The following is a 142613-nucleotide window of genomic DNA, read 5'->3' as shown; positions in this document are numbered from 1 at the left end:
AGGCGCACTGACAGTTTTCCAAATAAAAAGAAAAACAGAAAATTCCTGCAGGACAGATTATCTTTGAACCAATGAGGACTAGAGAATAAAGACCGTGATCCAGTAGAACCAAGACCAGTTCCATAACCAGGACCAGTTCAGATAGAATAAATAAAAAAGTGGAATATTTAATTTGTAGAATTTTTTCACCTAAAATAGACAGGTCGAATTTGTAATATTTAAATTATTATGCACACTGACAAAAGTAATTAACTCCACTTACCTTCTGTGTTCTTGGTTCCCACGAAGTCCATCGTGTTGAAATTGGAGGAAATTCGCAACGGAAATGCACGGAAATCGGGTTTTGTTTGAAGTTTTTTGTTTTTGAAGTTGTTTGGTTTTATTTTGTTTTTGAAGTTGTTTGGTTTCATTTTTGGTTTTTAGTTTTTGGTTTTTGTTCGACCCCACCCACACCCTTTTGTGTCCTACCTCTTGTCCAGGGCAGGATTTGATCCAACGTCCCACCACTTTGGGTCGTTGTCTTTATCCGCTGAGCCATCTTCAGCGCTGGTGACTGCTGACGAGCAGAGAGAGGAAGAACGCTCCGAAGGAGGCGCCTGCAGGAAACGGGTTTTACCTATCTTGTGTTTGGCTAGGCTTTGATGTCCTGCACCGGCTGCGGCTCGGTGGGTGAAGAAGTTAGGTGGCTATCGCTTCATTGTGGTGCAGGTGGTTCTGTGTTTGATCCCCTCTCCTGGACTGAGGCTTTTTTTTGGCTCATCTTTCTGAGTCGTGGCTCTCAGGTGTTTGCTGACTAGTGATTATTATAAATTCACATTGCTGGTAAAGTTCATTGAGGAGATACTTTACTTCAAAGATCCTTTAGACAGGATGTTTGACTTATACTGTAATACATGCTACTGTGTGACTGTACTTGTAACATTCTATGTAATAAATATATTCATCATCATCATCTTTGATTATACCAGGTCAGATCAATCGAGGACAACTTATTGACAAAGACCACCTGGTTCAGGCAAGCACGTGTGGTCCCATATGGTCTAGCGGTTAGGATTCCTGGTTCTCACCCGGGTGGCCCGGGTTCAACTCCCGGTATGGGAATGGTTGTCTGTTCTCTTACAGAATACCAGTTCCATAACCAGGACCAGTTCAGATAGAATAAATAAAAAAGTGGAATATTGAATTTGTTGAATTTTTTCAACTAAAATAGACAGAAGGAAATTCGCAACGGAAATGCACGGAAATTGGGTTTTGTTTGAAGTTTTTTGTGTTCATTTTTGTTTTTGAAGTTTTGTACTTTGTATGGGGAGCATTTACAAATTTTGTTTTATTGATATAATGACAATACGGTTTCTGATTCTGATTCTGAGCTCTGCAATGCTTTTAACTCCAGGCAGATCTTACCCCTCGAACAAGCTTGGTGGAAAGCTACACTCACTTTCCTGGTTTTGGGGGGTTTACAGTTAGGCCCCCTTTCCCTTTCAACAGGTAGAGAGACCCCAACAATTGTATCCAAGTGGACAAAAATGTAAAAGCTGCTAAATGCTTGTACTGTGCACTTCTTTCAATTAGCATGCAATATCAATTAGTTTCCAATCTCACAGCACATTAGTAAGGATAATGGCTTGCCCCCTAAAACGACCCATCCATTCCGGCGAATCCTTCCGGATGACTCAAGACACAATGCTTGTTAGAAAAGATGAGACTGAAAATCAATGTGATGGACAACACACAAAATTAATCCAAATCAGCATTGCCCAGAATAAGCATGTGAAATTCAGACATTACAGTGCAGCTCACTGACAAATATTTCTCTTCTGTTATCCCCTGCTTACCGGCTCCAGCCTGCATGGGAACTGAAGGGTCTAAAAATGGTCTGCGTCCCGTGAGTTGCAATGCTCCGGGCAGGCAATAACTTACACCATTAAACATAACGAGGGCTTAGACATCAGCAACAACAAAAAGTGATGTCTAATCCTGCAATGATGTGATATAATATTCCTCTTTTAGTTTGTCAACCAGTGGAAAATCGCTCGAAAAGGGTTGTCATGCAGTGGCTGACAGGTACCCGTAGGTTAAATCCATAGGTGAATTCACCTATGGATTTGAAAACAAATACTATTATCTTAATTCATGTGTATTTGCCTTTCATCCTGTTCATGCTCAAACTGGAGAAAAACATCACCACCAAAAGGAGAAGGAAAGGAAACCTTCTTGTTTTAATGTTGGATGATCTGCTGGTCATTTTGATTTGCGAAGCAGAAATCTGTGGACATGGTTGACATGGCTGTGATGGAAACAACAGGGGGAAAAAATACATCAATTATTTTTTAAACTGTAATAAATTCTTCCTAAACTATGACGCAAAGTGTTAGATAATCAAACACATGTAGGCATGTCTTCATTATTTCTTGGATATCAAAATGGTAAAGTTGTTTGATGTTTTTCAACACAAAATACAATTATGTTCTGTTGGTTTTTTATTTTATTTTATAAAGGCATATGTTAGGGTGTTTAATCCATCTGACCAAGGGAAACAGGAGCAGGTTTAATTTCAGCATCATGACATTGACATATACAGCACATGCGGTACTTGTTCGGTTGGAGGGAAGTCATTTATTATTCTTAGTCATCCCTATTATGTAGATTGATGTCATTACATATCTCTATGATTAAAATGTCTTCTCTAATACAATATGCCACAGCGCGCTGCCACAGGAAAAGATAGCAATCTGTTATCTATCTGTTCAAGCCATACTTTCTCCTCCACATTCATCTGTTCTAGCATGACAATCAAAATTCAGCAATTAACCTAGTCTGTCACCCCACGCTGAGAGGAACTGCTGGACTGAAACCGAACTTCAGAGGGGGCAGATGAATTTAAAAGGGACGAGGGGGTGCCGGATTAGGATTCAAATGAAAGTTTGCATGCTCTGACCGACAGAGATGCTACGTATTTTATTAACAGTTAAAAGATATTTCAAAGACACTTTAACTATCATCAGTGTTCACATATGCATTAAATGTAGAGTCTTGAAACAGTCGAGATCACAATCTGAACAAATATTGATGTTAAATGCAGTTTGTCATTTCTAAAAGAGTTTTATGTGCTCAAATGGCTTTGTATTTGTGGGTGAATGGGAGCATGTATTTTAAATCTATGCGTACATGGAAAATAATATTTTTTCAATATAGATCATGTAATACACATTTGTGATAAATTTGCCAGCAGTTAATGTAGTTTGATCTGTAGGTTTCACAATGTTTTCACATCTGGTGCCTCCAGCTTTGAAATCCTGCTTGTTAAACTTGTTAAACTTCTCATTCGTGGCTTGTCGTCATCATCCTGCAAATTAACACACTTCCACCTTTATCTGCACCTTTATAGAGACCACAACTCTATACTTCCACTACTGTTCAGACAGCAAATCAGTCAGAGTTCATTCTCACACTAAGCATTGAATAAGTATAGCATTAAGATTTGAAGTAATTATTTATTTGTATGTTTGTGGGGAGCAGCTTTGTGATTCATTTAGCGTTGTGTCAAACTAGCTGCCTCCGTCTGCTGCCGGGCACTTTGGGCATGTTGATTCAAATCAGGTCTCTGTATTAAATAGAAAAATCATTGATGAGAGCTGTGAAAGTGAATCGTTGGCTCATCAAGCCTGAACATAGACATATTGACAAGTGATGTCAGACACAGCCTGGTCGCTGACCTGTAGTCAGCTAGTTGGCAAAAGACAGCGCCCTCGTGTTTTCTGGAGCGTGAGTCATCATGAACCAAACGTTTGCCAGCAATCTGTTGTTCCCCTGATAAGACGTGAGAATGAAAGACATGCCACAATTATTCAAGGTACGGAGTGAACAAATAGTGCACAATGTAGAGTGTCTTTGAGAGTCTAGAAAAGCACTATATAAAATCAATGCATTATTATTATTATTATTATTTAAATAAATCAGAAGATTGTTGAGTTATTGGCTGTAGTGACATTTTTATACAATGGCATGCGTACCTTAAAATTCACCATTACCACCACGTTTTTGATGATGATGATGATGAAGTGCTGGCGAGAGACTTCGTTATAAAAGAAAAACATGTGCCTGAAATTCTTTTGATTTTAGATTTTTGTTTTATGAGGAAATTAAAATTGAAAAAATATCCATCCATCTTCTTGTAGAAGAGACGACCTCAATCGTCTCGTCTAGAGCCGGTTTATCCACCTCGCGGGTCATGTGTGTTGCTGCAGCCTATCCCAGGTGACTACGGGAAAGAGGTGGGGGTTACGCCCTGGACATGTAGCCAGCGCATTGCAGGGCCACACAAAAAAACAAGCAACCACTCACGTGCACGTTCACACCTACGGACAGTTTTAGAGTGAACAAGATTCTCGAGAACTCCAACTTCATAGGTTAGGTAAAAATGTGAAAGACGGCGGCTGTGCATGGATTGGGTATGGGGGGCACCTAGTACTGGTGAGCTGGTATGATGTGAACGCTCTATCAATGCGAAAGAGTGTCAGAAGTTACGGTATTGCCAAAAGGTTTGGAAATTAAAGATCAGATGTCATATTCCTGCACAATGCTGCACGAACACACACAGCAACCTTAGTGGTTTAAAAGGTGTTCTCTCCCTGTGATGTTTTGGCTTGGTTTTAATCCCATACGGAATACATGGCCACATTTCATGGTCAGAGGGGTCAGTAGAACATTTAGGGGCAGACCAGTTGTATGCATGAAAGGGATGAAAGCAGCAGAATGTAAAAGGCTTCACCCAACAGCTGCTTTCTGGAGAGGAACAAGGGAAGAACCATGCAATAGTAAAACATGCATTGTGTGGAGCAGGGGTCACCAACGCGGTGCCCGTGAGGACTTCTGAACAAGTCAAATCTGTCCCTTACCTTGTTAAAAAGTTGTTAATAATTAGTGTGAGTAATCATTAAACATGATCAGTGTATTTACATAGATGAATATCATTAATGATTAATGGTAAATTGAGCAAATGTTTTATTTCAGAAGTGTGTATCAAACTGGTAGCCCTTTGCATGAATCGGTGCCCAGAAAGTAGCCCTCGGCTTCAAAACGGTTGGTGACTCCTGGTGTGGAGGGTTAAAACCTGCTGTGTGCTTCTCGACAAAAAAAAATTCTGGGTAATCAGATAATTGTAAATGTCTCGGTACCGCAAATTCGACATTAGCATATTTTGTTATAAGATTTTACCTTCAATGCTGTTGAATTAGGAATTTACCTCTACTATCGATGCCATGTAGTGCTATTATAAAAAATAAAAAATAATAATTAAACATGAAAACTAACCAGTAACCAATACAGGGATTTTCCAAGTATCTCTTTTTTACTTTCAGTCACTCTTGTGCAACAGAATTTAGTATTATTTGTAGTTGATTTATTGTAATCTCTGTTCTAGCAGAAAGGAGAGCGTCACAGCTGTCGAGCCTGCTCATAATAAGAGCATGCATGAAGCCCTGTGTTGCTGAGATGGTTTATTTCAGACATGTAGGAAACCGGAAACTAATGCAGTCACACACTTTCTCATTTTGTAACTCAGATTGAATTGCAGTGAAAATATATTCTTCTTCTTCTTTGCTCTGCCATGGGTCAAAGCGGAGCTTCTGTTTCGGGCCATCGCGGGGTTGTGGCCTCTTAATAAACCTGCTGTTTGGAGAGAAGTCATGAAGAAACCTTAGACGCACGCTTAGTCTCCAAGCAATGTTTGAATTACATAATGTAGGTGAAATCCAATTGTCTCCAGTCATCGCAGGCTCCCATGTTATCCATCATTTCTATTAGTGCAGCAGTGAGATAAGACTTTGTTATGTTTCTTGGAGAATCCATTTCTACATGACAAAGCATGGCGATTAAATACGTTTTACCTGTGCGGTTACTTAATTCCCAAAGCTGCCGGACATGTGTCCAGGATGGTACTTTAAAGCAGAGAAATAGATCATGGAGAGCAGAATATTATCCTGATTTTTGCAGACATTATATTTTCAAATAACAAATCTCCAGAAAAATAGTAACTGATGCCTGAAAGTGTACAGTAGGCCTGGAACGAGGCGTTTGGATTTTTGAAATTAAATTGCAATGGCACATTGAGCAGTTTCTTGAGTGCATGCCAAAAGTTTGAATCCTATGACGGATTGAGACAAATCACTGCCCAAATGAGCTGACAACAACATGGCTGAGGCACCGCATTACTATTCAATTAGCATTTAAGAGGGCTTTGGGGAAGATTGTTTTGTTCTATTTTGCAGATAAAAGATGAGCATCTCCCACAGAATTCTCATTAGGGCTACTTTGAGGGTACCTCTCACCCCATTTATCTTCTACTCGGGAGACCCCTGGTGAATTGGAAGCTTTGGATAGAGAAGAGAGAAGACTCATGATTGAGCTGTGCTCATTGATCTTCAGACTTATTAACTTCTTGTCCCTTCAGTTCCTGCCTGTATTTGTTGATGGTGAATGCATTGCAGATGCCTGTAAACATAAACGGAGTGATAAAACTATCCTCCCATTTTCAATTCATGCCGTTATCAGTCAGTGATCAAACTGGTGTCTCTTGTCTCCACTGATTTAGAACATTTTTGTCTTTTTGTGATCCCAGTGCTAACGAAACATCACATTTCACCAGTCACAGTCATGTGTTGTTCGCAGCCCAGGGTGTTTGAAAAAGTTGGTTGGTTGTTTGGATGGATGGATGGAGTACTTTTTGTTGATTTTTTTGTGTGTCTCATCTCTGTCCTACAAATTGGTGAGTTTAAATTTAATTGCATCACTGATCATTTAAATCACAGATGCATGGGCCAAATAACCACTATAATTTATTTATTGTGCTCAGGGACTTACTTTACTTTACTCAAAGATCCTAGATTCTAATTAAAAATGAATTTTTTAATGTGCCATTTCCTGATGTATCATAACTACATAAACCAATGCTTTCTCTGGAGAGTGGACTGACAAATGACACATTGTTCAGCCCCTTGTTGACTCACAGTGTTGTGTGGACTGTAAACGCATGCAACTATGTTCAGCTATTGTTACTTTCATTTAACTTTTCATGAAGCTAAAATAAAGATTAATGTGTGCAAGAAACCTTCAGCCTCATGGTGCTTTTGTTCTGATTATTGTGGTGGCTAGCCCTGAGCTGATAAGCACTTTTGACGTCTGGTTAGTGTCCCTTTTGGGCTTCTGTGTGAACAAGAAGCTAAATTTAAAAAGAAAATCAACACAGTAAAGGCCACTTAAAACCCGCTCCATAAATGAGGCTTCGATCACTACCTGCACACACTTTTTTTCCCCCACAATCAATTTGATTTTCTCTTTTTAATTATGGCAGGATGATGATGTATGCTCCCCTAATAAGACATGAATTGGAAATGAAAGGTCGGTGAGACCTAGATAAATGACTCCCATTATTTCACCAATCGGATAGAAGCCCCTCTATATGTTCTAATTTGAATGATAATAAAATTCTGAATTGCTTTGTCCTGGCAGGCCAATTTCTCCATGGAAAGCAGCTAGAAAAGGTAACCTTGTCCTGTAGCCCAGACTCCCATTTCCTCTTGAGAATCTAATTGGTTTAAATTAAGACACTGACAACACGCAGATCAAAGCGGTAACTGAGCCAGGGATAATGTGGCTAAACTAGTTCCTTATTTTGCATTTTTGTGTCAAACTAGTGAACATAATTTTTTTGGGATCAAATATGCAAATTTGCTTGTGTAAGAAAGGAAACAGATTGATATTTTTCAGTCAATGTTAAAATGCAGTACATGGGCATGCACTGTACTTCACATGCACATTATGCCTATGTCAGTCTGCACAAAGCATTACCCATAAATAAGTCCTACATGAATTGTTTATTTTTAACCTCCCCATTGGCAGAGATGGATAAGATGGCTTTGGGAGTATAAATAATAAATTACATTGTCCTTGTCTTAGAATCCGTTTGAAAAGCAATGAAATGTGATAAAGTGTCTCATCCGGATCGTCTGATATTTGTGGCAGTCACTTGTGAGTTTGACATGCTGTGCTGTAGAGGTTACTTATGGCACAAGTCTCAGTGGGTCTATAGCACAGGAAAGGGGGAGGCAAAACAAGTCAATGTCAGTCTGTAAATGTCAAGCAAGGCTGCAGGAGCTGCAGCCGAAGGCAAACAAAAGTTTGAGGTATGCATGTGCATTACTTAATGGAATCTCTAGTTTATATTCTTCAAAAGGTTTAGGATGAAAATGACTGTATTTATTAACTTAAGAACTGTAGCTGTCAAAAAGGCTGTTTACAAATCACCTTTTTTTTTTATTAAACTCTTATTTAGAACATCCCTAAAATATAAAGAAATAATGTTACAGAGTTTACTTGAAACTGCTGATGCATCAGGTAATATTTTAAATATGCACATTAGATGTTCTAGATTTCAATTTAAGCATCCCTTTAATTTCTAATGATAAAATGGAAATGACTTTCATTTATTTTATTCAGTTCGGTTTCCTCCCACCTCCAAAAACATGAAATTTAGGTCGATTGGCTACTTGTCCGTAGTGTGTGAGTGTGTGCGTGAGAGGTTGTCTGTTTCCGTGTGGCCCCGCGATGCACTGGCGACGCATTCCCATAGCATGCTGGGATAGGCTCCAGAAACTCCCGTGACCTACAAAGTGGAAAAAGCGGTAGAAAATGAATGAATGAATGAATGAATGAATAGTACTTGTAGCGATCTGCAGAAACTGGTTAATGAAATTAAAATTTATGTTTACTGCAATAGATTATACGTGATAAATAGTTACGTCTTTTGAGCTTGGACTCTTGCGTGATCAGAGTGTGTCCTGAGAAGCAGCAAGAAAAACCTATTTGTAGAGTCAAGAACCCGGTGGTGGTGGTGGTGGTGGTGGTGGCCTATGACTCTAGTGAGGCTGAGGAGGCTGAACAAATGAAGTTTGTGAATTTGTGGAGGCTTACCAGTAATGTGAAAGAGGAAGCAGCAGCAAGAATCAACTAACCGTATTAAAAGAAAGCAGCAAGATGATAGGTTTGAATAAGTGTCACTTTTCTATTGGATGGATGAGACCAGCTGATGAGAACAGATATCTCAAGTGACAGCTCCAAACAACGACAACAGGAAGAAACTTAGAATGAGCATGCATGAAGTGTTACTGCCAGGATGGCATGACCAAACTACAAAAAAATGTATAATGAATAAATAAACAAATTCATTCATTATAATCAAAGGATTTACAGTAGAATCTATGTACTTATATATTTTGCTGTATTTTTGTTGCTGGCTTTCAATAGCCACACCTACCATGAAATACTGTAACCAGTAATGACAATAATCCATAATAACATACAAATGTCACTACAGTAAACTCATTTTACAATATATAACTGAGTAGTTTTTACTGTTCTGTCAAAAGAGTCTATCTTTTAGACAAGGCTGCGAGTTGAACCCACATCAAACTGTCCTACCTTTTTGATGACCTTCTAAAGACTTTCTGTCTTTCATCTGTTTCTTATCTATTTTCATCAAGCATGATGAAATGAAGCTTTGAAGGATTTTACTTTGAATGATAATAAATTATGTTGGATGAGCATTTATGAAGATAATAAGAAAAACATGTTTTGTTTTTTTAAAGAAAAATGAAATGACAGTTCCACATAATATACTGACATAATATCAAACAAATTAGTTATTGCATCAATGGTAAGGCTTTATGTATTGTTGTTGTCCTTGTGTCATACACATCAGCTGCTTTGAAGAGTGTCTAATTGTTCAATGTAAATAAAGCAGTGTGCATTGAATTTCTCCATCAAAGAGTTCTAATGCACAAACTATCTAAGTTTGAGATGTATAATTTGAGATGTATAACAATCGTGCGTTTCCTGCCAAAATAATGCAGAAAAGATGAGTAGAGTAATTAGCCAAAGTAAAGTGCGGTCAAAGAGGCAGAACTAACCCGTTTGCTCCAGAGAACAGGATTACATTTATTTTATTAGTTGGAAAACAACTTTCCAATTAACTTGCTTGACAAAACAACACAATCATGATCTCTTTTATTTTCCTGGGAGGAATCTTCAAGTTATTGAAGTTATTTTCTATTTAAGTAGCTTCAAAGTCTGTTTGCATCAATGAAACCAGCCTAGACTTAAAGTCAAATAACTGCTGCCTTGCAAGGCAGGATTTATTCCCTCACATGTAAATTATAACAATATCAATAGAACAACATCTCATGCCCATGTTCCTGCAGGCATGACTCTCCTCAGAGGTACCAGACTATATGACTCATGTGTCGACAGACAGGGAAAGAAGAGAATGAACCACTGAAATAAAGCGTTGGATAAAATACAGACTGATAATAAAACTTGTATAACAGTTATGGACAAGCGTGGGGACATTGCTGTCAACATCATCACCAAGTCCAGACATTCTCCCTCCTTCTTCACCTCCTTGCAGGGTTCATAAATTACATTGGTGTTCTTGACTGTGCACTTGCTGTGACGGCTTTGACCTTTTGCAATTCTTTTTTTCCAGCTCGCTGAAATGTAAAACATCATGACATGGTTGTATATCGGTGTCAAAAACTACTGCCTGTAAGTCACCCAAACAAATACAAAAAGCATTCATATGGTGCAACATTTAGCATCTGTGATTGACTTCCAGCATGTGCCACTAGATTCGACCATTCCGAAGGCCAAAGAAAGCAAAACTTATCTGATCCTGTCATTAGAATTACAGTGTCCATGTAAGGAATATTTTCTCCCATGCCAGCACATTCTTTTTAAAAATATAATGATTTTTTTTCATGTTAAACAAATGTAAATAATTAAACAACAGATTTAGAATATACACTACAATATCAAACAGCAGGACAGATGAACTATCTTCATGCTCCTTTTGCCCTCCATGAATAGATTATGTCATGAAACTAGTGTAATATGATGGGGTGTTTGGGGTAATAAATATAATATAATAAATAGCATCTGAGGTGGAAAATACCCCCCATGTTTTATTATAGTATTATTAATATTTACATTTTTTCTTTAATATCACAATACAAATATTTTTTTTGTATTTCAACTGCTCTTAGGGCGCACATAGCAGCATTTCTTGAGCAGGTTTATGGAGAACGGAGATGTGGGTGTCAAATCAGTGGAGAACAGAAAGCAAACTGTTTTTAATTAAGGATTTGAAATGCACTCATCACTCAGGGTGATTAATGGGACTCAGCAGGCAAGTATGCAGCTCAACCAGAAATATCTTATAATGTGCAGTAGGGTGCAAATGCTACAGGTTTTTAAATAACATCTCAGTTCTGAAAGTAAGTGAGTGAATATCACCTTAATATTATAGAGAAACCCACATATTGTTACTCCTTCAATCGCTGATACAAGCCACGGGTTCATGACTAAAATATGTCTCTGCAGTGAAGTAGAGGACCGGAGCTGCTTTGCATCTTTACTCTGTGTTGATTGAATTTGTGCTCAGTCTCTGTCCTTTCTTTTTTTTTTACAAATCCTACTGCACCGCCATGACACGCCCTACACTCTCTATGATTGCTTACCCAATCCAAATCAATCGTCAACCGTAAAACCTCATCAACCCACCAAACCAAGTAAACAGGTAAGGAGCTAATCAGAGGAAGAGAAGAGTGTCTCTTGCCCTCAGTGTAGTAGGAATAAAACTGCTGCCGCCAGATGTGCTGAGGGATTACAGACATAAGTAGATTGAAGCTATAATTTGCATTAAAATAAATTGCATAAAATGTAAACAAGTAGATATTTGTGGTACTGTTTATTCTTTTATTTTCTTTTTTTTACCAGCTATTGGCCTTTTTCCACCCAGTGTTATTGTGGGATGTGTGCCCTATATGCTCTAATACATCCTAACCATCAGATCCTATCATTACAGTTATGGGATGCCAAGTTGCTTTGACTGACTTGCATCACACAGACGACATAATGTAATATTACACTGCAAACATGGTATAGTGAACGGGCAGACTAGCTTCAACATGATGTAACATGAAGCTCACGCTATTATTAAATAAAGACCCAAGTGAGTGACCCATTGCTCCTCATGAACTACTGAACTGACAGGCACCATCAGATTTGTATGCAGTGAAGTGGGACACATTGCACGTGCAAGTTTGTTATCACAAGAATACACCATATCATCTTTTTACATCTTGATTCAACATTTTTGTGTGGTTCAGGTCTGATTTGGAAAATGATTCTAATTCTCAGCATACTTTTCAGCAGGAGTATGACAACAATTATGGGACATGCAGCAAACGCTAACAGATGTTTTTCTGCTAAGGCTTTCTTGGAGTAATTTCTCCCAGGTGTTTTCATCTCTCTGTAATCATTGCTCCTGTGTAGTTTTAACGTCATAACCGTCTTTTTTCAGACTTCTCGGCAGACCAGACCTTTTCATGACTACACTACTTATTTGACTACAATGTTCTTTTGATGTTTGCTATGTAAATAAATGCCATTTTAGATGGTTTGCAAATCCCATACTGTTGAGATTTCATACAAGGCTTGAAGATGTGTTTCTCAGTTTCTCTGAGTCCTTATTTCATCAGGATTTATATTTTAAACTGTCAATCCAAACCTTTCAAAACCTGTTTTGTCCAGGAGTGTCATGCATTATCTCTGCCTAAAAAAAGAACTAAATTAACTGAATTTAGTACTGCTAAACGCAATACTCTTTTACATAGAATAACCTTCTGCTGTGTGTCATGTATTAAGGCATAGATGCAGGCATATCTGTGTCGTGCTTGCTTAATTTGTTGCAGCCGCTTTGGCAGTGACTTGTCTGCACCACTTGAAGGCCCGAGCTGATGATAATTGAGTATGTCTTCTTATTTACTGGGAATATCATCAATATTAAAATTTAGAGTATCATACAAAATTGCAGGACTGTGTTTTTGTATTAAAAAGCAATGATTTGGTTCTGTGGATTCATTTATTTTGATTAGGCACATTATTGTGCTGCTTTATGAAATTAACTGAATTCCTCATGCATTTGAGCAAATGGAGAAACGAATTAAGCAAGAAATTGGCAAATGTGTCTCCATTCAGCTGTGTGTGTGTGTGTGTGTGTGTGTGTGGTTAATGATTTTCTTTTGTCTTTCCTCTCTCTCCTACCTGAGATCTCGTACGTCACTTTACCGTTGAGCGGTTTACCTTCTTCAGCAGAAAACTTTCTCTGAGAGTTTATCTGTCTTTCGCTGTCATATTTTCTTTTTCCTGATTGTCCTCCTACTCTGTCCCAAATAGGAATCACCGTTCTCACCCCCTCCGCATGTTGGTGATGAGGTCACTTTTAGGTTTTTATGTGCTACCTGTGAGGAACAGGAATGATTATCTACCACCAACAAATGCTGAGGATCACTGTAATGTCCTGGGATTTTATCGGATGGTTCGATGGATGGACGGATGGACAGCTCATCTTCAAAAAGATGAATGCAGTAATGTATTTATTTCTGTATTATTTTTATCACACCCACCCGGCAGTGGTGGATGAGGGGCTACAGTCGTTGTTCTATGAAATGATGCAGGTGATGTTCTGGCAATGAATCTGCACGTCTGTGTGGAAATCATGGACAAATTGCATGATGTAGCTCAGTGGGTTTGGTTTTGGGAAATGAGGAGGTAAGTAAAATACTAGCACTTTACTACAGCAACAAAATCATGGCTGCCGTAGCCGTTCCAATCTGCTGTACAGTGTGTAAATAAGATCAGGTTGCAAAGGAATATAGAAATAACATGTCCTGTGTTCAAAGCAATAGAGGCTAAAAGGCCTGCCTTCGTGTAACAATGGCGTCTCTCCACATTCTTCACAGCAGAGTTGGTTCAGACTGAAGGGAGTAAACAGCCCAAATGAAATAAAACATGCATTGATGCATTTTGTCTCTACTCTCATCCCTCCAATTTTTTGACAGTCTTCAGCAATTGTTTTTACAATTTCACATTATTATCATTTGCCAACATTTACCATCTTGTCGGTGGCTGTGAATAAATCATGAGCTCCGGATTGGGCATTTTCTTACAGCAGTGCTGTGGCCTTGAGAGCTCAGTGCACAGTGATGACGGAAAGCATGCAAACAGACAATGCAAGCGAATAAAGGAAATACTTTGGTTAGAAATAATGTAACATTATTGTCATGTATAGAAAAGACAGACAAAATCTTCTAGAAAACAATTTTCTCATTACTAAAATTCTATGGAAGTCACGTACTCCATTCTCTGTTCAATGACGTGATTTTAATTAAATCGTTAAATTAATAGGTGATTTAACAGCCATAGATCGGGACCTAAACCAGCCCAGGTTTTACATCCCCACAGCACCTCACGCTGTCATTACGGGAGGAGAGAAGAGAGGGGCGCAACACTGAAGACATCAATGGACACAGCTGCTCTGAGTACATGCGAGGGTGGTACATCTGTTTTTTTTATTTCTGAATGCTGCCCTGATGTTTTGTGAAACCTTCCTGCCACTGACACAGGCTTCAAACTATTACCACCCTGCTCCTCCTCCCCCTCCACATCACCCACTCCCCAGCACATAAATACACTCTGCAAGTTCCTGTCTCAGCAGAAAATATTGGGAGATGCAATGATGATGCGACATGGGGCGCCAGAAGTGGGAGAAGAAAAAAACACGCCCGCTTTCTACTCCACTGCCCTCAATTTGTTTTTAAGAAAGTGATTTCAAGACAAACTGTCTGTCCTTAACTCTTTTCAAAATACAAACCCGCAATATGAGAGGACGTTATTGCCATAGCAGCCAATGTGAAGAGGACGAGAGGAGATGTTTTACTGGAGGCAAACTTAATCTAAGTGAAGTTTATGCAAATCCCTACACATAACAATGGGACCATCAGTAAGAGCGGGATGTTCATTAGGCTCAGCAAACTTTAACATATGGATGTTTTGGCTAATACACACAGCAGATTTGTAAGAACGCTTATTCATTCCATGAGTTCTCTGTTAATCTCTTGACTGTATGCAAATGTACTGCCACTATGGGATGTTACATTTTATGCTCTTCTGGCAATTCATAACGGCAGCCAGAGTCACTTCAACACAGGCATATATACTGAACAACTCATGTAACACAGACTAAATCCATTTACGCACCGCCATGACATTCAGAATTGGATGAAAGTAATGGCGCAGACTGTTGATGAATATGTGGTGAAACAAATGCTGTAAAGTGATGGATGAACATTTAAATTGAAGACACTAATTTATACATTGTGAGGGTTTTTTTTCCAAACCTTATTTTAATTTGATGTTCAGTTCTTTCAAGGTGAATAATAAGATTGGAATTTAAGATTATTTTTTCAATCAGCCATCTTTTCATGCCGTGGTGATTAATCCTATGACCACCAACATATTGAGATATATAGGGGGGGTTTCATTTTACTTTCATTAACATTACAAGATCAGACATTTCGTACAGGTTTTATCAAAACGTGTTGGGGTTGGGTATCAAGCAGCAAAGACCCCAATCAATTTTAGAGAGAATCTGAATTAAGGGACCAATTCAGGATTAATAATTTTTATCCACATTCCAAGAGAGGATTGTTGGACTGTTCATGAATTGCTCTTTTGCTTAAATATTTTTTTATAATAAATGTATGGAATAATTCATGAATGTAAATGTTTAACACAAATTTCTATGCTATAAAATATGTAGTCCTGCCTAAATTAACATAAAACTTTTCCGAGATTTCATGGAGGGCATAGGAAAAATAAACTGAATACAAAAAAGGGTAGAAAACCTGGGGTAAAGGAAAAATAATCTTGATGTGTCCCCAAGAAAGAATCACTGAATTTTGGAGCACATTCAGATGAAAAGGTGAATGCAGGATTTTTCACTTTTTAATAATGTGAGGACCCTGAAAGCAGCACGTGTCTTAACTCCAGGGCCTTGGTGGAAATATTCACTCGACTGAGTTCCAAATTAACCAAGAAAACTTCCAAAAGACGACTCCAGGGCTAATGGCACAAAAATGGCTCCTTTCTTCTGTCAGCTGGAAGAAGAAAAAGAACCGTCAATGTTCAGGGTGATATTTGTGAATACATTTAACTTCATTAAAGCCTCCACTATCTTAATACAATTTAATTTAAATTTAATATATTATCGGTATAAAGTAAATCCAAAAGAGTGTAGTGGATGTATTTTTTAAGGATAGCTTTATTCTGGAAACACAAACACAGTTGAACAGCGGTCCATTGATAATGAATGATGTACTGAATCTGAGTTGCTCATGGTTTATGTGTCTCTACTCTGTTTACTGCATTCTTCACTGACTCAGAGGTGAAAATAAAGAAATTGACATCTTGTCTTTGCCAGAAGTTGTTCTAGATGCAGCTGCAAATGAGGAAGGAAGCTTCAGGAGAAGTACCGGTAGGTAAATTAGAACCCTTTGGATATGCAGCAGGGAGGTGTTTTTCTGCCCCCCCCCCCCCCCCCCTCCAATGTATTGATTGTACTTACTGAACACCTGTTAAAGCATTCGCTTTGGAGTTGCTGCACTCTGGCTGTGTTTTCACCTTTTAATCATGACATTTTGAATATTTGGAACTTGCTTGATGACACAGACACAGTGTGAGCCTTTCTCCACAGGAAGCTCTCTGACCACCGTCAACAGCACCTGATCTGAAGTCATCTATACTCATCCTCTCTGTACCCTTCAGTAAAGCCCCACTAACTACTGGATAATGAGGCAGCTGACCCCCACTGGCTCAGCAAGCCTACTCAGCACTGCAGTAATTCAGAATTGACAGTAATCAGTTAATGGGAAGAAAAAGAAAAATCAATATTAGACTATTTGTAAGGCTTTAAGATGCTAGAGTACAAAGAAACATGTTTTTTCACTTTGAGTTCCTCCAAGTGTGGTTGATATTGTCTGTGGGGGCTTTTTATTTTTCCCTTTAGAAATCATCAGCACTGTCATTGCAAAATGACCCCTCTCTTTCGCCTCAGAGCCTGAAGCTCTGCTCTTATTCTCAGCGCTCGGTGGCGAAGGCAGTAAGCCGTCTATGTATTTACTACAAACTGCAGCAGATTCTACTCCAGCAGCAGTTTAGATGAATCTGTTCAGGAAAATGGCATAAAAAAAACCCCAAAATCAAGTGAATTCAACCAAAGGCCAGCAGCATCCGGCAGCATTAGCGCTGCTCTCTCACTTCTGACCCGCCTCTGACGGCAGATTGTGCAAATAGGCTGAGGAAAAGAGAAGAACAGCACAAGTTTGTGAACTTCCTTTCTTTGTTTTTGAGTGGCAGAATGTTCCCCCCTCCCATGAATATCAAGGCTAACCGGCCTCCATTATTCATAACCCAGCTGTTCTACGGTGCCCACATTTACACTTATATTGCAGAAGCAGCAAGTGGCTTCACCTTTTTAATATTGCGTCTGCCAGCTCTCTCTGACTTTCTGTGGCTGAAGGACCAGCCTTCTTTTCTCTGGGGCAAAGAGTATGCACTGATGGTTGGCAAATTTATAAACAAGGACTGGTAATCTCATATTTTCTTTTTGAATCATTGAGTAGAGTTTCATAATTCCTTTTAAACGGCATGAGAATTTGATTATAATTTGATCATAAGCCAGATCTGTTTCCTGAGGATGTCGCCGCCGTGTTATTGTTATTCATTTGATTTAAAGCCTGGCGTTTGTGCCTTGCTTGGGGATGTATGACGAATAATGAACACCAGAATTTACCAGTGAGAAAATCCCAGTCCAGCAGTAATGAACAGTCATTGCATGGCCACCGGCCTGCAGCCCAGGAAGATGAATAACACATGAATCCCTGTTGATGAAACATTGGAGGGTATTTACCAGTGCCCAGCTGTCTCATTGAGACCAAGTGGAGCAGATCTGATCAGAATACAAGCCCAGCAGGTGATTTGTAAGCCTCGAGACACTGCTAACGGATTTGAAGATGATGACCTGGTCCGGCGGAGACAGCCAGAAACTCTGAGGTTGTCTGATTGTCTCCATTTCCCTAATAAGCCCTTTTAAGCAGTTTGCTGATGTCCTTTACAGACAAGCTAGCTAATCAAAGATAAAAGTCAGATATGTTCTCACTAGCCATCGTAGATACTGTTGCAGAGCTGTCCCTAATGGCTAAAAATAAAAAAGAAATCTGTGGCCGGCTAATGCAGCTCCAGCTAGTTTATCATCGGCACCGATCGGCCTGACTTGGGATCCCAAATCCTTGTTCAAGCCCCTCTTGGGATTCAAGATGAGAGATGGTGGAGCGTTGTGACAGGATAGAGTTACAGAAGGAGACACTTCTCTTATTGTATGTGGTCAGACTGCATGGAGGGAGGGGGGGGACTGGGTTTAACTGGAAATAGCCATTTGTTGCTGATGGGTTTGGGGATTTGTTTTTCCACCAGACACCTTCTGATAGCAGCTCGATGCTGTTGCCACATTGCGCTGTGGAATATACACCTGCAACACCGAGAAGGCTGTCTGGACATGTTCCTTCTTACGGCAGTTCTTCAGCACAGGGAGCGCATTTCTCTATAACTACTTCTAACAACGGTTTGTATGTTGTAATGAAAGCATACAAGGACAGGCACAGACTACAGACGTGTTCTCTTCAGCCTGTTTATTACTATCAGAGGAGCCATACTTGAACTGCAATCTCGTCTTCTGCAGCACTAATGGAGCTCCTCGAAAGGAGAGGACAGCCATGTGTTAACACGGCTGCACTGGATGGACCAGGACACGGATCCATCTGAGATATATGGGTCACAGCTACGGAGGAGGAGAGCAGCATGGGGAAGACTCGGACAGGTACACGGCATCATTTGCATGGCTGCAGCTTAAGTTTTGTGTTTTGTAATTGTTGCTGTCAGTGTTGTTGAGTCGCAGGAGACCAGGGCGGGCGATGATGTCTCGGAGGCTGTCTGGCTTGCGGGGCAGCAGCTGCCTCATTTCTGAACCGTTCCACATTTTCGTGCTGCTGAAGGAGATGTCACCTGAGCAGAAACCTATTTGACAGCCGAGAGTGAAATGAGGTGAGAAATCAAAGTCGTATTCCATTTGTTAACGTTTCTGTTGTGCCCTTCCCCCTTCCCCCTACCCCCCCCACCCTCGATCCCTGCCGCCGACTAATTCCCAGTACAGGACAGGCCAGACGCCGTCTCTGTGAATAATAATTGTTATTGTTGTTGTTGTTGTTGTTGTTGTGTATACAACTAGACACGTGAGAAAATAGCTGATTTCTGTTGCATGTTTTGTTTCTGGATACTCTGCTGTGAAAACAATGCAGCTTGTATTAGTATTCACAGCAGGATGCTGCAGCGTCATTCTCCTCAGGCATTCCTGCCATAATATATTAAACAGATAGTAAACCCCATGTTTAACAGAGGCTGTGAGCCGTGTCGATATTTAGGTGACATTAATAGTTGAATCAGCTTTCTTTTGTGCTTGTTTAGTTTTAACATGACTGACCCCCCCCCCGAGGAACTTGCATGTAAATGCTTTATATCCTCACCTATCCACCAACAGGACACTAACGCGCTATTGGACGGAGAAACTAGCAGGATGGATGGCTTCTGTCTATTAGTTTTCATTAGGTGGCCCAGAGAAATCTGGAGATTTATAGGGCACGTTTGCTTTAAATTCTGCCCTGCAGGGTTCCACCTGATTGCTGCATGGGGCAGACAATGATCATCTCCTATCCGTCTCAACACTCGCCTGCCGTTTCCATAAATTCTCCGTGTCTGTGAAAGAAAAGGAACCTGCCATATCCTACAATGTCACAGAGAAGACACCCCCCCCCCCCTCCCATATGGACTCCAATCTCCATCTTATTCTGCCCGGGCTTAGACTGGATCAGCGGTGACGGATTCAGACCTCGAGTTGTTCACGTCTGATGTCAATCATTATTGTTGTGGGACACGTCCTCATGAAACAAAAATGACTTCTTCTTTCTCTCTCTCTCTCCCTCTCACTCTCTTTCTCTCTCGTTGTCTCCTATTTTTTGCTTTCAGTGGAAGCAACATCCTGAGAATTTTCTTGCATGGATGTTGCAAGCCGTTTATTTGCTGGATGACCCAACCGAGCCAGCAGGTCATTTAAAGATGTTTGTCACAGCCAATGAAGGGTGATTTTCTCAGAATGAAAATAATTTGCCACTCACTGAACACCGCTTCAACATCCATTGACACAGATTGCCTATTATTCACCAGACGCACGGACGAGATGAAATAGAGGCGAGAAACCTTTGAAAATCATTTCATTAGATTTCTCTTCTTCGGAGTGACCAGTTAACATGCTTCCATTTATGCTTTTTTTCTAACTTTGAGGAAGAGTTCGCTGGCTGCAAGTCCAAACTTCTCTCAGAGGGAGTGTCATCGCTTCCATTATGCAAAGAAATGTCATAAGGCGCGTGCCGTGATTAATCTGAACTGGCAATGTGATGTAGGATTTCCTCTCCCGCAGCCGGATCAATATGCTCCGGGTGAAGTCTGAGATTTCATGAACCCATTTAAAAAGACTTGACCATCTTTTGTGAGTTATTATGAAAGGGTGGGAAGGCCAAATGCATCCTTTAGCTAAGATGACATCCTCCAGGGTTAGCATTTTTCTCTTATTGGCTGTTACCATACAGGATAGAAATGACGATGATGATTTATATGCTCTTCAGTCAATGGCAGATAAATCCCCCCCGTATTTAACCAATCAATGACGCAGCGATCCATCAATTGTATTTGGCTATTTCTGCCAGAGCTGCTCTCCTCCTTTAAACAATATTTTGTATTCACCGGGCTGTTCATGAATAAATGTTTTGCTTAGAAAGTCCAAACCTCCCATTTGGTTTGGCAGCCACGTTACTTCAGACGCCCCGGATGTTTTATTCATATTCCCTCTGTCCACGCGGCCAAACTTAAAAGCAGCAGACCTGATGTAGTTGATCTCGCTGATGTTCTGATGAGATCACTCACTCTCCAAAGCAGCTTTTCCTCTGCTCTCTCGCCACTATTTTCATTCAGCCCTGATGACTGAGCTCCATCTGTTTCCACAACATTAGGCTACAACACATTAGCATCTGGGGGGGGGGGGGGAGTCTCTCCGTTCAAGCCCAGCAGCCTGGTGTTGTCGTGAAAGAGGCAGGCTGCAGCCATCATCGTGTGCGTCTGAATGGCCCCGTCGGTGAGTCACTCCGCTCAGTGAGCTGCTTCTTGCTGCCTGTTCTCGGGGAGGGGGGGGGGGGGAGCTCTTCTTCTCTGTCTGATTATTGCTCCCATGGAGCTGAACTGCCTGCTGTTAATATGCCTGAGAGACAGCCTACCTTATTCCCTTTTCCTACGAAACACCTTGTTACCCTTCTGCAAAAAAAGAAAAGAAAAGAAAACGAGAGAACGGAGGCGTGAAAATGGATTCCTCATTAAACAAATCCGTAAAGGTTGCATCAAAAGATGTTCAACATTTACTTTGGTACAGCTGTCAGTTTGAGGCGACCTTCACAATGCGGTGAGTCACCTGATAAATAGCACGCATGCCTGCTGAGGGAGGTGCCGCTTTTGTCTCAATGATTGATTGATGGGTCATCGCCCCCCTGCGCTCTCTGACACGGAGGAACGGTGGCTCAGCGGCACACAAATCGGAATGCAAATCAACAGGTAGGCGGATGTGTGTGACCATGTCTCAGCTGCCAGGGGCTAAAGTCTGGATATGTGTGAGAAATTAAAGAAGCAAACAAGAAAGAAGACGTGACAGGGACAAAAGAAGAGAATTGAAAGTCCTGTCACAGGCCATAAGAGAGGATTTCATCTTAATCACTCTTGGCAGCGAGTGGAATGACCCCGCCTCATGCACGCAGACATCTTTTCTTTTACAGATGGCCAGGTTTCCTCTTTTGGAATTGACACAAGTTATACTCATTTCACTTCTCTCCACAGCTTCCTCACCGAGGTGTGTCTGCCGTGCCTATCTATAGAGTGAGTCGTCATGGGCTCGACCACTGAAGCCCACTCCAACTGAGACAATCCTTCAGTGACGTCCGGTGGACTGAGGGAAATGTCAGAGCGCCGCTGCGAGGATCGGTCTATCCCTGCATACAGAGACGGAGATATATCTTGCTTACGCTCGATTTAATTTGTGCTGCTCGGCACTGGCGAGGGGAAGCGTTGTGTGTCGAATGGAGGGTGGGAGCTGGGGATGCAAAAAGTCTGTCTTTATTGAGAGAAACTGGTTTTGGCGCAGCGCAGGCCAGATGCACCGCAAACTGAAGTGACAGATGTTGTGGTCACAGACATTTCTCTGCTCAGATTACCACCTGTACAGCCAGACGAACGCTCACCGACTCCCAGAGAACTTGCTGCCATGTCGCTCCCACCATCGGCTGTCTTCTGAGTTCTGACAGACTCTAAGGAATGACGCCGGCGCTTTGACGTTTAGCATTGATAATTAATAACAAATAGTCTGGGATTTAAGCTTGAAAAACATATTTTTGATTCCCTTAAGTGAAAATCCTCTCCAGAGAGTTTTCTCTCTGTTGCAGAAGTTCACAATTTTCCAATGGGGTAAAAAAATATATATATATTTTAAAGGAAATCAATGCTTCTTTCAACATTTCACTTCATTAACTATTATTTGTAAGCTGGCACCATTTTTGACAACTCTACTTGATGATGCATTCAAGGTAGGAAAATCAATCATCACTGGCTGCCAAAAACTGGAGCGTTCCTACAGCCTGTTGTTGTTGTTGAATCCAATCCGTCTTTCCTGCAAAAGTGTCAACAGGGAGATTTGCAATTCTCTGCTCACAGTTACATTACACTTGATAATATCAATTATAATAACAACAGCAGCTATAATATGTTAATCATGATTCGATTTTGAACACGCAGTGATTCTTTTGAAAGAGATCACTCTAAAAGTGGATTTTAAGCTTTGTAATGTGTGGGAGCGTGTGTATGGGAAATGTGTGGCAAATGTTTTCTTGTGACATAAGAAATAATAATTATGCAGACTTTCAACTCAAATGTTTTTAAAAGTTATTGAGCAGAAAACCACAATTTGTAAATATTGTTTCTGATTTTTTAAAGCGAACTCTTGCTAACTAGTCTTAACTTCACCTTGAATTTAGTCTTCACTGCAGTAACGTTCAGCATTTGTTCTTTGTTCCAGTTTTTCATTTGAATTTGAATGCAATATATCAAAGTTTTTAAAAGATTTACTGCATTTTCAGCACTTCATTCAAGTATTCTTGTACTGTGAGATAACACTTACAAATATATTTCTTCATGCTGTAGTTTTCCTCCACAGGTACATCTCCTTTTAAAAGGAATAGAATAATAAATCTTTGAGTGCTGTCCAGATGTAATATTTTTCTTGCAACAACCATCGAGTTCAGCCATTAAATATGTATAGCTATTATTAAAGTAACGTATTGTTACTGCTGAGGTTGTGCATCAGTGTCTCATATTTTCCATATCACTTACACTCCAAGTAAAACAGAAACTCAGCTTCCATTGGTCTGCAATGTTCTTGGAGAAAAGCTTTCTTCCTGCAAATTGAAAATATTTATTACGCCTCATGATTAAATTAATAAAAGTAATTATTTTTGAAAAAGAAACCACCTACATCTATCCACGTGCCCCTCTTTGATTACACCTAACCATTTCTTTTGTTATTTATTATACAGTGAGCACTGCGGCTCTAATGCCAAGAGAGGCCGCCGAGAGCTTTAATCTTCTCTGTCTTGTTTTAATGAACGTGCAAAGGCGCTCACGCTTTATATTGACCTCTCTGTCTGGCAGATGGCATCATAGACTCACACACACACACACACACACACAAGTCTGTGGGGAGGACAGATGAGGCCTTGATGCAAACAACGCTCACAACCAGACAGTTATAGCGTTTGTCTGTCACTGAGTCAGTCAGAGCAACGAGTCTTTGCAAGAACTACTCGTGCATTAGACTGAGCAGGAGGACACAAAGAGATGTTCAGAGGAGGATGAGGTCACTGGCAGGTAGAAGGATGGATTGTTGACCAGATCTTCAGCCAGAGCAGCATATTCTAGTCCATCTCTGGCTTCATTACTAATTGCTTCACACAGACAGCATTGTTTTGATGAAAAGGATCCAGCTGGCATCCCTCAGTACATTCCTTTTCTTGGAAGAAGAAATAAATCATGGTTAACATTTTTTTTGAAAAAGCACTGACTTAACAGATAATCCTGTTATTGTTTTATGTCTCCATTACTGCAGAGTATGAGTGTGGTCATTATGTAGGACAGTAAATAGATCAATCTAGACAGGCAACATCTGACATGGAATATGCCATGCACATAACAGCCCCTCCCCCTTTTCTGTCCTGCTAAGGAACACACAAAATCACAAAGATGCACGCACACACACTGAGACATTTGCGGTACTTCAGGCCTGTTGTCTAGGAGACCATTCCTTGTTTAGATACGTTGCCAAGGAAACATAGATTGGAAAAACAATGTTTGCTAAAATGTTTGAAAAATCCATCTGCTCAGTTGGCACAAAGGGAAAAGTAATTTTGATTAATGCATCCAATAAAATGTACCTTCAAAAAGGATAGTGGTTTTATTGAGTTTGGTATTCTGTTATTAATATTATTATTTTTTTAATGGAGCCTGATTGTTGTAAATAAGCCCAGTGATTTTTATTTTATTTTATTTTATTACTATAATCCAGTTGTACCTTTTACCTATTAAGATAAGGTGCAAAGCCTAAATCAAAAAAAAAATAGGATGTCAAAATGCTCATAAACCTGTGATGTCTTGTGAATGGTGTTGATTCAGTTAGCAAAAGCCAGGAACCAGCCAGCGTTTGTGAGCCTGCTCGTTTGGGACACCGAATGATCGTATTGGTGCTTTGGGAAAATAATTGTATTTCCTGCATCAGGAGTCGCAGCATAGTTTCATTGCAGTTGTGCTGCCCATGAGAATAGCAGCAGCTGGATGTCCAAGCTAGCAGCCAGGCCGCATGTTGTGCAAGCAATAAAAAAAAAAAAAAAAAGAAACAGCCTGGCCTAAATATCGTATCACAGCCTGGTTTCCTTCCTTTTCACACATCCCCTGATTCTGTCACATCTTCCCAGCTTCACTGCACTGCTCCCTCTTGCAGGCTCGTAGCTCCCTGTTTCACATTGTATGTTGAGAAACGTATGATGCAGTCATTCAATAATCATATCCTCCCATTGGCCACATGCTGATACAAATGCAATTCCTATTTGTTTGTTTTTTTACAGGGGTGAATCATTTATTCAGCATGAGAATTGCCTCTGAATTTGCCCTGGCAGTTGCACACTTGGGATTTGCCCTGTGCCGTGTTGCCCTGGCATCACCTGGTGCTGCTTTGTGGCAATCCGGTTGACGGCAGCAATCAGGAGTGGGATCACCTGCACACCCTGAACCTCAGTCTTAACACCAGCGCTGTGACATAAACGCATCACATCTCCAGCAGTGCAGCAATAACTGTCGAGTTTTTTTATTTTTTTGTCGGGGGGGGGGGCATCTGCTCTATTTTATTTTCTTTCCACATTAAGCACTCCTGTGTATTCTGCTGAGAGCAGAGGCTGAGGTGCCATCACATGCCGGGGTGCGTCGACGTACTTCAGCTTTTCCTTTCTGGTTGCATCTAAGTGAGAAAGTGCTGCCAACACGCCCAAAACAAGGGTCTCGGAGTCACGGGAGATAGAGGACGGAGGTGGATGGGGTGACACAGGGAAGGGGGAGGGTGGAAAACAGAGGTAGGAAGCAGAGGTCACCGTGGGATCTGACAGCGGAGGGCAATGCCAAGCCTCATTTAGAATTCACTCTCTGAGAGGCAGCTGTTGCATCTTTTATTGGAGGAACAAAAGAATGGTGAGCTATTTTCATGTGAGAGCAATTTTCCTTAGAGTAGTATCTAAAGAGACAAGAGGAAAGCAGGACTGTATATGGGAACAAAAAAAATCCTTCCCCCAGAAACACAACAGCCAGCAAGCAGGTCCCTGCTGGCCTGTTTTTTTGTTTTTTTTTTGTCTTGAGTGGAGGTTCTCGCCTTGTGGTTCGGTCCAGAAGCCCCCCATCACATGAATAACCAGGAATGTTTTCTCCCACACTTCCAGATAAATCAATACCTCACATCCAGTTTTAAATTTTGCAGCAACAAGGAATCCCATAAAAATGCACTTTGGCACAGTTGTTCAGTTTGACTCTATAAATTAAAACTAGGAATCATTCAAGCGTGGATTTTAATTACCGTAAAACAATATCTTAGATCAACACTCTAAATAGCGACACATTGCACATTAGCATAGAGCAGAGAAGGCATTTCTCTGAGTCTGGAAATTAAAATGGAAATTGCAATTGCAGCCTCCCACATTTGGTCAGTGCCTGTGATTCGGAAACTCATTATGATGTCCTTGCTTGGCATTTTAATACACTGTGGGGGTAAATAACAGAATGGTCCGCCTCTATTTGGAAGGCTAGTGGGCAAAATTCTTGTTCTTAAAAGTTGGACAGCTGAATGCAGATTTACATTTTTACATGACAAGGCAGCAGGAGAAGGCAAATGAAGGGAGTGCCCACCTCCACATCAGCGAGCGAGCTGTAATACATCACGATGCTGATGTCACTAATAAAACCGCAGTCACCAGTTTCTCAAGCGTCTCTAACAAGTGAAGTTCACCAAACGGAGGCCAGTGCAGTGGCCCAGTTCTTTGACTGGATGCAGGCCAGCAGCCGGAGCGTATTTCCTCTTTGAACGAGCCATTTAATAGAGGCTTTTTAATCTTGCGTCTTGGCAAGACACTTTCTTTGGCTCACGTCTCCTGGTTAACAGTGAATGTTTCATCCTCTCACCAAAGAGCACTTGAATGATTACACAGAGCTACTCTTGCCACAAATCTATTAATTATTTAAAGAGAGTATTTCAACTATGTTTCAAACTGTTTATGAAGGGGGGGGGGGATCCTGAAGAGCAAACCTTTGGATTTGAGTTTCACACGTACAAATAGACAGTATTATATTTTTAGTTAGTTCCACACATCCGTCGTCCTGTTGGAATCTAGTGATGACATCACCAGCGACGCACGGGTCATGCAAGTTGCAAACACTTTTGGCCACTCGATTCGAGCAGGCATGAGGAGCAGAGCGCCGGTGATAACTCAACAGCAACAGATATTGTCACTTTCCAGACTTGAGCCACAGATCAGACTGCCTCCATAGACACTCTACTCGAGGACATTTATCAGCCTTTGTGCAGTCCCGCCCCCCCCCCCCCCCCCCCACCCCCAGAGCCACAAAAGACTTTACACAACTTTTTCAACTGAACGGTTTCTGATCTCCCTGTCAGCTCCCACTGCCTTCCATAACTGGTTACCAAACACTTCTTGCACTTTTAGCCGCCTTCTTTTTACCCCCCCCCCACCTCCCCCACAATCACTGGCTCTGCTTTCCTTTGCATCAAACCGTGTATCTTGCCTAATAATGCTGCACAGCTAGAAGCAAGATTATCCAAGTCGTGCCAGATCCATCGCCTGATCAGGCCCTGATGCCGCTGCTGAAGCTGCTTGATGCCCCTTGTCCTCTGGAGCCTCGTGTCCTGCAGTCATTCAGGATTCCAAGGTGCAGCTTGGTGCAAAGACGAATGCCCTGGGTCTGTTCCACTTCATCTCATCACTGTGTCCCTGGTTAGTGCGTGTAATGTGAAAGACAGAACGCTCCTCCTGTGTTTGTCCCAAATATAACATCCATTTGGAGAACAAGCATGACATTGTCAACCTCTGTAATTTCCCTCCCTTAGTAACAGAATCCCACTCCAATGAATGCATGAATGTTATGGAACACCAGCCTGACCTGCCCCCCCACCACCACCTCTACATGATGGTCTCCCTGTTGCTCGTGGCTACGGTGGTGGCTTAAGCTATCATTTTCACACAGTCACGCTCATGCTCTGATTTGTTGGGCTCATTAATGATGATTTCTTTAGTTTTGAAGTCTTGATGTTTAAATGTGTGGTACTAGCTGAACTTGCTGTAAATCATCACAAATGTTTTATCTCTGGTGATTGATTTTCATGTCTTTTGTTGGTATTGTGGACTCTTTTATTGTTGTGCAGCTTTTTTTCATGCCCAACCTCACATTAAATTTGGTTTTTACACTGTGGTTGACCTTTCTCTGTCTGGATGTGGAGAAAATCTCAGGTCACGTTTCATGGTGTTCCTAAGCCTAAATTACTTGTCTCTTTTTCCCCGTACAATAAACCCGCCGTCAGGCAACAGGGTTTCCTGCGCTTTATAATCTTCCTCTCTATCTCGCTAACTTGAAGCTTGTTACTCCTACTTGAGGGCAGAGGAGCCAATAACCTGGTCTAATTCAAGTTGTGTAGACATCCCTAATGTTGTTTCCCTACTGAATTTAAGAATAACCAAACGCAGCCCCAGCTCTAAAATGAGACCCTTCCTCTGAGGAGATATTGCAGGAAACAGGAAAAACTAGAAAAGCACTTGGAGAGCGCCAACCTCCGCCTCCCTATATTGTGATTTGCACCAAAAATAACATTTATTTTATTTTTAGATTTCTTAACCATGAAAACAAACCTTTAGCAACGCTTCTGGATCATCACCAAAGTTTTACCATCTGGTCCTTGTAACATTCATCTCCGGAATATTTCATCAAGATCCATCCATAACCTTTTGATTATGTTGCCAACACAGACAGACAAACAAGCAGACACACAGATAAATGCCGGTAAAAACATAACCTTCTTGGCAGAGGTAAAAATAGAAAAAAGAACTCCTCTGACATGATGAGAAACTATCAATTATCAGCCATCTCCAAAAGCAAAATGCTTTGATGCTGTACATTTCAGAAAGTCCTACTTTTCCAGAATACTATTCGACTCCTTAACGGTTCTTAACCCTGCATGCTATCCAAATTCACTTGTGACGAAAACTTTACAAATGAAAATCCCCATAACACTCAGTCTAACTTTCCACTCCCTGGCTACAATCGCTCCATCCTCCCTCCCGCTCTGCCATCCCAGATATCGTGTGTCCCTGCTCATTTAGACAGACCCACGCATTAAGGATGCCCTGGATGTCATTCCTGCAGCTGAAGAGGCTGTTTGCTCAGGTGCTACAATTACCTTCTTCCTAACCAGAAGTCTAGTGGCTCCGTTTCCTCGAGCTGTAAACATGTGGTGGTAAATTCAATTACGAAACCCTGACCTTGATGTAACTGTTCCCAATAACCTGGGAAGTGGCCAGCTGTCCTTCTCACACCTGGTACTATGCTGGTACTGGTACGAGGAAGTGAGGCGGCATCACACCTGTACTGGCATCCTTCCACTATAGCTACCAGAATGAAGGTAGTGCAGCAAATTTGTCGGCCCTATTACCTTCTCAATGTGCTTCATGTATAAACTTTGATTTGATTTGATTTGTCTCACCTTTCCCCAAATAACCATCTGAAGACACTGATGTGTAAAGCTGACCGAGCTCTCCTTTGAATCTAAATGATTAATCTGGCAATTCACAGGCAGCGGGCTTTTGAGGGTCATTCCATTGATTTAAAATTTGAATTGAAATACATGATGCAGTACGGCCCACGCAGACATGGGGAGACAAACTGCACAGAAAAGCCACAGGTGGAATTGAACCCAGACCTGTGTCTGCTGCTATACTTTGTTAAAATGACTAAGGATGTCCCGATCAGGTTTTTTTGACCAAGAGTCCGAGTCCGAATCATTTGATTTTAAACCGATCCGATACTTCTTTAATACATAAAAAATAAAAATAAAAAAAACGGATCCAGGATGTCCCTTATTTTTTATTTTAATCATCTTTGGGGGGAAAATGATTCTTGGGAAATTTCATAAAAAATTTGACTGAATATTGAGATCATATGACAGATTCAGATATGCATCCAAATGAAATAGCTACAGTCTTTGAGTTATTCAGAAATGTTAAACATATAAAAATCCGACTGGGAAAAAATACACATCCAGCACTCCAGAGGGGAGAAGGTAAACAAGCTCACCTCTCTGCACAGCATCCTAAAGGTCGCTGTGGGTTACGTATGATCGTGCTACATTAAGAGGTTTGAGGAGCAGACTCCGCAGCAACATCTCAACCACATTTCCAAACATCACAACACAAAGATTTAAATCAAAACATGCATGCATGGCTAAAAGAATGATAATTTGGGCTTTACTGCATCGATTTTAGCCCATTGTTATTTGAAAGATGCACAGTCCCAACAGGAGCAGAAGTGCTTGAGTATGCCACTGTATACTTCACGAGGCCAGCAGAGGAGTAGTTCCTGCACTCTAGCAGTACATTCCATTGAAACAAACAAAAACTTTCTCTCGTGTGTGTGCGTGCGTGTGTGTGTGTGTGTGTGTGTGTGTGCGTGCGTCTGTCTTTCTAGCGTGGTCTGAAGCAAAACACCAATTTAATGAGACTTTTTCTTGTCGGTTTGCACTTTGCTGAGTGGAAGAGCCTGTGGATGTCCACGCATTCGGAATTGCAGCTTCTCAGTAAGGAAGTGCGAGATCAGTGCGACATGTCAACCTTTCATTTTGTTTTCCCCACAACAAAGGCTAAACAGACAGAAGCGGAGTCATCACTATTAATTATCAATGCCATAAAATTTGATTTGTGAGAAAATCCCTGTCAACAAAATGGTGTGAAAACCTAAATTCATTATGTCGGTTAAATTCTCAGAATGTGTCACCTATAACATAAACCCCCACCGAGCAGCTCATTCCCCTCCTAGTTAGATTTACACCGTCCACATGATGATCTAGATCATCACCACAAGGTTTTAAATTGTTCTTGGTATCTTTATACACCAACCATGAAAAGTAAAAGTGTACTTTACAATTTAATCATCTATTCCTGGTAACATTCCCAACATTTCCTGAAAATTTTATTTCAACACACGGACGGGAGGACAGACAGACAGACAAAAGCCGGCGATTACATAACCTCTGCCTCGCCTCGGCGGAGGTAATAAACATCGACACTGACTTTCACATAGGAGGGATGCTGTTGCACATATAGCAGTAAAACAAAAATATATCAACTCATTCAGCAGACATGTGGGAAGGTTGCGTTGTGGACGATAATAGAGCAGAAATAGCTGCTTGTCAGGCTGGGTGCGCGCACTGTACTGTTGCATAAACATTTCCAGAGGGCATATCTCAGATCTGTTTCATGTTTCATTTCAACAGTAAATCTTAATTTAGAGGTAAGCAGCATTACTGGCATTATATAGTATTCTTCAATTATGCTGAAGGATGAAATATGTACCTGAAAATGGAACTGAAAAGAAATTATTCATGAAAAATGGAAATCATGTGTTAATGCGATAATATTTCTCTGCCTCTCACAACCAAAAGACACAACGATACATCATCCTCATCCGCAAAGCACCTTGGCTCTTCTGCTAGGTCAAACAAATAGAGAGACGGTTCTGTTGGCACATAAGAAGGATTTTCATTTGTCACCTACAAGGATAGCAAAGATTAGATTTTATGATTAGATTTCACTCAAGTGGTATCAACACCCTCCATGATCATTCTCAGAAATAAGTGGATTAGCACATGGTGACTGGAGCAATGGTGATTTGGCAAAGATATGGTGCATTTGATCCCTGCCACTCGGGGGCTGGGTGCGCTCTGTCTGCCATGTTGGCCCAGAGACCTTAATTCCGTCGTAATGACTAAAAGGTCCTTGAGCAAGGCATCAGGCTTCAGCACCAGCTGAAGCTGAGTAAATGTTGCCTGGAAAGTAAATGCAAAAGGTAAACACAGCTGGAAGTGTTTCCTTTTAGTGGCTAAACTTTCAGACAGAATGGTCTCACCTATGTCTGTCTCTTGGACACACGTCCTTGTCTTCCGAGGAGTATTTGTCCATAATTTAGTGTGACCTGACAAAAGTAACGATTTCCAGAAATCAGTCTTTTAATGCAAAGTATCAATTATTTACATGTCAATAAACTAACTACAGAAGAATAGCAAGAATGTGATGTGTGATTGTGCAGTGGTTCAACACAACACAACACGACTTGAGCCTGAGCCTGAGCATTACAGAATTGCACAAAGAAAGGCGTGCATTCACACAGTGAATAGACTCCACCCGATTGCTTCATTTGCTCTGACAGTCACATTGCTCATGGGGCAACCGAAGCAAAAATCCCTGATTGATTGGACTGACTGATTGATGGACAGCTTCAGTTCCACATGTCACCGTCGTCAGACTTACTTCAGCCACAGCCAATCATCTAAAAGCCACACATCAGGAGCCGGCATCCGGCTCCTGATGTGTGGTCTGATGATCTGGTCTGTTCAGCAGCCAGTGCCCTCAAGGAAAATGTTTAAATGTGGAATGCAAGCTGTGTGCCTGAGGCTGCGGTGTTTAGGAGAGCATTGAAATGTAGTGGCCACAGACAGGGAGAAGAGCATTACCTCCCCACCCGCGCCGCATTCATGTTCTGTCTGCAGAACTTCACCACACAAAGCAAATTATCACAACGTCAAACTGCATCAGCTGCATGTGAGAGTACCTTTTATTCCTATTGTTGGCTTCATTCCTTCCTATTTACTTCTAATATTTAGTCTTCAATGCAGATAATTACATTAATCGAATCCCATAAGACAGAAATTCCAGTTATTGTGAATTTGGACTGAATGATATCTTCAAAGGGAAGTGTTAAGCCGTCAACATTTCTGTGTTCATGTTAGATCACATTTCTGTGATCTATTATTTACATGGGATGTATAAAAAAAACATTTAAACAGGGACTTGAAATGCTCATTACAGCTGCAAGGTGAAAGAGAAGAGTTTTTACATTTAAAGGTTCAGTCTCGTTTAGAGTTGTGAGTTCAGTGTTTATGAATGTTGATCAAGAAGTTAGCTATGTTGGGTCTTGGTCGTGGACGGTTCGACTGATTTCCGCTGGTATCCAGGGTTATCATCAGCTCTCGTCAATGTCACTATCATTGATTGCGGGATTGATTTTCTTGAAGGGTGACAGGACTGTGGCGTTGACATATTCGGTATCTCGTTGGTCCACAGGTCACCTCTAGGTCTCTCCTTCGATGGTAGTGGTTTAGGTTTGCTCCTTTCTTCTCGAGTTCATTCAAACATTCGACTGAGTCATTCACTCGTGTTTGCTGGCGTTTCCCTCCGCCAGGCCGTTCCCAAGCTTTGCTAGCTGTGTTAAGGTAGGTTGTAATATATATATTGCTTGTTTGTTATATTTTAGTCTTCCTTGATGGGAGACAATAAACATAATTTAGTCTATTCAACAATGAAAATGTAAGACCCATTTAAGCTTGTGCTGCTTATCAGGCAACAAAAGCACGGATTGTTTGAGGCTTCATTACAACTTCATAATTTATAGTAATAAGTGGATGGATATATAACGAGCCATGGCAGAGTTTTTACTTAAAATCAAATCCTGTTGTAGAGCATCGCTCTCACACCTGACTGCTCAGCCTCATCCTGAATGAGCAGACAGCAACATCTGGAGGCTTACAGAGAGGGAAAGCTCTAAGGACCGAGAGAGAGGCACAGCGATCCCTCCTCTGCAGACCTACACTCACAAACGTGAGTAAAACACATCTGAGGTCATTAAAAGATAAAAGACCCTCTGTCTGGGATGATGAGATCTTTTGTCTGCTCCCATATTAAACTGATTATCAGTACTCAGACTTTTTTTTTAAAAAGTGCTTACAGGCAAACAGGATATTATACTGCATAACTACTCAGACAGTTTTATGCAAAGGCCGAAGGTCACCATGACACTCCTTATTATTTTGGTTGGGAAAGACAAATGTTGTTTATGGTTCAACGAACACACAAATTAGAGGGGAGGCACAGCTCTTTGTCTTTCAAGTGCCCTCCAAACTGTCCTAATGAAAGGGTCTTTATTATCTGTTTGTTGTGCTGTGTGCTAAGTGGCAAAGGAAACATCATCCCATCATTGGTATCTATTGGTTGACCGGTAAATGTGTTCAATGATCTGTTTTTTAGAAGAAGAACAAAAGTTAAAGGAATAGTTCAGCATGTGGGAGCTGCAATTTCAGAGTCTGAGAATTCAGACACTGACGTCATGGCCCATCTGTAAAAATGAGGACTTCTCAGGTCATTGTAACATCGTTTAGCAACTCGTTATGAAAGAAGATCCAATACTGAAACAAAATGCAGGCAATGCAATCACCTATAATAGGCTAGACTGTTAGCTTGTTAGCAGGTTTCAGGTGTTAGGAAAGTCATGAAACATAAAAGAAAAAAAGTAGCTGTTTAAGGCGTCACAATGTTCTGTGACTTCCCGTTCTACAAGCAGTCCGTGAATGCAGCAAAGTGCAACAGCCAAGAGGTGATGATTATCTTATCTTAGCATAGCACGGCAAGTACAAAGTAATATAAAATAAAACACTTCTAAAAGGTCATTTAGTAACTAGCTCCTCATTGCATTTTATAATTATAGACAAAAGAGTGGCTGCAGCTCAGGAGTCCATGACTCTAAAAACACTGAGAATCTGATCTGGCAGCGAGTTGAGTAAAGGTTGACTAAGAAGCATTAGTGGCTTGTAAATGTTAATGAAACTTGTTGTTTTCATTAAACGTTTTAAACGTCATCATCTGGGGACTTTTTGCTGCCTATTTCAGGAGGTGGTCTCTTTGATTGAAGGGAGCCCCAAAGTATGAATTCATCAATGAACGTTTTACAAAGTGTTCATTGTTACCTGTCACTTAAATGCCGTGTTGGCTTGGTTTATTCATCATTGATCATTCCGTACACACGTGTGTGTGTGTGTGTGTGTGTCTGTCTGTGTGTGTGTATGTGTTTGTGTGTCCCTGTAAAAGTGAGCGCTACCATGATGACAGCCAATTAATTCAGTTCTTGGGGACTCGGCGAGAAGAAACAGTGACTCACGGGCTGCATTAGTCATGCAGCATGGCAGCACTGGCATCAGGGAGCTCTCACACACTTTAAAGGTGACTCTGTGTGTGTTTGTTTGTGTGCTCGCATTTGTTTGCCTCTTCTGCCATCCTGTCATCCCTCCCTCACCCATGGGGGGGGGGCAGCATAAAACAGCCTCATGACTTAAGGGTACCGTCGGCAGTGTCGAGCGCAGCCTGAGAAGCTGAGTGTCTGACTTCCAACAAAGCATTTAACAGACACAACGGTGCACAAGCTAACAGCTCGTTCAAAGAGCAGCCCAGAGTTTACCTCCTACAGGTGCACACACACACACAACTTTATTTTTATAAAGACGCTCAGCAGAAAACAACCATGAGATAATGATCACTGTGAAGGGGGGGGTCACAGGGCTGTGTACAAGTAATTAAAAGCTTCACTGTATGCTTGCAAGGATATTCATAGAGGTGTGTAAAAGTGAAGGACAAACACACAGTCATTACTCTGCACATTGAATACATTTCAGACTCATTATCCATCGGTGCTGACCATGAACAGCCTGTATAAATGCTTGAAATGGTCTATATTTCATTTCCTAACCAATCACGGCTAACATATTAACCACTGAGGTCATTTTGCAACCGTCAGTGTGAGATAGTCACCAATCCGTTTGGAGTCAAAGCAGCTGCGTTATTTTTAAAAGTCGCTGGTTTTGTGTTTCCTGTCGATCAGATATATGCACGTCGACCGATGCACAAAATAATGAATCATCAAGCGTGTTTGTGCAGCTTCAAAGCTGTGTATTTAGACATGAACGCATAGCAGCTAACGTACGTTATCGGTCAACACTGTTTTTCATGTGAGATTATGGTTCACCTTCGTTATTACGTGCAGTTCTAAAATGAAGCAATTATTCATTATGAGCAATTATTATTTATTTATCACTTTCAATAATATATTTATTATTGCTGAAGTCTTTTAAGAAGGAATTTAGTAGTAGTAAGGGTCAATCAGATCAACTAGTTTGACCCAGTTTCTCTTCATAATTCCCGTCCATATCCCTGAAACATATGCAAATGCAGTTGAGGAGACGCCTCCCTTTTTAAAGTTAGTTATTTAAAAAGCTTCCAGCTTGGGAGTTTAGACAAAAATCAAATGCGGTTGTACACACTGCAGCTGACTTTCGGCTGTGTGGCTTCAGAATAATTTGAATCCTTCTTGCTGTTTCACAGGAGACACTTATGAGCCTGTTAAGTGCTACAGCAGAGTCAAGAGGCTAATGTGAACTCTGAGAAATGTGTTTACTCTCTTGCTGAGTTTGCATTAATTAAAGGTCTTGTCTTACATAAACTGATGTCAGCTTATTAGGCACAGTGAATGTAAAGAATCAGGCCGATAAGAATAAGGCCATCTTTAAAAACTGATTAAAAGCTGTGACTAATTACTTCAGCATCGGTACTTTATTCATGTTTTAAACATTAGCTAATGATCATTTCTGATCATTAAGTTGCCTAAAATGTAGGTGATAAAAAGAGATCGTGGGGTTCCTCCTTTTGCAACAAGCAAAGCGGGTCTTCAAAGGTAAACTGTGCTTCATTAATTACAAAATTAAAAAAACCGCTTGTCTGTTATAACGACTCATCATGTTGAGAACTCCATGAGAAACAAATGATGAGCAGAGCCAGTTGGTGGCCGGTGGGCTGCCTCAGCCAGTGCTCGGCTCACAAAGGGCCATTAGCCAAGGTCTGCAGCTGACAGATGAAGGTTCCCTAATGGTGCAGGATCACGCTGTGATTTACAATCTTTACATTTAACCAGCGAGAGATTAATTATCGCTGGCAAATTGACAGGTCCAAAGGGGTGAAGGAGGTCTCTGACTGACATTGCCGCTCCTCGCAGAGCTTCCTGCCAGTGGAGGCATCGTTCCTGACCTTGCCATGCCACGGCATGTCGGGCTCTGCTTTCAGCAACAGCTCTCTGGTCTTTCTCTGTAAGGGCCGTCCTTTGCTCATTGCCGGGATTGAGTCTCACCCCTGGGCTATTTTACAGCCTGGCCTTGGCTGTCAAAGTAAACACAAATCTACAGTCAAGTAGACATAACTTGTGTTTTTGAGTGTGCACAATAGGTTGGAACATGTGTGTGTGAGAATGAGTTAGTGACTGAGAGTGAGGGGGGGGGGCAAGGTTTGCCCCAAAGCAACAAAAGAGCCAGGATTTCAGCGTTTCTACAATTCTTGTTTACTGATGCCCCACAGATATCTGCGGATACTTTCTTATATATCTGAAGTAATGTTTTTATGTTTGGGTTCTCTCCTTAGAATCGGTTGCTCTCTTGTACGTGATCCTTCATGTGGGTGACAGGACAGCCAGGCTCAGTCATTTCTTTGTGGCACACATTAAACAACACGATTTAAGATGTATTTTCCACTTGGGGGGGGGGGGCAAAAGGCCATCGATGTCTTGAACTGTAAAGAAACAAAATCCCTAGCGGTTGGCATCATAGAATATCAGTCAACTCCAACCGCAAAACTAATGATTCAGACTGTATCAACCTTTAACCACAAAGGCTCAAACGAAGGAGGAAACGTACTTACATGTATGTCTGTCCATCCATCCATCCATAGCTGCTCTATATAGCTAAAACTATACAGTAAGCCCACGAAAGGATGGGTGTCATATGCTAATATCCTTGCATGGGTTTGGCAATTTGATGACCATTGTTACATTAAAAAAAAATCATTTTGAAACATCTGGACAAAGTACGTGGAAAAATATTTAATAGATCAACATTTGGAAAAAATCACCTTTTTGCTTTCTTGCCAAGAACTGGATGAGGAGGTCAATAGTACCGGTACAATCGTGTGTGTGTGTGCGTGTGTGTGAGAACTAGTTTTCAACATAAGTGTTGTCATTGAATTTGGGAGCAGAGAGCGAGATGTTCAGTACATCCAGTTAACACCTGCGCTGTCAGTGTTACCATCTCCAACCAAATAAATCCTACAAACAAAATGTGCCCCGTTATCTGCCACAAATGTGAACGCAGCGGGTCTCTGACAGAAAGTGTCTTTTGGGGATGAATAAGAAAAACAGGTCCCTTTGTTGTTGCAGCCGAGCAGCAGCACAGTGTACTGGTAAATGATTTGGTTCATAAGTGATCTCAGGCTGCGATTCAAACTACAGGGGGGGGGGGGGTCATGTTTGTAAATGAATTAACTCCTACAGGAATAAAGCATCCTTCATATCTCCCTTTGACAACACTCTCCTGCTCCTACCCCTCTCTTGCAGCTCTCACCTTTCTCTAACTGCTCTCATCCATCTCTCGCTCACTGCTGCTTACCCCAGCCAACATGCTCACCTATGCCACTTTGCCCCCCTCACTTGTACTTTTGCAGCCTGAAGGACAAAGTACTAAAAATTTCTCTTCATTTTAGCCTCCGGGCTCACGTGAATCCCAGATAATCATAAGATTTCTAGCATCAACTTTTTATTTTTGAAATGTGGGTCGGCTGGTATAAGAAGGTTGCGTGGATGGGGAGGGGGCTGCCATGGCTGCCTTTACTAATCCTTTGGCACCCCTGCCAGTCCACATTACAGATGGAAATCGCTGAAGGGATTAGAACATGAATCGGCTCCACTCAGCCGTGGATGCCGTTCCACCATCAGCAGTCTACACCCGATGCCTCCTGCCATTTTCGCTCCTTACCACCCTTCTCTCACCTCCACCAGCACCACTATCACCAAGCTCCATCTAAAGTTGTGCTTTTAAAAGGTACGATCACACCAATTCAAAGTGCCAGCATGGGAATAATTAGAAGGCAGGTGCAGAAAATTGCTCTTTTCATAATGAGGGGTTATTTATACATGCCCCTTCATCTGGCCGGACCTGCTTCTCAATGCTCGAGGCTCTTTTCTCTCTCTTTTTCTCCAGTACAGACACATGTAGATCAAATACCCAAATATAACCAGGGTGTTTTCTTTTAACTCAATGCCACAAATTATGAAAGCAAAGCATAATTGATTTGATTTGAAGTTGGTTTTGACTGTAACTAGTTGGTCATATGAAATTATCTTGTTAAGGTAACCCTCTGACTGTGTCGAACGCAGCCGTGCCTCATCGCTTTCATCTCACTCGTCGTCATGCTCTGGCCACTGGTGGCGTCCGTCTGCAAACTCGCTAAAGTTTCAAAGCATCTCAGCGTATAATATACGAGGGGAGGCAATCAAGTCAGACAGGATGACAGGAGAAAGATGTGACGAGTCCGCCGTCACTCTCAAGGCAGTTCGGTGACTTTGTTGGCACTGGAGACGTTGAAGGTCATGCACTTTCAAAAAAAAAGATCACTCGTTGGAAGCAGCCTCGTACGATTTGGGGATGTCTACATAACTTCATAAAAGCTCTCGCTGTGCAGCATGTTTTAATTTAGTCTGCAAGGTCAGAGAGGTCAATGGACAAAGTGTTGCTCATCTCAGCTGAAGAGCCGCACGCTGCTTCACACACATCAGCATGACACAGAGCGCTACTGCCCTCTACTGACAGCTGCGTGACACTGATGGCGAGAATGGATCGAATCTATTCTTTTCTTTTTATTAATGGTGAGGGAAATGCCATGAAAATACCAATGAGTTATTTCTCTGTGTGTGTGTATGTGTGTGTTTTAATCATTGTTATTTTATTTTATTTATTTATTTATTTATTTATTTATTGGGGGGGGGGTCTCGTCCAAGACAGAAAAGGTCCAGAGTAGCAGCTGCTGGACTGAGGATACAATCACATCTTGCTGGGGCCCATAGCATGAGGGATGTAATCCCCAGTGAACCGAGCAAGGTCTTATTATGATCAGATACACATCTTTATCCTCACAGGAAATAGCTTTTGGATTGTTGAACATTGCCGGAGCCTCCGAAGATCCCTTATACAGATCAATATCTTTCTCCTGCAGGATTTAACCGACGTAAATAGGTGGTAAGTACGTATTTTATTAGTTGGGATGTGTGAAGGCGTTATATGTGTACAATTGATGATAAAATGAAATTCTTGTACACCATACAGTTGATTTTAAGTAACATCGTGAATGTGGTGCGAACCTGAGGAAGTATGTAGTGTTTGTCCCCCCTCTGGTGGTCTTCTCTGATATTACACCTATTTATTTCAATGGCGACTCGCTTCAATTCATGCAGGTATGAATATAAAGTATTCATAGTGACAATGTATTTATATAATAAGATTTCACAGCTTCCAGTTCACAGCTGTCAAATTGAATTTGGAGGACATTTGGTGTAATGTGATGCAATACAAGAGCACTATAATAAAGGATATGCAACACCTGAAATAGGAAATACTACTATGATTGTTTGTGAATTACCATCTGTGATACCTTTTGAGGTTGGCACTTGTATGTTCAGCAGTTAACGTTTTGTGGGCCTGATTTGCATGGATATGGAAGTTTAAAAAAAAGGAAAAGAAAAAAGAAACATCCAAATATTTAATTCCATCCATTTGTTCAGCGCCACAAAAGAGGTTTAAGCACCAGATGGCATCATCACTCTGATGCTGTGTGAACAGCAATCAGAAATGCATTTTCACAGGTTTCTAATGGCTCTGGTTCGGTTGAAATAGTGGAAGGAGGTTTATTTCTCAGGTTCTAACCTGTATATGATTTTATGTTGTTTCCTTGTTAATTACATGCATTATAGTCAATAATTACTGTAAGATCTCAATGTTAGGCCATTGTGAGTTTAAAAAATAGATGGGTATTGTAGCTGTTTTTAGATCCCTTAAGTTTTTAAGATGTGTATATATAAACATAATGTAAATATGTCACCATAGGGGGGGGGGGGGGGGGGGTCAGCACATCCATTACACACTGTATTCGTTTATGTACTGCTGAACAGTATAGCCCCTGATGCTCAAGCGTCTGGAAGTCTTTCTTCTTCCTTTGATGAACTAAGTCTATACAGCCCATTCCACGTTTGACTATCTGCCATATGGTGTGCTACAAGAAAGCAGCTCACTTGAATCTTCATTTTTATTTACATAAATGACAGCCCACAAATCAGATCAGTGAAAATACATTTGCATACCTCAATATTTTTTTATCTCACTTAGACAGATCAGAAAATTAAACCCATGGCTAGGGAGACTAATGCCAGTGCTGGACACCCTTAAATGAAGTGTTCATAATTTTACATTTAGTCTGTTACAAGTAAAATTCCTTCATTCAAAACATAAAAGTGGGGTTATTTACTGTTAGCCTATTGGGAGTAATTTATTAGTCTAATCTCTGTATCTTTTGGTAATTTTAGTTTTCTTCCAGGAATGGAAAATCTGAACATTAAATCATCAGAAGACAAAACATTCTAAAATCACAACACCAAACATTCTATCATTAGAACATAGAACATTCACTCATTCATCTTCCGGTCCGACTTCGTCTCCTCCTCCTTCTGAGTTTATCAATTATCCTTCTACCACAGATAACATTTACTTAATGATCCGTTACTGTGACTAGAATATTATTTGCACTGTTACAAATTAATGAGGCCGTTAATTGTCCTAATTTGGTCTAAATTTGTGTTTTCCTTTGCTCAGACGCTCAACCTCCGGTAGCTGTGGCTGAATGAGGATAATTACAGTGGAGACTGCTCCTAACATCAAGAGGTTCATTCTGCCTGATGGGTGACTCTGTTGAAAAAAAGCTTTTGAAACACCTTATTGTTAGCAAATTAAGGAGTCTTTAATTCAAATAAAAGAGAGACAAAAGGCATTCTTACTAGAAAACCAGTAAGAACCAACATGGTGCGTGAGGAACCTCACTGGGTTCAGTTTAGATGGGTTCTAAGGAGGCATAGAGAGTATCTAATAGCAAATAACTACTGTCACCTGCATCGGCTTGTTTGTTTGTCTGTTAGCAAGATAACTCAAAAGGTTCTGGACGGATCTTGATGACAGGAAGGAGGAAATGTTGATAATCATACCAGGAACAGCGGATTAAATAAATTGAAGTTCATCTGGATTGGATATTGAATGTCGATACTGTCACAATATGGATTTTTTTCCCATTTACTTATAATGGAGGCTTTTTCAAAAATTCATATCTGGTAAAATATGCATTGAATTCACTCAACAAAACTCACAGTCATGCAGGAGTCCGATATGAACTATCATGCAGAATGTCTTCTGGATCTGATCCAGAATGAGGTCAGGAAGTAAACCTTTAACATTAAACCCCATTAGTGAGGGTTGCTACGGTGACTCTTGCTGCAGGTTGATTTCTGCCCTGCACAGCTGCGGAGGCATCGTTGAACTGAACGAGACGCACCTGTTACACATCTCACCTAATCAGCTCCTGCCTCTCTGGACACTAGTTCTCTTTAACAACTCTGTATGTTCAGACTCTTCTGTTCTGTCATCCTGTATCACCTTTAATACCTGAGGAAACAGATCCAGTTAAAATCGGGGTAAATCTTCACAACAAAACTATTTTGTTTTTTCACCCTTTCAATAATGTCTCTGATTACCTCCACAAAGGAGGTTCTGTTTTTGCTGGCCTTTACCTATGCTGGATCTGCATCCAGAAGAATCCACCATCACTGAAAGTGTGTGAATAACTTCTAAACTACTAATGATATCAATGTGAATCCAGTTGCTAAATGTTTGTTTCCATGGTTAAGGAATATAGATAAAATAAATTTAGGGCCATTATTTTTAGTTTATATCACAATATAGCGATGCTGAGGTGGTCGGTGGAGGTCTGCACTCTGAGTGCTTTTCTAATTCAATATAGACAAAGTCGGCATGTTAGCATTATTTAGAAAATATACAGTAAACCCTGCAACTCAAGAAATGAACAATAGATCAGCAGCCGTTTAGTTAGAATGATATGCTATTAATATAATAGGCGTCACATTTCCCTTTTAATCAATAAAATTGCCCTTTTTTTGCAGGAAACCTGCGATAGAACTATGAAGTTAGTGCAGCCTTACTTCTGACGCCTGTGTGCTTTGTATTGATGCATTATATATTAGTTGCTGTCATGCATTGAACATGTGGACAATGAAACAGACGGTTCAAAGTGAAGCCTCTCAACCACAATAGAATTAATTAAAGATTGCTTCGGGTAATGGTTTCCCAACAGAGGTTCTCAGGGATAATTAAGAATGCTTAAGTCCTCCCTGGTGAAATGAGAGCAGCTTTAATTTCACTATCAGGGCTGCATCTTTTGCCAAATTTCAAACAAGGCACTTTCATTATTGGCCTATAAGGATAAAGATAAACACACCCATACCGGCTGCAATATGCATGCTATCAGTGTGTGATGTAACATCTTAGGTACAGTAAATGGGAGCCACGTAGTGTGAGTGTGTGTGTGTGTGTTGCTGTGGCTGGCTGGTTGGATTTAAGGTTTGAATAGTTCTGCGTCAGGATGAAATATTGGGACCGTTGCCAGCTTCCATCACCAGCGTCATCGGGCAGCTGCTGTTTTCTATGCTACGCTGGTTTCCAAATTATGAAGGCATTAGAGGCCATAAACTGGGCTGGGATGTTGCAGAGGAATTTTGTGCTGGTTTTTTTTGTGTGTGTGCGTGTGTGTGCGTGTCATACCTTTATTTGAAAGCTGACATTGTCATATAATGACTATAAACCGAGATAATTATAACGTGAATGACGGCTACAAAAGTTACAGCTATTAGCTGTAACCGCTGTAACGACGAGTTTACAAAGAGCATTCAAAGGCAAGTGGCCTTAAACGTCCATATCCAACATTCTTGCTGTCGTTCCCATATTTGTCTGGAGGTATCCTAATATATTAAACCCAAAAGCACATCAAAGTTCCTCAATTATTGGTTTAACTCAATACAAGTATTATACATTACGAAATTGGTATTAAGGCAGAAAATAGAGTAACAATAGAGTAAAATTCAAACGTACAAACTGCTTTTGCATTCTATATGTCGATATATTTTACTCGCACAATAACTATGAAAGTTGACTCTTTAATTTGTTTGGGGGGGGGGGGGGGGGTTGTAAAAGTTGGATCATGTTGTCTCCTCCTCCCTTCCTGGTGGGACAGATCCATCTCGCTCTGGCTGCTGTTACAAGAGGTCACTGAAGTTAACCTTAGAAATGTTCCCCACACCTCCCGGGGGCTCCGCCGCCACTCCCCCCCCCCCCCCCCCGCTCACGCCCCACACCAGATGGGAGGTGTGGTAGAATTTTTAAAGTCTTCTCTCTCAGGGCTGCAGGCTGTTGCGCTGGCAGTGAGGCTGAGGGAATGAAATATTCATGCAGCCCAAAAGTGAATGGGACACCCCGGGACGGAGAGCGTGCCGATTTATTCAAGGAGGACCAGGCCTCATTAAACTGCTGGCAGAGAGGCAGGTCACGGTGATTTTCTTTACCACTGCTCGACCCCGACCGTCTCACACACACACACACAGAGAGAGAGAGAGAGAGAGACAGACCGAATGCCAAATGTATCCAAGTCCACATCGGGGCTCCCCGGCTGGACAGGTCTGTGTTGGTGCTCAACATGTAATTGATGACCAAAGGAGGAATGATCACGTGTCAGAGCTGCGAGCTTCGGCGTGGCATATGGGAGACGTGGGTGCCACACATGAGGTGTGGAGCTTGTGTGAAGTGAAGTGCCAGGGGACAACAGCTGAAAGGCACAGGGGCCCCGAGTGAACAATCAAAGTAAGAAAAAAAAAGAAAGGACATAAACTTCTAATCATCATCATCATCATCATCATCACCACCACACTTTGCAATATTATTTCTGCATGTTTTGATCCTTGCTTCCTGATTCATAAATCGAGTTATCAGTTATCATGGCTCCGTTGTGGACAGGTGTGTCCCCGGCCTTGCCTTCCACCTGTTCCTTTTATTATTCTTCTGCAAATAATCTGCGAAAGATTGGCCTCCATTTTTTTACTGTTTGTTTGTGATGCAAACCTCACTTGGAAGCGGCACCGGGAGGGGTGAAAAACCACGCAGTGGACGGGGGAAATGGAGCAGCGGCGGAGGACGAGGGCGACAAAGATGGGGACATATTTGTGAATATTTGTCCGTTTTAACTAAACACCAGATTCAAGATTCAAGAATCTGTAATCTGGTGTTTAGTTAAAACAGACAAATATTTAACTAAACTCCAGACGGAGCAGTGCTCCTAATCTCATTGTGTATCCACTATGCAACGACCATAAAGGCTTTCTATTTCTATTTCTAAATTAATCATCACAGAGAATTAGAACTATTCTTCTAGAAAGATGAATACTAACCCCCGAGAAAGAAAAACAACAACTTTGGAAAACATCAGAACTCGACTCCGCATTCTGGAGTCCAATTGACCGATAAATGTAAAGGAGCCGGTGATCATTGCTGCTGCTTTGTTCGAGGAAGGGTTTAATGATACTTTTACGCGTCGCTCTTAAGTGATTCAAAACTGAAATCCTCTGAGGATAATAACGGGGGGGGGCGCTTTGCCTGATTGTCTCTTGACAGGGTCAGAGGCGATTGTTGCCATTGGCTGCTGCCTCCCGAGCCTGCAGGGCTGTCAGCGCCGCTGGGAGTGACACCAAAGGTGACCGGACGAGACGCTATAAAATGCTGGCGCAGCGCAAAGCCCCTCTAGAGACGTGCGCGCATCAGCCACGGCGTTCTGCGTGACCTTTCTCTCCGCCGCGCACGACCATATAGGCCAGCACATGCAGGCATGACAGCAAGAGCGGAACTTTCAAACTGGACAGACTACCCGGAGGACTTCACGCTGCTCCAGCAGCGCAGTCTGGCGCACATCCACTCCAAGGCGTGGATTTCATCCGAGCCCCTTCGCGTCCACGGCGCGGCGGACGCGGGCCTCTCGTTGGAGAAACGCGCGCCGGAGCTTCTTCCCGACAGGCTGTCCGCTGCGGGCATCACGGAGGAGGACGGCGCGGACGCAGCGGGAGACAAGACGAGCCACTTTGGCCCCCACAAACACCGGCGCGTCGCGGCCAACGCCAGGGAGCGGCGGAGGATGCACGGCCTGAATCAGGCGTTCGACGAGCTGAGGAGCGTCATCCCCTCCCTGGAGAACGAGAGGAAGCTGTCAAAGTACGACACCCTCCAAATGGCGCAGATCTACATCACCGAGCTGTCGGAGATCCTCACCGGGGTGGTTCGCTCCGAGTGCATGAGCCCCCGCCCAGGCTCAGCTGATGACCTAAGCCCCCCCAGGATGAGTCTGACCGGAGGGCAGCGGGGGCCCTGCGCCTCCGTCGGGCACGTTTTAATACTTGGATCCACGTCTGACTTGGGCTCGCATTTATCCGCAGCGTCTTCCAACAGCAGCGACGGGGAATCGAACCCCTTCAGCGACACGGAGGAGAGCCAGAAATAGGTCGCCCGTCGCCGCGTCCCTCCCCTGGTGGGAATAAAACAGAGGAGCTGAAAAACCAAATATTGGGCCTCTCCAGCCCACATGACGACAGAGCTTTATCCTCATGCCACGTGATTTCATTTAAGTCCTTCCTATTTGAGGTCATGATGAACTCCCAGAGGCCTTTTAATGCACTTTATGGCCTTGAACATCATTAAAGCATCTGCAGTGTCATTAGTGATGTCTGTTTTAAATTAAAGCAATTATTTTGATATTTATGCATAGCTATTTTATGAGGATTCTTTTGTAACAATAAAAGATCTACTATCCATTTGCTTAAGATTTATTTCTGTCTGTCTGACAATACCCGAATTTGTTGATTCATCCATGAATCCTGAATCTATAGTCTTCACGACAAAACAGCTTGGGCTCTGGATATTTTTCATATTTAAAATATAGAATTAAACATAGCCCTCTTTATTGTTTTGTTTTGTTTTAATTAGGAGGAAATACATCAAATACAAGAATACAGCAGGCTGTGTAACCTACAAAGAAACATATCTCCAAAATGAAAGAGTCCAACAGTATGATCAATAATGGGCAAAATCACATCGAAAATATCACAATATTCTATAACATTCCAGAAAAAGGAATCTCAGTCTAACATTCCCCGTAGATGTAAAACAAACACATTTAGTAATTGTGTTTTCTGAGGATTTATCAAACTTAAATTTGCTCCCTGTCTGTTTACTAATGGCCAGATGAGAAACAGGAGCTGCACTCCAGAGAGGAGAGAGGGCTGGAACTCTGCCAGGTCTTTGGAAATCATTTCTGCCAGCCATGTATTTATAACTTCCAGGGGTCTCTGTGGGGGGGGGGGGGGGGGGGGTGTGTTGATAGAGGAGCCTCCTCCATCTCTTTCATCTCATCCACTGCTTCTCTACCTCATTGCACCCCGGATGGAGGCGGTAACTCACAACGGCCGGTTTTGGGGTTTGGGCTCGTCGACGGGAACAGATTGTAAGTGTGCCGGGTGCAGGCTGAGGTCCAGGGGGTGACGGCAAGGCTGCAGCTTGGGGTCCGAGGGACAGTAAACTATTTTCACATCCGAACATGCACACTGAATTATCCATCTCCGGTATAAACAGATATTTTCTAAAAATAAAAAAAATAGGTGTGAACTTTCTTATAGGTTGCATTACAGCCTCCATGGAAAGACAGTATTCATCCTCTTCCTCATCTTCCTCTCTCTCGTGGCCTCATTGTTTTGGGTGAAATAAGGTTTGACAACAGACGGCCTGCTTTACCTTCAGCAGGGAATTTAATAATATTAGAGTAGTGGTTGGCCGACTCGTCCTCCCTCTGTGTCAGCAGAAACATCTGCTGTGGAACCAGTGGGCTTGCTGGTTGTGGTGAGAGCATTACCGGTCGACTGATCAATAAGACTTCTTTTTCACAGAGCATTGCTTAGTTTAAGGTAGCCTGGAAGATCTGGGGGCCGTGCCTGGACAGAAAGATGAACAGTTCTTCTCCTGACTTGCAGCGACGGCCTGCTTCGATGCTGAAGCCGCCCTGCGATCACAGCCATTAATACAGACCTTAAAGGAATAGTGTGACACCATGGAGGAAGTGCATCTGACAAGATTAACGGCACTCCAATGTCTGGAGAGTAGCTCGCAGCAATTGATTTTCTTAGCTTACAGCAGGTGGACTGGGAAAATGGAAACTACAGAAAGTCTAAAAGTACTAAAACTTCATTTCAAATCTTTTTCGTTGCATGGGCATCACATCTCTCATTTATTCAGGTTGTTGGTGTTGCTGGAGCCTATCCCAGCTGTCTACTGGCATACACCCTGGACAAGCCGCCAGTTCATCACAGGGCCAAACAATCATTCTCACACACACACACACACACACTCACATCTATACGGACAATTTAGAGTAACCAATTCAGCTAATTCACATGTTTTAGATACTGGAAGGAAACCGGAGAACAAGGAGAGAACCCACGCACACATGGGGAGAACATCCAAAATCAGAACTCGAACTCAGGACTTTCTTGCTGTCAGGCGACAGCGCTACCCACTGTGCCACCTCATTTATACGGTATATAAAAATACAGAATACTTAAACTATTCTTGTCTGATTTACTCAATATGTTTCCGATAAACAGTAACAAGGGGTTGAAAATTTTACAATTTAATTAAGAATAAATGATTATAAATTAAGGCGGTATTATTGTTCAAGTCACAATGGCGATGAAAAAGCGACAGATATTTTCAGGAACCGCAGTGTCCACTCACAAATCCTGTTGCATCAGACTTGCACTTCTCACAAATATTGATGCAAAATAGCACCGGGTCCCATTTTAGTACTGAGGACACAAACTTACAATCCACTCACTGCACTGGTTTTTGGTGAAGGTGGAGTGAGTGTGATGTGTGTAACACTAGAAACATGCCGTGCTTGTTAATGTGAAACCATGAAATATCAGATCCATTCCACACCCAGTCAGTGTTTCCATCACCACCTCTTCTACCTGCAACAGAAAACATGGGATGGTGCTTTTCAAACTCAGCCCGAGGGATCGGACGGTTGGAATTCTGCCTCCTATAGCCTTCCAGGCATCACACATCTCTCCTCGGTTGTTTTCCCTCCACTCTTGTATCTAAAGGATTGTTTTGGAAAGGTGGGTCTAAATCTTGCCCTCAGATATGACAATGAGGAAGTTAAGATCATATCTGTAACTTCTATCACTTCACTTCTCTAATTCTTGCACTTGCACAAGCTGCGTTCTTCCTTGCATCTTGCTTCTTTAAAGTCATAAAACAGTGATAAGAGGATAGAGTACACTCCATGCAATGTTTACCGTGCCACTGCTTTTACAGAAGGATCCTGGCGAGCACGCACACAAAGGGGTTTTTGACAGAGGAAATAGCTTGACACTGGAGGACAATGACCTATACACATCTTAGAACCTGGCAACGCTCTTTCACCTGCAGAAAATAGCTGAACAGCCAGTAAGCAATCAGGAAAAAACTCAATGGGGTTGTTTTCATCAATAAACAGCATAAACCCAGCACATGGTGGATTTTCCTGACCCGTCTACTGCCAAAAAGCTTGGGTACTCTAAGCAGCTCTGTGCGTCCATTGGCAGAGCAGTTTGTTACAGTAGTCAAGTTTCTATGTGCACAATTTTCCTTCCACTTCCAAAAAAGTGGTTTGGAATATTTTCAACACTACAACTTGTTATTTTTAGTCCCCTTACATTCTTCTGCAGGTTTTAGCAACTTCTTTACTACCAAAACTGGCCCGCCACCTTTTAGTCCCTCAGGCAGAGCACAGAAGACCAAAGCAGATAAATTTTGTTTTATTTACAAATCCAGTATCAAAAATTTACAAAGCATATATTTTTACAAAGGAATGAAAATAAAATGAAAACATGTATTCTGACAGATCTGCAAATTATGTACGACCAAAAGACACGTCCTCGGTTCAGCGCCGCATGGCTTACTCAGAAATGTCTGTTCTGTTCATTTCTGATTGGAGAAGCTCCCCGTGAATGAAACGCTCTTTTTAGAAGTCCATTGAACTATGAGCCAGGTAGTCTTTGCGTCCAATGTTGGTGACCTGCTTGGTCTGCACTGCCTCCAGTTTGGGACAGTCTGTAATACGATGGCCAAGACCACCACAAAATGTACAGCCCCTCTCTCCTGCAGACACACAAGAAGCAGGTTGGAAAGGTTTCACGTGAACTTTCCCCTTTCCTTCTGTTACTGTGAGATGAGCACAGCGGGTTAGAGGTACGCTATAAATTTAGGAACTAGATTTGACTAACCTCCGATGTCCAGCATGGTATCGTCTCCTGTCTGGAGCACCAGGAGGACAGGCGGGACCTTCTGCTTGGCTTCGACCAGCAGGGCTTTAAGGTCCATCAGTACAGACTCGTCTATGGGAAAAGACATTGTTTTCACTGAAGTAGGTATGCTGCCTAGATTTACTAAAATGCACTGCAAATATTGTGGAAATCACCAACACAGAAAATGTATTTTAGCTTGATAATTCTCACCACAGCCTTTATTGATGAAAGTAGTGGCGATACCAGTCTTTCCTGATCGCCCAGTTCTTCCAATTCTATGAACTGGAGAAAAAAAAAGGAAAATCCTTAACACAGCTTGAACAATCTCAAGCAGTTTTGAGAAGGTGACGACTCCTACCGTAGTTTTCTATCTCCTCAGGCATGTCATAATTCACTACATGCTGTATCGCTGGGAAGTCCAGACCTTTGGAGGCAACATCCGTGGCAACTAATACCTCTTTCTTCCCTGCTTTAAATGCCTCTATGGCTTTTGTTCTTTCCTCCTGATCTAAAAAAAACATCGACACAACAAAAAGTCAGAGATAACGGGATTAAGTGTCTGCAGGTCGCTCGGCCTCAAGATATAAATGTTGACATTTGCATGCAGGGTGCCATCTGGTGGGAATGATGATCAACTACATGGGTGGTCTGAGGCGAGTAAATACAATCCTCAACATGCACTCTGACGATGTACGGATTGCTATCTGGTTAGAACACAGCCTTTGTGCACCTTTCCCTCCATGGATCGCCACTGCCTCAATTCCTTTAAGCAGCAGATACTCATGGATTGCGTCAACATCAGCTTTCTTCTCAGCAAATATCAGCACCTGTCAATACGAGCATTGATCGACAAGAGACATGAGATATACAAACTTGGTACAAGTCAACATCATAGAATGTGTAAGTACTGACAGGGGGTGGTGTTTTCTGCAGACACTCCAGCAGGTACACCATCTTGGCCTCCTCTTTGACGTATTCCACTTCCTGCACACACGCAAAGTATTTACTATTACAGTACTACCGCGACATACGAGTGATTTGAGTTCGCTGATTGAGTGACTTGTAACCTACCTGGATCACATCCAAGCTGGCAGCGCCGGCCCGGCCCACGTTGATTGTAATGGGTTTGACCAGCGCACTTTTGGCAAAGTTCTGGATCTTCTTTGGCATGGTGGCACTGAAGAGCAGGGTTTGTCTTTGTCCCTGCAAAACAGTGTTTGAAATCATTGCGTGTCTTTTATCCGTTAGTCTCAACAATTCAAGATGACATTTCCCAACCTCGGTTCTCTTAACAAAAGCAAAGTGTGAAAATATCAAGTCTGAAACGACCCGCAAGGCCGGGGAGAAAATAGACCGACTCACCTTAAAGTAGGAGAAGATGGTTCTGATGTCTTCCTCAAAGCCCATGTCAATCATCCTATCAGCCTCATCCAGAGACAAGTAGCGGCAGATGTCCAGACTCACCATCTTCTTCTGAAGCAAATCCATCAGTCTGCCAGGCGTAGCGACCATCATGTGGACACCACTGGAACAGAGCGGAGATAGTGTCAGTTGGAAAATCAGCTCAAACGACTTTCACAAGCTCGGTGAGTCCCTCTTATTTCCATGTAGCCATGATGGCCGTTACGGGCATTCACAGTGTATTATATTTTGGCCTATTTAGTAGTGTGAATGCAAAGCCGCCCTACAAGTACAAGAGTGTGCAACCCTAAAACACACTATTAGAGCCTGTGCTGCACTATGTGTGCACTCTATAATGAATTATGTCTGGAATGTTTAACAATAGAATTTTACTGTTCTCTACACAAGTTCAAATTGAAACTATAGATAAAAGAGCAGACTGTTTTTTCTTCCCGTTTACTCACTGTTTCACGACTTCCATCTGGTCCTTGACAGACATCCCCCCAATGCACAGGGCGGTGCGCAGCTGAGGAGCTCCCTCTTCCTCCAGCAGCTTGCAGTAGTACTCAATGATCCCGTGAGTCTGCCGAGCCAACTCTCGCTAAAAAAGTAAAACGAGAAGTTTACACATTTTAAAATCAGATATTGAATTAGCAGAAAAACATACTATCAAATTTCTAATTGTCTCATCTGCATATCCTTTCCTTTCATTCACTGTGCCGCTCATCTACGTATCCAATGATTTAAAATACTGTTTTGCAGGGACAATTGTCACGGGTGTTGCTGGAACATATCCCATGGGCGAGAGCCAGGGTACACCCCGGCTGTGTCGCCAGCGCATCGCAGGGCCACTTACACAACAACTTACACGCACACCTACGGACAATTTAGTGCGATCAATTCATCTAAATGGCATGTTTTTAAAGGTGGGGGGACGAAAAGCCACGCGGACATGGGGAGAACGTACAAACCGCACACAAATAGGATTCGAACCCGGTACCTGCTTGCTGTGAGGCAACAGCGCTACCCAGTAAGCCACCCACATACCATTCCATCTGTCTAAAACGTGAGCTGTAAGATATGTTGTAAAATTATAATAAATAATTCTGCCATCCACAATCCCAACGCCACAAATCAGACTTCATGCGTTAAGCATTGTTCGTGTGAGTCTCACTGAAGGGCAGATGACGAGTCCATACGGCCCCTCCCGCTTATAGAAAGGCAGCCTTTTCTCCTGCTCCAGAGCAAACATGATGATGGGCAGCGTGAAGACCAGAGTCTTTCCAGAACCAGTGAAGGCTATGCCAATCATGTCCCGACCTGAGAGACTGCAGACAAACGGTTGGCTCAAGTTCAGCGGTTTGAATGTACTTAATATGCGTTACGTATCTTACATAATACGCGGATTGCATACGTTATGTCCGTTTACTCAACTTACACGGTGGGGATGCCTTGGATTTGAATCGGTGTCGGATGAACAATGCCCTTCTTTTTTAAACCCTTAAGAAATGCTGAAAGAAACGTAAAACTGTGTCAGACCAAACAGTCGGAAGGTTTGTTGTTCATGAATGGAAGACGGAGTATGTTGTTACCTGGTGGTAGCTTCATCTCCCTGAAGCTTTTGATTGGAAAAGGGATGCCCTCTCCATCAACCAGGATGTGAAACTTCTTCCTGACGCGCTCATGTCGGGTCTCTGGCATATTCAGGATGTAGCGTGGTGCCGTCCAACTAGGAAGGAAAAGCTCGGTTAAAATACAAGCAGGAAAACCCAACAAAATATTTACTTCATAGAATCTGTAGGCAAAGGACCTACCTCGTTTTTATGGGATCATCGTATATGATGCCTTTGGCCATTTCCTTCACGGACATCAGAGCTGACAAAAGAGAGTTAGTGTTCTAACGTCTCTTTATTATCTATCAAAGTCAACATGTTGACGGTTTCAGCATGGATTTACAGGAACTTAACAGCATTATCTTTTTTTTTTTTTTTTACCTCTGCCCTCTGCAACGCTCTCCAGAATCTTCTCTTCTTCTTTCAGCTGCTTCTCCTTTGCAGACTCCTTCCGGGCTACAGAAATAAAAGCATCACAGAACCAGCGTAAATGAGGAGGGTGATGAAAATATGTAAAGTAAAATCAAGAGGCTGTAATCATGACGGGACTGGATACCTTCCGCTTTTTCCTTGAGGTGCTGATGCTGGTCGAGGAGACTGACGTTGGAGCGAGGTCCCAAGCCGTCATCTTCATCCCTCTGCTCCTCACCGCTGTCTTTCTGATCATCATCCACTGCCTTTCCTCGCAACCGGAGCATCTTCTGTAGCTGTGAGGCACAATTATAGAAAACTATCATTCAGTTAAAAAAAAATTAAAAAAAATAGCTTTGATAATGATCATATTGTTAAAATGTATTTTAGAGTAACTTTAGGTTCCTTAGCCTGCATTCAATGGACACTTTTTTCTTTACACCGATTCTAATACTTAGTTTAAAGGACAGATTCCTGGACCAACTTCAGAGTTACTTTACTACAGAATATAAATATTAATCCAACTATGTGAAATTTACTGGGCTCATTTTATATGAGGTAACATGAGGACAGGGACCTGCTCTTATGAAGAAACTAGTGTTCATTCCATCCCCCATCCCAGACCCATTCTAGAATGGACCGTACCATTATTAACTCACCATTTGCTGTTTCCTTATTTTGACTGGAATATACGGAACATAATCTTCATCTTCTGATCCTTCAGAATTGTCCTCCTTCCCATGGGATCTCTGTACAAATAAATAATCAGAAGCGTTACATTCTGTTTTCCCCACTCCAGGTGACATTGGCGCTTTCAAATACATCCAGTACAAGACCTTGCAAGAAAATGCAACCACACTCCCACACATAGAAAACATGAAGGAAAAAACAGCTGCTAGTTCATGATTTTCTGCCTGCTTGTGGTGTTCATCAGGGAAGTGGAATAAGTGAATGTACATCTGATTGCTGTTCTCCGCAGATTCATTTGTGCCACATTGAGATGGATCAATAATCCATTTATCCATGTCCAAAAAATGTGATTAATTCTGATCCAGTCCAGCATCCACCTTTACCTGCCGGAGGATGCTGAATACGGTGTTGAGGTAGACCCTACAGTAGCTAGCTTCGAGTTCCATTTCAGATCTCTGTGGGTTACGTTTCAGCCAGAGGTCTAAGATTGTGTTCTTTACGTTTCTATCGCACTTAAATGTTTCACAAAAACATCGCAGATCATTCAAACACTCAATGTTTAGATTTAGTCGCTTGTTTGTTCCAATAAACATGATAAACATCGTCCTACGTGCTTCGACTGGAAGTATGCGTAGCTAGCTAACGCTAGCTCGCGTAATGTCAAAATATTCACGGTAGAATACGCTGAAATTACCTTTCTTGGTCGACTGTCGGGTTCCATTTTTACTTTTGAATACAATGACGTTCCAAATGTCCGTTAATTACTAGCCAAATATGCGGCGCACGTCGATTTACTACAGCTAATCCATATGTAGCTACAACAGGAGCAGCGCAGATGCCGTACTACGGAACACCGGAAGGGCCAAACCGTGTCCACGCACGCGCTGCAGGTCGAGCATTAAAGGTTTATGTGCGAACAAAAGCAGAAAGCAAACACGACACTTCATTTTTTTTTTTTTTGTCAAAATGGTATTGTTTTTAATCTTTCCGGTCGAAAGATTTTTTCACAGTATCAAAAGTGAACCGTAAAAAAAAGAAACAAGCCAACATACACTTGGCCATAATCGATATAGTATAAATCTACATTCGAAACATTAAGATACTCTTATCTAACTGAATACACCCTGGAAAGCATCAGAGATGTTCTATGGAAAAAACAAAACAAAACTCAGCACCAATTCAATGAAGAAATTATTAATGTCAGTGAAAGCCTTTATCTGAAACGTGGGTTCTGAAGGTCCTTTGTCTCAATTCATCACTGACATTTCTCATCCAAAGACTATCGAGATGAGGCCTTCAGATAAACTAGGACTACAAAGAGCTACCAAGATCACAGTACTGGAGAAAGTGTAGAATGGTTGAAATGGAACTCACACTATTATAACAGGGGCAGAAGAGAATCGCCCAAGTAAGCATTAAAATGAACTGCAAACAGTGAGTGATGGTTTCAAAGCTAAAATGAATGTACTGGCGTGCCTGTCACTGTTGAAAGAAAATGTAATGGATTTAAGACAACAGCTGAGGTTATCGGATATCTCTTGCACCAAGTTATTATTAACACCAAGGGAGGATTGACATAGAAGAAAAATAATAATTTAACTGTCTAAAACAGGACTGGGGGGCGTACGTAGAAATTTCCGTACTACACATCATGCATGGGAACATTTCTTGCATGGATATTTACTTGAAATTATGTATTTATTTATTTTTTAAATACATTCTGCGAGTCAAGTTTCTAAACTGTCAAGTGAATTTTTTTTTTTAACCCAAAACGTTACACGAGTAGTGCCTAAATATTCATGTTTTTCTTTTTTTAATAAACATTGTTTCACCGAATACCAAAAGAACTCTAGCAGGTCGTGAACTTTGTCACTTCTGTCTCCCATCACTGATCCTTAAATAACTTGGTCACAAATAAGCATGATTATTCCAAACGCACTGCTCGTCAATAAAATCAAAAGGAAATTATTGCCTTATTTGAGCGGAGCAAAATCAGGTGGGCTTAGGTGCTGTCCCATTGGATCAGTGAGTTTCATCTTGGGATCCAGACCGTTTCAGTACAGAATAAAACAGGTTCTGGTGTCAGTTGGAATTTTTTCTTGTCACAGGCTGGAAATTAGCAACGCAGAACGTGAAGAATCGAACTGAGCTTATTGAAACTCAGATTTTTAACGACGTTAAAATGTCTCAGCTTTGTGATAAAAAACATTTATTTCATGTAAGGTATTTGTTTACATACTACAGCACATGGATGCAGTGGATTCAACACACCTTTTTTTTCTCTGCATTTTTGCATCTCTCATTTAATAAACATTTCAACAATAACAAAAAGGGTAGACGTGCCCTTGAAAATGACCCCTGGCTCGTCAGCCACGAGCTATGCTCCAGTCCTCTGAATGGTGAGTATTTTAAACCAAGGTCCCTTGGCTTAGGAAGGGAAGAAACGAGGGAATGAGCGAAGGCCTCGGGCCAAACTGGAAGAGTTTGTGTTTTGTTTTTTTCCTGGCACTCATCCAAGTTATTGAGCTGCATTGGAAGGAACCTTTTTGAGGCTGAAGTTGGACCAGTTCACGGCTACCTTCTGGCGTGTTTGTTTTGCAGAATCAATGCAAAACCTACAGAAGACAAAGACAGACAAATTACAAGCAAACCACAGTCTGTGATTCAGTGACAGCGTATTCTACCTATCTATCATAATACAGACTTTATTCAGCCTACCTTTTAAAATATTCCACTTCCCGGTCAATTTCATCCATTTCTGTTGGATCCCCATCTTTAGGGAGAAATACGTCATCTGGGGAACGACAATAGAGTTTAAAACATTTAACAAACATTGCAAAGACCATTTCAGATTTGGTGCGCCGTGTCAGAGATGCTTTCTGTTACCGATAGCGCTTCTGGGCTTTTCTCCCTTGTTCTTGCTCTTCTTGTTTTTCCCCTTGGACTGTTGCTGTTGTCCGTTTACCGAGACGGTGGGGTGAACATTGCTTTCTGCCTCCTGCTCCGGCCGACCACGCGTTTCTTGGTCACTTTTACCCCTTTGTGGATTTGACAGGCTGCCATTGGCTGGATGTTTGGATGATCTGCCCTCCTCAGCTTTCTTAGGCCAATTTCTCTGGTTTTCTGCACAGTGCTGGCTCTGCTTGTTCCCAGCTTTTGAGGAATTCGAAGCCGTTTCTTTAGATTCACTGGTTTTCCGCGTTTCATTCCCAGAGGCAGCTTTGGTGGGTTTGTTGGAATTTTGTTCCGACACAGAGAGCTCCTGTCTTTGCTGCTGCTTTTTATTCTTCTTTGACTTCGCACCACCGTTCCCAACTGTAGCACTTTTGGGATCCGGTGTGTCTTCCTTCGACTTGGCGGTATCTTGAGCTGGCACATGCGGCAAACTATCTGATCCGATGGAAGTGCACCTTTCTGGGGACCAAACCCTTCTAAGCTTTGAGAGACTTGGGGTTGTGTGCAACCGCTGGACGTCCTTTGATCCAGCAGGTACCCCGGATGCTGCATTGGTGTTATTAGGGGACGACACAGCAGTTGTGTCCTCCCATCCGTTAACCAGGTCCAAGTGGTTCTTAAAGGTTCCAAGTGAAAGAGGGGCCAAGTCAATTTCCATCTGCTGCAAGCCAGAGGAGCCATTGAGATGGGACAGTAAATGGTTACCCTCCAATGTCGCTGCCTTCTTTGGGAAATCATTGACGTCCAGATTGAGGTCGTACATACTAAAAGAGGCCCGGATTGAGTCTTTGATGGTGTTCTTTATCTCTTCAAGCCGACTGGTGAGGAAACTGTTGACGCGCTCGAGCTCCAGCTGAGGCCAGTCGAGCAACCGGCTGGCCTCTGAACCGTCAGGCATGGGTTCATCGACCGGATCAGACGGGTTGGAGTGAGGGTCACTGCCTGCGGCACCCATGCTGCCCTGCTGGGCTTTTTCCTGAAACACAAAGTGTACATATCTGAAGAGTTTGAACACGTGCACACAGCAATGTATTTTTTTGTTATCGCGTGTGAGGCTGTGTATTAAATATAGATTCTTTCTTTGTGTCCTGACTGAAATGAATCTGTAACACCCAGTTTGGCATCAGACATCTGGTTTAGATCCATCATCCTTCAATTCTCAAATGTAGTTACAATAAAGGTTTTCATGATACAGAAAGCATTTAATGTTAACTTAATGATTGTTTTTCGACAAAGGCAACGACCCTGAATTATACAATTGACCATCGGAAATAGAACATTTCATCCTACATGTGGCGGTGAAATTTCAGTTCTAATTTTATTAGCTTCACTGTTTGCTCTTTACCAGAGATGTCCTTAAACTGAATTATATGACCCATCAAACTGTTTTGGGATTTGGTACTACAACGCGTGTATCTGTGAGAATCAAGTGTCAAGATTTTAAAAACACCCGGCCTTACACCATAAAACAAGAAGACAACTATGACGCATCATTTCAAAGTTACCACACCTTCTTCTTTTGTTTGTGCCGCGCCCTTTTTGCAGCCTTGGCACTGTTGACAGGCTTGGGCTCAGAGCTGTTTATGAAGTCGAGCAGCTCATCTACATCTCGGTTGTCAATAGCCCCCGTGACCGTTAGTTCTGAATCTTGGCGCTGAGGCAGCTCTTCCTTGCGGCGAGTCAGACGTGAGCGGAGCTTCTCTCGAATCTCAGCGTAGTTACGGCTCGTTGGTGCAGCTGGAGGCTGGAACCAAGTAACAGATAGCAATACTGTTTCTCAAAGAATGCGAGAAAAGTGGAAGAACAGACAGTAAGAAAAAGTCGCAAGTACCGCATTGTGCCCAAAGAACTCGCAGTAGCAGCAGTCGCAGTACTTCCCATCCTTCTGATTGTTGGAAGATGATGCACAGGAGCTCCTCTCAGAGCTGCTGTCTTCATCGTCTCCCTCGTCCAGCTCAGACGAAGGGTGGCACGATGACCCATTAGTCATTTTGTGCCCCTTACATGCCTGATCCCTTAAAGAAAGAAAGAGGGGGGGGGGTCTCATTAAATGAATTCCCAGTAACACCAATAAGGCCTTCAACATTTTGAATCAACCAGGCTAAATAAATTAGTGGTTTCTCAATTTCACTCAATCAAGAGAGGCGACACTAACCTGCAGGCCCCAGCTGTCAGGTGGCTCAAGTTTGAGGTGCCAACCGGTCCTGCACTGTGTCCATTGCAAGGGTGGTTACAGCCCAAGACAGACGTGCCCATCTTGCTGTGTTGTGTGTTCACCGCAGGGACGTGAGAGTTTTTACACGGGCTGGGCTTATGGGCAGATGTTGGGCTGTCTGGACCGGGAGAACCGAGTTTCGCTGTAGGTCCATGCAGATTTGGTACCGGGGGGGTGAAAGGTGAGTGGGCCGCCACACCAGTCCCAGATGAAGAGGTGACATGGGAATGCTGCCCAGAACTTGGCTTTGGGGGCAGGAGCGAGGAATGCTGGGAAGAGAGGCCTGTGGGACTGTTGGGGGGTACCGACAGGTCCGTGTGTTGATGGTGATCGGTGGCGTGGAAGGCTTCACCTGGAGAATGACATAACATGAATGTTAACACTAAAATATCTTTTCACACAGTGCAGCAATCCGATATTTGGTTACAGTTTAGCACCTGTGCAGTCCTATGAAGATACTAAAATAAGAATACCATTTACAAATAATGTAATAAATTGGTGACATTTTAGGGATTAATTGAAGTTTTCCTCGGAGATATGTAAAAATACACATGAATGAATTGAAAAGATGAAAATCAAACTGTCATTATAAATGGTAGATTGCCATGACAGCATTTCATGATAATATCAAGTTTTAATGTCCAATAGTACCTGCCTGCGTTTGGTGCGACATGTCACATGGAGAAACTCTAAAAAGAACTCAAGAGAAAAATTTAAATCAAGGACCTCGACTTAAAATAGGTTTTCAGACATAACTTTACAATTCAATCTCCAGTAAATATGAAAATACAAAGTTCAATTTGCAAACAATTTTGAGAAAATGTGTTCCGTTTGAAGGGTGACGTGCACCATCCAGACATGGATGGACTTAAACCATTCCCATATCCCAACCCGCAAGCCATGAACAATGAGTTGCGCATTGGTGGGCCGGACGACTCGTAATTGAAATTTGTCGGATACATCTTAGTTCCGTTTTAATTTACTGTTGACTCAGTAGGAGATTTGAAACATTAATCTCGATAAATACATTTCTGCCAGGCACATACATTCAAAAATACACAATGCCAAATACATTTACACAAATATAAACAACATGAATATCTAAAAGTCCAATGTGACCGGACGTTCCATGCTGCAGGTTTAACAAAATGATTTTGAGCACCAGACTCGACAGGAATATCACCTGGTGGCGTTGGCCGACGGCACATGGTCTTGAAGTGCTTGGGAGTGGTCTTACAAAGATCTGCTGAGGTAGACAGTGGGTTCCCGGCAGAAGATCCACTGGAACTCTGGGATGGGTGACTGTAGGGACAGACTTTGGCGCCTGAGGATTTAGCAGACTTGCCAGGTGCTTCATGAAGTCCTCTTTTCTCGTGACAGATTGACCCCGCTGTTACACCTGGAGACGGAAGAAATGTTTGGTGAGTTTTTTTAAATAAATTATGTTGACTTTCAGACAACATGGCAAATGTTAGAATACAAGGGAAGTATTCATAGCGTCTAAAATCATTGCTGACAGTAAAGCTTTAGGAACAGATTTATACTAAGGATGAATGCTATGGACCTTTCATCCCAACAATGAAAATGACCTGCTATGAACTGTGATTAACTCTGTAACTATAAAACGCATCCACACAGTATTTAGGGTTCTGCTCGACACTGCATGGCGTTACTCAGGAGCTGCAGTTTGATGTCACGAGAACAGCTAAAGCCTCCTGCCCTTGCTTCTTCTTTGTGTTCATTGGTGGGTACAGTCACCGGCTGCATCCAAGTGAGTTCATGCTGTATAACGCGATGCTTGAAAGCAATTATTAAACCAACAATCCTATTAATTGTTGGTTTTGTTAATTATACATTTATGGCAGTACACATCTCCAGGCTCTGAGTCTTGGAAATTAAACACAGAATTTTTGGGCTGCTGTTTTTTTGTCTGGGAAAAAAATTTATTTTGCCATTTTTACTTTCCAATGTCAAAATGCGATGAACATATAACACTAGCACTTTTTAGCTCTGAGGGTACAAATGTGAAATTAATCAGTAATAATTATAGGGGTATGCAGTAAAAATAGACTTTAACCCCACATTATTGTGATAAATACCATTAGTATTTCATAGCTGCGCAAACCGACAACAGAGCCCCGGATCTTCTGTGGAAAAGATTTTGTTTTTAATTTATCGCAACCATCTCCGTGAAGCTGTTTATATAATTAATACTATCTTAATACTGCCCTGTTCCACATTGATCACTACAGACTTCACAGCTTATGGCATGCTTCAACAAGATGCCTCTTTGTTCTTCAAAAATGTAGTAAACTAAAACACCTGAACAAAGTGGCTAAAAGATTTACCACACATGCACCGCTAGGTAAGGAGGCTAACAAGCCAGTTACATTTGTGACCATTTCACAAAACAAAAACACAGCATAAAACGTTTTTCATGAGGTCAGCACTCAGCAATGACTTTGGCTGCTATTACATGATTCAGCAGCTGGTTTTTAAACCTATGATGACAGACCTTGCTGCGAGTGTGAAGAACTGTGGCTGCAATGTTCTCCTCCATTGGTGTGGGCCGAGTTCCAGAGACCAGACAGTTTGTGGGCTGACAGGAAGGAACTTGGGTCCCAATCCACAGTACTTTGCTCTGGGTAACCGTTCCCACAGCTCTGCGACTTACAGGAGGAAGAGTGTGACAATGGTACCTGGATTAAAAAAAAAAACAAGTAATAAACAAGCAATGGAACCCAGTAGGATAATCACAAGACTGTTCTCATAGGTTTACATTTTTGCACAAACCATTGCACCAATATCAGCTTGTAGCACATTAAATAATGCAAAGACAACAAGCAAAAATATCCTAAAACGTAGACTACCAAATGCCGTGGCAGTTCTGCATGGCATCCGTAACGGAAAATGAGTGGAGAAAAGTACAACGCCGAGCCGAGAGGAGGGGGTACTACTCAGCGGAAATGTAGCTTGCGTTTGTAATTTGTGTAAAAATAAGTTAAAAACACACAAACAAAAACAAACAACCAAGAAAGTAAATGTACAAGTTCCTGAGAAAATAGATATAAACTGTACCTGAATAGTAGACTATTTTAAACTTTACATGAAGTGTAACGTTTTTACAGATTTACTGAGAGACTGAGCTCTTCCAAATGCAATTCTCTGTGTGATGAAATAAGAGGAGATAACCAATGGGAAAAACGCATCACTAAAAGGAAGATATAAAACTAATCTCGACGTATGACCCAAATCAGTCCCCTCTTATTTACCGGGGTGGGCTGCTCGTGGGCGCTCCGCCTCTCCTCCTCTTCCACAGTCTTGCAGCAGCTCTGACAAATCCACAGGGGCACCTCTCCCAGCAGGGACTGGGACAGGGAGGGCACTGCATCAGCAAGCTTACGCCCCGGCACCTCCCGCAGTAAGGCCTGGGAGAGTGCCGGCACAGCGTCAGCCAGCTTGGTTCCATGCCCTCCCCCCGGAAGTCCATTTACGGAGCTTGCCCCCCAGTCCTTGAATTCCCGGTGGCACAAGAGACAGCAGTTGTGCATCGGCTAGGCAGAGATGGAGAGAACAAAGAAGACAGGTTACGGTAGTTAGTACAGCACACTGTGTGTGATCTGTGACGTATCATTTAAAAAACTGAAGAAAGAAAAAAAGTGATATGAAAACACAAGATTTTTTTTTTTTTAAAAGACTGTATTTGGATAAAGTCAACACAGTCTAATACTAATGTAATCCAAAATGTCCAACAGTTAAAACCCGTCGAAGCGACCCGCTACGAGCAGCCTTTAGAGGTCAGGTGCAAGGTAAGCGGCGATCCTGAACTTACACCGCAAACCGACGATTCGACTTTCTTTTCTTTTTTTTTTTTACATTACTCTCGTGCCTCTCCAATACGGGACTGGTTCTGCCAAAATATATATAAAAAAATGCATAGAATTGTGTAAAGAGCTCAGCCCAAGTCTGAAAGTAAGCTCCCATGATTATGAGCCCGTTATGCCTTTCAGCTAACGACCTAAGCTAATGGGCTAACTGGGCAGCCCGAGCCCACTGCTGGCTGAGCGCTTCCTGCGGCATTAAGTGTAACGTCGGGCAGAATGCACGCTTGCAGCACGCTAGCCGGAGGCGCTAGCCCCGGCTAACCTTCCGGCTAAAGGGGTAGCTGGGCAGACGAAGAGTTGCAAACGCTCGAAACTGGGACGGACCCGTGTCTGACAACGTCACCTGTCTGGCGAAGGCGATGATCGACAACGTCGCGTATTAGCCTCAGCGCCGCCCGCGAAGTTCAGCGTATTATTTACCTAACTACGGTTTAAGCGACGTGAGGTCTCTACGTCCACGACTACTGGAGCATATTCGATCTGCACGAAAACAGCCTTCAACTTGGTCTCTGCACGATCATGCTTCAAAATAAATAAATAAAGAGCTAGCACAAGGGAGGATGCTTGAATTAGCATGAAAGGTGCTAGCTCTGAGGCTAGCTCGCCTATTGTACAGAACGGCGATTGGCTTGCTGCTAGCTAACATACCTGGTTCGCCCTGGCAGCGGGCAGCCTATCCAGCCCAGCATCTCCACCGCCTGCTCCATCGCTGGGAGACGCGGGGCTCTTCGGTGCGGTCTGCTGTCCGGGCGCAAGCTCCTTCTGGGCGACCCCTTGCTGCTTGCTTTTCTTCCGAGCCATTGTAGCGGTGTTTATAAAAGGCTTTGTCCAAGTTTGCACCAGTTTCTGGAATTCCGGGAGCACACTTTCGTTCCTTTCTCGGTTCTCTATCTTCTCCAGTCAAGACAACAGCCAATATGGCGGACGACTGGCTCGCTCGGGAGTTCATAGGTCAAAGATACTGCTGGCAATGGGGCTTCACTTTCGCAAGCAGACGGACAAGTGAAATGCAATACGTGCAAATGAAGCCAGACGGCGCCATATTGAGTAAGGTCAACGAAGAATCAACTGGACCTGTTCAAGTTTGATTGAAGACGTTTCACCTCCGTTCCATATGTTAAAAATAAATTATATTAAACAAAATTGTTGCAGATGACCCTCTTAAATAATTATAATACAAGGTTTGAGATACGTCGGCGCTGCAAGCAAAGAGGAGTTATGGGCTGAGCCGCTTTGATGATGCCTTCAAATTTTCGGGAAAATTGTTTTTCTAAACAAATACACCGTAAGATGTGGACAGATTGATACGTGAAAGTAAATAGTAATATGTAATTACTTTGCCACTTTGTATGTGTTCCATCACATATAATTATATCGTATGCGAAAACAGACGCAACTGTACGAGAAAATCTCACATCTATATTTTACATATTAATATGTCATCCATGTATGTACTATTCAAACGGAAATAAAAGAAGATTTGACATATTTATATGTTCAACTTTTTTGATTATGTTTATACAAACCGCATTTTTTTTAAATCTCTAATTTCCGAGGTTGTGTGGAACACTTGAAGGCCGCATCAGTGTTACTCGTTCCGTCTATTGAGGACGTAGCACAGACGTCCTCATCTCCTTCAAGCTCTTGGCATTCCACTGTCGATTGTTTACCACGGTTGTTTATTTGTTTATTTTTTTTAAAAAAACAACAACAATGGAACGACAGGTTTGTAATATCCAGGTTCTTCTTCGGGCTGCTGAATTTCTGGAGAGAAGAGATCGAGGTGAGTCTTTGGGGATAACTGTCAACAGACATGGGAAGAAGTTGGCTATTGTTAAAACAACAGAAACGCGCAATGAACCGCGAGCAACCAGACGGTGCGTGCACGCAGCAGCGAAACACAAGCCAGTGCAAGTGCACGAGAAACCATCGAGACTTTTGGGTTGTTTTTTTTTTGCTACGAGGTTATTTTTGGGCGATCTTTCTCTTTGACCTACATATCGCTCCCATCATTGTACTCAAAGGCGCCAAATCTGCCCCGATTTGAAAATGAACTCGAGCAGCTTCGGGCGCTCGTTGCGATGAATGAAAGCGAAGCGGAGAAGAAGGCAACGAGCATTTTGTTGGCGCTGCAACGAGCATTTCTCCGAGGCTGCAGAGGAGAATAGGGTGTGTGTGTGCGTGTGATGGCGCCAAAACCCCCCCCAAAACGGGGCGTCCAGCTGATGACAGGTCCTATTTTTGTCCCCCCCCCCCCTCTTCATGTAGCTTTAGGAAATGTTTGTTCTGTATGTTAATCAGTAGCACGGTGATCACGAACAACACTAATAAACAGTGTAACCAGTTGTGATATAGATGTGTGTGTTTTGTTTTTCCTGCACAGAGGCTGAACATGGATACGCTTCAGTCCTGCCTCTCAGTCCGGATCACTCTGACAAAAGCAGTAAACAAAAGATGAAGAAGTTATCTGCTGGTGGCAATCGGTGAATACGACACGCGAGCGAATGTGATAAAACGGTTGGGCATAGAGCTCTGCAACGTGTTAAAACAGGAACGCATCACAACCCGCCATCGCCGTGTTACCGTTACTAAACAGGCTCTTTCTGTGTTTGCAGGTCGGTTCATAACGAGCTGGAGAAGAACAGGTAATGAAGATGTTGTAAAAGAAATTAAAAAGAAAATTCAACTAGAGCAGGGGTGTCAAACTCATTTTCTCCGAGGGCCACATCAGCATTATGGTTGCCCTCAAAGGGCCAGTTGTAAATGTAACATTGTGTAAATGTAACTAAATGTAATGTAATGTAAATAAAATGTAACTACTCCTTAACATGCTGCTAAATAACTGTATTTACTACTACATACTTAATTAAATTATAAATATTACATATGCAATTGCATAGTTCTAAAAATATATCGATACCTTACTGCTGTAAAAATATCCGCCGAGGTTATGTAATCGCTGGCGTCTGTCTGTAATTTGTTCTTCAATATCTCCATTGATTATTGACCAATATTTAGGGAATTTAACAATTTAGGGGCTCTATCTCACCACTGAATATCATCTGGGTCGGATCCAGAATGGAGTCTGCAACAAATATTTAATTTTAACATTAAAACCACATTTACAGATTAAAAATCAGTTACAAATACACATCAACTCTGATTTACTTTTACTTTTCAGCATTTTACAAAAACAAATGTCTGCACAAAGCTCTTGCGGGCCACAAAAAATACTGTGGTGGGCCTTGAGTTTTACACATATGAACTAGAGGAAAAGCATTCCTTATAAAGAAGATGCTTGGTAATTATTAAAATGAGTTCTAATATTTAAATTTCATATAGAAGGGCATAAGGGATTGTAATACAACAAGCATGGAATAATCAGGATCACCCGTTGGGGTGTGTTTTGCGTGCAGGGCAGGTAGAATTTATTGTTGCTCAACACAAAACTGAGAAATAGGTACATTTTCAAAATAAACAAAAGTCTTGAAATTCCTCAAATATCTGCCCACCTTTCCAGGTATATGTACAAAAAAAGTTAAAACAATTATAAACGTGTTTGAAGTCATGCCAGGGAAACTTGTAACCCAGGAATTGAAAAAAAAGCAAATGACAAAAGTTCCTAAATAACAATAGGACACATCTGCATATACGGTTGCTGTGTGTAGAAAGCCTCAAACAGTTTGGAAAGACTGATCAACAAATTAAATCCGTTGTTATTTCTGCCATGAATTAAAAGATATTGATGTTTTGCTCCTTGTGCTTTACAGACGGGCTCAGCTGAGACGCTGTATGGAGCAGCTCAAGAAGCAAGTCCCGCTCTCCTCTGACTCGATGAGGAACACCACCCTCAACCTGCTGAGGCGAGCCCAGCTTCACATTAAGGTCGACACTAAATCTTCACTCTCCTCTCTCAATATAATCGATCCAACTAATGTGGATTTTTTTTCTTTGATTTCTCGGATCTGTAACGGTTTTGTCTCTCAACTCTGTGCATCAGAAGCTGCAGGAGCAGGACGAGCGTGCGGAGCAGCTGAAAGGGCGTCTGCGATGGGAGCAGAGGGAGCTGCGGGTTCGGCTGGAGCAGCTGCAGAGGGGCTCAGAGAGGACGAGGAACGACAGTCAGGGGTCGACCATGTCATCAGAACGGTCCGACTCCGACAGGGGTAGGTCGCTCGCACGCAGGAACAACCTCACGTGCCATGATGTTTTTCAGTCATCGTGGCGATGCCATGTTTACCTCTGTTAGTGGTTTGACGGTTTCATCGTCACCTTGCAGAGGACGTGGAGGTTGACGTGGAGAGCGTCGTGTTTGACTGCGTGGACGCTGACGGACTGAGGATCGCACACAGCGGGGCAGACCACTGCTACTCCAGCATCGACAAAGCTTGGCTATGACAGCAGGACGAAGCATTCCAGACGAAACAAGGATGCAGAGGAAGAGGACAAAGATGTTGCTGTAACAACGGAACACATTTTGGGTTTTGACTTTCATTTTTTTCACATTGTCAGTCCACAAACTAAACAGTAATACTACAAGCTGTGTGAATTTGCACTGAATAGCAGTTAAACTCCCTGGTGCTGGGGTGGATTTTAACATTACGCATATATTTTTTCGGTATTGATCATTTCCAAAGCCATTAGGTGTCAGTCATGCAAAGTTATTATTCACCCTTAAGGGCTCTTCTTCACAATCCTCCCCCTCCCGCCCCCTCAAGGCTTTTCACTCAAAACCCTCAACTTACTCTTCACTACAGCATGGCTGGACTGAATTCTGCCTTATTACCAAATTTGGTTCAGCATTCGCCACAGCACCAAGTTCATTATTTCAGTAATGCCATGTCAACGGCACGCACTTAAACATTTATTGTCCTCTTCTGTTCTGTACGATCACCCGTGTTTTTGGTTTTTTTTATTATCTGTTGCACAAATTGTCCACATATTGCACTTGCTATGTCTGAAAAAAGATTGTGGGTATATCAAAATGAAAACCATGAACAGATATTAACCGGTAATATTTGCACATTAGCATCTGGCAACTGAGAAGTTGTGCCAAATATTCATTTGGAAGTGTATGTGCACAAGCTGTTGTGTAATCGAGGGTAAGAAATGTGATGCCTGCATTAAGAGAAACTGTCAACCACATGTCCAGTTTCATGTACCGCTGATATTATGGTATGCTTCTTGCTCTTTATCACAATCAAGTACTTCTAGATTTGTTGGTGTAAGTGTTATTTCACTCTTATGGCAGGTCATGTCTGCTTTGACATTTACGTATCATAATCATTGCTATGTATTTAATAACCGAAGGTGCTTTTTCTCCCCCCTTCTTTGTATATGCAAGATGCCTTACTGCCTTTTATTATGTATGCATTCATCTCTCTCCACCCAGTAATATTATGTAGTATTTTTATACTGGTGTAAACCTTTTTTTTTTTATTGAATAAATATTTTCTATATTTATTTTCCAACGGTTTTGGTTTTATGGCTATCTGGATTCACTGACAAATAAAAATGCAACAGACTTGCAGCTAAAATCCGGCTGTGGCAGAAAGGCATGATTCTGCTTTGACACATCTTCAGAGGAAAAAACATGCAGCATTATCATTCATAAAGGAAATGCTAACACACCTGGGGAGTCTGATTGCCTTGATGGTTTCGCTCCCTTCTTTGTTTTCTGCTCCAACAGGAGTATGCGTACCTAAACTCTCTACCAGTCTTGTCAGAAATGAAGAAGCCTCTTGGACCAGAGGTGAAATGTCTTGAATCAAACTTGAACAAGTCCAGCTAATTCTTTTTTTGCTATTTGTGAAAACCCTGTTGCTTTCAGATATGGTGACATTTACACTCTGAGCTACCTTGGCAGAGGTTTGCCTCCTACGAGTGCTGTCTCACTTTACCGAAAGGTTTACTGTAATCAACCTCAGTAGTTCCCACCTTTCTGTGAGCCTTTAAAATAAAGCAATGACCCCCAAAGACAAATTATTTTCAGTTATGTAGTACCTGGCAAGATAAAATAGAGATTAGAGTAAAACTACTATTACAGGATTATTTTTCAAACCATCTGTCATTTCCTTATTTGTCCTTGTGTCCCAGAGTACTATCACAGACATCACAGGATAACGGTAAGAAAAAAGCTGTTCATTTATTGACAAGGTTATATTAAAATGCTATAGAAAGAGAACTTAAACAGTCTTGAGTTTAATGTAAAATACAAAGACTTATTTTCACCTCTATAAACAAGACATGAAATCCATTGCAACCAAGTCCTAGATCAATATCAGAATTTTAATTGAATATTTCTTAACTTCCATAAGAAGTTATGGCTGCGAAAAGAATTTGCGCTCATCATCATCATCAGACGATGAAATTCAATTTAGAGCATGATGAGATGTTTAAGTCGTGGTTGGGTGATCTGAAGTAACTCATACGCTTTAATCAAAGATTCTGTGCTATGCTAATTGTGCATTCCGTGCAAGAATCTGTTGATAATACGAAGCAGTTCCAAAATGAATAACATACTCAAAGGAATCAGAGGGGAAAAAAACACAGATGAGCACCAAGGCCTGAGAAACAGCATCAAGTGCTCGTCATTGTTTGGCACTCAGAGCCTTTCTGAGATCTCTATTTGTTGTAAAAAAAAAAAAAAAAAACAGAAACGAGATGATCCACTATCAAAGGGTTGATTTCAGTGCAATTCAAACAGGGAGGTTGGAAGGCTCTTGAACCCAGCTCAGGCCTTTTGTGGTCCACCCACCATTTCACTTGGATGCTTCCTGTCGAGCCATGCGGGGGTTCAGTTTGCCTATTCCCTGCTGAACAATGAGGATAAATCTGTTCCGGTATCAGTGGCAGCAGTACTGAACGTCTCTGCAGCTCAGACATATTGTTTTTTCTGGCCGTGCGAGGCGAGGCCTTTGGCTTTCTCCTTAGCAGCCAGTGCCGTCTCTCTCGCTCGCTCTGTAGCAGTTTCTGCTAAGGTCCTTGATGGAATTTCACCTACAACAATAAAATACGGCAGTTATGTGGTGGAAGACTGGGATACTTATTTAAGTTGAAGAAAATATGCTAAAGCTCTAGACTCCTGAGAAGCGTAATAAACAATAAATAAAGTGTAACTTCTCTGCATTCACTCTAAATACTTTGACTTTTGCAGGCTGGAAGGATTTGGACTTGGGACCCTCCAAGGTGAAGTTAATGCAGAGATGAAAATACTTTTGCTCTTAACAGTGTCACGAGCATCAGAGCACGTGTGCTTCTTGATCGTTTCTTTGTCGTAGCAAATATTCTTATTTGGTAATTAAAGTGCAAACGTTACTGACAAGCGTACCTTGCATTCTGGCCAGCACAAACTCAAAGCCTTTCATGGTCTTTGTAATGCTGGTTTTAAACCTTGCAAGACCAAATTCCTGGTGAGAGAATACACAAAAGTCAACAAAAAACACACGTTTGCCTCATTTACACACACTTCTATCTCATATACGCGATTCCATATAATATCCAGCCCTTGTGCAAAGAAAGCACACGTATTGTACATGGATAGAAACGCAGCATTAGATAAATGGGAGAGAAGGGCCGCTGCTAATTTAGTCTTTTGAAAGCAGTAACTCAGTAACACAGGGGCCTGGACTGGGGGCCAGAGGAACCGGGTAAAATCCAGTGTGGACTGTTAGGAGCTGACGAGGCATCAAACCCTGAAAACTGCTCCCGAAGCACCACCAAGGGGCCACCCTTCGCTCTACAGTTGCATGTCTAGAGGCCCTTAGTGTGTGTGTGTGTGTGTGTGTGCGTAATCTGGCCTATAATAATATATATTTGAGCGTAAAAGGAATTTGCCCACTGGGTATTAATAAAGCACAATTAAATCTTAAATGGGGAATTATCACCATGGAAACAGGACAAATAGCACATGGTGACTTTTGCAAGTGAGAATGTTGGACTCTGTTGGCTCACATCCAGTTCAGACTGTATTGCAAGGTGGGCATGCAACTTCTGTTAGTAGCGCAATATGTTGCCAAACGAGTTCCCTTTCAAATACGGTGTGAACACACACACAGACGTTCAGAAAATACACAGCTGTAAAGAGGGACAGCTTTATCACATATTTACCAGCACAGTCCCAGATATAAAAAATAAGCACAAACACACAATAAATCAATTATCCAACATCGGACATCTTCAGCTGCTTGATTAAACACCGCCTTTTGTTCCTAGGTGCATCGTTGCATGCTTCACTAGTAGACACACGCAGCTTGGTGGCAGATTCCCACTTTACTGACCTGAATAGCTCTACTGAGCCCATAAATTTTGGAAGAGATCCAAGCTTCTCTCTTTATCTCTGTCAAGCTGCTATTTTCAGGGTTAAGACGGTACTCGCACCTCTCTTCCACAGCCTGGAAAAACAAGCAAAGCATCATGAGGCCAATGTTTTTTGGATTTGTGCAATGCCGAGTGCTTGCTGAATACTGGTTACCATGAGGCGCGCATGGCTGATGTTCCAGCTGAAAGTAGTCAAGGTCCGTTTCTGAGGATCCACAATGGAGTCCTCGATGATGTATGCCGAACTGGCCATGTGCTTCGGAAGGTAGCGCTCCATCCACCGAGGAGCGCGGCTAGTTTTGGTCAACAAACGTCTGGAAAGGAGGCAGTTGGATGGAGTAACCTCTCGGAAAATGATGTCTTCAGTCAAAACATGGTTACTGTGGGAAACGAGGCAAAGATCAACAGAATAATACATAAAAAAAAAAAATCATTTTCATCACAAATGCCGCTTTATTTTTGTTAATTAAATCACACCTATATGAGGTCAGCCATTCGGAAGAAAGACCGATTCAGGAGAAACTATTTTGATGTTGGTAACAGCAGCAACTCCTCACACAGGAGAAACTGAACAAGCCAATTTAGACTGAACAATGGAACAAAGCTAGAGATTCATTTTCCATTTGTAGAGACTCCCTTGTTTGATTGTTGCAGCTGGAAATGTTACTGAAACGTATTTGCATAGCCGATAAACCAGCCCATCATTTTTTTAGTCCCTGAAAAAGGTCCTTAAGCAGAAGATATAACATTTGATATCATGCATCTATCAACATTTATCTGTCACAACCACTCTATAAATGCGCTGTAATACAACCATGCTCTTTCTTCATTACGACTATGAACCTATGATTTCTTTCCAGGATGTGCTGAAAAATAAGACCGAGTGAGTCTTATTTTATTAACAATCAGAATGAGTTGGGGAGCCAGAAATAACTAAAGACCGTAAAAAGTTTTTTTTTCTAAATTCCAAAAAGAATCATGCAACTTGGTGAAGATATATTAAATAGTTCACAAACATTTCATACTTTTAACTTTCCCCTAAAGAAAAATAGCTATGATAGAAACACAAAAAAAATACCTCACATGCGTACTTCATATAAGGGGCTGAACAGTTCTGAGTTAATATTTGCAGTAATTAGGATGTCTGAACAGAGGTACAAATATTTCCACTACACCATATGCTAGGTGAAGATTTATGCTGATATGAGTAAAGGTTATTTTATTAATTCACAATCTTTGTGATGGCGTAAAATAAAACAAGACAAAGTCAAATATGGGGAAAAAAAGAGAGCATACACTTAGAATAAAAAGGATAAATAAAAAACCAAATTAAAATTAAGGCGTTACTAAACTAGTGATGTACTGAATTAAATACTTGTATTTATTCTAATCTACAACACTGATTAACCAACTAAATATACAAAATGCTGCGCCTCGAGTAAACCATTAACGCGAGGCGGTGCGGAAACACCGGCTGGCTGGCGCAGGGCCGCGGTCCTCCCTCACCTGTACGGGTTCGGGTACCGCTGCCAGAAAGCAACGCACACTTGGTCCCAGGTGGCTTTGAGCGAACCCGCACCGCAGAAATACTTCACCATTGTTCCCGTGTTTCCTCAGGCAGTCCCTGCAGGACAAAAAGATGTGTTTGTCGGCAACATTTACGCAAACCACCATTCATACGATGCCCGCGACTAAACACAAGTCGTAGCCATTCACTAATAGAACGCTAACGGACGTAGCTTTTTTTAGAACCTGCGCGAAACAATGACAGCTGTCGGTTTTAGCATCTTAAATGATAAGAACAATCACCTTTCTTTTCTAACATAGCTAAAGAGAAGATAAGAGGCTCGATTTACGTGTTGACTATTTTAGACTGGGTGCCACAAAATGCTAACGCCACGTTTGTCACGTAGGCACTCCTTAAGTTCCTCGTTAGCAGGAACTAGCATTAGCATAATTTATATTCAGTGCCCTGAATGAATGGCAGAGCGTTCATATGATTAATCTCTGACGAAATATTCAATCGGCAAACGTGTGAGTTCGATCCAAAAGCAGATATTGTTACCTGTAAGCCGCCGTCATTCAGAATTTACGTATTTGCATTGCCTGTCAGGATGAACTTCACCGCTAGCCCACCCAAACGTCAAACGTGGTCCGGACTGGAGAGAAGGTCATCTGATGACGACACTTCCGGTAGGTGGTTCATATGCGATATCTACTCTGAACACTAGAGGGCAGCAGATGACTTGGAAATTACTCTGGAAATGAGAGGGTCAAAACAAACCTGTTTTTATGGCCCTTAATTCTATTTTATATGGAATATTAACGCTGTACAATTGCGAAACAATATAAAAAAATCATTTTCGTAAATATATATATACATATTCAGAATACTTCATATATATTCAATATACTAATATTACACTTCTAAAGGAAAAATTAATCAAGCTGGAATATCACTTTTAAGAATGGTATTTCTTTGTTCTTGCACATGAATGCTGCATATAGTGGATTTTAATTAAAAAACATGTTTTTAAGATTCTGTCAGAACAACCATGAGGCACACCATTAAGGCTCTAAAGTGAAAGCCTATAATGTCCTCCATGAGAATACACTGAGGCTAAAATTGATTATTGTTTTTGCTTTTTTGCTATATCATCCCTTCAAACATCTCTTTTTCCCCTCAGTAGAAGCTTCAAATATTGGCGCTAATTGGTCTTATCTCATATGATCAAGCTCAATGTTTGTCTTGAAGACTTGAGCAATACATGCTCAGTCAGGAGGTGTGAGTGTTGAGCACAAGCAACTCAACGTAGACCGTATTTTATCTGTCAAATTACTCAGTGTTGGACATGTGTTCTTGAAATGCTTTATTGAACAGTATACTGACCTTGTTTTTCATAATATCTGAAAGTTTGTGTTGGATTAAACTCTGTTTTCTGTAATGAAATAAATACAGTGCTTCCTTTTATGTTGATTCTAAATGGAATTTCTAGCTGTTAAATTGAAGGAGTTAAAGATTACCCTTCCTGTATTGCCCAAAGATTGGATGGAACATGCACCTCAGTCAGAGACTGCTACTCCCAAAGGTTTGATTATTAGACATAAAGTGTCCATGTTCAATATAGTTGCACTTTTACACCTGGTTACAATCTAACAGACATGACGTTACACTTACCCCAATCCTATGTTTCAAGTTTTAGCCAAGCCAAGGCTTTGTTTATGTGACATAGAGGCACAAAACATAATTTGTCCTTGAGGTCAAATCGGCTCTGGGAGTTAGGAGCCCAATAGTGGCTTAAATGTGTTCCTAGAGTCTCTGTGGGTGATTTATGTTCCTCAATAATTGTTCATTATTAGAAAGCCACTAAGGACTCTTTAACAGCTGAGTGAAGAATCACCCGATTTATCTTTTCCCAAATCCCTTTTAGCATCCTCAAGCAGCTGCCCACATTAAGTAATGAAGTCATCAGGAACCTGTTAATCACATTTCAGGCATGTCAGTTGTTTTTACTCCCATTCCTTATGATGCAGAGGCCCTATAATATAATTGAATTCATTAAAAACAAAAACAACATTTACATCACTTGTGCACTTAGAGTGGAAATAACCCAAATGTTTGGAGCATCCACCAAATATAAAAAACGAGGGTTAACAATGAAACTTGTTCTCATTGCTAAAATGATCACCTCCTTCTCTTCAGTGAATATGAAGACATTAATAACCTCAGTTAAGAAGACATTAATAACCTCAGTTAAGCCATGTGTGCAATGGTGCGCATAATTAGGCACGACTTATCAGGAGTTCTGCATTAACAAGAAACGCACAATACTTTGTACAATTAATTAACACTCCACGTACATATATCTTAAACAACACATTTTCACTAGTACCAGTCACATATGGAAGAAGAACCTTAAATAAATCAACATGCATGCAAAGCTTTGAGCCCTCGCCAGTGGCACACGGTAGACACTCAAACGCATTCAAGCCACAAGACTACGTTTGAACCACAAGCGGCATAAAGCACACGCGTGTTCACCGTGTTCACTTATATTCCACCAGGCATTTAAATGTGCATTCATTGCATCTCATACAGCAGTTGGAGGGTGCCCGCCATTACGACCATTCAGAGTCAACCTTCTCAAGGAACGTGTCCTGAAGGAGCCCTCCGGGTGGAAAGACTCGGGTTTGTCCTCGCAGCGGAAGACCATGAGGAAGCCGTTCCTGTAGTTTTTATTCATCCAGCCGTAAAGAACGGGATTGGTGAAAGTCGAGCACATTGCTACGATATGGAACACAGTGTATATGAATTTATACTCCTTCAGCCTGAGTGCCAGATCCAAATCGCTGGCCAGCTGAATCACATGGAATGGCAGCCAGCAGATTGCAAACACCACGACCACCAGAGCCAACATCTTGGTGGTCTTTTTGCGACGGCTGACGCTGTCGTTGCGGCTGGACGGGCTGATGTGATTCTTCAGTTTCACCCAGATGCAGATGTACGCATAGCTGATGATGGCTAAAGGAACGATGTACTGCAAGAGCAGCATTGAGAAGCTGTATATGACTCCATCCCTACTGGTCCCGTGGGGCCAGTTCTCAGAGCAGACAGCGATGCGCAGGTTGATGGAAGGGATCTCTTCGTAGCGGTACTCTCTGAAGATGGCCATGGGGGCCGCCAGAACAGCCGACATAGTCCAGGTGGCTGCCATGATGAGGAAGCTGCAGTGCCAAGTGAGGCGCCGGCCGAGATGGAAGACGATGCAGCGGTAGCGCTCCAGGGCGATGACAGTCAGGGTCAGGATGGATACGTGCACGCTCAGCGCCTGGGCAAAGGGCACCATGTGACACAACACGGCCCCAAACTTCCACTCGTCTAACAGAGTGTAAACCAGAGTGAAGGGCAAGCAGAGCGTGTCAACCAGGAGGTCTGCCACGGCCAGGTTGGCGATGAAGAAGTTCGTCACTGTTCTCATGGTTCTGTAGCGAATAATCATGTATATGACCAGAGCGTTGCCCACCAGCCCCAGCAGGATGATGAGGGAGTACGCTGTGATCAGCGTGGCCTGGACCCCGAGCTGCTTGGTGATGTCAGCGTGGAAACCAGGCGAGTATAAACCCATGCTGTCGTTCAGTAAAAACCAGGGGCTGCTGTCGGCAGCCTCACCTTCACCGGTGCTGTTGCTCGAGTCTGGTGGGCTCATTTCAGTAGGAGATGCCAGATCAAGGCTTTGCTGATGCCTGAGGATGGGAACGCATGAAATGGATTTACTTTCTGGTACATTTTTGGATAGATTGGGTGTTCAACTTTAAATTTGGACATAACATATTCCCTTCTGTCAATCAGAAGCTGGCCCTTACAGTTGATGAATTAAATTATGAATTTGTCTCCCCAAATGTCTCCTGGCTGGTTTCTATCCTGTCTTTACATAATACATCGATAAAATCACACATCATTCAAAGAAATTAACTGTCGGCAATCCCTCCAAAAGAACAGTCATTACAAGTGGGATTAAAAATCATGTCTGTTATTTTCAGGGTCTGACCTGCAAGAGCAATGTTTGAATCCAGCCTGTAATGAGTTTGACTAAAAAGTACTGATTCACACCTACTTCATTAATCTCTGCATATCACCTGCAAAGCATTGGAAATGTACGGTAATACTGATATTAGAGTCATTTCGTATTCAACTTAAGGAAATGCCAAAGCGCAACGTAGAAGATAATTCTGGAATGAATGCAGCTTAATTATAAAACAATTGCCCAAGATTGTATTGAGGAAGTGGGCGCTCTGAAAATCTAAGAAAAAGGAGACCTACTTTAGTATTGGATGACTGTTAGCACAAAAACATTTCTATTTGTAGCCACACAAATAAAGAAAACAGACCTTATCGGTAGCTACGTCTATATAAATTCATTTGGTAATAGGATGTATTTATTTCCAAGGGGTACGAACACCTGTCAAATTATTAAGGGCAAAGGAACCTTATGGAGGAAGCAATGCGATCAGAAGTCAGTTGAAAGATACATCACACAAGCTGCAGTCTGCTCTCATACAGACGCTGCCTCATGAAAGGAATATTGTGCATCAAGCCTGAATCCCGCCTGAAAAACCCTCCCTTTTCATTTCACTACTTACTGAAGTTTATTCAATTCTCAGTCAGTTTATCTGAGAGTGAAGCATCTCTTGCTGAATAAATAGAGACAATTTTGTCAGCACAGCATCTATAGAAAATACTGTTAATGCCTGACTATTCAGCAACCTCATTAAGCAGAATCATGCTAATTACACGAGTACCATTTGATTCAGCCAGAGGCACTCAAAGAACTCACCGTCCTCTGGCTTAATTTGTTCTTGAGAAAATGTGATGATTTTTCTGTACTTTTCCAGGGAAAGAATATGTGTGTTTGCATATTATATATATATATATATACATATATGAATTACACTGAATCTTAATTCTATGGAGACCAGCCCCGGTCAACAGAGATTTTTCTGACACCCTCCTGGCGACATGCAGTTTACAAAGCCTTAGTAATTTCTCAAAGCAGCCTTTTGAGGACGATTCTGTTATCGTACACCTGCTCAAGAAAAAGAAAAGCCACAACACAACCAGATTCTAGTGAAATAAATGATGACGTTATACCCAATTCCCAATCAAATGTGCATTGATGCGTCGCTCATGCGTAATTTGCAGCTATTTGTCTAACTTAATGACAAGTGCGCATTGGAATATCTCCAAGGGAGTTATCAAAGTGCGTTCAACCGACTTCACAGGTGCACAACGTTTGCTTGCAGCCCAAACAGTCTCGCGTGCTGCGTAAATCGAACACTTGTTCATCCTGCTAATCAAACGTTGCTCTCGCATCCAAATTACGCACGTAATATAGTTTCAGCAACTAGAAATTCCGCAGCGGCGCCGAACGGAGAATATGTTTTACCTTTCACTAAATTAGTCAAGCAATAATCATAGAAAGTACACATGAAAATCAAATATTAATGCACTCACCTTTCTCCCAAAATCTCCTTTTGCAAACGAGCGTTCAGTTTGAGAGTGGCGTGAAACAAGTGGGGGGGAAATTCCCGAAGCTCCTCCCAAGCTGTAGCCTCGAGTGCGCATCTCATGGCGCGACCTTCCCGAGGCAGGTCCGTAGCATTCATTGTGAGCCGTCTGTTCCAGGAGATCGGCTCACGGATTGCGCAATTTGCGCCTATAGATAATGATTTCTGACGGGCTTTTGTTGTCTCATTTCCGCTGCGTTACGCAGTGAAGATGTGTCATGAAATTACACGTTGTCGTTGAAAGTGAGCGCAAAGAACTGCGTCATTCGGTTTATGATATTTGTTGTTGTTGTTTTTTTTTAATCTCAATTTATAATTCATTATATTTTCAGGAAGACTTTCCTTCTCGCTCCTCGATGCAGTTATGAAGGAGCTTTGGATAAACGTAGGACTGAAAATGAAATCTTTAATTGTTGCTTTGAGACGCCTCATTAGTTCATGTGTGAATTTACCAATGACCAGCAATGAAAGGAGGAACATTAATTAAAACTGGATATTAAACTGTGTCAACAACTACTGCTGTGAAAGGAAAAGCTGCATTGATCTCAAGACATTTCCTGAGGCTGTTATTTTATATAGGAAATAATGCATATATATATTGTTTGATATTGTTGTACAGGAAAACGTATATGATAAAACTCACAAGAATACATAAGAAACCTAGTGGATCATTTACATATATTTGTGGCAGTCATTACTCTTTGTGAAGTGACCAACAAGGGAGCTTTATGCTCATAGATTACCACCATAATTTAAAGATTTACAGTATTTCTGTTTTTGATGACAGAGCAGGAGCTCGTGCCTTGAGTTTAATCCTTTGCATTTCCCCAGAGCTACTCAAAAGAACCAAAGAACCAGACACTGTCTCCATCAGTTCAGCTCAGTTTTATCATTCAGGAAGCAACATTTTATGAGAATCTTGAATCACCTTGGTGGGATTTTATGTGACGATGCTATTTTTGGGAGCACTGATTGACTCAGCAACAGAGGTTACCCTTATTGATTGAGGTAGGCTGCCTTTAAACCTCAATTTATGAGTTCAATCATGCGCTGGGTAGCTCAGCAGTCAAGGAGCCTTGTTTGCTCATCTCTAAAAGCTTCTGAAAAATGGTGAGGACGTTTCATGCTGTGACTGAAGGAGAATTTTCTAAACTGCAAGGGCAGTTTAAAATGCACCACTGTCGGATTTAGATCTTTAATCCGTTCACACATTTATCCGTGCTCACATTAAAGTACATGTTACACATGAGCTTTGTAGGATTCCCCTGCATGCGGGTCACGAGTCTCCATCTGATTGCTGCTTCTGTCGAAGCTTCACTGAGAACACTTATTCCAATCACTTAATCATTCAGAGAACGTGGCATCTTCACATCTCACAGCCACCAATCTGGGGGGGGGGGGGGGGGGGGATAGTGGGGTGGGGGTGGGGGGGGTTCAAATAGATTTACTTGATGGCGGTCTGATCCAGGAAACTCAAATATTGGTTTAAAAAGATGGAAAGTTGAGTCGTTGAAGTTGACAAATTGTATTTCTAAGATAAATATTTATCTCAGAATACACTCCTCACGAACTTTTCTTTTATTCTTACTCAAGGTTGATGCATCTTATGGATAAAAGATGGCCCCTTGTGTAAGACCATCAATATCATGTCCCAAGAAGGGATATGAAGTGTCCCATTTAAGCCTTCATTTAATAGCTAGAAACAGGGCTGTAACTATAGTGAGGACATCAAGGTTTTGTTCTCATTGCAGTTTCCTGGAATTTTGAGGTTTCAACAACATGAGAGCGAATATTTACTGAGTACATTAATCACAGGCAATTGATATGAGATACTTTATTTAATTACAGATATCCTTCCCTGGTTTTAATATAAGGACTATTATTAAACTTGTGAAAAAAAACTGCCCTGATGTGTTTTGAAGAAAAACAAAGAAACAATTTTGAGACAGATCTTTGTGAGTGTGTGAATTCTGGATCATTTAAAAAATGTCTTTTGATATTATATGATAGCTTATACTGTATATTCATTTATTTCAATTTAGCCAATGTCATGAAAAAATATTGACAACAGTCCAAACCATATAAAATGGTCCAGGCATGCATAATTTGTATCTGGATCTTGATCATCCTCTTGATATAGGAGATGAAACCACAATATTCTCATTAATAAAGTTGCAAAGATTCTCACAGTATTCTCTGCTGATAGGGCAAAGCCGAAACAAGTGCACAGAAAATCATAGAAACTACAATTAGAGCCTAATTAATAAATTTCAATCCGCATCAATAGCTAGGTCAACTTTATTCTGAAGATATTTTATTATATCAAACATATTTTAAGATGTCAGCTGCATTAGTTCAAACAATATTTATTTGACATTACTGGCATGACTATTGATTAAGTTGTTGTTATGGTTGTTGTTGTTGTTGTTGTTGGTTTAACATGCCACATGATTGATTCCAGAAAGCGGCTTGACGTCAGACCGGAAGAGAACTCTGCTTGACCAATCAAAGGCGCGCTGATATTTGACGCATGCGCAGTAAACGCTTACTCGTCCAGCAGCTGAGGGGTCACGGAGGAATGCTAAATGGACTCGGACACGAACTCCTCCGAACAGCAGGCGACGTAGGTCCAACAAAGAATATAAAGTTTTTCAACTAAAGGATTATTAATGGTCGCCGTGTCAGAGTTTTCAACTTGTTTGTCTTCATGTTATAAACATGCTGTTCACTGGCTGTTCCATGTAGCTAACGTTAGCATGCTTCAAGTGAAGGTAAACCAAAACAAAGCATTCCGCTGTTACTTTAGCATCCTAAGCTAGCTTTCGAGTCCCGTGACGCAACGCCTGATCCCTCAAGCTGCTCCCCCGATAACCGCTGACACTTGGAAATAATTGTAAGGTTGTTGTTGTTGTTTGCATGGGTTTGTAATGATACTACACGATTCTCTCCGTAGAGTTGGACTTAGCCATTGAATATAGCGTGACTCCGTAGAATGTGAATTGCATTTGATGTTCACCTTTGAACCCTGTCTTAGAGGCGGTGTTTTTTTTCTCCCTGTCTCTGTTTCCTCAGTGTGGCACAGTTTGGAAAAGAACTACCCCGAACCATGGCTGCTGTCACTGCCACATCCTCCAGAGGCAGCCTGAGGGAGGACTTGACATGCGTCATATGCTGCGACCTGTTCCGGGAGCCCGTCATGCTGGCCTGCATGCACCACTTCTGCAAAGCCTGCATCTCTCGCTACTGGAGGGGGTCCCAAAGTCCCGTTAGCTGCCCACAGTGCCGCATGGCGTTCACATCCAGGCAGTTTCAAGTCAACTACCTTGTCACTGCCATGGTGGAGAAGGTCAGGGCCGCCACCTCGGACACGTACGCCAAGGACCTAGAGGTGAGTTCATGTCATCGACCTGCGCTGCCTTCCATGCGTCAGGTCTTTGTCATCCGGAACCCGTTATTGACAGTTTTACAAATCATCTCATGGTCCAAAGTAAACTATTCGATTACAAATGAGCTTTCTGTGACCTTTGAGTTATAGAAATTGAACGTGTGTTGTCGTCTTTGTTTCTGTCCCACGTCTGTGTTTATTTTTGTCTGTTGTCCCGTCTTGAATATATCTTTCTTGAATTGCGCCGGGCAAAGCAAGCTCTCCATTCTCTTTTACAGTGCACGACTTTGTTTAAGGAAAACCAATACGCACTGTCAATATAATAAAGCCCGTACTTTAGAATATAATACAAATATCAAAATTCTAAAATAAATCTGTCACAGTTCACTGTCTTCAGAAGGATTGCTTGTAAATGAATAATTTGGGATCTATTCTCTACTTCACATTGTTGGATCAAAAGACATGTAATTATAGCTGTAAGATTAAAGCAAGTAACTTTAATTTGCTTCTGGAATAGGAACTGGAGGTTCCTAGCTATCCTAGTTCTGAGCAAAGGTTATGACTTATTAACGTGTGATAGTTTGTGTATTTAGTCCATATTAAAAACTGAAGTAATAAAGCAGCATGTGGTGGTTTTTAAATTGCTTTTGAGTGTACGACTATTGCTTGGCTGGGTGCAATCGTATCATTTTCACTGCTTGGAGCCCTGGAAACCTCATGGTCACAACAAAACTTCTGGATATTGTGACGGCATGTCTTTTTATTATATTTTTTAACCAGACAACAATCATAATGAGATAGTGGTGTTTATTGCAAAGGGTAGGTGTTGTCGGTCATTCAGTGATGGGAACTCTGACAGTTGTTTGAATGTTCGGTGTTCTACAAAGTCTCTTTGTGCCATTATTTCTCCCCTTACTCTCGTTTGTTTTGCACGTTGCTGTACAGAAACAATTGAAGGACTCCCTGGAGAACCATTACCAGAAGAAGGAGGATTTTGTCAATAGTATTCGCAGAGACAAAGACAAGATGGATACCATAAAGGTACACTCTAGTAGGGAGCTCATTGTGTAGCAGCACTTAACAGATAAGAATACTCATGCCTCCCTGTAAAGGCTGTTTGCAGTATGTCAGCGTGCACATCCGCGGGTGTTTGCGGATGTTCCAAGTGATATTTTGAGCTTTGAATGGTCTTGGATACGGAGCATAACTGCCTATCTAAGCTCTGACTTAAACGTGGATCCACTGTGTGCAGCAAACCTGCTCTTTGGCATTTCACACACTGATTCTGTCAGATTTGAATCAGGAGAAAGATCTGATCCGTGTTAAATCAAGCAGTTTAGGTTGATCGATCGAAGGATTAACTTCACAGACGGATCTAGGAAATGAAACTTTAAGTCTTTAGTGCTCTTGTGTGCGTGCTGTGCTGAATGTCAACAGCAAATTAGTCACTGCTTAGACAGCCTGTACTTTGTTGACGCATAGATCTTTGATGTGTGTGATGTGTGGCTCCATTACTTCTTAGGCTCCAGTGTAATTTTGGTGGCTATTTAGAACTTTAATGAAACATGACACTTGGCAACAAAGTGCACAAGTCTTAACTATTACAGGGATGCGTTCCAAAAAGGACAATGAAAGTTCACAGTCCAACACCTGACTAGAATGATCCTGACCGATCAGTCAGTGTGTCTCCAAGGAGATGGCAAGAGCTGATAGAGTTTTAGTCTTCATTTAGGACAGGATGACTTGATAACCTGCATTCATTGCGCACTGTGACGCTTCTCTGGACCAGGTAAATAAAGCAAATCAAAGAAACGCATTGTTACCACGGCTGTGTACAGTCTGAGGAATATCCAGAGACAAAGAGTGGGCTTGCGAGGGTTGGTTTCAAGAACATGCCCCCATGAAAATCTTTGAGAACCAGATTAAATGTTGCAGTGAAGGATCCCCTACGATTGATTGAATGTTATCAAACTCAGTGGAATCAAACATGCATCGACATTAAAGTTTGTTAATCAACTTGTCAACAAGCCTGACGGAACGACCACTATTAATCATTTTGTGACCTGAGAGGAGCTATTTGTTAGATGATGTCACGAGTTAACTTCTGGAGTTAACGGTCAGGCTTCGGTGGATTTAGCCGCACGTCTAGTTTGTGTTTAATGTAATGCAGAAAAATGCTTTTTAAAAGCGTTTTGGTACGATCGAGATCTTTCACTCCAACAATCAAGCAGCCGATGAAATGAGGGATCTTGACATTGTTCAACACAGTGCTGTCAACATAATGGATATTTCATATGTGGCATATGACTAACGATTTTTGGGCCTGTTGTTTGCCGGGTGGCTTGTGTGTGTTTGCACAATATTCTTGAGAGAGGTCAAGCATCAAATCGATCCACCGAGGAAACGGCAGTGAGATAAGAAAATCAAGACATTGAGTTAATTAAATGTACACAGTTATAACAACAAAACCAAAGACGAAGATTAGTGAACAATTGTTGATTGATTTAATGTACAGTAGAACATACTGGATCTTTGCCACATGTCTCTCCCGGCTTCACCTCTCCTGTCTGTCTCAGTCTGCAGCTATTCTGATCAGCGAGTGGACGAACTGTTCTAAGACGACTTAATTAAAATGCGAGAAAAAGATTTTCATCGTATGTTGAGCGGTGCTGTGTAAACAGTGGCTTGTTATGACAAAAATACTGTAGCCCTTCACCTTTTGCATGGCGGTTGATCTTCTCCTCTAATCAGATGGTAAGGAGCTTCCAACCTTCATGATTTGTTTTGTCAGAATTGAAGAATAACTGCTCATTTCTATATTAATTATTTTGCATATTATTTTCTCTCAATCTATTTCTGTTTGACTGAGTGTGTTGCAAAGTCAAAAATAATCTGACAGCGCTCCGGAGAGTAAAATGATCTATGCTGTTGTGTCACTTTTCAATGGATCTGAACAAAGCCAGACTCTGCATTATGCCCCCCCCCCTCCCCCCCCCCCCAAAACCTGTAACCTTTAGTCATTTCTTGCCATTGCAGAGAGTTGGAGCCGACCTGCAGGCTCGGGTCAAGGGGGAGTTCGGAGCTCTTCATCAGATTCTGCACGATGAGGAGACCTTTGTGCTGGAGCAGCTGAGGAGAGAGCAGGAGGAGGAGACGGAGAAGGTACGGCGCCACCTGGAGGCCGTCGAGCGTGCTATGCGGGAACTGGAGGAGAATATCAAAGCGTTGCAACGAGCGAGCGCCGTCTCTGAGGATGTCGTACTGACTGAGGTAAGAGCACCGCCCAAAGGAACTGTGGGATGACATCTGAAGCTAAATACAACACAAAGTGTTACCTCATGTTTATTTTTTCTTTCTTCTACATTTTTTTGTCTTTAGTTCCCACCGCTAAGGTAAGCGCTCTCTTCAGCATGATGAATGAGCAAATGTTGTTTTCACACCTTTTCATTTGAGCGGATAATTTGTTTTTGCATTTGGCAGACCGTCTGTTCAAGTGGAATTTTCCCAGGAGTTTGATATAAATGCTTTCAGCAACAAATACGTGGCCCCGTTACAGTACATCACATGGAAAAAGATGTTCACGTTTCTGAAGCCAGGTAATTTTCCCTTCAATGCGCTTCATTAAACTCAAAAGACTTCAGCTGGAAACCGTTTCTGCCTCAACAACGAGTTATTAGGAAGTAATTACGGAGTATTACATAAATACATAGAAGTGGTGAGAGAATGACATTAATAGCAACCGATTCTGTTCAATCCTATAGTTGAAGCTATTATCACCTAATCTGTGCTTGGATTGTTTCACCCCAAAGGCCCCTCCCCGTTGACGTTTGATGTTGACACGGCGCACCCGAGCATCTGCGTCTCCAGGGACAAAACCATGGCAGTGGAGTGTGATGTTGGGATTCCACATACGAAGCATGACAAGCGTTTCCTCCAGTGCGTCAACGTCTTGGCCACTCAGGGTTTCCAGTCCGGCCGCCACTACTGGGAGGTCGAGGTGGGCTCCAAACCAAAGTGGGATCTGGGCGTGGCCTCGGAGGCTGTAGTCCGGCAGGCTCGGGTCAAGCTGAGCCCTGAGAATGGCTATTGGACTCTTCGGATGCGCAATGGGAATGAGTGCTCGGCTGGCACGCAGCCCTGGACGCGGCTGCAGCTCGGCGCTTCCCCTCAGCGCCTCGGGGTTTTCTTGGACTGCGAGGAGAGCAGGGTGTCTTTCTACGACGTAGAGGACATGAATCTGCTCTACTCGTTCTCTCACGGCCCGAGGGGCAAGGTGTTCCCCTTCTTCAGCCCCTGTATTAATGAAGGGAATCATAAAGCTCAGCCCATCAGACTCCTCCACTACGCTACTGTCCCTCTTTCTGCCTAGAGTGGGTGCAGTTGGCAAAAGCGCTATGCTATGTAAGCTAGCTCCTCACTGATTGAACAACAGCAACACACTGTTGGCTTCAATAAGTCTAAAATGGTATAGCTCAGATTATCCATGTCAATCCAGATGCTTTTATTTTTCATCTGAAATGAAGAAGATTTGGGTTGAATATCGTGAAGGTGAAATCTAGTGTGACGAGCTGGCTCAACCAAGTCTGCCAGTCATAACAGACTGATTCTCATTTCAGAGAAAAACATGAACAATTCTTTCGCATTAGTTTTCTATGCTTGTCTGAAGGAGATTTCTTTCTTAAATCACTTTACTGTCTGAATATTTAAATTTACTTTGATGTTGAATGTTTCATTAAATAATTTTTAATCTTTTCCACAAAGTTAATTTTATGTCAGGTTATCATCTGATTAGAGTCTACACATGTAGCCTCGCAAACCGCTTTTGATTAGAGGTCTCACATTTTTATTGTTTTTGTACATTGATTTTCAATAAAGTAAGTTTTGTTTTCATCGCTCGAGTATAAGAACTCAAATGTTCTTTCTGGTAAGATTCACTTTGCTTTTACTGTTCATCAGGAAAGGCTAAGCATATCTGACAAAGACACAAACTGCTGACGCAAACAATAAAAACCAAATCACTTTCTTGAATCGCTTTGTCCGTGGTCCGTTTCTGCAGCTGTGCCCCCCCCGTGACCCCGAGTAAAATGATGAGGTTTGTTATTAAGCATCGTCAAAGCACGTTGCACAAATATGAACACTTATGAATTCATGAGCCAACTCTGACACTTGAAGAACAAGAAGTGGCAGACTTGGTTATCTTCACAGACACACGAGCGCCCTGACGTCCTGTTTCCTCCGGTCAGGTGAAAGGTCAGATAAACAGAGCGACTGGTGGGGATTCTTCTGGGCTGATCTCGTGGGTATGCTAAGGCAGGATGCTGCTTCCTCTGCTGCATGCTGGAAAGGTGGCATGATGGACTGCAACAGAGGAGGACCGGGGGGGGGGCGCCATGTTTTTCATGTAGTGCAATTAGTGCTTTTCCAGCACATTTGAGAGAAATGGAGTGGAATTCATGATCCATCAATTATAACAGCGGTTGCCCAGTCGCTTTCTCATGGTGTTAATACCGACCTGAGACAAGTGAGGCCTGTAGTTCTTTACTATCAAGTCCCCCCACATTGAAAACCATTAGTACAGGGAGCAGAAAAACATTGTCAATGCTTCTTTCTGGAGAGAGACTCTCAGTGCATCATGGGAAGTCTCCAGACCAGTCGTATCCATGTAGCAGAATTTATTTGTGTTAGTCTAAATTCACCTTTAATTATAATCTTTATCAAAAATGAAATCATCTCGTAAGGGAAGCTGAGACTGGAAGATGGGGTCCACAGGAAACTGCACATTTTGCTGCTGACAAAATCCCTAGTTTAGTGATTGAACACCTCTTGAAGAGCTTCAAAGCAGCTCGAGTGCAGCGTGGCGAGAGACCCACGGGCATGGACCTCAGTGACGGAGAGAGCGCCACACGCTGGCCCCACATCCTTCCTATGACTAGCATGATCTGTAATGTGTTTCCTGACCTGAGGATGGGCCTGGATGGCCTGCTGGCAATTCAAGGACGGGTCCTTGAGTCGTCGGCCGTCCCTCTGCATCCAGCAAATTCACGAAGAGAAACCTTTTTCATCTGATACGGGGGGGCAATCATGCTACCCTCTGCGTGGGGATCATTGTTCGCTGTGCATGGATTCTTCCCTCTATGCTTATGCATGCAATTTATTATCATTTCATTGGCCACTCAAGCATTGTCTAGAACTCTTGACATTGTCTGTTTTATACTCCCTAGGCATCGATTTGTTAAACTTTGAGCGTGATTCAGTGTGCTTGTTTATCCCTGAAGCTGCCAGCGACTTGAGGCCGAAACCAGGAGAGCATTTTAATTACAGCCATTCAATCACAACATTATGTTGTAAGGTCAAAGAGGTGGATTGCTGTAAGGGATCCTGGGGAAACACATGCCCGTAATAACACGTAATGATACTTTGACTCTTGTTATTGCACACACACACACGCACACACACACACACACACACACACACACACTTCTGACGCCTGGTTCTCTGTGGCTCCAGAAGTCGTTCGGGATAACAATCAGATTGAGGGGAAAACAATATTTCTTCTCATAGATCTAATCGACAGCTGTGAGATGAGATGGAAGATTGCCAGTTGTGAGTCTTGAGGCAGCTGCCGTTAATGCCACGAAAATGGATTTACACATAAGCCCAGATCAAGATAAAGCATGTTATTGATTTTACTGCACTTCTATGGAGCTGGAAGAAGCAGAAGTGTTTGGGATTGATTTTGGCTTCTGCTTTGAATTAACATTTTGCTTCTTGACTGGAAGCTGCTACAAAACTATCTCTCTCTCTCGCTCTCTCTCTCTCTCTCTCTCTCTGTGAATGTGCTCCATCTGCACACCTGTTACACCCTCAGATGTTTCATGTCCGACTGTATACAGTACAAGGGTTTAATTTTTTAGAATCCCTCCCTGTAAAATAAATCCTGTCTCAGTGTGGACATGTTGAGCTCAGAGGACATTATTTTTTTTTGTCCACTCTGGTGACTCCCTGAGGAGGCTACGTGTGTGGGTGAATGCAGGCAGCTAACAGGACTTGAAAATGAATGGAAAGAGTTCTCTTTCATTTTAGAGGATTATCGCGTTCAATAATTTGGAAAGTAATTGCAGACTTTTTGGGAGATTCTCCCAAGACACCTCTGCTCAGTTTTAGTCAGAATTTATATTCATAACACCAAAAGATTTCTTCTTCTTCTTCTTCTCCTCCTCCTCCTCCTCCTTTTGTGAACATCAGTTTTATATAGCCAGACAAACAGTGACAGATTGCTCATTCCTTGTTATATTCAGCTGTTTCTCCTCAGGAGAGCTTCCATCCGAGCACCGCTACAGAGACCATGGCATCACCCGTATCAAAATAGGAGGCTTGATGGACTTTCACTGGTGGGACACCATTATTAAAGTCATATGTGTCTTCAGTTTTTGGATTTGAAAGATATCACAGCGGTTCTTTGACCTAAACCCCAATGAAAACCTGTGGTGTTGGTCGGGTGAGTGTAAATGTGAACATATGGACAGCGAGAGCAGCAACTGCAGGAAGCTCTGGATGAGGAGTGCGTCTCCATCCCACAGGATGACATCACAAGGAGGCTGTGATGGAGGATTACTGCTGTGATACATGCTGATGGATTAAACAGGATTACCTGCTTGTGTAAAATACTGTATAGCTCAAGTCTGTCACCCGACAAACTAGAAAAGCAGTCAGAGAGCGCAGACCTCCGCGAAGCAGCTCATTCCCCTCATACTTGGATTTACACCATCCACACGGTGATCTGGATCATCAACAAAAGGTTCTAAATTGTTCTTGGTATCTTTATACCAACCATGAAAAGTCAAAGTAAAAGTGAATCAGAATTGCTGTGTATCTGTAACTGATTTTAAAATCTGTAAATGGGGTTTTCAATGTTAAAATAAAATATTTTTTTTACTGACTCCATTCAGGATCCGATCCGGATTAAATACGGTGGTCAAATTTTGAAGCTCCACTGACTGCAATGTTACAGAAAATGTCAAAGTGATTCATAATCCAGGATCTCTTCTGGATCATCACCAAAATGGAATCATCGGTTCCCGGTAACATTCCCAACATTTCCTGAAGATTTCATCCAGATCCGGATGCAGGTACACAACGGCGCATCTTAAATCCTTTAGTGCACTTAATTTATTGATCATGATTATTTTCAGGATCTTGAGAGAAGGCATTTGCCAGTGATGTTAGGGAGACCCCCCCCCCCCCCCCCCCCCCTCCAATCCAGCTTGTTATGGACTGGTTGGATGAGTGTGCGTGGACAACAGTCACGAGCAAAGGAAAAGGAAATCATTGTAAATCCCTTTCAGTCACTGTGTATCCTTCTTCTGACAAAACGTGGCCAAAAAAAAAAAAAAAAAAAAGGTCCCCCCCCTGCTTCCCGCAGCATTCCGGCTCTCCCCTCTCCGAGCTGAGCGCGGATCAGCCATCGATTGGCCGAAGTTCACCTGAGAGGGTTTCTCCGCATCCACGGACGGTCCATTGAAGCGACCTCTCCGCCGCTCAGGATCCAGAGATGAAGACAGACGTGACGTTTTTCTGTCGGACTTGGATCGGAATAGCGTGCGCCTCAGGTGAGGACACTTCTGCGACGAGCGTGAAAGTTGGAAGCGCGCAACTTTTTAATGATGGAAAAGTGGGCGCCTCCCTGTGAAAAGTAGACTGGAGTTTTATTCCTGATAGATTTCACATCTGGCTGGAAGCCAGGTGCATCTTGAACTTAATCTGGAATGTTCCTGGGATTAGTTTACAGTTTAGACCTGAGTTACTAATTTAAGTGTTTGAATCAATCCCTTGTGTTGCGCATTGTTCCTCAATGTTATTTTAAAGAAGTAGCGCATGTTTATCACTCATTACCTGTGTCTGAACGATAATCAGGCACCCAGTTGCAGTCTACAGACAGGCATGGTGCTGTTGTATGGATGCAACCGTTAATTGGTAATAGAACACAAGAGAGTAAATCCTGTTGCACACTTTGAGTGACACATCAGGAGCTGATCACATTCTGACACGAGGAGGAGGAGGAGGTCAGGAGGGGGGGGGGGGGGGGGGCATCTTATTTTTGCAGCGGGATAAAGGTTATCAGTCAGAGCCCCCCCCCCCCCCCCCCTTTTAAGAATTTCAGGGTTACTTTCTGAGCCATCTGCCTCCAGTGTGATCTTTCATTAAAACTACGGTGTCCAGAATTCACCAAACTGCGATCAGAGTTGGATGAATCTCAAGCAAAGTTTTTCTTTGAACACTTTTACATGAACCCAGACCCATGCGATCGATTATATGTTACATGAGAGTGTATATAGCTGCAGGGGTTGTATATACATTTGAGATTTCTCTCTGATTGCTATTCAACAGCTGTTCAAAATGAACAGAGAATAGCTCTGTGAGGGGCAGGGGCCACATGGCTGAATCTTTGGAGGGATCTCTCCGGTTCCATAAATATATCGCTGAGCTGTGCTGGGTGGGTCCCATACATTTGATGAATCGTGCACCCTGTCTCCTTCAGTAAGCAAGGAGAACTAATGGGCTCAGAAAATCCATTTCACGGGAATCACTCCCCTCGGTGATGGTCTCTTCGTAATGTATAGATTTTACATGATGTGACTAATTGTGTTTGGCGAAAGCTGAGATTGAAGTCGGTCTCCTCTTATTCAAAACAAAAGAGGAAACCCAAACAGCAGCTTTGGATAACTCCACAATGTGTAATTGTAAACCTCTTGTCTAATACTTCTGTCATCACACAAACATGTGCGCCGGTGTTGTGTGCTGATTCGCAGCCCTGTCAGTTCAACCGCGCAGGGAATCCATCGCAGTTGATGATCAGCAGAGGTATCGTATCTCCGAACTAAACACTCACAGGCTGCGTTTCAGAGACCCGCATTTTTCAATTGCAACCTCCAAGCATTTGCTCGGGAGAGCAATTAATGCCACGTGAAGATGTGCATGTGAGAAAGAAGCCTGTGTTCTGGTTGAACATGTTTCGTGTTTAATCCATTTCTCTGATTAGAAACACAAGTCAGCACAGAGCTCCACACGTCAGTTCACCGTTTGATGCCATTGAGTAATCGAGCCATAGAGAAAGGTCTTATTTCAAAAGTTTAATGCTTAATAGGAAAATACACTGTACTCTGAGAGAGAGAGAGAGAGAGAGAGAGACTGCCTCATAGATATCTTTCTGTCTGTGCCTGGTGCAGGTGTGCCGGTTACCAGGATACCACTGAGATCAATAGTCAATCGCTGAGCAATTCTTCTCCATGAAGTCCATCAGTCAAAGAAACCACATACGAAAGCCATGAATGATGATATTGTTTTTGGAGCCAGATGAAAGTTGACATTGCGCTCAGCGGCTGTTTTCTGTGCGCATACCTCCGCTTGATCAGATCATCCCAGAAATCTAACTCTCAGCTCTCAGGTCTCCGGCTATTATTTTAGTCATCCACTTAAAGAGGTTGAATTATCTTAGCCAACAATACCCCCCCCCCCCCCTCGTCTCAGCACCGGTCTCAGGATTCAGCATCTGGACTGAGGAGCGGTCCCTCGGTCTCCGTCCTTGCTCTACCAGCTGGAGGGCAGCTCGGATGAGAGAGGAATGCTGCTGCTGCTGCTGCTGCTCTGTGCAGTAAAGTACAAATAAATAAGGCGTCTGGTGCCTCACTCATCGCTGCCGTTGGAGCAGCAAGGACCCCCCGAGGCAATTTGTATGTCTGGTCACTCACTTTCTCATCCTTTTAAAACATTTGAAATATGACTCAGGCTAAGAGATACGCTCTTTCAACACTAGGAATCTGCAGCAAAAGCCAACTATGCATCCAAGTTGGTGTTAGATAGCCGATATAAAGACATAAGGTATGTGGTATTTTTGTTTTTACATTTCTCTCAAGATCTCCGTGCCCAGTTTTTAACCATGCTAGTTGCACGGATCATCCAGGCCATGACGACGTCTTTGATCCCAAAGGAAATATCTAAATTTACCGGATGAAACGCTGTCAGACTCTAAGCAGACATTTGAGCTCTTCTGGGAATCAGTTGGAAAAACCTTCGTTGATCAATTTCATCATTGACCTTTCATCTGGGGCCGTCGTCTGAAAACATGCTCTGCATTTTTGGGTTTGGGGCAAAATGCCGGCAATCTTTTTTTTTATTAGCATTCCCGTCAGCCTCAGCTTGAATAACAGTCGGTATCTTTTAAATGGGAAGATAAAGCTTCACATTTCAGGCAGCCCATAGATTTAATGTTGACACAAACGGGTGTGTAAAGAATGAAGTAGACAGCTTGAATCTCAAACCCTCCCGCGTTCCAGCTGATGGTTAATCACAGCGTTGAGTTGGAGTATGTCAACGTCCAATTGTGTCTTTGTGAATTCCAAACTGCCGCAGCCTCTAATTCCAACATCATCCTTGCCTGTACCCGCCACACGAAAAAAAGGGCATAACCCTCGTTATTTTCATCAGGATCAATAGGGACTAAAGTCTGACTGCTGCGTGTAAAAGCACAAGTGCCACAATTAATGTTTATAGAGGCCCATTCAGAGTCGCTCTGTTGCGTTATCTCTCAGTATCCCGACTGTGAAAGTGAAATGCGAGCCACAGCACTCTCACAACCGTCTCCTACGCGTAGGACGGCCAGGATTTAAGGGAGGTCTAACACTTTCATTTTCTTCCTCTTTGCCTTCTTTCTGTCATGCATGACTGCCTTGGCCCGAGTTTCAAACCGCAGCCAGGAGGACTTTGAGCAAAGATAGTCACTGATTAATTCTTTGCTGCGTGTTGTACCCGGGATAAAGTGTGTGTGTGTGTGACTGTCATCTAGGTTCTTTTACCTAACTGCTGCTGTTAGGATAAAACATTAGCATGAAGACCGTTTCACAGGCTTTGTTCCGTTTGGATTCACAGCAGCAAACACACATTTTGGTTGCGAGCTCGCAACTCCTAAAATCGAAAGTTGTTTTTATTTATTTTCCTACTGTTGACAGACGTGGTGGCCGGTCACGGTGATGGTTATGGGGGTGGGAGGGAGAGAGGAAATAGCTTTCTGTTCAATCTATTGATCAGTCTCTCTATACATGTGTTGAAGGCAGAAATTGGATCCTGCAACATGGCGACTGTTGCGACACTCCACTGGGCTTGAGTTGCCTAGAGACAGGCATCGTTCAGAGCTCTTATCGCCTTAATAAAAGTGGCCCTCACTGTTATGTTCAAATCGCTCCTCAGGCAGCTGTGTGGGTACGTCGGCCATGAAATACTGCGCTTCTTCCTATGGAGGTCAATTTGGGTTTGTGGGAATGAACATATTGGAAAAACCTGAGGAAATTGCCAGCTTCCCTCTCACTTTAAAGCATTTAGCAGCTGAATTATTGATCTGGCACTTACTATTTTGCTGCATTGAGTTAAATTTGGCATCTCTCGTAGCAGCAGCGGCTTGTTTATGACCGGAATCTCAAAGAATTAGGCAATAGGCGCTCCGAATTGGCACTTCAAAGTTTGGCCTCTGAACAGTCGCAGCATGGGTTTTCTGTGTAAAACGACTGCAGCCGGTATAGACGGCTAATGTTTTAGCATTTGCACACCCTCAAATGGATATTTGACACAAATCTCAGCTGTAGTCAGGAGCCAGGACATTGTGATAACCAGAATATACTTGGGCCTCTTCTCAGTTAGGGAAACCATTTTACAGCAATAATTTTGATGACATGCACAACCCCCCTAACCCTAACCCCCCCCCAAAGCAACCCAGAGGAAGTGCTTGAGCTGTCCGGTGTGCCTGTGAGGCAGGTACAGGAAGATTTAGTCAGGGACACAGGTTTTAAACATAGGATGTTGGCCCAGATGGCTTGTCGCCGCATCCTTAATTTTGCATCCCTCCCCTGGCAGGATGTTGGAAAAGCCAACTCCCCCAATAGTAGAGAGGACAGGGACGTGGAGCATGTCATCCTCCTCGGCAGTAACAATGAAATCAAAGCGGGGCTGCCAGTCAAGCCGTCGCCTGGCTTTGGCCCGGCCTTGTGTCCAGATGACAGAGGAAGCAGACTTTATTTTTTGCCAGAGAGAGAGAGAGAGAGAGAGAGAGAGAGTGGGTTAGCTGGAGTGTGTTGTTGCCCCGTGGCTGGCAGAGTCCACATCCAGAGAGCAGGTCTGCATGATGGCCTGCATGGCCTCCCGCCCCTCACCGGACATGGAGGGCTATTTCAGACAGCCTTTGCTTTGGCCCTTTGCCAGATACTATGTCAGTGAAATAACTGCAGCCGTCCTGTTGTGGTGCTTTATTTAAGATCTGATTTTGTCCATCGCTCCTTCTCTCTATCAACAGCACATAAAAACAATCAAATGACTTGGAGCAATGAAAAATATTAAAAATCAAATGAAAAGTAAAACAAAAACGAAAAACATTGACATTAAAAGTTTGGTAGAGAAACAGCGCTCTAAACCGTGCCTTCATTTTGCAATGGTTACCATAACAACACCTTCAATGTGTGACAGTACAAAAAGCTTTTCCATTTTCTGTAAGTGTTTATCATTTGCTGACGGCTATAACAGCTGACACCAGGCAGGCGGGCGGAGGGCTCAAGTCTCAAGGCAACGCCGAGACAACCTGCCATTCACCGGTCACACATCCTTGATAGAATGAGACGGTAGAGAAATAATTCAACACTTTTTTGTGCTCCACATGAGAATTCCAAGTGACCTGACCCTGTTTATAAGCCACATTTAAGCAGGATGGTCCCGCAGACTAACAAACATCAACAGAAAGTCAAAGCACTTAAGTAAGTAAGTAAGCTGTTTTAAGCAAAGTGATTCTGATATATTTGGGGTAATTACTCTATATTTATTTAGGAGACATTTTGCTGACTGAAATTACTTAGATTTAAAAAAAAAAGAAAAAGACTGTTTTAAGAAAGAATATAGTACATATTGTGTAATCATATATGACTCGTTAAAATGCACCAGGTGGATGCTTCACCTGTTAATTTAAAAGTTCACAGTGGCCCTTATGGGAACTGAGAAAATCAGCATCAGCCACGCAGTGTTGGCGTTCGCTAACCCTTTCTGAAAAAAGACGAGTGAGTGTTTGCTACACATAAAGTGCTCGCCTCTCCACAACTAAACGGTCAAATGGTTGGTCACCATCTAAAGCATCCAATCTGATTCTGTCATCTGTGCTCTGTGTTAAACGAAAAGGATTGTAGATAAAGGAGTGATGATATGGTACATGCTTTGAATTCCTTACTTCCTATGTCGTGTTCTAAGGAGACTGGATGGCATGCAGTGGATGCATGCTCATTATAATTCTGTAAGCATCTCTTCTGCTTACAGAAACATTATAAGGTGGCTTCCCAGGCCGTGTGCAGCTCAGGTACCCAGTGACAGATACCAGATTTATGAAAACCTGGGGAAAAAGTATTTATTTTGTTGTTTATGCTTTTAAAGAGTCTCCCTCGTGACTCTGTTTGGCCAAAAATTGGGACTCAGAGAATGATTTTTCTGTTTACACAAGGTTTCTGCTTTCCCGTTCCTGTCACGTGACTCATCCGATACAAAACTAGACAGGAGCGAGGAAGCCCTTAATGACAACAGCTCCACTGTCCATGAATAAGGGAAGTGGGAGAAGCTATGAACAATAAAAATAAAACAGGAAATTGGCTTGCAAAGAAGAAAACTGCGCCGTCTTTCACATCAGACTTATTGCTGCTGCGTTACCCCGAAAGAGAGCAGCCCCTCACCGCCGTGCCCGAGATGCCGCCTGCCATGTATCTACCTGCATGTCAGAGGGGCTTTGCATTTTTAACTGGCTTAGGTTGCTAATGAAAGCTACTTTTCCATTTCTGTGCACCGACTGTGACAAGAGATCAGGAAAGGATAAGATAGACGCGCATATAGGCTGTAGAATTGCTTCATATAGCTCTGAACTCCCACGTGAGCAATTCTACAGTTAATTTTGCCATTACTCCTCACAAAACCAGCACGAGCACAGCAGAAGCCCCCCCCCCCCCCCGTGCCCTCCCCAGTGCCGCAATGCAACTGCTTTATCGGTGGAGTGGTGTTTTAAAATGGACACACAGCGACAACAGCCGGCAGACGGGAGTGATTTGTGAAGGAGGTTTGTGTAGGTGACTTTTAGAAAGACTGTAATCAAAAAAAGGACTCACTATTCCTTATAATGTAAATGTCTATTTTAACATGGCAATTAAAAGAGGACATCATAGTTATGTTCATCGTTATTCACTTGGCCTTACTGAGGTTTAGATTCAGATTCTAACCGCGGCGCTGATTGCAGTTCAAGTACATTTAGCATTCTTTTCAGGTTGACCATTTTCATGACATTCTATAGTACTATCTATAGCAGCGTGTTGCCCAACCGTTAGATGTGGCAGTCCCTCTCTCTCACACACACACACACACCAACACACACGCACACACACACCGTTTGGTAGTCTGACCTTTGAAACCTAAATTGCTGTCATACTGTTTGCAAATTAAAATTTACAAGTAACCAGTCGCGCATATTTGCTCCCTGTCAACCAGGTATTTGAAGCTGACACATCAAAGCATGGACTTAATGCACATGCTGAGCTGACAGGCGCAATTGTGCCTGGAATAGTCTGACTTCACACACTTAGGTCGCGTACATCTGGCACTTCCATCATGTCAGAGGCATGCAGAGCAGAAAGGGCCGAGACACCAGCTGTGCAAACCTCCGAGTCTCGTGGAACCAATTCGGCTTGATCACTGTCACGTTGCCGGCATGGCGGACAGCCAGACCAGCCTTTTAGGTTTCACGGAGCACTTATCATTTCTTTATTTGATCAAACAAATATCACTCAGCGAGCATTTTGCAGGAGCAATGTCGAGTCTTACAAGGACATGTTGACTGAGGCAAAGCCATGCCAAAAAAGACCGCAGGTAAAAAGTACTCTTCTGTAATTATTATTACGTTATTTTTCAAGATTCAAGTTCTACGTTTCAGGTAATGTGAATACAGTCAGCCGAATCACAAGATTGATAAAGTCATTTCAAGTGTTGAAAATTGGCTACAAGATGAATGCTTTACTGTCCCAGACTCTTAATGGGGGTGCATTTATCTGTCTGAGAATTGCACAAATCTCAGCTTTTCTGTTTAAGTCTTCAGAAATTCTGAGTGAAATCGACTTTGGAGACATTTTGTGTTATCCTTTTAAGCTAAAATGTGCTTGCATTTTGTTGGCTGAGGCTAATCACACAAAGCTGGTTCTTATCTCTGCTCTACCAGCTGGAATCTTTGGGAAAAGAGGGGAACCAGGCACCGATATGTTTTGGCTCTGCGTCCCATGTTTCGTAAGGATGTTGTCAATCAACAATCACAATAACTGGATAAATGTTGACCAGTCAGATGTTATTAGTGCCAGAAAACTAGACATGAATTATTTGAATAAAGGGCCTTGCCAGCGATTGTTTAGTATGCTTTACCTCATTTTTATCAAACAACACATAATTTACATTTACGTCAAAAGATTTAGCACACCTCCGCTTTCTCCCTGCAACCAATAGCTTCCATTAATGTCTGTTGCAATTCAAAAAAACTGCTGGTGATGTATAATCTACGACAACATACGTCAACGTTGTTTTACTGGACTCGTAGCGTCCTCAGAGAGCGATTAGTCAGTCCTTCTCTGATGTAAGCTGCAGCTCTGTGTACCGAAGACGAGCAGAGTCTTAGTGTAAAGCTGGGGCTCTGCTTACTCACTGTTTTATCTACAAACCTGCTAAATACCCACAAAGACGAACGAGCTAACCGAGTGACAACAGTCGTAGCAATCTGTAGTGAAACACAGCGTGAAAGGTTGTCTGGGGTTGATGTGTTTATTGTCGTGACAAGATATGCTATCGGCTGTGAACTTGTTTTTAACTGATGTGTTTGGTTTTCTTTGGCGCGCCCACCACACAGCTCTATATCGAGGCAACGTGTGCTCTGAATTATATTTGACACAATGTAAACAGTTACTGATTGGATTATATATATGTTGTACGCAGTAGACATATGGAAGAAATTGACTTCAGGCACAAATAATTGTCTTCATTCTGAACTGTGGGGAGGAAAACGATCAGATCCTGGAGCATCATGGAGCTAAAAAAAAGAAAATCACCTGCAGAAAAGGCACAGAAATGGCGCCTTCCCACCTCTTCGACCAGTCACGTCCAAGCAGCAGAGCAGCCGATGGCCGCTTTGGCCTGCAGCCATGTGCCATCCCGCAGACACTAAATTCTGACTTTGCAGCACCTCCTGTAGTCGTGATGAGATGGGCAAGCAGTTTATAAAAGATGCACGGACAAGTAATGTGGCTCATAATGGAAAAAGACTGTTTTCAGTCTTACCAGTCTTATCAGATCCTACCTGTCCATTCATCGTTTGCAATGGAAGCCTATCCCAGCTGGCATTGGATGATTCCGTTGCAGTTGTAGCTCCACCCAGTGGAAAACAGGAAGCTATTTCATACCATGATGCACTCTTAGTAGCTCTTTTGACTGCATTGACTATAATTCCTTGAAGCATGAATGTTAATCTGAGGTTTTTATTAAACAGCTGAGAACAAGTGTTCTCTTTGTCATGAAAGAAGCAGGTGATCAGGGATGTTACTCACTCAAACAGGAGGGTGCGACCTAAGAAAAAACAGGAAGTTGGCCATGTCATGCAAATTTGATGTATTTTTCATCCTTTTTATATTCCTTTTAAAAGTCTCATTCAATGGACTTTAAATTTGTTTTAAAAAATGTCAACGTCTTCCATCCATCCATCCATTTTTGTGCAGAGGTGACGATGGCATGCATCTTGTCTACTGCCTCGTATCCACCTTGCTGGTCACTGTTCTGCTTTCAGCTGGCAAGAGGCGGCTTAAACATCGGAAGAGAATGGCACGGCCATCGCAACATCGCGATTATGCTAATTATTTACATCATTTAAAACACTTGTCAACAGAGATGGAGCAAATGTTCTTAATTTGCCATGAAAAACGAAGTTGATTTAACGGCACCATTCATGCTCAAATCTTTAACAAACTTCAGTGTTGCATAAAAATGTCAAAAAAAACAGTTTCAGTGACAGTGCCACCTACTGGCAAGAGGAAGTAAGGCTTCTAAATCTAGCTATTTAGGTCTTATTTATATGAGAAACATAATTGTTAAGCCAATGAGAGACTGAATAGGGTAGGGGTCGCGATGGTGACTGAAATTAATAATTAAAAGTAACCAAGATGTGTAGGTACATGCTCTCCAAGTGATTTTAATTTATTACAAAAAAAACAAACAAACAGGATTTGTTTCATTATCTTGAATCCAAACACACCTCCAGCATCTTGATGGCTTGTATCTCACAGTATGGCAGGCAGCATGACATTTCATAAAGACTTTGCATCCCGTTTGTCAGCGTGTGATCGCTTAACTGATTCTGAGGGAAACATCCGTCACCGAGACTCAGCCAGGATTCAGCTCATCTGCCTGTGGATGTCAGAGATATTTGTGACATTACACATCAGCATGGATAGTCTGCAAGCTGTGTTGTGTGTACTGTTAAATACTAAATATGTAGCATATTTTTATACGTCAAACCTTGCCCTTGGAAGATGTGTTAACAACACAATGCATGAAACTCTTTTACCATAGTTGTACCATTTAAATAGCTCTGATTGCCTGGTGCACATTCTGTTGCGCATTATTTGTGCAGAAAGTGCTTTCAAAGGATCCAAATCAAAAAGGCACCTGTCTTTGGCTTCGAAAAGTGTTATAGTAATTTAATTGTAGATTAGACCTTTTGAATGTTAATTCAGACAGCCTTGAGAGGTTAAAGAAATAAACTGTTAAGCCATTCTTGTCAGCTGGATTTAAAGCTGCTTTAGTATATTTATGTGGTCATTGAGAAGAAGTAACCTGAAGAGCACACAAGCATTAGAAAAGTGTTGTCTATCACCTTATATAAATGTTCTGAAAGACATTTGGAAGGTAGAGAGGAGTTTTAGAAATTATTAAATGTTTCTGTCCACTCCGTTTTACATGACAGCCTCTTTGCTGAAATGGAAATGTTTTTCCTTTGCACATGTGGCTGCTAAGCTGAAACCCTAAAAGCCATGTGTGAATTGGGCCGTGTCATCACAGTTTTCAGGAGAATTTGGTTTTGCCCGTTTGCAAACTCATAGTAATAGTTGCCATGTTCAAATGATTGGACTCTGGAACAGTTTTTCAAAAGTTTGCATTTTTATACCTCAAAAAAAAAAAACAGCCTGCAAATATAAGTTTACCGTTTTATGCAAGAACCATTGTCGCGTAAAATACATCTAAGTTTATAATGTTCACCCTCCCTCAAATCTGCTCGGTTTCCACCAACTCCTTGGTGCAGCTTTAACTGAGTATCTGTCATGTTCTACCTTTCATGATATGTTTGTCATTCATTTGACTGGCATGCTGTCACCCTCACTCACAGGCACTAACATGAGCTGTCCATCTATAGCTGGAGAGAAACAGCAAAGGAAAAGTTGTGGAAGATCCATACATTTTTAAGGTGGGGGCAGCATTTGTGGAGTACATTTATGGATTCTATTTGAGGGATCTTTCCTGTTCCTAAAATAGTGAAGGCATGATCTGTTCTAACAGGAATGTCCTCTCACATGGAGCCTGCTTTCTCTGACACTGGTGATGGCGATGGGACTGCAGCTGGAGGCAGGTTCACATTTTGGCTGAGACAATGTTAGGGAAACTTTGCCTCTCCTTTGGGGCAGAGAAGGGAAGGAATACCCCACTGTGAGCCCAGCTGGGAATCATTCATGCACTGCCACCACTTCCCACTTCAGCTCCTCGTTGCGTTTGCTTTCTGTCAGCACAGCAATACAAGCTATCACCAGTTTGCATTTATACGAGTGTTTCTTTGTCGAATTTAATTTGCGTTATATTACTTTTAATATCCACGCAACAACGGAAACGGATTTTTGTGATGCCCAGCAGAGATGAACGAGGCTATTTGAATCAATGTCTCATTAGTATGAAAGAAAGTTGAAAGAGGGTTAAAACCAATGACAATAAAGTGCAGGAAAATCATTCAACGTTTTGGAAATGATTTATGAAATTCTGTCCAAATGTGTATCTATGATGATTTAACACGAGTTGCTGCGGGAAAGTCCACTTTAACAAATAATAGTGATATTTTCCACTCACAGTGGATTGTGTAAAAGATATGAGTCAAACTGCAGCAGCAGTGGAGATTCTCCATTCGTGTTCCTTTCCAAAACATGGCACATTGCTCTCAGTGCAACTTCACTTCTGACTGTTGTACGCCAGTAATGAAGCCTCAAGTTGTCGGTTTCAAGCAGAGATGAGAAGCGGCTACGGGGCTCTGGGCTCAGTTTTCTGCTCTGCTTCCTGTGGAAGCAACAAAAGGGGTTATGCAAATGTTTCTCTGACTTTAGTGGAACTCTCAGAATGTTTCCACACACATTTGTGTGTGAAATAAACAGCACGACATAAAGGCATGAGTGAAAATATGATACTGCTTTAAGAATAGCTATCGGAGCCCGTGATAAAACTGCTGACTTGACATCCTGAAAGCAGAACATAAACATAACACAGATTCACTACAGATGAATGTGATGCAGGAGGATAGTTGGCTTCTTCTTTTTCTACTGAAAGAATAGCATCAATCTCTGTTGCTTTTATTTTGGCAAGAATTATAATTAAAATGGAACCTAACAAACTGAGGTCATTCCAGAACTGCCCTAAACCTGCATTGTTTCTAATGACCAACACTTGCTTTAGATCAGGGGTGGGCAATTGTTTTCTTTCATGGGGCCACATGCAAAACAGAAAACATTACAGCGGGCAGGGCCCAGAGGCTGAACTCAATTCTGCATCATTTCATTATAAAAAGCAGTAAATAGCTTTGACAAGCTGCCGAGCCTGATAAGAGTTTGTGTTTTAATGAACCAATGAAAAAGTGAGCTGTCTTGCAAAAACATGTCATTTAAATGTATTATTTAATTTTGTTTATTTAATTAAACTTATTAAAACAGTGGCAAATACAATGTGAACAGTATTATCATTTGTGACTCATTATTTGTGGTCATTTTCAGATTTCAAGGCATTTTGCTTCTGCCTTCTTATCTGATTTCTTATGCTGATGAAAATTATTTTGTGCGACTGGAACAAATAAAACGGAACTGAACTGAACTAGCAAAGCTTCCCATATTCGCGGTCTTTTGGCATTGGTGCATGTTTTTGTGCAATGCCCAGGACTGCTTTAGAGTGTGTTGATGATTGAGAAGTTGCTGCTTTGCAATGTTCTCTTTAGTCTGTGAATCAAATGAATGTTTTCCAATCTTGCCTTGTGAGTATTTCTAATAACCTGACCTTTTCTTTACTGCACTGATTTGATTTGATTTGGATTTGATTTATTTGTTTATTTAACAGGGACAGTGCACATTAATAAACATTTCTGTAAATGTGCCAGAATTAGCCAAAAGGCTATTTTATATATATATATAGTATACGAAGAAAATAAATATATACCGGTGTAAATGTGGCATTGGGGATACGGGGCCAAACGGTCCGACCTTTGCCGACAACGCCACTTTAGGACTTTCAACCTAAAGATCTATTTTTTTGTTCCTTTGGTCCCCAGCTCGTCTTAGCGGGTTTCCGCAACCACAGGTCCGCTCACAGTGACGACCAGCACGGCATTCAACAATTCAAAACATTTATTCAACACTCTAAAAACTTCCGTTAAAAACACGATAAACACACAAAAGAAAAAGAGAGACAAGACAGTGACAATCCACGGCCAACCTGCCTTTGACGGGGAAAACACAAAGACAGGAACGAGGGAAGGGAAGCACCTATATACGCCCCCCCCAATCAGTGGCAAATGGGCCACAGGTGCTCCCTCCCACACCTGCCTGCCTAATTACATCCCATCCGGTTACATTCATATATATTTAAAAAAAAAATAAAAACAAACAACAAACCACAATTAAAAGCTATGTCAAATAAAATATTCTCAAGTCAAACTAAAACATGATGTCTCCTGACTTACAATTTATACTGCACTGAAGGCCAACCAGCTAACCTTAAGGCTGCCTGAGGCTCTGTCTGTTTGGAGCATTGGACTGAACCCAAGCTGATCGGTCTCCTTCCACTGGGTTCAGCCTTTACTGTAAAAACAATTAACACAATATTTACACGAGCGCAGCCTTGCTCTATTGTGCTTCTTGGGCAGCAGGATGTGTGGGAGAAATGAGGGTTGTGTACCAGAATTACAGCTGCTCGGAGCTCTGGATTTTGATTGGCAACAGGTCATGGCTGACCGCTGCAAAGATCCTTGTTATTGCTTTTCTTCTGCCGGTGCAGAAGTCTGTTACTTAGCCTGCCGCCTGAATTATGAAGATATGTGATACAGAAATGGGCGTCCGCTGCTCTGTTGTCTGCGCAATCTGACCCCAAATGTCTGCCCGAGATTACAATATTTATTTAAGCTGTGAAAGATACTGACACCTCGAATACATTTGCTTGCTTACTTTTCTCTGCCGAGAAAGAGCCATCATATATTTCACACGTAACGCAATCACTCTCCGGCACAATGGTCAGCATTTGCTTTATTTACCTTCCCACCATCACCCAACCTCTGTCTGTTCTGTTGTTCTGTGTATTTTCATCTCTAATGATATCCAGCTGGGTCATAAGTCACGGTGACACTTTTGTACATGAAAGACTGTAGGTGCGGAGCCTGACTGAGTGCTAATAGCACCCTAAGGACATTCTCCAAGCACGAGCCGGTGAAGTGAACGCATTCTCTAATAGAGACGGGAGCAGCACCGCCTCGTGAGCGGGCCATGATTTCTGTCATTGGGTGCTTCCTGGTCCTGCAGACTCGCCTCCAGCGTGCAAACGTAACAAATAGTGTGCTATCTCGATAGCTGCTGTGTCAGATGTCCTATTCTTGATGCGTTCTGGAGATCTGACAGTTTGACAGCAGCTCTGTCATAACCTTTACTTCATGACTGACCTGCTTGATATCAATCTGATGCAGTTGCCATGTTCCCTCAGGTCTGGTGGCCGGCTTTTCTATGACCCCACCCATCCTTGACTCTGTCAAAGACGACCTCGTGATTCCTGTCCATGAAACACTCACGCTCACGTGCAGGTATGTGGGTGGAGGCGTGCGTGAGCGACGCTGGATGACTTACAAGTCGTAGCGCGTAATATCTTGCAGGTGTGGAGGATAGCATAGCATTTGTCACTTTACATCTGTACTACTGTAAAACTGATTTTTGATTCCTGTCTCTATTACAATTGTTTGACAGAGTATTGCGCTACAAAATAAAATAAAATGCAGTGCTTCATTATAGACTGAACTCCAGGGATACAAAACATTTCATTCTCTCAGCAGCGTCATTTCTCGATTTTGCTGCACCGGTTCCTAAAATACCAAACAAACAATGATGCATCATAGACCAAACAATTACTCACTGAAATTTGAAAATACAGGAAACAACAGATTAAATGATTATGGTAAATAAACAAAGGTTGCAGCCCTGAAGGAGACAGCAACAGCACAGTATTTTTTTTGATGCGCTTGGTAATATGTCTGAATAATACTACTTTAAAATGCTTTTACTTGTAATAGTGCATTTTACAGGGCACCATTACATTTTTTGCTAAAGTAAAGAATCTGAATAAGAGCTCGGTCACCATTGGTGCATTGTTATTATGGTACAGCTGTAGGCTTTATGTGTTTGATGGACTGAATAATTTTGTCTATTAAATAATTTGTCTGTTCCCACAGGGTGTCATGATTTGTACATAATTATAGTTTGTATATAAAATAACACGCCCTGTCCCCAGACACCCATTTAATGTAAGAAAATAAAAAAATTAAAATGACTGGACATGTCCGTCTGTCTAATGCAAAATGAAATGATCAAAAAGCCCACAAATTGCTTTCATTGCGCTGCATGATCTGTACATATTCCAGTTATATATATTTATGCAATCAGTGGGGGCAGGTGGTAAAAGCATGGCTATCAGCTTACGGGGGAGCCTTATGATTGCACTCAGTTTTCCTCATAATGTCCACCGGCTTCACGTGTCGAACTAGTGTGTGTGTGTTCATACATGAAACAGACTGTGAAAATACTTATATTATTATATTATATTATTCATTCTTTCTTTTCATATACAGTAATACCTTGACATACGAGTATAATTTGGTCCTGGACTGAGCTCAATTCAATTTTTCAAATATAAAATAACTGAAAACAATTTAATCCGTTCCGGCCGTCTAAAAACAAACAAATCAACACTAATAACAAAGGATGTTTTTAATTTATTGCAATATAGATAGATACACAGACAAAAAACGATATACAGTATTATTGTAATATAAAATGTGGTTTTATTACGAGATTAACTTCGAGACAGACGATAGCGCTAATGGTGGTGAGCATTGCGGGGAGGAGGAGCAGGGGGCAGAGTGAAGCGCGCTCGCAGTGCTCGGCCATTTAACGCCGGCATCTGGAAGTGCTGGAGGACAATATCGGCTCTATTGGAAGAACGCCAGTGTCTCGGAACACTCGTATGTAAAAGCGCTTGCATGTCGAGGTGTTACTGCATTTTGACTCATCCGTCTCATATCATCTGACCCGATGTCTCCCCAGGGGAGAGCGCACCCTGGCCTGGGCCTGGCCTGATCCAGACCTGGTGGTTCAGGAGGTGACTGGCCGCGAGGCCCAGTGGACCACCAGAGCTCCTGGGCAAAGAACAGCCTTGGTTAGCGAGTGTCTGGGGCAGCCTGGGAGGCCATACTGCAAGAGGCTGGTCCTGAAAGGGGCGCAGGCCAAGGACACCGGCTACTACCGCTGCAAATACAAAGATGTCAGGACCATCATTATCGGAACCACCGCTGTCAGCATTTATGTTTTTGTCAGAGGCGAGTTACATTAAGTTGTCCTCACTGACCTTTTTTTATTTGTCGTAACATTTTTCAGACGTTAGGAAACATAGGAAATGTACACATTTTCAGAACACATTTGTTTTGCAGCCATGCCTCTATAGTCAGTGTCGAAATCTATTTCATATTTTAACGAGCGTGCAGTTTGCGGGGCCGTCGTGCTGTCAGAGCTGTGTTATATGAGAGCATGCTTCATCTCCTGCACACCTGACCCGCCGAACTCATCAAAGCCTTGTCTCTATTCTCGCTTCTCTTTGGGAGGCTTGCACAGAAACTCTCCTGAAAAACAACTCCTGCTTGAATATATCTTCAGCAGGGAAGCAGCCCATGCGTTTTTATAATGAGGGGCTGTTGACTTTGACTCAGCAGCACCCTGAAAGCTTGCAGGATTAACATTTCAGAAATGAGAGATGCTGAAAGGTTGATAAAGGCAGTACTAAGCGGCAGTTCAAGTTTATAATCAGAGAAAATGTTTTCAATGTTCTCGTTTCTCTGCAAATCTCTCCTAATTCAGCTACTTAGGAGGCGTTTAAAATCCGTTAAGACCTTGAACAATGACGTTATTTATCTGCATTCCCTTTCTCTCTGGGATTCACTCGATCTTACTTCATTACATTCAGATACTCTCTCTGTTTAAGGTTCTGATAAGTAGAAAGAGGAGAATGGGAGAGACAGACGATTGTCATGTGCCAGCTGACCAGTCTGTTCATGTGAACTTCTGTTTATCCCCTCTGACAAGCTGCCTAAATATTTTCCACAGGTCTAACCGGGTGGTTGATCAGAAGCAGGTGAATATTGTAGCCGGAAATTAGAGCCAGCATGTCACGAAATGAGAAGAGATACATGTGGACAAGCTCCCAGGCCTTATTTCACACTGTTATCCTAAAACTCAAACACACACTGCGCAGCATGACTTGAATGTAGAATGCACTTTAAAATGTGCATATTTAGTGCTACCATGAGGCAGAAATGTAAGCCGCTCTGTCAGATTTATTGTTTGGCCTTCAAGTCCACATCTCTGATTATTGGAAAAAGCAAACAAACAAAAAACTGGAAAATAAGAGGAGGCTTGTTTTATATATATATATATATATATATATATATATATATATATATATATATATATATATATATATATATATAAAGTAAGGAGAACAGAAGTCGACAGACTGCAAATTTGCTGTTGGCTGACAACACTCACTGGTATGAACAGGAAACAGAAAGATTTTTATAGTAGTGTGTGCATATTATTATTAGAATGTCCGCTTTTGTGATGACAACTTAGCCTAATATAAACTGGTGGGACAATAGCTGTTATGTCCCCCAAAGCCCCTCACAAAAGTAGCTGAGAAAATAAAAGGGAAACATCATGGCGGTGAGGAAGAGGAAGCATTTCCACGAAAAGACAGGTTGGAGCAAAATTGTAGGGGGCGTTCAATGCCGAATTACATGTAATTGTGATGAACTCCACATGCGGGTGTGTCTTTGGGGGGGGGGTCATTCTCATCCTGTAATACATGATCTTACTATCCCCCCCCCCCCGAAAAAAAATAGTTGTCTTTATTCCAGCTGGAGTCAGCATCACCCTTTTTTTTTTTCCTCTCCCAGACCCCGACCAGCCATTCCTCGGGAAAGGAAATGACCTGGAGACCATTTTAATTACACGCTATTCCACAAATGTCATTGTGCCGTGTCTTGTCACGGTGCCGGATCTGAACGTCACCCTCCAAGCGGTTTGTACTCACCACAAGATGTGTCGTCGCTCCGTTTATTCAAATTCAGCTGTCAAATGGCGCTTTAGCAACGATTTTTAACCAGACTACATTGTATCTGTGTCTTTTCAGTACCCCTTGCCTCTGGAGACAAACGGATTGGCATGGGACAATAAACATGGCTGGTCCATCCCAAGACAAATCATAGACAATGCGACGATGCTCATCGGGGTTTCATGTTTTGCCACGCTGGGAGGCAAAGAGTATCAGTCTGCCAACTACCTGATCCATGCCACAGGTTAAAAAACAGTACTGTCATCTTGAAGACATTATAGGGCCACTTGTGTTCCAACAACAAAAAAAGAGTTTGGTATCTCGCAAACCTTATCTTCAGCAAATCCAGTGATAAAAGTTTAAATCAAATTTGATGATCTCGCTGCTCTTGTTCAGTGGTGCTGATACACTGACTGGATTGTCACCACAATTCTGCATGGATGACGGCGAGCCAGACACACTTCACTACTGACAATTTGAAGAATCATATTTAATTATGTAACTTCCTGGAGGAGCAGCTCCCTTCTTTTAAGGGCTGTTTGCCGTCATGCTAACAGGATTTAAAGAAATTGAAGAGTTGGGATAATTCAGTTTTAGGGAAATAAAAATGAATGGGAGGGATTTGAATGCTGCGGTCCTCCTTCCACTCAGAGTGAACTCTGAGGGACCCAGAGGCTGTCTGATGCATTGATTGTGTAAGATCATTCACTCATAGCCACTGCTGCCGGGGCCAGAAGTAACTGCAGCATCAGTCAGAGGAGAAAATGAAAGCAAGTATTCACTCAAAACGCCAATGGGGTGTTTCAGTGAATACTGAGTTTACCTAGACATGTCATTTCAAGTGACTGCAGGGAGAGCTGGCTGAAATATCAGAGGTACATGGCCAGTATCCAAATCCTTAATGTGGCTTCCCACTTTAATTTCCTTTACTGATTTATAGATTTGACACATGAATGGAAACAGCACAGGCTTGTGACAACCAGTTTCTTTTTAGTGGGACGGCTTCCCTTGTCCAAAGGAAAGTCATTTCCTCTGGTCCTGTGAGGAAGGAAAACCTGCTGACGATGTCCCCGTGACCTCTCCTCCCACTGTCCCTCTGTTTCTACCTCCCCCGTTTTTCTCAGGAAGCCAGGTTTACGATGTCAAGCTGTATCCTGAGGACCCAGTGGAGCTGATAGCGGGGGAGACTCTCACCCTAAACTGCACCGCGTTGGTGGAGTTTGACGCCGGGGTGGACATTCAGTGGTCGTACCCTGGTAAACAGGTATGTAGCGTCAAATGTGGGCCACGTGTTGTACAAATGTAATAAACTCACATTTTGTCCTGATCAGACCAACAGTTGGGCAGAAACGAAGCCCTACCGTGAAGCGCTGTCTCACGCTACCGAAGCTGTCAGCATCCTGACCATCCAGAGCGTCAATGTCACTGACAGCGGCCCGTACGCCTGCAACGTTACCAGCATTGATTCAACACTAACCCAACAAACCCAGGTCATAGTTTACGGTAAGGAGAACAATGAATATTGTCTTGTTGGTCATTTTTATGTTCCTTTTTGGAAAAAAAAAAAAAAAAACCTACACAACTTTAAAAGAGCGTGTACCTCTGCAAAAAAAGATGAAGCCCAACAACAGGAAATAGTTTACAGGATGTGCCAAAAAATAATTCTCCAGATCTACGTGAATGCTGCCTACCGACCTAAACTCTGCCTTGGCCCAAATTCAAACGGAACATTTCATGATCCATTCGGAAGCAGACACACAATAAGACGATGAAGATCTGGCATTAGAATCAGCTGTTCTTTGAGGCTCTCTCTAGGAGATGACAGACTATAAAATGCACCAACATGCCAACAACCTATGCCAATAACAATGAATATGATTTTAACTTACTAATTGGCACATTTTACAGTTGAGGGTGGTTCAAAATCTCATTCTGCTGCTGGCCTTAAAGTTCATCCTGGATGGATGTAATAACCTTAATCTAATGATTTCTAACAATCCATTTAAAAGCTGCTGAGAAATTCAGCTTAAATGTCAGGACAGTGACGCCAGAGGAAATGCCTAGTAAAGGCTTGACGTAATCTAACAGCAGCACAGCGTGCCGGTGAGCTGTGAACTCAGTAAGGTCTGCAGAGCAATATCAAGCTGCACATTCGATCCCTAGCTTACATCAGCATCCACGGGCCATACTGGAGGACAAGCTGGGCTCTATTGGAAGAACCCCAGAGGGCATTGGAGAGAGCAGGGGTGCATTTTATTGCTTGTAAATTATAAATGAATTCTATATATAGATTTCTCTCATGCTCCTATATAGGAATAATCATACCACAAATTGATCAAATATTTAGTGCTGTAATTTTGAAAGGCATTTTTAGATTTTGCAGTGAACTAGAATAATAAAAAAACAAACAAAAAACAAACATATAAACTAGTTAAATTAGCAATTGTTTGGCAAACACTGGTGCATAGCCGAGGAATGACGTCAGAGGTTTCGATGGATTTTTCCAGCTCAGTCTGACGTGATCCTGCGACACCATTTAACCAAGCTGATGCACAGCTGCCGTAATACAGATGAGACATTTCCACAGCTTTAAAGCCTACAGGGATTGAGCGTTTGATACTTCTGTTGGGGATTTATTTAGCTTTATGACTCAGACTTGAAGCTATACAACCAGTTATAAGTTCATGTCTATTCCTTCAGGAAATCCATTTATCAGCCTGAACTACAGGACCGGCCCAGTGGTGGAGGTGAACGCCGGCCAAAAGTCAGTCAAACTGCATGTAAATGTGTCGGCATTCCCCACACCGGAAACACAATGGTGAGAAAAGACTCTTTTGGTAATTCCTTGAACACTGTGGGACACATTTTCACAAGCAGCATGGATTTAAAGCTTTATTCAGGGGCAAATCATCTGAGCTGGGGGTGGGGGGGGGGAGGCTATCACTACTGCAGCAGCTGAGTATTTATGTGCGTTTTGTGTCCAGGTATAAAAATGGAAAGCTGATAAACCAACGTCCAGAGTTCAAGCTGAAAGGGATGAGGGTGCACCTTAACCACGCTTTGGAGATTAAAGATGTTTGTCAGGGGGATTCTGGGCTCTACATGATTGTGCTGAAGAACCGTGAAGCTGCACTGGAGAAACGGCTCAACATCACGCTTGTTGTCAACGGTAACTATTCCATTGGTCCGTGGATCCTCAGCGGACATGAAACCAGATGTTTGGTGTGTTAAACATCCATGTGGTCAAATTAATCCTGCTCCAAAACTCTAGTGGCTTACAAATAAGGAAGATAGAGTGCAAAGTGTTATGATGAATATTTTATAGAAAGGCCGACATTAATCTGTGAATTTGTTGGTAAAAAGTTGAGACAAAAGCTGAAATTGAAATGTTGCATCAGTAGACAAAAGATTCACTAAAGGGTAAGGGTACTTCATGGCGAGAAGCAGAATTCCAGAGGAACCAATTAGTCTATGAAACCAGCATAAATTAATAATTAGGCGAGGAGGCATGATGAAATGTTGCGCTTTGGTTAGAAAAAACGTTTTTTGAGTTATGAATAAAAAATACTATTGTGCTCTGTAAACCATAGAAGTAAATGTGTTATAGTCTGATATCGCCCCAGAGAGGATCAATTATTTTGCTTTTATCTGTGTAAAGCGTGTTTCTTATCTAAAAAGTACTTTTCTATAGTATTAATTGCATCCAAAAACATTCAAACCAGAGTGCAAAACAATTTCAACCGAGTCCAGGGTGTTTTTTTTTTTTACTTTGCCCAAAAGAGCGTGTGCTGGGAAGATAAACACCATTTATTGGCCTTCTCCCCAAGTCCCCCCACAGATCCATGAGAAAGAAGTGGCAGATTCATCCAGTCCATACCCCAGTGGCACCAGCCAAACCCTAACATGCACCGCCTATGGCCTCCCCGCTCCGAAGGTCAGCTGGCAGTGGAGGGCCTGGGGCCCCTGTGTCCCCAGCAAACAGTAAGAAACACACTCACACAGAGCTGATGCGTTTCCTGACAAACGATGTGTAACCAGCGAAGAAGGCTTGACCGAACATGACAAGAACAGGAGGATGGGCGTTTAGTTTGGGGACTAAATAAGGTGGGATTGGAATTGTCCACCGGTCCAGGGTGAAGAGGAGAGGGAGGAGATGATGAACAGAGAGATGGGGAAGTGGATGAAAGCAGCTAATGATGGAGGGGGAGGAATAAATACAGGAAAGAGAGATAAAAGGAAAGTGAGTCTGTTCAATGTCCAAATTCCCCTGCACAGGAATAATCCTCCTGCGCTGCAGCTGAGTCGCCACGGCGCACACACACACACACACACACACTGAGATTACAGGCATTGTGCTGGGGCTCACAACACAGTGTAATAGATTATCTGGGAATACATTCAGTTTTCTCTTTCCTGCCTCTCCGACCTTGACCTTGAGGCCACAGAATATCCTCTAATGTGCACGCCTGCGTTCATTTTTCTGGAAGGCTTTGTATTTGAGGTTATTGCAGTTTTATTGACCTTCTCCAGAAGGGGGGCAACATGAGTGCAGACGAGAGGCGTCCAACCTCTTCTAAAGGTGTACGCTAGTTTTTCAGTTCTGGTTTCATCAGATGTGACATTTCATAAGCGCTGAATGCTGCGGCTCTGTTGACCTATTCCGAAAAAGGAAAATTGAACTTCTATTTTTAAGATGATGTGTTGTGTCCCATATGGCCAAGGAGCAGAGCAAGACCCAAAAAATGCGGAGACAGAGTCGGGAAACCAAAATAGAGTCTTTAATTGTTCCCAAAACACAAAACACTCAGTCTAAACTGTACTGAGGGGTGGACGGGCTGGAACGTCCTAGCAAGAAAACCAACACAAAATCGCAGCCAAACAAAAGTGCAGAAACAACAGCTGGTCGGGAAATCAGCTCCAACAAACAAAATCAAAACACTCAGCTGGTTTCGGAAACTGGCAGAGAACGGAACTGCTTCTCCAAAAACACGGGGACTGGAACGGGAACGGGAACCGGAACTGGGCCAAGAAACACGCACGGGAGGCATTCGGGTGATCCGGTAACTGACTGTGGAGACGGAGGGATTTTAAGCAGTGGGGTAATGGGGATGATGGGTTTCAGGTGCGTCTGTTACTGCCGCTCCGTTCTCTGCCACGCCCACTGTCTAGAGAGGGGGAGGGAAGAACAAATGAAACCAAAAACAACCCCGAACCCCAACATGATGGTCAAACATGTAGCTATTCTAAAGCTGTCTTTGTTCACGACAGCTTTTATAATGTACATGTTGAAGCACACTTGAGGAAGACACTCAATATATTACCTTTGGGACTACTGTAAAGGAATAAACCTTGAAAAGCTTGAGAAATAGTTTTCAAGACAGCTAGAGGATGTTTCATTCGGAGTTTCGTTTGGAGAAAATTGAAGTGGTGCCTTCATGAGAAATTGTAATTTCATGTTTCATTAGTTCTGCTATGATGTTCCCTCAATGAATGTTGAAAGAGAAAATGAGACCATATGTTTCCCCACCACCTAACAGAACAATTAGCATAATTGATCTGGCTCTGAGATGCTATCCACTTTGTGGATAAAAATAAAAAAAAGATTAAAGGTCAGGTTTGCTTTGCTTATGAATTCTCTTCCCTGCATGTCAATGAGGGGAGACATCTCTAATGCATCTGTGATTCACTGCAGGACCCGACGGGGCAGGAAGGGCCGGAGTGACAGGATCACCGACTGTCAGAACTGGCAGAACATTAACTCTGACATTTCCGTCAATGACATTGAGCCCATTGAATCAACGGCTGAAGTGGTGGACGGTCGGCAAAAGGTTCATTGACAGTCTTTAATTGTATTTGCCTGCTGCATTTACACATTTTCGTGAATTACATGAATAATATGTCGTAATTTGAGGATATGATGGTAAGATTACGATTGATTTAGGACGATGACGATGAGAACATGAACCAGAGAAGAAGAAAACATTTACCTAAAAGGACTCGTGCATGAACTGGGAGGTTTTTCTGTAACCGTTCCAATTTCTAAGCTCCATAAAAAAATGTGACAATCAAGAAGCATTTCCACAGTAGAAATATTTACAACAGCCATCCTCTGCAGACTTCCTGTGAGGACTCACTATAAACACACACACGCATGAATACATATGTATAGGAGGAAATAATTGCAAGGCACGCACGCAGAGCCCACACAGAATCCCACAAATACCCACTGATGTTTTCTCAGGTGAGTTTGTTTCTTGACCTGTCAGCAGAACATCTGGTTTGTGTCAAGCTCACACAGGCTTACCTGAAGGCTGACATTAAAGACAAGCGCATTTCCTCCTCATGAATACAAATATCATCATGTTTTTTCTCCTCACAGATAGTGAGCCGGCTTCAGATTCGCAACGCCAGCGTTTCTGTCATGTACAAATGTTCAGCTGAAAACAAAGCTGGCAAAGACGAGCGGCTGATCTACTTCTATGTAACCAGTGAGTGGATTCGCCCAGCAAGGCCTGAGCCACGAAATAATTGCAAGAAAAAAGCTAATATGTCGACGCGAGAGTGTTTATTGAACCTTTTGACAGATTTGTCAAAAAATACATTTAACATAGATTTGCATATATGAGTTTTAATTTGTATAATGTTTGCTAAATCTGTCTATCTATCTATCTATCTATCTATCTATCTATCTATCTATCTATCTATCTATCTTCAGCTGTCTTCTTTTAAGAAAATAAATAGAAATCTCAGTTGGGTGATACAGTAAGAAAATCAACATGCGTGAATATCCTAGGATTTAAACGAGCAAACATTTTAGGGCTCATTCTTAGCGATAGGTCCAGTGTACAAGCTCTGTCTTTTTAGACCACCTAACCTCCCCGCTGTCCTTCGCGGTGTCTTCACAGCCATCCCTGAGGGCTTCAGCGTGGACGTTCAGCCCTCGGAGAATCCCCTGGAGCAGGAGAAAGTATCTCTGTGTTGCAGCGCTGACAATTACACCTATGAGCAACTGCAGTGGTATCGACTAGACCCCAAAGCCCTGAGGGATGTCCACGGCAAGCCCCAGGAACTGGACTGCAGGAGCGTGCACCTCTACGCAGACAACCTCAACGGCCAGCTCTCCTTCCAGGAGCCGTCAAACAGCTGGGTCCTGGACTTCACCACGTCCTCCATACAACTGCAGGACGAGGGCCACTATGTGTGTGAGGCTCAGAGCAGGCGCAGTGGGGAAAAGCAGTGCCTGTTCAGATACATCTCTGTCAGAGGTGAGGGATAACAGTCAGCGATGCACATTACCCAGCGCAGAGAGTCACTGACACCACAGATAATTGCGGCGATAAACTCAATACCTTTCGGCAGCACTGCACACGGCCCGCGTCGGGATCGGGCTGATATGCTGCAGGCTTATAAATATATATAAGCTTATAAAGTCGGATGCACACAGCCTGACACAGCCATCATTTGCAGCTAATAGTGGGTACCTGGTGTTTGCACAGCATCAATATGTATGGAAGGAAATACAGCTGAGATGCTGCAGGACTGGAATGCACAAGCATGCTGTTCTGGGAACATTGCGTCAGCGCCTGTGGGATGGATGTAGCTCGCTTTAATGGGATGTGGTTTTATTCCATTTGATTTTTGTCCATCTTCTGAGACATTTCTTGCCCTCCAGATGAAAGAGTCATAGTGTTGATTTCTTCTTTTTTCTTCCTGGCTGCCTTGTTCATTTTTTTTTTTTTTTTTTGGCTTTTCTCTTCTCTCTGCAGCCCTGGAGGCGCCTCAGTACAAGCGCAGCCTCACCAACCAGACGGTGAATGTGACCGAGTCTTTGAGGATGGAGTGCGATGCGGAGGGACGACCTTTGCCCTGGCTCTCCTGGTCCAAAGATAACCAGCCTCTCCATCAAATATCAGGTGCATTACAGTATTACACCCACGCAGACGATGCACACATTTACACAACAGCGCATGCACCCACAAGCGACCCAGCAGACACATTTTCATGCAGCGACATTTATTCATAAAGTTTTTATAAATGGCCGCGGGTCTTAATTTAGCAGAACTGACATCTTCCTGGGAGACTATTCTCCTTCTGGAGCTTCCAGTCGATCAGAAATCAGATACTCATTAATATTTATTTGGACATAAACACGTTTTGGCGGATTAAAAGCCAGCTGCAGGACCCCACCGAACCACCCACCAGCCCACCCACACACTCGTACTCTTTTATGTGTGTACGTGCTAAGCAGTGACAGGAATACACACACACAAGCAAAAAGGTCCCGAGGACTGATTGATATGGCTCATTAGCTCTCCCAGCACGTGTCCCCCCCAAGAAATTGGGGGGGGGGGGTTAGGTGTATTCAACATGGGCCTGAGTGACAGCCGATGCTCTGGTTTCACTCAGAGTGAACACTGGGACATGTTGCTCGCCACTTGGGACAACAGGATGAATACCAGAATTCCAAGGGTGTGACGAGAATTTAAGAAACGTTAATGAGAAAGTTGCTGAATTTATGGACTGAGCGAGAAAGAAGTATTGAGTTGTAGTTGTGTGTGTGTGTGTGTGTCCGGTACCTCTCTGCAGGGGTCCAGCTGCAGGATTCAAACCGAACTCTTAGTATCCAGAGGGTCAGAGAGGAGGACGCTGGCCTTTACACCTGCACCGCTTGCAACCAGCGTGGTTGTGTCCACTCCTCAGCCGCCGTCCGTGTCATCGGTAAGACATACGACTCACACGCAAACCGACCGTTGCATGCAATCACTATATGACACCTGAATCCACTCACACACCATCACCACTGACATGCTTCTTCATGTGAACTCAGCCCTAAATACGCTGCAGCACACTGTGCACATGCTCTCAGAAAGCTTATGCAGAAAATGGTCTCAAGATGCATGGCTTCATTTGAGTGAATGTCCTTTAAAGAGCATGAGTACAACCTAAAGATGTAATGTAAAGAACTCACAAGAACGCTGGGACCAGAGGTTTGCCATATAGCACCCCCTTCAGTACAAGAAGGGGGTGCTACAAGAAAGTACAAGAAACTAAAAACAAGCATTCACCTAGAAGTATTTTTCTTTATTCTTTTTTTGTGTGAAGGTTCGAGTGACAAGGCCAACGTGGAGGTTGTCATTCTCATCGGGACCAGCGTCATCGCCGTTTTCTTCTGGGCCTTACTCATCCTCATCTTCTGCAATGCGAAGCGGGTCAGAGGGCGTAGCTTTTTCCACTGCATGTCTGTGTGTCCGTGAGAGAAACTGGCAGACTGTGAGGGAGACCCTTTTCTTTTCTCCTCATTTGGCCACTCATGCAATTCACAATGTGATCGTGCCATTGGGAAACCAATTCCAAGATCGTCGGAGACACGAATTATCTGAGTTAAAACTATGCAGATTGTTGATATGAGACTCAGTAGGAATCTTAAAATCTGCTTTGTAGCCTGGTGGTATTATTAGATGGAGCTCAAGGCATGCTATAAGGGCAGCGATGTTGAATTTACACTGACGATAATAATGATATTTAAAGACATCTTCTTTCTGCTGACAGAATATTGTTAAACTGTAATATATTTTAATTAAACGGCTATTAGTGATATTATGGTGTAATCCCCCTACTGTAAATAATGATCACTTATTAACAGACACGTTTTAGATCAGTTAGTTTTTACAAGAAAATTGTCACACGTGTAAATAATCTCAGTGTATAAACATTCCCTCATCCATCCATCCATCCATCCATCCATCCATCCATCCATCCATCCATCCATCCATCCACTGCTCATCCAGACTACATTTTGACCCCATGGAGGAAGCTTGTAGCCACAGTAATTCAGGCTTGTGACCACAGTTGAGGTGTAGATCTTAACTGGCTCTGCCACCGGCTTCCTTTTTGCCATAATGGCTCGATACGGCCTACCTTACTGCAGACGCACCACTGAATCACATGCTCCCTTTCTTTCCATCACGCATCAACAAGCTTCTTAATTTCCCTTTGGGATTAATGAAGTATTCTGAATCTGAATTTGATGCTCCTTCCCTTGAGATATCATCTCACCCTCACTGCAGCAGGGTGAGCAATTCATTGTTTCATATTGGGGAAACCCTCTGAAATAGAGGCGCTAAACATAATGCTGTGTGCATGAATGGAGCTGAGCCAAAAATGCATCAGATTGTGCCGCCTCACTTCCCACACCGGCTCCGGTTCTGTTCCTGCCAGAGGTCGTTTTCATTTTCCCTGGGACCAGTCCATAATGAGGGCCCCTCCATCACCCGCCGTCTGAAAAAAAAAATGCATCCGAAACAACACACCAAATGCACATTTTCATTCTCTCATTGTGCACAACCACCTGGAATACCTTATTCACTCATGTCCAGCTCAAACATCCTGACCTTACATCATCGGCGTTGTCTTTTCTGACTTTCAGGTTAACCCAGCAGACATAAAGACGGGCTACCTGTCCATCATCATGGACCCTGGAGAGGTGCCTCTGGATGAGCAGTGTGAATACCTTCCGTATGACTCGTCACAGTGGGAGATCTCCAGAGACAGACTCCGATTGGGTGAGCCATCGGGGAGTGTGCGGATGGGTAGTTGGATGGCGGAATAAATTAGCAAATGGGAGCCGTGCGGTTTCACGAGGTAACATGCAGGCGGCAACGAGAGCGAAGAGATGGATGAAAGTGAATTTGTTTTCCATTTCCAGAATCTTTAATAGCATGAATTGGGATTGCTGCCAGCCAGGAAAAGCGTAACAGAGTAAAGTGCTAATGTTAAAATATGCACTCATTCACAGCACAGCTTTTGAAAAAGGCCCTGCGGGAAAGCAGCTGTTTCACAAGATCAACTTATGGCAGCACGTTGTTTCCAAAAGCTTCAATTGAGATTCTAATTCCTCTCCGTTGTCTCCGTGCGCGCCAGAAGCATTTCATTTTGCAGCTGCTCCTCGCCACAACTGTTACCGAAGTCTGCGTAGGTTAATATGGATGGACATCCTGTCACTGTCTCTGTTCTGTCTTCTGACAGGAAAGGTTTTGGGCCACGGTGCTTTTGGAAAGGTAATTGAGGCATCATTCTATGGCATCAGCAAAAGTAGCAGTCTGGACACAGTGGCTGTTAAGATGCTGAAGGGTGAGAGTGTTTTTCTTTCTTTTTTTGTAATCGTCGAAAAACCCTTAGGAGACATTTGAAAGTGTCCGGACACACTGTAGAGGTAGAGAACAAACTGTGACATGTGTTTTTTGTTTCAGAGGGTGCGACAGCCAGTGAGCATAAGGCCTTGATGTCGGAGCTGAAGATACTGATTCACATCGGGAACCATCTGAATGTGGTGAACCTGGTGGGAGCCTGCACCAAACCAAATGGTGAGGCCCGGTTTAACTGGCAATACATGCCACGTGTGTGTTCATAGTTTATCCTAAATTGTGCTGTCTGGGATGGAGATGACATAATGTGCACACATCGTAAAAACAAAAAGAAATACGTGTGTTCACCCGTGAATCAGAGTCAGCGTCTAATAATTGTCCCTTTGAGGCTTTTCTCCAGTCTAAATGACATTAAGCCTGAATGTTAGTGGCTGATCTTTTTTTTATAAACACACATGCGCATGATTTAGTTCTGCTGTGCGGTTTGTGGAGCAGCACGGCTTTTTGATGAGATGATAACATTTCCTACCCCTGGGGGGCTTCCACACGATAGTTTCAGACCAACTGAGAATGTCAAATGTATGTATTTTTTTTCCCCCTTTAACTTTCACACCCCTGATTCAACGTCCGTGCTTCATCTGAAAATGTTTACCCCAATGAATGCAGTAATATGGCATTGCAGCGAACAACAGACAGGAAATGTGTGAGGAATGTCGGCGGGGGGGGGGGGATGCTTTGAGACGCCTCGGAAACAACAGGGAGAAATCGTTTTAATAACAGCGGAATGGCCATTATGCATCAATGCCATGAACAAGTTTAATGGTGAAACTTTCTGTTTTCCCAGGTCCGCTGATGGTGATCGTGGAATACTGCAAGTTTGGGAATCTTTCCAACTTCCTACGAGCAAAGAGGGAGTTCTTCCTGCCGTACAGGGTATTTAGCATTCTACAGAATCTGAAGCGATCTAAAACTTATGACGCTTAATGAAAAAGCATATTTAGAAGACTTTTTCCTTTTCTGTTGCAAAGGTCAAAGGTCAGTCCCCTTACCCTTCCCCTTCCATGTGTTGTTCCATTTATTTTCCAGTGCAGACAAATGTAAATGTCCTAGATTTAAAATAATATCTGTTAAAAATCCGTCCATCCATTTTCTTGCCGCTTTGAGTCGCTTGGGCCGATCCCAGCTTGCTGTGGGCGAGAGGCGGGTGACACCTCGGACACGCTGCCAGCGCATTGTGGGTTAAAAGGACGCTCCACAACCTAAAAGCATTAAAGACCGTTCAAAAATATGCCACCCGATTGAAGTTTATTTGGTTGGAATTTTTCAAACCTTTGTAACTGTTTGATGCCGACTATTGAAATATTCCCCTTTTTTAGGATCGCTCTCCAAAAACTCAAAGCCAGGTGAGACGGATGATTGAGGCAGGACAAATAGACCAACTATCCTCCTCCGCTCTCAACAATCCTCAGAGTCCGTCGCCAAACGTACCCACTCAAAATCCTGCTGTGGAGAAATGTGAGTATTTTTATTCATTCAAGTAAATGATGTAACTGTCTTGCTACAGCTGGAGTATAATCCCTTCCTAATTTGCTTTCCATTGCTGCCCTCGTCTTCCCAACGCAGTGGAGGACTTGTGGAAAACCCCTCTGACGATAGAAGATCTCATTTGCTACAGTTTCCAAGTGGCTCGTGGGATGGAGTTCCTGGCCTCCAGAAAGGTCCGCTGTCAAAATCTCACAGATCATTAGAGAGCATCATGTTAGTCGGATGGATGGACGGATGGATGTTGATTGCCAACAGAGGTCGATTGAAGTGGGAGCAAGTTAAAGTTTGCATCGTTTATCCTTTCACATCTTTGTACATTTTAATTCACAAAGTGACCTTGACGGCATGTTTAAAGGGTCATAAAGGGGTCCGATATGCACTATCATGCAAAACGTCTTCTGGTTCTGATCCAGAATGAGGTCAGGAAAAAATATTACATTTTACCATTGAAACTCCCGTTTATGGATTCAAAAAAATCAGTTACAAATACACATCAACTCCGATTCACTGTTTCTCTTCAGGGTTGGTGTATAAAGATAGCAAGAACAATCTAGAACCTTTTGGTGCTGATCCAGATGAAACGTACAGCTGGTCCTTACTTAACAAAGGAGTAACGTTCCGAAGATTTCAGCGTTAAACGAGACCCCGGTTGACAGACAACTTGGCTGACATTTTGTGTGGTCAAAAAAGTTTATATTTGCATACGTCCACCGGGTATGTACGTATATTTAAACAAATAATAATAAAAAAGATACAAATTAAAAATCTAAACTAAATTTAGACAATTTTCTCAAATTTCAAAATAAAATTATTTGATTTGTTTAAATACTGGAGACATCCTTGTAAAGATTTGTGCAAGCCATCGTCTCCACTCTAAATTGTTTCAAATTGTTTGCGAGGTTATTTGCTTGTCGCTCACCTCGTATTAAAGTATGCTGGCAGGTAATCATTATTGGTAATCGGATGATCAATGAAACTGAAACAGTGGCCATGAACGCAGCTTGAAGCGACCGCCAGCCGTCCGGCGGGACTCGAGCTGCCTCCAAACAGCCGCCGCCCTGCTGCTCAAAGTCGTCTTCTGCCCTGTGAAGGATGCTGGAGCTCCCACATCGTTCAGCTGGGTTGAGACAAAGTCCAGTCCCAGTGACAAGCTGGGACCACACAAAGATACACACACACACTCGGAGAGCAAACCTTGTCCAGAAAGGTCAAAACAATGAGTACAAACAATTCCACAAACAGGCATTGACACACACACACACACACACACACATAGGTGATGACTTATGTGTGGTTGTGTGTATCTTCAGTGTATCCACAGAGACCTGGCAGCCCGGAACATTCTCCTGTCAGAGAACAACATTGTGAAGATCTGTGACTTTGGCCTGGCTAGAGACATATACAAAGACCCCGACTACGTCAGGAAAGGCAATGTACGGCGTCCTCTCGCTCCTCTCGCTCCTCGTCCTCTGGAGCTAGTCGGGGTTATTTGTTTTTATCCATCTTCATTAATGTGGGGACCCATTTAACCGATTTTGTTTTTCCATTTGTTTAATTGCACAAAAAAGCTTGAATGCAGCTTCTCTGTCAATGCGATTATCCTGTGATGATTTCTTCGTCGGTCCTCCCAGGCTCGTCTTCCTCTGAAGTGGATGGCCCCGGAGAGCATCTTTGACAAAGTGTATACCAGCCAGAGCGACGTGTGGTCGTTCGGCGTTCTCCTCTGGGAAATCTTCTCTCTGGGTGAATTCAAAAACCGTTTACTCTTCTTGTGTTACTCTTTGGGACAATCAGAAGAAATGAAACACAGTTTAATGGAAACCGCCTCTTTTAAAGTGCTGCCTCCATCTCTCCTTCTGCTGAATGAAGCTGGCAATGATTTCTTTTAGAAGCAGCACATCCTCTTTGCTGTCATGCATGACTGGAGCTGGGCGTATTAATTCATGCTTCATCATCCTCTTTTAATCCCTCAGGTGCGTCTCCATATCCAGGAGTACAAATTGATGAAGAGTTCTGTAAACGATTGAAAGATGGCGTCAGGATGAGGTCGCCGGAGACGGCCTCCCCTGAAATGTAGGCGCTTGCTTTGAGAATCTCTCACTGAACTGCCTCCTTAGGAAACTAAATAATCAGGCCAGTAGAAGCAGAGCTGCAGCTGATCAGTTTCTTCTCTGTCGTCATGGCGCTGCCCTCTGCTGGTAGATACGGCATCATGCTGGCCTGCTGGCAGGGCGAGCCCAAAGGGAGGCCAACGTTCCCTGCCCTGGTTCAGATCCTGGGAGACCTGCTCCAGGACAACAGCTTCCCTGTGAGTTTCCTCCTGGAGTCAAGTTCAGTTAAGTTGCATTTTAGTTTTTTGTTTTCTTTCAAAGTTTAAACTTTAAAGGAATTCTCTTCAGGACGGGAAGGACTACATCCCTCTGAACCGCTCACAGAGTTCGGAGGACGATGGCTTCTCACAGGCTTCATCGCGGCCTCCGTCTGAAGAGGAGCTGCGACTGGCCTGCAGCACGCAGCCTGCCAGGTATTAGCATGCGTCTTCAGTCACGCCATCAAAACGTATATTTTATGGACACCTTATTATAGAAACATCTCTCATGAAGAGGGACATGAAGAGACTCTTCTTCTCCATTTGGCAACTTTTCAGGTAATGCTGTCAGATGAAAACATTAACACGCGCATGACATCATAGAACTGCATCATCAGCGTTCTATGATGTCACCTATGCGCCACCTCAGAACGAATCTGCGCGATTCACTCGCTCAGCTTCTAACACTTCTTCATTCATCCACCAGGTATTATAACTGCGTGCCTTTCACCGGCTGCGTGTTTGTGGGACCGTCTAAAGCATGCCAGCCCCGAGTGAAGACGTTTGAGGAGCTGCCTCTGGAGGCGAAGCTGCAGAAAGCTCCTCCAGTAAGTCTTTAATTTCCTCATCAGTTGCTGAGCGCGTGACCCAGCTGGTGACATTTAGAATTTAGCCTCAGGAATTTGTTCGCAGAAATAGCCCCTGCACTCAGAATGAATTAATTCACAGCATTCCACCATGTCTCGCTCCAGGACAACCAGACGGACAGCGGGATGGTCCTGGCCTCCGAAGAATTTGAGAGATTTGAACACCAGGATAAGGGCGTTGTCTTAAAAAGGTTAGACACATATATTTATTTTGATGTGTTTGGAACTAATTCTTTGAAACGTTGCTCTTTTTTTTACTGTGACCTTACAGATGTATTAGCAAAGTACACTTTGAGCCAGAAAAGAGTTTTTCTTTCTTGGAAATGTAGAAAATTATGACTCACAGCCTCACATGCATCGAAACTACAGTGGATTACAAAGGAATAAGTAAGCGTGAGTTCGATGAGTCGGAGGAAGCCGCAGCTGAGTCATTTGAACCCAAATACCGGTAAATGAACGTTTCACCAAGCTACACTCAGCTTAGCAAAAAGATGCAATGGTTGCATTTTAAAGGATAACTAATTATAATTTACGTCAGCGTTGTCGGATCAACCTTTGAAGTGCAGCTTTGAAGGGGGGAAAACGAAAAAGTATAAATGAGCTCCGGGCCGGAAGAGCGAGGCAGAGACTTAGAGATACGTCATCCTATACGGCCTTCAAAGAATTCTAATTAACAAATAAAGTATAACCATATAAAATTACATTTCATTTTCAATCTTTAAGTGTTTTTCGTCGTGACCAATGGTTAAAAAGTCCGGTCCAAAACATTATGGCTGTCATTCCAGACTTGTGGATTGCTTGCGAATTCATACTACAAGATAGTTCTGAAGTAATCTACCAGTAAAATATGCTGCTGTGGATTCTCATTTACCTAAAGAAAATGTTTTCTTTAAATCTTTGATATACCGTAATAAAGTCAGCATTGCTAAACACACTGAAATATTAGACACCTTCATCTTCAGCTGTGATCTGGATCACCAACAAAAGCGGTCCTATAGTAAAACAAAAAATCTAGTAAAATCTGTTGAGTAATCCTGCAAGCAGACCAACCATCTAATCCGGAACAGATGGTTACTGTAATGGTTAACAAAGTTACTGAAACAGGAAGAAACGCTGGGAGCGCTAGAGGCGCTGGTATTTACAGGAGGACAGTGTAGTGATATTACTGCACTATTACAGCGTCCTGCAGCTATTTTGACGAAAGACTGTCACAGATATTTCACAGATAAGTGTCTGGGAACTGCTTTAACTTGTGGGGGAAAAAAAGAGTATAATATGGGATCTTTAAACTAAACTGTATGTCCCCAGTCGTATCAGCAGCAGCAGCAGCACGGAGCCTTTGACCGCCTCCGTTGGGTCCCTGGGTCGAAGCATCGGTTCTGGAAGCTCCCGACAGCATCACAACTTCTTCACCCAGCTCTCAGGGCAGAACTTCTACAACAACGAATACGGACACCTCTCCGAGGAAGGCTTCTGCGACTTCTTCTCCTCACCCGACGCATCGTGCCTGACCTTCTCCGATATTTAGCGCCACAAACGTTGCGGCCCGAGAAGATGTCAACTGTTTAAAAAAAAGAAAGGAAAGGTGGACAGCTCAGGTTGAGGGAGGTGTGCTTTTATAACATGCCAGTATTGACATGTAGTCGTGTATTAATACAAAATCAGGCTATTGATCCTTCCTCTGTCCTGTGGGGCGACTGTCTTAGCAGACTGAGCGGCCTGTGCCTGAAGTTCCTCCAATGAGCCACTGGGTGGCAGCATTGAGCTTTTTCCTATCCATTTATATTTTTTTATCTTTTATACATGGAGTATTCTTTCTTCATTTGTACAAATTATGACCCACATAGGGAGAAATAAAGAAATGTATCTTTTCACTCTTCTCTTGATGACTGAGCTCGAGCCGTCTCTATTCCTGCTTTTATGTTTTAGAGCATAAATATGCTTTTGTGACGCCGTGATAAATGTAAGGTTTCCAGAAGAAAAAGTTCTGCCAGGGTCCACATAAAGGACCAAATGAACAGAGCAAGGATATTTGCTGTTCTGTGTCACTTGGCGGAGGCGGAGACCCTTGGATGCATGACAGTGCAATATATGACGGAGGAAAAAACGGGCGATGCGGGGCGAACAAGAGAATGAGTCACACTCAGCGGTTCTTATCAGAGCTGGACGTAAGCATGATGACAGCTGTATCAGCTTAACACGCTTAATTTCAAGAGGGGGGGGGGGGTCACTGGCTGCAAGCTGAGGGACGTGAGCAGCGCACTTGGTGCAAAGTCCATTTTACAAACACGCACACGCACACACACACAAACACACACACACAAGTATAATTACAGGCACTACAATTAAGTGGTATCAGAGAGGTATAAAGTTTTTTTTTACATTTTTATTTCTGCCTGGTAAATCATCAGTTTTTAAACAGCAGCTCACTTTTGTTGGACTTCTTGAAGCCATTTTCACTACTTTTGAGTTTTATTATGAAATAAGTGATTTGTTGCACCTTTGTAGCCCAGAAATATAAAGTACTACCAGCCGTGAACCAACTCTATCCTAAAAGGAATTAGAACATAAACAAGATACTACGGAACCTTTACTGGGACACATGGTTCTATAGGCTTATGTTTTCATTTCCTGTTATGACTCATGACAGGAAATGATGACCTTTACAGTAGAAAGTCCACATCAGAGGGTCTGAGACTTTCACTGTCCTCGGCCAGACAGGTGAATTATGTAAATGAAAAGAAAATGACAACTTCGTTTAGAGAATTCCCATGGATAAAAAAAATGTATCCATTCGAAATAAAACCTGACATTTAACTATAGCAATGAAATATCTGGTAGAAATGAAATAAAAAAATATGATGATTACTGCAATGAACAGAATCTACAGCAATAAGTTCACAGGAGAGGAAACAATATTGCCCAGACTGGTTTCCGTGGCAGTACTGTAACAGATGGGGCAAGAAGATGGGCCAGTAAATAGTACAGTAACAATGGATGGGCTATAAAAAGTAACGTTCCATGGCACCAAGTGTGTGACTTTACAAATATTACAGTTACTAAACATCATATTACAACCCAAAAGGCCTTCCTTCATCAGTTTGGCAGTGGCTGACTAAATTTAAATCTATTTAAACACTCATGGAAGAGAATAGTGTCGAAACAAAGGACAGTAATACAATCTGAAAATCCTTTTAACTTGATTCTTAAAAAAAAAAAGGTTAAAGATGCAGCCTTCAAATGTCCACTTGTGTGTTAAAACCTGGCACGTAGAACTTCCCCAGCATAAAAACCTCCATCTCCTCTCCCGACACTCAAGACGGAGAAAGCAGACGTGTGACAGTCGGGGGGGTCCCGCAGGTCACCGGAGCCTGAGAGGACCTTCAGTAACCGAGACGCAGGCGTCTGGCCTGGCACTCAGATCGGGTGTCTTCATTAGCTACGGTGATATAATGTCCAAAAAAAAAAAAAAAGAGGCTGGGTTTAGCTAACAGGCTAGCAACTTGCCACTTATAAATAAGATCTGAGGAAGGATGGGGGGGGGGGGGCAGGTCTCAGGACATTTTTCCGATCTGGATCTTCTTCCAGGCCTCCGAAGCGGTGAATATACAGGAGTCGATAATTCCTGCCACGGTGAACGTCCCACCGACGATAGCACAGATCTACAGGAAACAAACTCTGTCAGTCTTGCTATTTTCTTTTTTCTCCCCCCTGGTTACAAATGGCTTGATATCAGCTCTTGATAACCGTGTTCAGTCATAACAACTCATTACACGGACGCTTCAGAATGTGTTGCAACCCAAAAAAACGTGAGCAGCCCTCCAGCTTGACTCACAATCTTAAGGTGTGACTCATAATCCACACTATAAACCGAGTCACCTCCGACGCGTGCCACAAGTCACGATGAGTCCAAACAAGAGAGCAGGCGAATAGCGCTTCAGCTCATCAGCCAGGCAGCCGATTTAATCCCGACAGCATCATCAGTCAGAGGTGAACATTCCCGATGAAGCCTTCCAGGCTGAGACAAGAATTTCTCCAAAAAGCCCCCCCCCCCAAAAAAGGACTGATTTGCACACAATTAACTAGCATCTAACCTTTTAAAAGCTGCAGGAGTTGCTGGTTCGTATCTTAGCGCAGAGCAAGTCTAGATATCGGGCAAGTCGATGTTGATTTGTTTCTCAAGATCGACATGAAATGGTGAACATGCCGAGCTGCCGGTCGTCTTTAGTTCTCGCATGAGATCTTGTGCTTTTGGTAAATTCGATCTTTACTCGGCTGTGAGCTCATATCTCTCTCTCGGTCGGCGCAAGGACTTCCATCCTGCTCCCTCTTCCCGAGTTCTTTGACGTGACCGGCTTCCATTGCAGTTGGTAGAAACCATTCAAGGTTAATATTCAGGCCTCGCATTTGTCAGGTGAATTGAGACACTGAGATAATATTTACCCTTTTTGTCTGTTTGAACTAAGGAACAATTTGCAAAAATGATTTCCATGTCAATTTTAAAATGGTTTTCTGCCTGCAGTTAGTTTCCTCTGCCCTTAAGATTATGCTTAAAAACCAAGATGTGGGGGCCGGGGCAGGGGCGTCTTACCGTCGTGATGAAGCGGTAGAGGGGCTGCCGTCGCTCTGTGTACTTGACTGTGATCGGACTGAGGTCGTATCGGAACCAGATGGTCGGGATGATCCTGCCTGTGTGGCTGTAAGCGACATATTCCTGTGTGGGATGGAAAGAGACTGGCTGTCACACATTTCTGTGATCTGGAGTCGTGCCTGGCGACAGATTGATTCGCTCGACACGCGGCGAGCTAATCCCACTTTAAAATCCATTTAAAGAAACTTTATTCTTATCTCTGGGGGTGGCAGCGTTTTTGTGACTCACTGAGAAACAGATGCTTTTTCTACTTGGCTGAATAAGACCTCAGTAAGAAAGCGAGTTCTTGTGTCGTGACGCGGAATTTGGTGACGATTTCTACAGGAATTCATTCCAATTCTGAAGCATAACTATGAACTGAACTCTTAATAGATCCCGACGCTGATTCGTGGCTTCGGCCGGAACTTTGTCTGCGTTTTTTGGCAAACGAGCTTTCAGAAAATTTCCCACAGCCAGCGAAACTCCAAACCAGCTGTCGGTCAGCGCAGTTCTAAGAAGTGCGTTTATGGTTTATTGACATCACGGGAGTGTTTTCCAGTCAGTGGGGGTGAGCTTTCACTTCCAGGTGAGTGCATCGCTTCAGCCATATGCTGGGATAGTCCCGCTTCTCCCGCGAGTGCAGCAACAACAACACGGGACACGGAGGTATGATCTAACGGGAATAGAGGGGCAGCAGCAGCACCTTGTTGGCCACCGTGTACTGGTAGGAGAACTTCTGGCTGCCTGAGAGGTCCTCGTACACCGTTGGAACAATCTTCAGGATGTAGTCGTGAGAGGCCAAAGCTGGAAGAGAAAAGTGTTGGTTTTAAGCGTAGAACATTTATTCATTTTTGTCAATAACGTTACTAGCTGCAGTCCATCAGGTGTGTGTGGGGCCCATTTCAGCTACATAGCATGTGGATTTTGTGTCTGCAAATAATGCCTGGATGGAAATGAGACGAGCAAGACTTTCAAAGTGTTTTAGCGTGCCATTTCCACTTAAATTCACTTCGGCCGATTATTTAGACGAGAAATAAACCGTTGATTCCGTTTACTTGTTAAGAGTCATGCGATGCAAAGACGCGCACTGACTGATGGCATGTTGGAGCAGGGTTTAAAACAGCGGCCCGGTGGTTGGGGACCCCTGGTTTAAAACACAGGCTGGGTCTGAACGTGGCCCATTGGACGCCTCATTTCATGCCAGTGAACGCCACGCCGTGTTTCCGAGTGCACGTGCAGCGGGGGAATAGCCGGTACGTACGATTAGACGCCAGCCTGTCGGCTCCTCCTAAAGCGTTGAAGGCTGCTTTCACTTTGTTTACCTGCATGGCAAAGAAAGGAAACTCGGTCAGAGATAATAGTGGCGTCTGAAGATGTTATCTGGGTATTTCTTTGTGTTCTGTGCGTGACCTGACCTGCAACTTGTCTCCAAAGGCCAGCTTATGAATGGTGTGCGTCATGTCAGGGTTTTGGGGCTGCGCGGTCGCGCCGTGAGTCGACACATGGAAGTTTCCCGGTACCTGAACAGGCATAAAAACACACACACAGGTTTGCGTCATTAGCGCCAAGAGTAATGAGTAATGCAGCACATTTAGTTAACTAGTAACCGGCTCCGAAAACACAGTCGGTTGGAAACTAAACGGTCCTTGCCTCCGGTAAAAAAAACAAAAAAAGAACATCCCGACTTGAACACGTTTCACACGTTTCCAAATATTCCACAGGCTCAGGTGCTGAATGTACAACCCACTGGGTTAATCATTCCAAACGCACTGGAAAGACTGATGCAAGTTACCGGTGGGCTTCACGCAGCCCAGTCCACGATGCCAGATGAACAGCACGACCGTGAATAATTATCTTACTCGTATTAGGTTTAACTGGCAAAATAAACTACGTATATTAAAACCAAATCAACACAGGATCCGTTTAAATAAATCTGATTTTTGCTTTCAATCGCACAATTTCAGTCTAAAAGTCACTCAAATTGAAACTCGTGCATCAAGTCGGGAGTTTGAGAAGACGTGCCAAATCATCCAGAGGCCGTCGCCGCCACCTGACTGGAACCTCCTAAAACATCCCTGATGGGATTCCAAGCCTTTGTCTTTCAGGAATGGGCTACGATTCGCTCTGGAGTCTGGCTGTGCCATCAGGTTTGCAGCTGAAGGGTCCATTGAGCACTAAAGATGGGTGTAATTAAGAGGGTGAATCCTTTACAGGTAGCAATGTGTTTCATATTTGGGGAAAACACCCATCTGTTGCACAGAGCTATTTAAAGCGCTCCTGTTGGATCAGGCTAACGCTAACCGCTGATGGGCCGTAACTGGAATAGAAAGCGAGGCAGGCCTGTTGGGTTGCAGTGACAGAACACAACAGACACAGACTTTGTTGGATGGACCCAAGTCCGTCCTGCAGCATGTGAGGAATGTTCTCCGCCACCTGCGTGACCAGGCCCTTACTTTGTTTATGGTGAACTCCCCCTCGAATCGACAGCCAGCGCCCTGGTTCAAAGGAATCTTCATGGAGTTGTCTATGTGGCCGACCTCGTGGCGGCCCATCTCATCCTGGATGTCCAAACCCACCACTGTAAAAAATAAAGGGGAGAATCAAACGCCTGAATGGACTGGAATGAAAGGCAGCTGAAGCAGCAGTGTCCTCCTTTTAATCAGGTAGTTAGTGGACAGAAATAAGAACAATTTTGATGATTGATAAATCCTTGTCAGTTTAAATAGTACAATTCTAAATCTATGGCAATGGAAAAAACAAAAAAACTATGATTAGCAATTCAAATCCAGACCCATTTTGCACCATTATAAACTGAAAACTGAATAATAATAACTGGCTGGAGTGCTATTGTTTAAAGTCAAATAGAAGTTGTTGTTCTTTAATCAGTAACAACAGAATGGATAAATTCTGAAGATCCCTGCAGAGAATGAGCCACACAGAGTGTATCCAAAGGCCGAACAGACCACCTATCATGCCTGCCCCCCCTCCCTCGGCCAGTGTTTTTCCGTTTAAGCCTCACTAAGCTTCACCCAACACCCACCCCTGCAGGCTGCCATGTATTGGTACACTGGCAGGGCCGGACCCGTTCTGCGTCGGCTGGCAGCAGACATGCCCACCTGCCGGATCTAAACTAAAGCCCCCCCCCCCCCCCCCCCACATGCCGCTGATCTGACCTTTGACATTCAAGACAAGTTGCCCCCCCCCCACCGTCTACCCAGATCTCAAAATACAGCACACTGATACAAGTGCTGTCTGCCACTGTGAGAGTGTCTGAGCTGCTTGTTTCTCCTTTTTAAGACATTCACACATGCAGAACGGTGGTGGGGAAATTATTATAAGGTTATTGCACATGGTTTTCCATGAAGTCACAAATCATGACAGGGCAACCTGCAAAGGTCAGTGGAGAGAGAGAGAGCGAGAGAGAGAGACACTGTTTAACTTCCGAACGGCACTGCAGGGCAGATAAACCGGCGGAAATGATGGGAAAAGTCAAGTTTTCCATGATGAAATGTGTCCCTTAAAGTACAACTTTAATGAATGGACATGAAGGAAAAAAGACAAAGACGCGGATGTGGGATATTAACTCGCTGGCAAAGACTGTGAAGGACCGATTCCCCTCGTAACATGCAGCTTCAGGGCGTTTCGACTTGGGTTTAAGAGGGCCACACGTTTCTGCAAATAAACAAATCCACCATGCGTAGAAGGATCCAGAGCTTTAAGGGGGAACAGCAGGAGAGCCTTCGTTAGGCGTGCCACGAGCGAGCTCGTCGAAACACGTGGCAGACAGCTGTGCGTCTGAATGCCAGAGCCTCTCTCTCTCTCTCACACACACAAACCCGGGCTTCATTTTTCCCATGAGCATTTATTAGCAGTGCCATTTTAGGACGCTACTCGAGACGGATGGATGTGGGTTTTCTGTGCTGTGGAGGCCTCGCCGATACCGTTTGTTTATGCGTGTGATTGGTCCCACCTCTGACGGAAGTCAAGAGGAATGGATGACCTGTTAGGGCTCTCCAAGTTCACGCGGACCTGCCGGAACAAGCGGCATACTGTCCCCCTTTTTCCTTGTTTTTGCTCCAGCAGGGGCAGCACACTGGTAATAATGTTAGTATATATATATATATATAATCTCTAAAGGTCCAGAAGTCTGGAAGCATTAAGCAGCAGAATCTGGAAATATTCAAGGAAGGAAGTACCTCACAGCAGTACTTACTTTACGAATGGCATTACTGTAAATTGTACTTCCCAAAAGCAGTTAATTAATTTAACCCAGATTTTCAAATAAACTATATTGGTTGTGAACATTGCCATCCAGGTTTACAAATAATCAACCATAAGAAAGAAAGAAAGAAAAAGCTCCGCTATGAGACCAATAATATTACATTCAACGATATATATATATATATGTGTGTTGTATGTTTTTGCTATTGGGTCTAGAGCCTGTAATAAAGTTTATATATACATAATTTATCATTAACCAATATTCACAATTATACGGAAAATATAACTAAAGGGATTAACCAAGATGTAAATTGGAGGCCAAACAATGTTTTCTTCAGGTTTTACTTACCGGTACATATTTAATGGAAGGAGTGGGAGGTACAATTACTGATATTTATTATTTTAACACAAATTAAACGTGCATTTGAAAAAAATTTAAAATCATATATGTGAATTGCTGAAACAGCTGATAAACAAACACCCAAAGATTTTATTGCTTATTGTTGCTAAAACTACAACCATTAAACGAAAGAAGAAACATTTAGCTTCACAGTAATTTGACTCTTGTTCGCTTTAAGTGACGCCTAACCTGAGAAGTAAAACCCTGCTATGAACAACACAATAAGGACAACAAACAAACAAGAGGTGTAAATGACGAAAGTGAGAGTTGTATGTATGTATATATTACGTATATACTCACAATCACAGTGTAAGTTTGGCAAACTGATGTTTAAACTCACTTCTATCTTCCCACCACTGTCTTTATCAGGATCATCCACATACAGTTCATTTACACTGCAATGGACAGAAAACAGGACCAAGTGGTTAAAAAACGGTGCCATGACCTGAAAACACACCAGACATGTAAAGAACATAAGCATATACTGTAAAAGGAAAGATTCTCGCATCCCAGTCATCCTTGGTGCATAAAGAGCTACGGATTCATCTTCCAACCATGTGGGGCGGACGATTTGTGTGTATGTGTCAGCGATTTCCTTCCGGTCATGTTTCCTTTTTTATATATTTAATGCCTCACCAAGAGGCTGAATCATGAACAAAACCAGCTTCCTGTGACACAGCCGAGTCAATTCTTTTGTTAAATCATAACGCCACTCGTGAATTCGTTGTGTGGTCCAGAGACACCTGTAGCTGCAACGTTGCAGCTGCAGGACGTTACCAGACGCACAGCGAGCGCGCGGCTGGCGGTACCTACATTTCAGTGGCAATGAATCCCGTCAGCTCAGACAAGAACAGGAAGAGTATGAAGACGCAGCAGAGAATGGAAACTGTGGGCCCAGAGAGAGAGAGAAAACAAGTTAGAAGGAACACTCGTTTCAATTTACGACCAGTTGATCTCATTGTGGGGTTTCTTTCACATTTATCTCAAATTACGACAACATTTCAGGGGATGATGAAAATCAAACGAGCCAGACAGCTGCAGCCTTTGGGAACGGCTGACCTAAGATACTGACATTAATGAAAGCGCAGCTGCCGTGAAAGATTTCCCTAAATAGATGTTTTACTGAGGGTGTTATGGCTGCCATTACGCAGGTTTTTTTAAAACACCCCTCCCACGCTAATTACACATGAAATACCAGCACAACAGGCGGCCATTACAGCATCTATACTTTGGGAGAGATGAGCTCATGATGCCCAAATCTTACACGGAGCTCATTCACACCAAAAATGGTTCTTCCAAATTTGGAACGTTAACCTCGAATAACAAGTATTTTTGGTTCGGTTTGAGCCAAAATCCAAGTCTGAGCTTTAAAGGAGAAGTGGCCAGGCTGTCTGCTTCATTTCACGTGTCAAAGTAATCAACCAGGGGGGGGGGGGGGTCACATAAAACGTCGTCGGGTGTTTAGAGAGATAAATATGAAAGGGACTGATCTGTGACTGCGGTCTATCCGGTCTGGTGAGCGCTCTGAAGCTTGAACTCAGCAGGTTGAGGTGTGTGTTTACGTGGCAACTATCGCAGAGGATCATCAGTCACGTGAACTCTGTGGCCCGCAGGGCTTCACAGCCAAACCTGCGGGTTGGGGTTGTGAATCTAACATCGGGCAGTGTTTAACTGACAAACAATAGGGAGTGCCGCTATGACACATAGGTCATGCATTCAGCTTCATCAGACGTGTACAGTAATTCTTGCCGGGCTTCAAAGGGCAAAACACTAGAAGAAGAAAAAAAACTAACCGGCTGTCGCCGATTTCAAACTTCAACGGCTATGCAGCGGAAATTCTGATGAGCCGAGAGATTTACACACACTTCAAACTTTATTTCAACTCAGCTTCATTCATGTCGGTGTACACACACACACACACACACACACACACACACACACACATACACACAGGGGCTCAGTTTTAATTGAGAGGAAGTGGGTTTTGCTCATGGCCCAAAACTGTCCCTGCATTTGAGGATTTCCTTTCAGCTCAGACAGGAGAACATAAAAGCTGATGGGTTGTAACCAAAATCCTTTTGTGTGTGTGTGTGTGTGTGGGGGGGGGTTGTTTCTGGCTCCCTCTGAACAACATATGTGGGTTGACTTGTCGCGGCTGAAGTGATAGCTGCTGCCCAACAAGAACATGCCTACGTTTTCTGTTCACAGGATAGTTTTTTTTGCGGTCTTAACAAATATGTTGGTTTGAACCTCGAACAAACGACGCATCATTCCACATTTGTACATTTTTATCTGTCAGGTGAAGCTTCTCTCAGCACTGGTTTGTTACAAAGTTACTCAAGCTTTTATGAATGGATTCAAATTGAAGTTGGGAGGAATATTGGCAAAAGTACACAATGGTCAACTGCACATCGATGTCTGATCTGGATTGTAGTGACATTCTGGTCCACCAGAATGTCTCAATTTAATTGATCTCATTGAAAATTAGCCTTAAAGAGATTATTTTTATGATCCTTTAGACTTGATATCAGATCAACTCACAGCTGAAACAGTTCTCATTCAGTTTGGTGTCAAAATCTGGTATCGCTAAAAATGTTACTGAGCTAGATACTGAAGAAAGAACGAGAGAAATTATACTAATAATGTGAGGAATGAGATTCCAATTTCAAATGCCATGTGCTCATGGTCGAGGAGGCAGGTCACGGGCCCTGTTATTTTAGTTTCAGTGACATAATGGGGACTGTAAGCTACCTCAGAAAAGTCACTGGACTAGAGCACCAAAAAAAAGTGTCAAGAGGAATAAAAATCAGCTTGCTTATGCGCTTTGTACATTATGTACGCAGAATAACCAAATAAACCCAGATGATGTCACCGCTAGACAGTGGATGGCGACAGGAAGGGTGTTGAATGTATACAGGAAGAACTTCCAAACATTTCCTCATGGGTGGAAACTGTGCGTATATCTTTAGCAAATTCGTTCTCTTCTCTGTCATCCAGGATGGTGCCGAGAATCTATTTAAAATTGCTCAATTTTCAATGACAGCAGGGCTCACCAACCCCGTCATCGCTTGGTTGTCGGGTTGACCACCCTGTACTCTGATTCACTGGCCCATCAGCTGATCAGCAGAAACAGAGGAGCCAAAAATGTGTCATCGGGGTTTTTTTGTTTTACTTCGTCGAGGGAAGAAAATTCACACAGTCCTCGAGTACACAATGACTTATGGACGGGCAAGTAGGAAAACACATGATCCGACAGGAAAAGCATTTAGATTTCCACTCGTGGCTTCTCATTAGCCCGGGGCTACGAGCAAACATGGCTATTGACATTCTTACCGTAGCGGCTGAGTCAAAACAGGTGACTGTCACGACCTACCTGCATCCTGGGACAGGCAGCTACTTGAATTACAGGCGTCACCTCCTCCCTTTTCCAAACCTCAACGCAATCACTTCCCCAAGCAGGCACCTGGCAACACTTTCCATTTGTCTTAACCTCACAGGTGCGCTAAATGCTACCATTAATGTCCAGGTGGGACGTTTGAGCAGTTTAGCTACTGCGATTTAAGAGCACAGTACAGACACGGCATGATCAGCTGTAATAATAAAAAATAAAAATATTATTTTAATATCTAGAAAGTCCGTGTGACTGGCAACGAGATAGTTATTGTTAAGAGAAACACGCTAACCTCGTATCTCATTCACACAAGAAAACAACAATACAATAATGAAAATAAACAAACATGGCCAATAACTAGGACGAGGAATAACTTGCAACTATACTTTGTAACTTTATACTTTGTACTGGGTCAATTCAGCTCAAGCTAATATATCGATCCATCCTGTTGCACAAAGAGGGCACAGGTAACATGATGAGCTAAGCTAACTAGATAATGGTGGCGTTTTGTATATTTTAGACGGATATTAGAGATGGAAACCTTTTCAACGTCAAACCTTGTGAATGTGCGGTCTGACAGGATGGGAGAGAACAGTTCATCAAACTGAATGATGAATCATGGCAGCGCCGTCACCCCATTTCCCTCTCTGCATGCTCTGGGGCCCGTGTGCGTGTGTGTGTGTGTGTGTGTGTGGTTGTTTCAAGGGGACCATTGCACGCGGGTGAAAATTGAATGTCGTTGTGTGTTTGCTGTGTAGAAATTGTAAAAACAGAATGACAAATAAAAGATAATCTTAATCTATAGGAGTGACATTGGTGCCACACGATGAGACCAAAGAACAGCCAAATACAGAAACCCACACTGTTCTGGCCCGCTGTGTACGACGGACTACTCACTAAACGCTCCGGTGTACGTAGGCTGGGTGAGATCTTTAGGCACCTTCCTGTAGATATCGAATCTGGGGAGAGAAAAGAAGACGAGGAAACAAAAGAAGGGAAAGAGCAGTGAGAAAAAAGAACTACGCAGTGAAAGAAAGGACATTCTGTACCCACAAGGCTGTGCAATATTACAGAAGGGTGGTGGAATGTTAGCCTTGGACCACCGCTGCTCCATGTAAAAAGGTACACACACACACACACACACACACACAATTACAACTCTTCTTTCAACCTTTGCTGTGTAATTATGAGCCGACTCTGACTAAGACTTCTGACACACACCTGAACACAGAAACACACAATGCCAATAGAAACGCACCCTCCAATTACAGGACCCGAACCGGAACATAAACAACTGCTGCAACAGCTTTTAATTATAAGTCATGACGGTTCTGATTACTGCACAGCTTCAAACTGTTATTCTAGACTCCAGCTGAATCTTCTGTGGAGCCTTTAACAGAGCGGTTGGAGCATGAATCAGTGAAGGAGACGTGTAGGAGGATCATCACCAGCTCTCCTCTTCTGAAACACTGCCGTTTGCCCGTTTGGTGAGGCGAGGAAAAGACGCATCTGCTGCTCAACACAAAACTATTCGGGCTCGTGAGTTCTTCTGCATATCCTTTTCGGGGCAGTAAAACAATTTCGACCCCAAACTCCATCCCTCAAGACATAAACCCCACCCGCTTTCTCTCACTCTACTTCCAAAAGGCGGATTTTCTTCCGCCGAGGGCAGCCAGTGAAATAACCGCAGCTGATGCAATGCAAGGTGGGGGCGGGGGGGGGGGGGGGGAGACTTCCTGCCCGGCCCTGATCTGCTGCTTCTCTTGTTTTGCTCCGAGCTCCTGTTATTTTCATCAGACGAAACACCAAAGCCACCTTCCCCATTGTCTCCCCTCTCTAGACAACATCCATCTCAAAGTCCCATTAGCATCAGGATATTTAGGGCAGACAGCACAGAGGGGGGGTCGGGTGGAGCGCCAAGGGCGGAGTCCTTCAGTATCAAGATCAGAATACCTTCTGGAATCTCGGTTAGCACACTTCCTTTTGCACGCTGGCTTGCGGAGGTAGTCTCCTTCCTCACATCGCCTCCGCCCAGCCCGAGGGTCTGACTTCATGAGTCCACCGGGCCCAACGCAGAGAGAATATACGTCATCGTTGTTCTGAAGAGAAACCTTGTCACTGCTTTTTGAATCCTGATATGCAAGGAGTGTATATGGCATAAATACCCAAGGCATTTAAAAACACACCACTCCCTTTTAGATCTTGGAAAAAAACCTTTTCTCATTCAAATGTAATTTTTTATCCCCCCCCCCCCCCCCCCATCTAAAGAAGCATATCTGAAGCACATTTTCAGGCATTGCAACACACATGTTGAAATGTTCCGAATTTCTTATGAGAATGCGTGTTTTTTTCTGTCAGACTCAGGACTTTTTATTTTTTTAGATTGGAAGACTGAACTCGGCTTTACTTTATTTTCTCCACACAGAACATTTAGTAATCGTTACTTAAATAATGTTGACGCTTGAGAATTCACCTCTTGGCCCGGCCCTGGCGTTTGTTATTTCCTGAATTGCAGGTCGACATGTTCCCCCTCCGTCACTTCCTATCGCTCCATTTCGCTGGTGATTTGTGATAAGAGTACACGGCGTACCAGGGCCTCTCTGACACCACAGGAGTTGCCTTCAAGAAAAGGCCTTCACTAATAATTACGCCATATTCTGACACACGGCTCATCGTGAGTCAGATCATCTCTTCCATGCATTGCTGAGTAAACGCAGAGACGGTTAAGGTTGGGTCGTGATCACCTTGCAGTTCAAGTCATAAGCAACAGCCTACATCTTTCTTTATATAGGTTTATATTCTGGAGGCGCAGACACACTCATCAGCATGAAGAACAAGAGATAGGACATCCACCCACGCTGAACATCATCGCTGAAGCTCTTAAATCCTCACGATCTAGTGAACACCAGAGCAAACAAACTACATCACCTGCTTAGGCTCGACCAATCCTCCAGGCGTCAACACATGACATCATGTGAATTTCACTTAACTTTGAGATAAAAAAAAAAGCCATTCCGTTATTGACTCAATCATTCATTCAGACGAGCAGCCGCTTGGTCATTCTGAATGAGGTGATCCTTATTATTAGACGCTGATCCCCTTCTTCACAGAACCTGCTGCCGAGAGATGAAACACCTTCCGTAAGCAACAAAGACAGGACATTTTATTAGACGTCCTCTGGCTGCTTTTTTAGAAGATCTTTGCTTTAAAGATTAGAATACAGTCGTCCTGTTTGAAGTTGGCATCGAACCAAAGTAATCAGTATCCTTAACAGGATCTCAGTTTAATAATAATAAGAATAAACATGTCTGGATATGTAATGACAAAGGATTAGATTTGATCAGATGCTGCCTTCCCTTATTATCCTTTTTCCATATTATACTATTAAAACAAGCAGGCCCAGTTCCCAGTTAAATTTAATGAGGTGGGGAGTTTGCATGGATTAAGCCTAAGCTATTTTCCATCACGCTACTATTCTATATTTGTCACCATGTGGGGCTGGAGGAAGCAATGCGATAGCCCATGTTTTGTTTGTTTGTTTTGTCCTGGATCTTTATTCACTTCCTCAGCATGTTGTGATCTCTGTTTAGCATCTTTCCAGTGTCATGACAAATAATAGGCCCATCAAAATAAAAATAGCCAGCCGTAGATGCAATTGGACACGCAGCCGATCCTGGGAGATTAAAATACATACATTTGGAGAGGGCAATGTGTATTAGGTCACAGTACAGTAATGGAGACGAGAATAGAGGCACGGCACTGCCAACGGTTTGGGACTTAATCAAGGAAGATTCAGAGCCATTTAAATGGATTGTATGTGAAAAGTGAGAGGTAGCCTGGAAGCTAACTTCTGACCATTCAGGTTGTGGCTACAATCGCGTAGGAATGTTCTCATTGAAAGCTCCGTATTTTCCGGCAGATTCCTTGAAAATTCAAAAACAAACAATGGACTGACCCAAATAGCAAGAAGAACAAGAATCAAAGATACATGAAAATGAATTCTTCGTAACAGCAAATGTGTATTAACCCACACCTGATGACAGCCCACAGCAAAAGCACTGTTATTTATTGTTTGAAGTTTGAATGATGTTTGCTGAAAACTACAATATCCAGTTTTGGAAAATTACAGAGCCTCGTGTAAAAATGAGCTCTCTTATCTTTGAGCAGGGGCTCATGGGAGTTCAGAAATGTTTACATTTAATTATATCACGAAAGTGAAACATAAAAAAAGCTACGCTTGGTTACTCAAGCTAATTCCAGCTGTTGCAGAGCAGGTTTTGCGTGATCCGCAGTCAGAATGTGTCACCACCAGAATTCTGAGGTGGCAGAGTGCAAACATCCGGCTCTTGTGATTAGGGTGAGCTGCACTGCCAGTTTCATCAGGCCTGCAGGCGTGACTGTTAGCACTGTGCCTGCTGCTCAAGCACCAAGAGACTAATGTTTGCACTCAAATTCCTGTCCATTCATTGCACGTTTTTAGTCAGTATTTCGTCATGATACTGAACGTTTGGGATTGTTTTTTCCTAGCTTTGGACAATCTCAAACATTGACTTCGTAAACTAGAATACGAACCACGCCAAAGTTAGTTCAGTTCATCCATTATTTCATTGATAAGGACGTGATTAAGAATCAGAACTTGTTGAGTAATCCAAATACAAGTAAAGCCAGTCAGATCAAAAGCACCCTGGCGATGCGTCAGGAACTCACGTCTGTTTGGTGAAATGCGCAGCTGTGTGACAAAATGTGTGTGTTGAATGTAGCCCGCCGCTGCTCCGGGAGGCTAACTGGTCAATTTAAGGAGGAAGAAATCTGCACATGCGCAGAAGGGAGGGAGGGAGGGAGGGGTACCCCCCCCCCCCCAAAAAAACTCACAAGGGGGCCCGACCACCACTTCACTTTACACATTTGACGACAAACGTGAAACACTACTGGACTCGCTCATTTGCGGGAGATGCTTTGCTAACCGTTCATTCATCCGCAGCTTGCAGCGGGCAAGCCCTCCGCCCTCCGCCCTCCGCCATTCATGTCTGGACAAAAGGGAAGAAACGTCCCCTACTCACCTCCTAACATCGAAAGGCATGATGTTTAAATGTTTGATCGGGTTAAGGACAGCTATCAAACACGCAGGTCCAGGCAATGCTACCGGTCGTTCATCGGTACCGGGCTGACGTCAGCTTAGGACGCTTTGCAAACGCTGATTGGCTGACAGATACTTCCTGTTTCTCCGATTCTCCTTCCGCCAAGAGGGCTGTTTCCGTCGGACGTAAGAAAATGGTTTGATATTGAAAATATAATACAAAATTTAAGCGAGGGGAATGATCTTTATTTTCACCACCGCTTGCGTTGTTTTGTGGAAAATATCTTTATTAGACATTTCATTTACTGAATAACCAATATTACGAACGTTATTTTATTATTAAATTAATTTATCCGGATGTATTCCCAAAATCAACGGTGCAATTTTTATAAAATGTATCT

General features: G+C 42.7%; 9 protein-coding genes and 1 non-coding gene across 11 annotated transcripts; 5 read left to right on the top strand and 5 right to left on the bottom strand.

Moving 5' to 3' along the window:
* The first annotated feature begins 1029 nt into the window (after nt 1-1029).
* Nucleotides 1030-1101, top strand: trnae-cuc (transfer RNA glutamic acid (anticodon CUC)). The gene has a single exon. It is a non-coding gene; the product is annotated as a tRNA-Glu (tRNA).
* A 44552-nt stretch (nt 1102-45653) lies between these two features.
* Nucleotides 45654-46319, top strand: atoh1b (atonal bHLH transcription factor 1b). The gene has a single exon (XM_068740788.1). The coding sequence runs from the start codon at nt 45654-45656 to the stop codon at nt 46317-46319; it is 666 nt and encodes a 221-aa protein (XP_068596889.1).
* Nucleotides 46320-49661: 3342 nt separating this feature from the next.
* Nucleotides 49662-54993, bottom strand: ddx41 (DEAD (Asp-Glu-Ala-Asp) box polypeptide 41). Its single transcript, XM_068740371.1, has 17 exons — nt 54967-54993; nt 54242-54331; nt 53728-53878; nt 53553-53627; nt 53373-53433; nt 53151-53287; nt 52997-53069; nt 52733-52886; nt 52023-52159; nt 51520-51682; nt 51229-51360; nt 51070-51141; nt 50888-50984; nt 50516-50665; nt 50368-50439; nt 50137-50247; nt 49662-50011 (listed from the first exon to the last, which is right to left on the bottom strand). The coding sequence occupies exons 1-17, from the start codon at nt 54991-54993 to the stop codon at nt 49875-49877; spliced, it is 1839 nt and encodes a 612-aa protein (XP_068596472.1). The 3' UTR covers nt 49662-49874.
* Nucleotides 54994-56757: 1764 nt separating this feature from the next.
* Nucleotides 56758-64127, bottom strand: fam193b (family with sequence similarity 193 member B). Its single transcript, XM_068740535.1, has 10 exons — nt 63975-64127; nt 62715-62996; nt 61958-62141; nt 60626-60841; nt 59383-59794; nt 59059-59242; nt 58738-58971; nt 57159-58203; nt 56991-57066; nt 56758-56887 (listed from the first exon to the last, which is right to left on the bottom strand). Exons 1-10 carry the CDS (start codon nt 64125-64127, stop codon nt 56791-56793), a joined length of 2883 nt encoding a protein of 960 aa, XP_068596636.1. The 3' UTR covers nt 56758-56790.
* Nucleotides 64128-65039: 912 nt separating this feature from the next.
* On the top strand, nt 65040-67724 carry mxd3 (MAX dimerization protein 3). Its single transcript, XM_068740297.1, has 6 exons — nt 65040-65109; nt 65710-65809; nt 65942-65971; nt 67097-67211; nt 67327-67492; nt 67606-67724. Exons 1-6 carry the CDS (start codon nt 65040-65042, stop codon nt 67722-67724), a joined length of 600 nt encoding a protein of 199 aa, XP_068596398.1.
* On the bottom strand, nt 67705-73799 carry prelid1a (PRELI domain containing 1a). 2 transcript variants are annotated; one of them, XR_011105523.1, is made up of 7 exons: nt 73711-73799; nt 73152-73269; nt 71800-72025; nt 71606-71719; nt 70657-70735; nt 70084-70325; nt 67705-67783 (listed from the first exon to the last, which is right to left on the bottom strand). XR_011105523.1 is itself a non-coding variant. In XM_068740296.1 (6 exons), exons 2-6 carry the CDS (start codon nt 73241-73243, stop codon nt 70204-70206), a joined length of 633 nt encoding a protein of 210 aa, XP_068596397.1. In that variant the 5' UTR covers nt 73244-73269; nt 73711-73799; the 3' UTR covers nt 69963-70203. The 2 variants fall into 2 exon arrangements, 1 of the variants encoding a protein (XP_068596397.1); XM_068740296.1 differs by lacking the exon at nt 67705-67783 and having other exon boundaries at nt 69963-70325.
* A 1937-nt stretch (nt 73800-75736) lies between these two features.
* Nucleotides 75737-76852, bottom strand: npy7r (neuropeptide Y receptor Y7). Its single transcript, XM_068740248.1, has one exon. It carries the CDS (start codon nt 76850-76852, stop codon nt 75737-75739), a length of 1116 nt encoding a protein of 371 aa, XP_068596349.1.
* A 4422-nt stretch (nt 76853-81274) lies between these two features.
* trim105 (tripartite motif containing 105) lies at nt 81275-87108 on the top strand. Its single transcript, XM_068740247.1, has 7 exons — nt 81275-81333; nt 81783-82098; nt 83041-83136; nt 85132-85365; nt 85474-85487; nt 85576-85691; nt 85905-87108. Exons 1-7 carry the CDS (start codon nt 81296-81298, stop codon nt 86462-86464), a joined length of 1374 nt encoding a protein of 457 aa, XP_068596348.1. The 5' UTR covers nt 81275-81295; the 3' UTR covers nt 86465-87108.
* A 3538-nt stretch (nt 87109-90646) lies between these two features.
* flt4 (fms related receptor tyrosine kinase 4) lies at nt 90647-126185 on the top strand. Its single transcript, XM_068740055.1, has 30 exons — nt 90647-90704; nt 105181-105277; nt 106791-107062; nt 108692-108816; nt 108928-109093; nt 109974-110113; nt 110181-110352; nt 111550-111667; nt 111834-112018; nt 112677-112830; nt 114542-114677; nt 115229-115337; nt 115755-116114; nt 116616-116762; nt 117436-117567; nt 117952-118058; nt 119276-119411; nt 119875-119979; nt 120099-120212; nt 120838-120926; nt 121370-121508; nt 121617-121711; nt 122849-122971; nt 123170-123281; nt 123512-123611; nt 123741-123846; nt 123938-124062; nt 124334-124454; nt 124599-124684; nt 125802-126185. Exons 1-30 carry the CDS (start codon nt 90647-90649, stop codon nt 126019-126021), a joined length of 4149 nt encoding a protein of 1382 aa, XP_068596156.1. The 3' UTR covers nt 126022-126185.
* A 696-nt stretch (nt 126186-126881) lies between these two features.
* Nucleotides 126882-142215, bottom strand: ergic1 (endoplasmic reticulum-golgi intermediate compartment 1). Its single transcript, XM_068740451.1, has 10 exons — nt 142196-142215; nt 138033-138094; nt 134558-134630; nt 134045-134139; nt 131577-131701; nt 130539-130643; nt 130385-130445; nt 129827-129927; nt 129085-129207; nt 126882-128155 (listed from the first exon to the last, which is right to left on the bottom strand). The coding sequence occupies exons 1-10, from the start codon at nt 142213-142215 to the stop codon at nt 128048-128050; spliced, it is 873 nt and encodes a 290-aa protein (XP_068596552.1). The 3' UTR covers nt 126882-128047.
* Between the last annotated feature and the right edge of the window lie 398 nt (nt 142216-142613).

This window comes from Brachionichthys hirsutus, chromosome 6 (genome assembly GCF_040956055.1).
Source record: "Brachionichthys hirsutus isolate HB-005 chromosome 6, CSIRO-AGI_Bhir_v1, whole genome shotgun sequence".
In the NCBI taxonomy this organism is placed as follows: domain Eukaryota; kingdom Metazoa; phylum Chordata; class Actinopteri; order Lophiiformes; family Brachionichthyidae; genus Brachionichthys; species Brachionichthys hirsutus.
The sequence above is the reverse complement of the archived record's forward strand: the minus strand, read 5'-3'. Positions and strand labels throughout refer to the sequence as shown.

What these genes read in the sequence shown, in the direction of transcription:
- ergic1 (XM_068740451.1), bottom strand. Translation starts at nt 142,215, where the DNA reads ATGCCTTTCGATGTTAGGAG. An exon ending in GGGAGTTCACCATAAACAAA is followed by an intron (nt 130,644 to 131,576) that starts GTAAGGGCCTGG and finishes ATGCCTGTTCAG; the next exon opens with GTACCGGGAAACTTCCATGT. An exon ending in CCTTTGGAGACAAGTTGCAG is followed by an intron (nt 130,446 to 130,538) that starts GTCAGGTCACGC and finishes TTTGCCATGCAG; the next exon opens with GTAAACAAAGTGAAAGCAGC.
- flt4 (XM_068740055.1), top strand. Translation starts at nt 90,647, where the DNA reads ATGAAGACAGACGTGACGTTTTTCTGTCGGACTTGGATCGGAATAGCG. An exon ending in AGCCGCCGTCCGTGTCATCG is followed by an intron (nt 117,568 to 117,951) that starts GTAAGACATACG and finishes TTTTGTGTGAAG; the next exon opens with GTTCGAGTGACAAGGCCAAC. An exon ending in CAGAGACAGACTCCGATTGG is followed by an intron (nt 119,412 to 119,874) that starts GTGAGCCATCGG and finishes GTCTTCTGACAG; the next exon opens with GAAAGGTTTTGGGCCACGGT.
- npy7r (XM_068740248.1), bottom strand. Translation starts at nt 76,852, where the DNA reads ATGAGCCCACCAGACTCGAGCAACAGCACCGGTGAAGGTGAGGCTGCC.
- atoh1b (XM_068740788.1), top strand. Translation starts at nt 45,654, where the DNA reads ATGACAGCAAGAGCGGAACTTTCAAACTGGACAGACTACCCGGAGGAC.
- prelid1a (XM_068740296.1), bottom strand. Translation starts at nt 73,243, where the DNA reads ATGGTGAAGTATTTCTGCGGTGCGGGTTCGCTCAAAGCCACCTGGGAC. An exon ending in CGGTACCCGAACCCGTACAG is followed by an intron (nt 72,026 to 73,151) that starts GTGAGGGAGGAC and finishes CGTTTCCCACAG; the next exon opens with TAACCATGTTTTGACTGAAG. An exon ending in TGTGCTGGCCAGAATGCAAG is followed by an intron (nt 70,326 to 70,656) that starts GTACGCTTGTCA and finishes TTATTGTTGTAG; the next exon opens with GTGAAATTCCATCAAGGACC.
- fam193b (XM_068740535.1), bottom strand. Translation starts at nt 64,127, where the DNA reads ATGGCTCGGAAGAAAAGCAAGCAGCAAGGGGTCGCCCAGAAGGAGCTT. An exon ending in CCGCTGCCAGGGCGAACCAG is followed by an intron (nt 62,997 to 63,974) that starts GTATGTTAGCTA and finishes ATCTCTGCCTAG; the next exon opens with CCGATGCACAACTGCTGTCT. An exon ending in CTGACAGCTGGGGCCTGCAG is followed by an intron (nt 59,243 to 59,382) that starts GTTAGTGTCGCC and finishes TCTTTCTTTAAG; the next exon opens with GGATCAGGCATGTAAGGGGC.
- ddx41 (XM_068740371.1), bottom strand. Translation starts at nt 54,993, where the DNA reads ATGGAACCCGACAGTCGACCAAGAAAG. An exon ending in GATGATCCCATAAAAACGAG is followed by an intron (nt 53,288 to 53,372) that starts GTAGGTCCTTTG and finishes TTTCCTTCCTAG; the next exon opens with TTGGACGGCACCACGCTACA. An exon ending in TGAGGAGATAGAAAACTACG is followed by an intron (nt 50,440 to 50,515) that starts GTAGGAGTCGTC and finishes TTTTTTCTCCAG; the next exon opens with TTCATAGAATTGGAAGAACT.
- mxd3 (XM_068740297.1), top strand. Translation starts at nt 65,040, where the DNA reads ATGGAACGACAGGTTTGTAATATCCAGGTTCTTCTTCGGGCTGCTGAA. An exon ending in AACGAGCTGGAGAAGAACAG is followed by an intron (nt 65,972 to 67,096) that starts GTAATGAAGATG and finishes TGTGCTTTACAG; the next exon opens with ACGGGCTCAGCTGAGACGCT. An exon ending in ACGGTCCGACTCCGACAGGG is followed by an intron (nt 67,493 to 67,605) that starts GTAGGTCGCTCG and finishes GTCACCTTGCAG; the next exon opens with AGGACGTGGAGGTTGACGTG.
- trim105 (XM_068740247.1), top strand. Translation starts at nt 81,296, where the DNA reads ATGGACTCGGACACGAACTCCTCCGAACAGCAGGCGAC. An exon ending in CGTACGCCAAGGACCTAGAG is followed by an intron (nt 82,099 to 83,040) that starts GTGAGTTCATGT and finishes GTTGCTGTACAG; the next exon opens with AAACAATTGAAGGACTCCCT. An exon ending in GTTCACGTTTCTGAAGCCAG is followed by an intron (nt 85,692 to 85,904) that starts GTAATTTTCCCT and finishes TTCACCCCAAAG; the next exon opens with GCCCCTCCCCGTTGACGTTT.